General features: G+C 39.9%; 8 protein-coding genes and 1 pseudogene across 9 annotated transcripts in view; 6 read left to right on the forward strand and 3 right to left on the reverse strand.

Annotated features, from left to right (window-relative positions):
- rnd1b (Rho family GTPase 1b) overlaps nucleotides 1-1,618 on the reverse strand; it is a 13,401-nt gene extending 11,783 nt beyond the window's left edge. Inside the window, exons 1-2 of the mRNA XM_042491894.1 lie at nucleotides 1,390-1,618; nucleotides 770-857 (exon numbers count right to left, since the gene is read on the reverse strand). Coding sequence (XP_042347828.1) covers nucleotides 770-857; nucleotides 1,390-1,509 — 208 coding nt within the window. The 5' untranslated portion in view covers nucleotides 1,510-1,618. The remainder of the gene's footprint in view (nucleotides 1-769; nucleotides 858-1,389) is intronic.
- Nucleotides 1,619-11,611: 9,993 nt separating this feature from the next.
- Nucleotides 11,612-24,908, reverse strand: cacnb3b (calcium channel, voltage-dependent, beta 3b). The gene is made up of 14 exons (XM_042491641.1): nucleotides 24,840-24,908; nucleotides 20,287-20,406; nucleotides 19,268-19,390; nucleotides 19,027-19,148; nucleotides 18,716-18,768; nucleotides 18,295-18,314; nucleotides 18,029-18,109; nucleotides 15,614-15,672; nucleotides 15,286-15,386; nucleotides 14,973-15,124; nucleotides 12,610-12,705; nucleotides 12,311-12,481; nucleotides 12,177-12,224; nucleotides 11,612-12,088 (listed from the first exon to the last, which is right to left on the reverse strand). The coding sequence occupies exons 1-13, from the start codon at nucleotides 24,882-24,884 to the stop codon at nucleotides 12,195-12,197; spliced, it is 1,173 nt and encodes a 390-aa protein (XP_042347575.1). The 5' UTR covers nucleotides 24,885-24,908; the 3' UTR covers nucleotides 11,612-12,088; nucleotides 12,177-12,194.
- A 14,847-nt stretch (nucleotides 24,909-39,755) lies between these two features.
- LOC121946788 lies at nucleotides 39,756-85,505 on the forward strand (annotated as a pseudogene).
- A 2,929-nt stretch (nucleotides 85,506-88,434) lies between these two features.
- galnt6 (UDP-N-acetyl-alpha-D-galactosamine:polypeptide N-acetylgalactosaminyltransferase 6 (GalNAc-T6)) lies at nucleotides 88,435-100,705 on the forward strand. The gene is given in 12 exon segments (XM_042491453.1): nucleotides 88,435-88,652; nucleotides 89,865-89,963; nucleotides 89,966-90,372; nucleotides 90,896-91,068; nucleotides 94,622-94,771; nucleotides 96,281-96,515; nucleotides 96,602-96,719; nucleotides 97,721-97,921; nucleotides 98,102-98,233; nucleotides 98,331-98,432; nucleotides 98,533-98,691; nucleotides 100,092-100,705. Coding segments are annotated over 11 exon segments (1,863 nt in total). The 5' UTR covers nucleotides 88,435-88,652; nucleotides 89,865-89,891; the 3' UTR covers nucleotides 100,206-100,705.
- Nucleotides 100,706-101,786: 1,081 nt separating this feature from the next.
- On the forward strand, nucleotides 101,787-107,695 carry LOC121946730 (glucose-6-phosphate 1-dehydrogenase-like). Its single transcript, XM_042491454.1, has 12 exons — nucleotides 101,787-101,955; nucleotides 102,618-102,655; nucleotides 102,777-102,885; nucleotides 103,472-103,689; nucleotides 103,766-103,924; nucleotides 104,613-104,738; nucleotides 105,535-105,628; nucleotides 105,727-105,913; nucleotides 106,053-106,288; nucleotides 107,143-107,219; nucleotides 107,322-107,414; nucleotides 107,517-107,695. Exons 1-12 carry the CDS (start codon nucleotides 101,827-101,829, stop codon nucleotides 107,605-107,607), a joined length of 1,557 nt encoding a protein of 518 aa, XP_042347388.1. The 5' UTR covers nucleotides 101,787-101,826; the 3' UTR covers nucleotides 107,608-107,695.
- A 1,569-nt stretch (nucleotides 107,696-109,264) lies between these two features.
- zgc:158263 (ceramide kinase family protein) lies at nucleotides 109,265-119,061 on the reverse strand. The gene is given in 14 exon segments (XM_042492539.1): nucleotides 109,265-109,745; nucleotides 111,171-111,481; nucleotides 111,561-111,757; nucleotides 112,038-112,141; nucleotides 113,452-113,557; nucleotides 113,826-113,978; nucleotides 114,105-114,179; nucleotides 115,025-115,170; nucleotides 115,285-115,348; nucleotides 115,721-115,849; nucleotides 115,934-116,071; nucleotides 116,224-116,319; nucleotides 118,694-118,780; nucleotides 118,783-119,061. Coding segments are annotated over 14 exon segments (1,755 nt in total). The 5' UTR covers nucleotides 118,817-119,061; the 3' UTR covers nucleotides 109,265-109,630.
- Nucleotides 119,062-121,356: 2,295 nt separating this feature from the next.
- naa10 (N-alpha-acetyltransferase 10, NatA catalytic subuni) lies at nucleotides 121,357-124,373 on the forward strand. Its single transcript, XM_042491720.1, has 8 exons — nucleotides 121,357-121,571; nucleotides 121,731-121,829; nucleotides 121,958-122,016; nucleotides 122,107-122,152; nucleotides 122,261-122,376; nucleotides 122,474-122,518; nucleotides 123,316-123,400; nucleotides 123,563-124,373. Exons 1-8 carry the CDS (start codon nucleotides 121,551-121,553, stop codon nucleotides 123,743-123,745), a joined length of 654 nt encoding a protein of 217 aa, XP_042347654.1. The 5' UTR covers nucleotides 121,357-121,550; the 3' UTR covers nucleotides 123,746-124,373.
- A 2,501-nt stretch (nucleotides 124,374-126,874) lies between these two features.
- On the forward strand, nucleotides 126,875-138,553 carry LOC121946830 (rho GTPase-activating protein 4-like). Of its 2 annotated transcripts, none has more exons than XM_042491610.1 (22): nucleotides 126,875-127,062; nucleotides 128,553-128,642; nucleotides 128,840-129,011; nucleotides 129,119-129,281; nucleotides 129,523-129,585; nucleotides 129,670-129,795; nucleotides 130,476-130,604; nucleotides 130,808-131,029; nucleotides 131,139-131,240; nucleotides 132,563-132,736; nucleotides 132,913-132,997; nucleotides 133,234-133,258; nucleotides 133,366-133,465; nucleotides 133,611-133,671; nucleotides 134,365-134,442; nucleotides 134,564-134,692; nucleotides 134,815-134,920; nucleotides 136,206-136,433; nucleotides 136,514-136,569; nucleotides 136,662-136,893; nucleotides 136,990-137,038; nucleotides 137,694-138,553. In XM_042491610.1, the coding sequence occupies exons 2-22, from the start codon at nucleotides 128,576-128,578 to the stop codon at nucleotides 137,868-137,870; spliced, it is 2,544 nt and encodes an 847-aa protein (XP_042347544.1). In that variant the 5' UTR covers nucleotides 126,875-127,062; nucleotides 128,553-128,575; the 3' UTR covers nucleotides 137,871-138,553. The 2 variants fall into 2 exon arrangements, with proteins under 2 accessions (XP_042347544.1, XP_042347543.1); XM_042491609.1 differs by having other exon boundaries at nucleotides 126,876-127,062; nucleotides 133,231-133,258; nucleotides 137,694-138,552.
- A 1,425-nt stretch (nucleotides 138,554-139,978) lies between these two features.
- The window catches only part of ssr4 (signal sequence receptor, delta), a 4,988-nt gene continuing 787 nt past the window's right edge, over nucleotides 139,979-144,179 (forward strand). Inside the window, exons 1-5 of the mRNA XM_042492623.1 lie at nucleotides 139,979-140,167; nucleotides 140,379-140,497; nucleotides 141,090-141,164; nucleotides 142,213-142,302; nucleotides 142,441-142,506. Of these exons, the coding sequence (XP_042348557.1) occupies nucleotides 140,119-140,167; nucleotides 140,379-140,497; nucleotides 141,090-141,164; nucleotides 142,213-142,302; nucleotides 142,441-142,506 (399 nt within the window). The 5' untranslated portion in view covers nucleotides 139,979-140,118. The remainder of the gene's footprint in view (nucleotides 140,168-140,378; nucleotides 140,498-141,089; nucleotides 141,165-142,212; nucleotides 142,303-142,440; nucleotides 142,507-144,179) is intronic.

Below are 144,179 nucleotides of genomic sequence, written 5' to 3' on the forward strand. Positions count from 1 at the left end.
AGGAAACTAAATCAGCTGCAATTCCAATATTGAAGATGGAGAAGCTGCAGCTCAACAAGTGCATATATTTGGTTCAATGATGGATGAAAACAAAGAGTATGAGGCCTGCATTTTAGCCTTTATGTAATCAACCATTTGAAACCTGAGCAAATTGGTTCAATTTCTTTCAAATACACAAGGAGCAATGGGAAACTTAACAACACAGGGCCCAAAAAATAGCAAGAAATTAGGCTAGTAAAAAGTCACAAAAAATAAGCAAAAAAAGAAAAGTAAAAAGCAAAAACAAACAATAAAATGCCTTATTATAAGTGCAGAAATGTTTTTATTTATGCTCATTTACAAGTATATAGTTTATTTTTTCTTTATATAATTATAATGACTATAAATATTCACAAGCTATTTAACCCCCTTAAAAAAAAATCAGTTCATTTTCTTTTACTTTTACTAATTTTTCTTTTTCCTCGGGTTTCAAGGGGTTAAATAGCTTGTGAGAGGCATCTGAATGCAACGCAAGAAAACTGAACCAGGTTGTAAATGGTAAAACACCACTAACATGATACCCTCTACATTCCATGATTATGACAATTACATTTCTTGCTCCGAAAAGAAGAACATCCATCCAGAGGACCTTTCCAAGACACAGCTCTGCTTTCTAAGACAGACGCTCATTACATTCGCAGCGCATTGCCTTGTATTCCCCCTCAGTGCTGCAGGCAGAATGGCAGGCCATGATCAGCCAGATAAATACAAGAAAAAGGTGATGAGTTACCTGAAGTGTCCCACAGACTGAGCTCCACTCGCTGCTCCTCCAGCTCCAGACAGGCTGTGTAGTTTTCAAATACCGTGGGCACGTAGGTCTGGAGAGCAATTAGCAACATGGTGCCATTAGTGGGGAGGTGTCAGTCAGTCAGTTACAGGTAATGGAATTTATCTGGCTAATTAGTGCAACACGAAAACACGCATTGAGGGTTTAATAAAACATTAAGCCTTAGAATAAGATTTTTGTTTCCTTTTCTCAGTTTGAATGAATTTCGGATCGATCAATCACGTGAATCACTGCAGCTGCAAGAAATATGCAGGCCAAAAGAACATGAAGCAAACATAAAAAAAAATTCTATATATATAGCCTACATTTTCATTCATTGTGCGTTTTTTAAAAAAGCATCTAAAAGTATTGCGGTAAACACATTAAAACACACGAAGAGGACGATTTTTGGAAGAAAATGCGCATGAAAACAGATTGTCTGCAACATGCGCACCGCTTTTCTCTGACACGTTCATCATTTTAATCATTTAAAAGACTTCACATTCTGATTATCAATATAAATAGAGAGCAGCCTCCTGCACACACGTTAAATGCATTTTATAAGAACCACATTAAAAGCATACCTCTGGATAACAATCCTTCGCCAGAACTTGCAACATCGCCGTTTTTCCGCATTGAACATCTCCCACAAGAACCAGTTTACATCTCACCACCAGCGGCTGTGTATTTCTCCTTTCCTTCATGGTGCTAATGATGATCCAGGGTTCGTCGCTGAAAATGTGGAGAAAAAAACAAAACAAGAAGAGGAAAAACCCAGAAACGGTCCCAGTGTGGTGGAGCGTCCTGGTGCGTGGCTCTCGGAGGAAGCTCGCAGTTGATCTGATTGAATTTGCCACTGCGGCTCTTTATTCAAGCGAGCAGCAGCCAATAGGAGCTCGCCATTCCACAGGCTTTCTAACATCCCTGTGCTGCACGCAGTCACTGATGCTCTCAGAGAGTACAGACGAGTTGTTTTGTCAAGGATAACAGAACAGCTGCGTTATAAACTTGGGTTTTGTTAAATATTTTGTTCAGAATAATGTGCACTATTTCAAAAGAGAAGGTCAATAGTTAGACCATGTATTTATGGTTTTTGATTAGATTTTTATAAGGAATTTAAAAGCACAAAGACTCAAAAGAGTATCATGATAAAAAAAAATCCTAGAGAATAGCACATAAAAGCATAACTAAAAACGCACATTTCCAAAGTGGCCCTGGGTGGAAACAGCAAACTTGACAATGGTACATAAAAACATGTTGAATCATTGCAAACAAACAAATTACATAATAAACTTTCTCATCTCCCTTGAAACTCCACTCCCACGTTTCCCTGAAAACTAAATACATTATTATGAACAAGTCATTTTAACTCCTTCTCCAATGCAAAATGGCTTTACCTTTAGTTTTTAGGGTTTATAAAATAAAATAGCCAGTCAGTCACTGAAGACTCGTGTTTTGTCACCTGTGGGTCTCGCCTGTCACTTGGTCTGCTGCAGATTGATTGATTAGATTGACTTGGCTGGCTGGATCAATAGCACAGCACTGGCTGAGAACAATAGGACTGATAGACCAATCCACACTCGACTAATTAGTTTGCTTTGTTCTGCACTACAGAGTCAAGTCATCCAAGTCCATCCAAACAACTCAGATTCTTCTTTTTGAAAATTAGTTCTCCATCTTTGACAGCTAGTCTGATAATCCCAGTCTCAGATTTAGCAAAGTTTGTGGAAGTTAAAGGTCCAGTGTGTAGATTATAGGAAGATGTATTGGCAAAAATGGAATATAATATAATGTCTCTTTAGAGTATAATCACCTAAAAATAATAATTGTGTTTTTTTTTACCGTAGATGAGCCGTTTATAACTATAAACCAAACACTGGTTTTACATGGGGCCATTTGCATTTCTGCATTTTCACATTGGCTGTCATAGTTAGCATCCCCAAACAGCATTTTTTTTTTTACACCAAACTGCTTTATTCTGCATTTTTTTTGTCAGTAATGGGTAGACAACTGAAAATCTATACTATAGAATGACACAAGTGTATTACATGTAACATGTTACTAACCCCCTGGTTTTAATAGTTTAAATCACGGAGTCTGTTTGTTTTGGAGAGGAAGAGACATCTGTGAATGATTCAGCTCCTGGTAAAACCTCCTGAACATCTGGATCTTAAATTGTCAGAGAAGAAAGGTGAGTACACATTAGCAGGTGCTAGGCTAGCAGCCTATATGTGATGGGCCAAACAACCTAGGAAAAACACTGATTTGTCACATTAAACTACAGCGTTTTAGCGGTTTAAATCGAGGAAAAGACCTCTGCAATTAATTCATCTCATGGTAAAAAAAAAACTCCTGAACAATGAAAACTGAAGAAACTCTAACTGGGAGGAGTTTTAGTTGATTGCAGTATGAGGTACTCACTGCTAGATGCCACTAAATCCCCTTAAACTTTACACACTGCTCCTTTGATATAATTGGCTCTGGAATTAGGCGTATTAGCACTGAACTGTATGACAATGATTTTCTTATAATTGTCAATTTCCTCTTATTTCCTCTCATTTCCACTCATTTCTTACTGGTTATAGTCATTTAATAGTCATTTCATAACAGTCTTCTAACAACAGATACAATTTAAAGATTATTTCAGTGACCTGCGCTCAGTGTAATACCACCATGTCAACATGCAGAGGGACGGTGTGAAGCCCCTTGATAGGTGACCAGCTATTGGCTGCCAACAGGGTCAGGTCAGAGGTCCTCCCTCTCACTAAACCCCTGAAGACACACACAGGCACTGACTTTCACACCCTGAAGGTTATTACTGTATGGAAACAGCATCACATTGTTAGGAAAAGGAGAATTAAAAGATAAAAGTCAATTAGCCGCCTTCCTCTGTGTCTGGCAGCCTATTAGCTAATTTACTTACTGTTGCCAATCAGAGCTCTTGCAGTTTTTGCCCCAGTGGGTCAAAGCAATTTGCCTTTATTCACAAACAGCCCATTCACCCCCCATGCTGGGATCTGTCTGTGTTTTACAGCCCAATATGTCTTGTTGTCAAGACACACAGCTCTGATTTGTGGGGGTTGTGTCTGCGCGCAGAAGAGAAAATGTTTTGTATTGCTTTGAGCGTTCCTTTCCATCAACAACAACATCTGACTGAGTGCACTTTCTCTTTTTATTTTTAGTATTTCTCTGTGAGAAGAGCAAGTTCTCTACACCAATCTTTGAAGGGAATACTGTGAAATAATTATTCATAGAATCAGTGGGAAAATGCAGCACAGCACAACACATAAAAATAAGCACTTTGAAAGTTTTTGATGTTATTTTAGCATTTATCCTGCAGGAGGATAGACAGTCTCAGCAATTGTTCTAATGCTGGAGCTGAAGAGTAATTGTGAAGTCACTGTGTCATTTAAAGAGGAATCATGCTGTAGAAAAGAAAGACAGAGTAGCGAAAAAGGGTGGATTCGGAGGAAAAGCAGCTGTATCTTTCAAAAGAAAGGCAAATGAACACAAAGTTCTAATCAAAAAAACTGACATAGATTATGTTCATTCGTTTTCTAAAATCGTCAAGTGAGATCTTATCACAGTACTTACAGCATGTGGAAAAAAGAGGGCTGAAATATGTTGAGATATTCAGTTCTGCAGCTTTGCTTAATGCATTAGTGTATTATCAACACTTCCTCACTGCAGTTGATTTATTAAAGAGAAATGGGGACAATTTAGGTGTTGTACAGGGCTCAAATTTTTTTTGCTGCCACTGACTGGTAGTAAATAAAACATCAGAGCAGGAAGACAGAAACAGTGAAGAAGAAAAGTTGCCAAAGATGAACTCTCTCTAACCCTTCTAAAATAACTGCAATGCATACATGGATGTCCGCGTAAGCAGCACAGAGCTCCTCTGATGGGGCAGGAAGAGACAGGTGGCTGTGAATAATCATCAGGCATAAAGTGACACCTTCCAATATGGCTGAAACTAGAGGATGAGTGGGAGGATCCAGGGGGGGTTACTACTGGCAGGATAATGCATTGATGCCTTAAACCATCACACCTCCGTATATCTGGTGACAGTGTTGGTAATTACCATCAACAAAACGAGAGAGTGACAGCAAGCGACACATGCTAAAAGCTGAGTCACTTTCTTTCTCACAAGAATGTCAGGTGGTGAGAAACATGAACTAGATGTCCTTATTTTGCTGCCACAAATTCATCAGCAGATGGTGTTGTAACCTCAGATTAGCATGACTTTCGCAAGATATTCTGCACTGTTGCAGCAATTCAGACCAACTCGTGTTAGATCAACCGAGGAAGGAAGTGATGTTAGAGCACCAATCGATGAAATGTGGCATGACGAGTTCAGGACAGATGGTAAATGATGATCATGTCCAGATAGAGGTGGTAATAACAGGGATCTCTGCATAAGCAGAATCCGAATGAGCGGCACATGGGTGCAGTTATGAATTTGAACAGATTGATGCACTGTTGACCATCCCAAAAAAAAAACCAAACAAAAAAAAAATCCCTGTGTGGACGGTTTAACCATTTGAAACCTAAGCTGTTTTTTTAAATTTGCAAAAACATGGCAACGGGCAGCTTAATAAGACATGGCCCAAAAATGACTCGGGAAAAAGTGCACACTGATGGAGTTTTATCTTAATTGGAACTAATGAAGGGCCCAACTATGAAATACATCACCAGAAGAAAAGAACATACCTTTGGTCAGATAGTGTATAAAACCTGTTACCAGGACACTTTTAAAGGGTCAGTTCACCCAAATTACAAATAATATATATTGAATATTATATTTCCTTCAAGTTATATCTAGTTATATCTATATGTAGCCATGGTGATATTTATTGTTTCATTTTTCCAGGTTTTGAGATTCCAGGTCAGCCTATAATTAACCCATACTCGTGCATTGTAAGCACCTCAGCCACAAGAAGTTGCACATCCTTGTTTCAAGTGACAGCAGATGTGATGGAAGTTTTGATGCTCTGTACTCAGGGACTCTTGGAGCTCAGATTGTGTTTACCGTGCTTTCCACTGAATGGCATCAATGCTCATTAGTTCTTAAGCTCTGCAAACAAACGGATAACTTGTTTTCTACAGCACATTTGCTATCTGATTGGCTCTCTCTTTTAGAGCCTTATCAACAGGTATGCCCTTTGCAGTGTTTGACAGCCTCACATGCTGCCAGTCTACTGGAGTCTACTGCATTAGGCAAAATGGCTCAATTAAAATTGCATGGCCCCTGGGTGGGGAAAACAACACAAAAAGTCTCAAAGGAGCCTAGAAACCAGAGGTTCTGGCTAACATGAGGTCTGCATTAGATAGTGGAAAGATCAGAATGACTTGTGTGTGTTAACCTCTCTTAAACCCTAAGAGTGTGTAGTCACACCTTGATTGGCCCAGAGGGGAAATGCACCAAGTTGCTCTTAATTGTTAATTAGGAGCCCGTCCCCATATCCTACGCCACAGGTGATCTGAATAACCGTCCAATTAACTCAGAGGAATTGTGACATTCAGCTACAATGACTGAAAAAGGGCAAATGACAGCAAGAATGAGGGAGTGCTATATACCGTGCATCTTCTGCTTCCATCCAAAATAGTATCAGTCTAGGAAGTTTTATTTGTGATATTAGAAGCCCTGAAAAATTATATTTAAAAAATGTGTTGCAATGTGTCTTGTGATAGACATTGCCACAGACATTCAGTTTCCAAGTACTGGATTGTAGTGTTGTCACAGATACTAATGTATCAATATACATTTTAATTCTGAATATTTGATATGGTTTCAATACTCATTTTTCCACAGTATCGATCCAACACTACCAGCTGTGCCCTCTTGCTTTTCGTATTGTCAATGTTTATTCAAGTCATCCTGCTGTTCTTTGCAATTGACCAAGAAAAGAAAAGTCATTGCTGCCATATTATAGCCTTTCTTTGGAAAAAAAAAAGTTAATTTTATGCCCTCAATGTCAGTTTTTTCCTGTGGTATCAATGATGTTATTGAATATCAATATTTTTTTAAGTATTGTGTTTAAGTTAGAAATTCCTGTATTTTGACACCACTAAATTGTATTTAGGGTGAAAATACAATTTAAATACCGGTTTTAAAGAGGTAAAATTGATATCTTTGGTTCACATTCGTCTGATCATCCAACAGCATGACACAATCTGAAGCTACAGAGTAGACGTGCCACTTCTGTCCTCTGCTGGTGGTGTTAGGAATCACCAAGGAGAAACAAAAACTGCACACAGAGAAATGTTACGTAAATGTTGTTTGTGTTTTATTCACCCCCTCTTTCAAATGTGCTATAGACAAAAGATGCACCCTGTACACATCATCATCAGACACTGTTGGATATCATTTATCTCCACTCGTCAGAAACCACATGAAATGTTGACATCATCATCAGATCAGACTACTTGTTTGGTATTGGAGGTGGGTACAGCATAACGTTTAGTGCATTTATTGCATCATAAAGCAGACGTATAAATGATAGTAGTGCAATTTTACCCCATCATAACTGAGGAGATACCTTGATAGTCTCAGCTAGTGTCTCGTCAGTGCTAGACTTTGTATTGCATACAGAATTTAGGCAAGTGAAACGCAATAGGAAATGATAATTGTAAAAAATTGTGCTTTGGACGTCCAAAGAATAATTCACTTTTTGTAGAAATTTCCTGCAATAAAAATTAAGCAAATAGAAGGAGCTGATATTTGTTTGTTTGTTTTTTAATCAAAGGAAGGTACTGTGCTCTCTGTTTCATCAAGTAGAAGTTATGTATCTCAAACCTGGTCCTTCAGAAATGAATGTGGGTGTCAGTGGAAGCAAAATTTACGGTGGTCCTAAATAACTGCAGTGCATCATTCTAAAAAGAGAATACAGATAAACACATGCTTTCTGAGGCGTTGAGTATAGAAGTGTGTGCTGTGACTAAACCCCTTCTACTTCCGGTCAGCTTTTATTGTTTCTGTGCAATTTGATAATAATAATTATAATATCTGCATATTGAATATACAGTATGTACAATTAAGATACATGTGACTGGTTATGTACTCTGAATGGCTCATGTGAGGATGGTCCTAAAAAGCCCTTCTGATGAAACAGGAATACAATATGTCATGCACATACATTAGATTATTTACATATGTGGTATGTTAGCTGGATTCTATAGTTTTATATGGTAAAAGCAGTTGCATGGATGTCGATAATCTCATCTGAGATGCATTCATTTACTGTAAGATATGAAATGGAGCCCAAAAGATGATTAAATAATCACAAAAAAGACAGTTGATGGCCATGCGAAGTTTGGAAGCTTTTGATATTTGCAGCAAATATATTTAATACATTTTATAACTGCAAATTGTACATATTCTTAATTTATGTGGATGCATATTAAATTTGTCACGGTATGTTTGTTATGGGCAGAGAAACCAGCAGTGGCGGATATAAGAATAACATGACTCCACCACCAGAGGTCGCCCTCCATATACTTGAAGGCCTGCAGTGCACATGCTGATTTAGCTTTTTGATAATTTGATAATTTACTGGGCTTATTAGGAAGTTACACATTGCAATCGTTTGATATTCCTAGAGATCTGTATGTCCCTTCAAAAGAAATAAAGTCTTCTCTTCACACAGTGCCCCCCCCCCCCCCCGTTACAGTTTTTTTTTGGGGGGGGGTTTTCCTTAGACAATGTGAGGGTCTGAGGGTCTCAGGGCAGAGGGATGTCATATGCTGTAAAGCCCTCTGAGGCAAACTGTGTTTTGTGATAATGGGCTTTATAAATAAAATTTAAAAAACTGAAACTGAATTGATGTAGTGGAGGGTGAGTGCATGTGTCCGCAGCTTCTTTTTCACTTCATTCAGAAGCTCCATTAATAGTTCAGTGGTTCCCAACCTTTCTCCTTAAAGGACCCTTTTTCTATAATCGACTTAATACAATACAATACTTGACTAAGTGACATATTTTATGGTTATGGTTATATTCAATGCACAACAAAAACAGAACAGAACAACCAATAAACTTTACAATAAACCAAAACAGTGAACACAATATATGTAAAATGAGCAATTTGGATGAATTTTGAGAAAATGATATCCTGTGAATTGCATCAGAGATGGGGTTTTTTTTTTGTTGGTATTTTTAGTAGGGATATCCCAATCATGTTTTCATTGCCCCCTATCCCGATCCAAGTCATTTAGTATTGAGTATCTGCTGATACCAAGACCTAATCCAATACTTTTGTTTTCCGAGATAATACAGCTGCACAGTGGACACTTTAAATAGGCCCCTTAAAAGTAATTTTAAAATACCTGCATCAAAGCTGTTCCTCCGTGTTTTTTGTTTTTATTTTTTATTTATTAGCCTATTATTTTTATTTATTTATTTTACAAAATAAAGTATAAAATGACAACCCCTCCCTTTAATCTTGTTGGCCTCCTTGCTGTCTCCAGGGAATGTCTTTGTCCCTTTGAGAGTCCAGTGTTTGTTGCTGCAGTGCAGCCTGTGTCTTAGTGACCTGAATGATCTATATTCTGTTGATTTTTTATTTTTATTTTTTTAGCATTTTTGTCCTCTGCACATCTTTTGGGGTTAGATAACCTTTCATTAACAAATAAGCCATGTTAGCTTTTTGCTCGTGGGGCTTGTGTTTCACTTCACAGTTGTCAGTGTGGCTGTAGTAAGCTCTGCACCTTCTTCTTTCACCGTCTTCTCTGCTCTCTCCTCTGAATGGGGCGGAGAAACATCTAGCGTTATAGCTCAAGGCAAAACGGAAGACTCTCATATTGAGCTGAAACAAGTGTTCACAACTTCAGTAAATAACAGAAATAAAAAGTCTCATACTGCGTTTTCGTTTATGTGTGGTGTTTTGAGGTGGGCGGGGCTCAGCCACTGCTCTTAAGCTCAGCAGAGAGGAGAGACAGACAGCTTAGTGGAGCAGAGGTGAAGAGGGCTACACTCCACATTGCTTTGCATTTAAGTAAAAACACCTATGTGACAGCTAACATAAAACAAAGGATCGGATTGTCTATAAGCTAAATATTCCCCATCCCGATCAGTACATTGGACTGGGACATCCCTAATTTTTAATAACTTTTTATACTGTTTTGTTTCAATAAACATACATACCCAATAGGCTTCTTTTTTGACGAACTCATTGCATTCTTCTTTTTGATACTTGGTAATTTTTCTAATGCAGGACAAGGCTTTCAGAGCAGAGTGCAGACTCTGTGAACAGGCCTATAGCTTGAATTCAGGTCTTCACTGGGCCCTTATCCTGTGCAAAGCAATAGCAAACTCAACCACCAGGCTGGGAACCAGCGCTGGAGGCCACCCACTACATCACTGAGTAGCAATAAAGAGTGAGATGGAAATGATGCCACAGATGTGGTAAAACAAAAAATATGCAGATACTGTATGTTCCTGACTGTGTAGATGGTGGTGATGTGTTTATTTTAGTGTTAATATCACCATAAATTACATTCAGCACACATGCTGAGGTAATATGTAAGTGTGTTAATCTATACATGTATTGTCTTTGGAAATTAAACTGTAAATGTATTCAATAACATGATTTTTATGTTTTACAGTCCATGTGGATATCTGAGGACTGAAATTATTTTGTTATATCTATGAACAAAGAAATAAAAATACTATAAACAGCCAACAATACGTGTTATTTAAAAAATATAATGTGCAACATCTAGGTTGAAGAGTATGGTTTCTCCACAAAAAAAAAAGGACAGTCGCTGTTTCAGTCTCAAGCTTTCAGTTTTGCTTTAAAACCATCATCTTGAGCAGTTCGGTGTTGCTGAAACAACTAATACTAATAATACTAACTAATACATATCAGGTGTGCCAAAACTGGAGCCTGAGACTAAAGTAATGCATCTGTCATTTTTAGGAGTTATATGCCCATGTATTAAATATCAGTGAATCTCCTGACACCTGCTACAAATTAAATGTCTGGGTTTTTCAAATTGTGTCAGTAAGAAGAACTAAAGTTGATTTTTTAGGGGGGTGAAATAACATATTTGACACTAACCAAAGTTTTTGGTTACAATTGAATTGCATTTTCATTTTAGTTAGGTGATTTGATTTGCCACCAAATATCTGCAAACAAACCACAGTTATTGTAAATGATCCTTCCGAAGACAACGGACCAGCATTTATACATTCACAGCTGTGACAAAAGATGCATATAGACTGTTGATGTGCAAGTATGTGCTTTACATGCATGAGTTTTGCATCACTGTTGCGTACAGATATGTGATCAACCATATCGAGAGCCAAGATATGAATCATAGATAGTAGTATAGATATTTACTGTAAAAAAATAAAATAAATGGAAAGAAAGTATCATTTTAAAAGGCTACTGGATAAACAAGGAGATAAAGCAAGTGCTCATGGAAAAGAAAATGTATCATTTTCCTGTGAGGTGAGGCCATGATGACTCTGCTAAAAACAATTGTGCCTTTGAGGAAACATTTGGTTAAACTGCAACGACAGCTTGTAGAGAGGTGTAGAGATGGAGGACATACAAACATGGTTTTCTGTCACTCTCTGCACTCTTTGGCCAGAGGGCGAGCCAGGTTTACCAGAGAGGAAACCCTGGGAACCCTGCAGTGGGAAGCTATTCATGTTTGTATTTTGCTTTATACTGATAGCTATGCTACAGTTCTGTATGCTGACATACTCTGCCTTCACAAGTGTTTAATTTGCCTACAATGAGAGCTGAATTAGCCTATGTGTGTCTAGGACAGCCACTTCAGGGTGTCTGCTCACACATGGGCTGGCTCAGCGTTGGGGACGTGACTTTCAGTGTTAAAGCAGGGAGTTGGGGACAAGGTCAGGGTGGGAGGAGGGGTGAGGGAAGGTGTTGTGCAGTGACTGCACTGATGTACTGGGTTTTGTTACCAGTAGGTGTGCAGCTGTAGAAAGCGGCCCTGAGTTGTCGTGTGGCGGTGGGGGAAGGGAGCTCATCCCGAGGGGGCAGCAGTGAGGTGGAAGCTCCTCTATCAAATCTTCCTCCTCCTCCTCCTCCTCCTGCTCCTCTCCATGTTTCCGTGTCTCCTCTTCCTCCAGTTCACCAGCCTCCTGCTCGTTCTCTCTTAAGGGACTCTGCTCTTGTTCTCTTCTTCGCCTCAGGTGTAGGCCAGAGAAGGTGGTGGCTGGATTTTGGAGAGATGAGAGCTGCTGCTGCCCCCTGGTGGCGCCCTGGTCCCTGTGCTCTATGACCTCCTAGTCTGACCCCAGCCGACAGCACAGGCTTCCTGCAGGGGAGCAAAGGCAACATTTCAAGAGAGAAAAAAGTAACAGAAACCAGTAGCAAAAGACTACAGGAACCAAATTTTCTCTTACCTTTGTCTGTGGTAGTGATCATTCTATCAACTCTTGAGTCTCAGAAAACTAGTGAATGAACACAGGAGGCAGAACAGATCAACAATGCATCCAAAATGTCAATAAATCAAACATCAGTTGTGTGTATGTCTCACCTGTTGGCTGGAGTTAGCTGAGGGTGGGGTGATCACGCTTTGGTCCAGTAAGGGGTTAACAGGGGCAGAACAGGGGAGATGCGTGGCACGCCAGTAAATATCCAGGTACTCTGCAAGATGCTCACATGCATCCTCCAGCTGATTCTCATCCAGGATGACATCAAACATCTCCTAATGAGTCGAAGATAGGAAAATAAGAGATGAGAAAAAAGTGAGTGAGACCACTCAATGTCCATAAATGACTATATGAAGCTTTTCCTGAGCATTATAAATATAGAGCTGTAGGCAAGCTGACATACAGGTGGACACTGTGCCAGCTTGTCCCCTGCCATCATTTGGACGTTGAGGTGTTTGCTTTGTGATTTCCCTCGAGATTTGATCAGCCTCTGAAGGACCTGTATGATGAACCAGAGACATAGAGAGTCAAGCAGTTAAAAAATAAAAAAACAAGCATGAAAGGTTATCAGATGTGCATGCATCATATGAAATCTGAACAACAGTGTTGTGCAACACTGCATCATATTGGGAAAGTAGAACCATAATAGTTGACAGTGTTTTAATAATAGATGTTGGTGTAAAGAAGCTACAAACTCTTAAACATGGATGCTTCACACACATTTTCCCCCTGGCAGTACAAAAGATCTATACAATCAGCACAGTTTCAAGGAGGAACCTAAGATTAGTGTCACCAATTCAGTATCTGACCAATTTTTCTGCTTCTGCTCCTGAGATATGACACCTTTGGCTGGCCTTTAACCTTTTTGATATAAAATGTTATCACTTCATTCATCATTTTATCATTTTTAACAATTCTGTAAAAATGTTGTCATAATAAGTATATGAATTCTTGAGCTGAGGAAAAAACACACTCTGTGAGGTCTCTGTGACATTTATAATATAAATGATTATATATATATATATATATATATATATATATATATATATATATATATATATACATATATATGCTAGGGATCCAATCGTGAGGTACGTTAGGGGCGTCGGTATGCCCCCCCCCAAGTATTATGGGTAATGTGTTGATAAAGTCAATGGGGGAGCATTTTGATAGGTAAGTGTGTTCAGATGTGGATGTAAGCGCCATGCTAGTTTATGCATCATAATGAAAAATCTGAACAACAGTGTTTGCCCCCAACCACTCTGCATCATATTGGGGAGGGAGGATCGTGTTTGTTGTTGTAGAGTAACCTTATCTCGGCTTTGGGTCTGAGTTGTGTTATGTTCCTGACCCAAGTCTGGTGGCTTTCTGTTGGATTGTTTTAATATAGATGCTGGTGTTGCCCCCCCCCTCAGCACAGTTTCAAGGAGGAACCTAAGATTAGTGTCACCAATTCAGTATCTGACCAATTTTTCTGCTTCTGCTCCTGAGATATGACACCTTTGGCTGGCCTTTAACCTTTTTGATATAAAATGTTATCACTTCATTCATCATTTTATCATTCCTGTGGTGCTATACATTAATCTTCATTGCTTTAATGTGAGTTGCAGAGTGTTGGAGATGTCTGTAGAGATGTCTGTCTTCTCTCAAAAATAATGGAACTAGGGGCACTCTGCTTTTGCATATATCAACAATAATGATTTCATTGTTGAGTTTAAGTGAGTGTTTGTGCCAAATTTGAAGAAATTCCCTCAAAGTGTTCTTGAGATATCATGATCACGAGAATAAGACAAACAAGGCTCTTTTGATCACCAAATTCTTCTTCAGTCAATTCATTGTGTTAACGAGAATGGGACCGATATGGCCCGTATGGACAATCAGAAAACATAATGCCACCAGCCACATCTATTGCCAGCACGGAGATTACAAAAAAAAAAAAAAAATCATCCAACCAGGGTATTAATTGTTATTAGGAATAGGATTATTTCCAATATCACCTTAACAATACATATATAAAATGTCCCAAGTTCTGAGAGTCTATCTTGTTTTGTCTGACCAAGGGTCCAAAATCAGAAAATGTTCAGTTTACACTGACACAAAACAGAGAAAAGCAGCACAACCTCACACTGGAGAGGCTGGAAATACCAAATGTTTGACTTAGTTTTACTTGAATAAACAATCCAAATAGGAGCTGATTAATATTCTGATGATCGACTAATCAATGATGATGATGATTTAAAAGAACAGTTCACCCCCAAACCAAAAACACTAATCTGTCCTCTCACCTGTGGTGCTATACATTAATCTTCATTGCTTTAATGTGAGTTGCAAAGTGTTGGAGATGTCTGTAGAGATGTCTGTCTTCTCTCAAAAATAATGGAACTAGGGGCACTCTGCTTTTGCTGCTGAAAGCGCTAAAACATATGTTGCATGTTTTCTTCTGTACTGTTGGTGGCTGCAGTTCAGCAGAAAGAAAATAGTTCCTAAATGAAGCTGCTCAGGTCTGCACAGGTCTGTGAATCATCTTTAGTAACCATGTCATGATTTCTGGAAAGAGACATTGCTGTTGAGTTTTCAAAGGTAACTTTTGTTGCTTTGAGCACCCCAAGCCGAGTGCCATCTAGTTCCATTATACTTGAGAGAATGCAGACATCTCTAGGAATAATATCTCCAACACTCAGCAGCTTACACCAAAACAATTCAACAATAATCAACAATTATACAGGCAAATATCTCTATGTGAAGTTTATGTGGGTTGTGCTCTACTTTAGGCGAGGAGACTTTGACGTAGACGATGATGGGAGCCAGAGAGGTTTTGAGGAGCTGCGCTGGGTGATTGATGGTGTCTGCATCCAGGACGACCAGCTGGAGAGATTTGGCCAGCTCAAAGATCCTCTCTATCTCGCTCTGGACCTCAGCTGTAAACAAACCAAAGACAGACGGGCAGTTGTGTTAAGCAACATCAGCTGCTTAAGTTTAGCACAGACTTAACATTAAAGAGAGAGGAGGCATCTATTCTTAGAAGGTATTAATCTTTATTTAGCAAACAACATCAAAGGACAACTTTCTCGTCACTCACCCAGACTGGAGCGTGTGTTCGATCTTTCCATTATGGCCTTCTTGTTCAGCACCGAGCGCTTCGCCAGTGACAGATCAGCAGTCACCCGTGTAATAGAGATCCTACAGAAGAAGCGTCTTATCACATCACATCCACAACTGTTCAACATTTCAAAGGATGAGGCGAACTTGTACTCTCATGCAGCTAAAAATAAATCATCATCACCATGTGTCCTATCGACCATGAAACTTGATAGCTAGAATCCCAGGAACAGCTCAGTAGCTAGGTCACAGTGTGACTGTACAGCGAGCTGCAGCTGTGGGACAGCCACACAGACGGACATACCCACCTGCCATCGAATCTGTGCTTTAGGAAGTCAAACAAGGCTTTCTGCATCATGTCTGTTACCTAGGCAATACAGATAGGAGGGAGCAAGAGAGAAAAGAAGTTAGGAGAAATATGCACCTATCCACACACACTTAGCTCAACAGCATTATTTTTTTATTTCTCACTCACTTTTGATTTCGGAAACACTTTAGTTTAAGTCCCCTTTATCAGCCTCTACAGATTGGTGCCCACAGGAGGAGTTGTAATCTTTACTTATTAGTGGTTAATTAGTGGTTAGAAGGCTGTTTTTAGGTTTATCTGCTTAAAGGGGAAACGCTTTGTTGTTGTTGTTGTTGTTTTCTGTTCTAACAGTTTAAAACATGAATCTATCAGCAGGATTTGTGGCATCACAACTAGTCTGGAGTTAGTTGTGGTTCAACATGTAAAATTAAGAGGTGTGATGTAGAAACTTACAGCCTCCAGTTCACACACACTGACAATGAACTTCCATCCATTTTTAAAAAAAATAACAACATTTCCATATTCATAGATTCTGGATTTTTGAATAACAGAGAAAAAGATGTAATTTTAAGAATTTTTAAGGCAGTAATTCAATTTTTTGCAGGAAATCCCATAAGCAGAGTTCATTTATATGTCTTTTAACACGTGAGGAGGGGATCATTTAAGGATGACATAGAGACAGATTGGGTGTTTGTGTAAGAGAGAGTTTGTGTTTGCATGTGCTCTGTGGGAACGAAGTGATGCAGTCTATTTTCAAACAGTCTTGAAAAATGGATGGCCTTCAGAATGGGGGATGAGGCGCACAGTGGTGTTGCTCTTCTGCGATGTATCAGAGAGATGGAGCAACAGCAATGAGAGGGGGAAAGAGTGCAAGAGAGAGAGAACAATGGTGAGCAACCGAAAATAATACTATGCACAAGAGGGACAAAGCGGGGAAAAAGGAGAACGGGAGGGGAAGAGAGAGGGAGACAGGCTGGCGTTCACCACTGGAGCATCCCCAAAGCACATCACTCGAGCGATGCATAAATATTTCACACACACACACACACACACACACACACACACACACACACACACACACACACACACAAAACAAACGGCTTGGCACACAGCCGGCGCAGTCATAGAGGAGAGAGCAGGGCAGAGAGAAAATGTTGAAGCACACAGACATTCTGTTCAGTTACACGCCTCACATTTCAACATCCGCAGATTCATTCGAAACAGACATATTCTAAGATTAATCGAGTTTAACCGCTATGTGTTTTCGTACATCTCATCCAACATGTGTTATAGAGAGTTCAGTGTTGGAGAATATCACAGACAGTAGTGAACGTTAAGGGGCACGCAGGCAGTTCTGTATCACTCAAAATGCATCTAAGATTCCTGTTGTGTGCGCTATAATTTCATCAGGATGTGACTGCGGTGTTTAGTATCAGTGTTAATGGGATAATAGAGGCAAGAGTGATTCACTTTAGATCTAACCAGGCAAATGTATACTGGACCAGACGATGCAGTCCAGATTAAACTGGAACAAACAGTAAAAAAGGAGAAAAGACCCTAGACTAAGATCCAGCCCTCAAATATGCCACATCTTTCACTAATATTCATAATCATAGTTTATATGTGTGTGTAAATTACTACAGCATGAAGTTATCAGTTAAATTTGCTTACTTGTATTAAAGGCATACTATGCAAAATTTACCTAAAACTCAATGTATAATTCTTACAAAAGTCATCCCTCTCAATCATCACACATAGCTCGCTGAAAGTGCATGGAAATGTATTTATCTGCAGAGACCCTGCCCTCGGCCTGTTATTTCTTATTTTCTTCTGTTGCTGTGGCTGTAGCTGACAGCTGAGGCTGAATGGTTTCAATGGCATTTAGTCAAAAACTTGAATATTAGAAAAAATGATTTTTTTTAACCTAATGGCACTAGGGTAAAATTCAGGAGCCATGAATGTGACTGTAAAATTTCATAAAAAACAAAATTATGGTGGTGCAAGGCTAAAGATTAAAGAAATACTAAATCAGGAGGATTCATCCTCTGGGCACCATGAATGTCCATGGTACAGTCTATCAAATAGACACTGAGACATTTCAGTCAGGACCAAAGTGGTTGACTTACTGGCAGACCTGGCATGGTAAAATGCAAGCATTGCTAAGAAGTAATATATGAGGGTGTCTGCAGTAAGAAAATACTCATATACTGGGTGTTATACCTTCCAGCTGTTTGGCACTTTTACTTAACTTAAGACTTAAAGGCAGGACATAACATTTCTAACGTGCATGCTCGAGTAGTGAAGACACACTGAGGCGGACAGCAAGCTGATCGATAATCTGATCACATCCAGGTAATTACTCCAAACACAAAACAACAGTAAAGTAACTGAAAAGCAGTACTGATGGTTGTCTCACCTCATAGCCTTTCAGCGAGGGGCCAACCAGCACCACTGGCCGCATAGAAGGGACCACATCATATGGAGGAACATGCTCAGTCTGCATAGACAGGATTTGGAAAAGAATAATATGTTGAAGTAGATCTACCTTAACGACGCACACATTTAGCTAGCCGCTCTGCATGCACAGAGCCTTATGAATGCACTAAACTGTGATAAGTGTAGCAGTATAATTGAGGGTGTTCTTAGACATTAAATAAGGAAGAGGCCCAATGGAAAACATACCTGTTTCTGCTTCTGTTTGGCTTCAGAATAAACAGAATGGATGTTAAACAAGGAGGATAAAAGCTATGGAGAAGGCTCTGGCAGTAAGTTATTACTTCAGTTTAAAATATTTGATTTTAAGGCTATAAAAAAGTATGTTTAAAAAACAAACAAACAAAAAATTAAGAAACATGCACACCACGCTGGACTAAATAATATTAACACAGCGGCCCTTCAAAAAAGTAGCATTTGTTTACACAGTTCAGAGGGCTGATGTAAATTCAGTGTTAATCTCACTTAACCAAACACACATTTCTCCTAGAAGGGAACATTTGAGCCCAGGAACAGTCCTGTATGTAAATGTGACCCCATGAGAGCAAGCGGTCCCTGCAGAGAAATAGCAGACAGACAGCAGCAGGACTCCTCTCATAGTCCCACTTACCTGCAGATGGCGGGGTGGACCTCCAGCCTCCAGATGAAGCGTTCCCTCCTTTCCTGTGGAGCAACATAATGCAAAGCTTCATTATGCGAGAATCCCCTCAGGAGGCAATTTAGAAAGAAGGACTTCCAAAACAGAGCAACACATGAGCAAGAACTAGTTACGTCAAAAAAAAAAAAAAAAAAGTTTTCAAAGAGTGTGTGAGACAGGAAACTGGTGGAATTGGGACAACAGAGAGAGAGACAGACCGAAAGAAAGATACAGAGACAAGTAGAGCAAAAGCAGAGATCTTTCAGAGCTGTGTGACCTCTGACCTTGCTGCTGCTTTCTGCTCTTGTTTGATCCTCATGGCTTCCAGTTTGACTGGGCTTGGGATGAAAGTGATGTCTGCTCCTTCCTTCACCAGCCGACCGATCCACCAATCATTGTTATATTTCTGCATGACAGTGAAATACACTTTGAATGACTCAGTCAGGAGTTATGCTGCAAAATGTGTTGGCGTGGAAGTCTTCACTTGGATGTAACATGCTAATCTTGGTGTTGAAGCCCTCTCACCTCTTTTATGTGCAGGAAGTCTTTGGTTTCAAAGTTAATAGCGGCACCTTGGACTGGACAATCTTCATCAAGGGCCCCACAGTAACTCACATTGGTTTTCACCGCAAATGCTACTGGTTTGGACTGTTGACAGACAAATAAATAAGGGATATAAATGAGCTATATGGCAATAGACATTAATATATCCTTTATATTAACCAATATCTTTAGTCTGAAGATTAATTTTGGCTATATAAACATATCACAAATGCAACCCAATAACTGGGATAAATGTTGACAAATGGCACCGTGCAGATATGTAACAGTTTTATGTTATTATAAAGATATGTTTAAACTTTACATTTCTTTCCTTTTTCTTTTTTTTTTACAAAAAATTGTCAGGTTATGGTCGGGAAAAGTTGCCATGTTATTCCACAATAGCCCAGAACAGACAAACCAAAAATATGCTCTAGATAGGGCGATTCGCATTTTCAGTTTTTTTTTGTTGGCCACCATGGTTCTCCTGCACGCTTGGCACATGGGAAATGTTTCAGTTCTGCAACCTCACTGCTAAATGCCACTACATCCTACACACTGGACCTTTAAAATATACACTTTTGGTGGCACAATCACGGCTGGAAATGCTGCAATGTCTCACTAAAAAACACCCAGTTTTGCTGTTTGTTGGTCTGCCACTTTGCAGCCATCCAATCCAGTTGTCTCCTCCATCTCCTTCATATCCTCCACCCTCCAATGACAAAGTCACCTCATACACATGAAAGCAGAACTACTTCACTTTAAAAACATTGATATGATATGAATGAAATATGTATAAAGTAACATCTGTGCTTTGCAGAGGAGCACGATGCCAACATTTTCTTCATGCCAACTAGGATGCCTTTAATCTACCAGATTAAATCAGCCTGTTGGAAAATGACCTCTGAGTATTAACATGATGATTCAGCTGTTTACTTACTGTTCCTCAGGAGACGAGGATGAATTTAAAGACAAGCATTGACCTTTGACCCACAGGCTCTCACCTTGGCTCTTTCTAGCTGCAGCTGAGCCTGGCGCTCGGCTTCACGCCGAGACGCCTCCTGGTCCTCCTCCAGGGACAGGTCGGAATCCGAGGGTCGACTAGTGTAGGAATCGGCTGAACCCTGAAAGAAAGGAGGAGAGGAGAGAAATAACTGTTAGAGCCCAGACAGAGGGGAGATAAATCTACCACAATACCTTACAGAACACCTCGTAGCAGCTGTTGCCACCTGTTCTGAATTACTCATGATATATAGTAAAGGTATAAATAGCTCAAATACAGCTCCAAACAGATCACCTACATCTCCCTCAGTGTCTCCCATGTCTTTCTCCTTGTTCAACCTGTCTCTGAACCTGCCTGTCCTTTCCTGAAGCCATGTGATCTAGCCTGCAAGGACCAGTGAGTTCCTGCAGCTTTCCAAAGCAGCCGTCTCAGGGGAGCATGCACTGCAACAACACCAACAACCAGCACAGTGCTTGTGTCTATTTATCCACTCAGCCAGGCACACCAGATGTTGGTAAATGCTCAGTCTTGCACAGGGACCAAAAAAACAAAACATCAACAACAAAGAAACACAACTGAAACACAACTCTGACAAGAGTTACAATGATTTACAGGATAATGCAGCAAAATCCATATTTCTATTTCTAGACTCCAGATTGGTCTGAGTCTACAAAGCAAGTGATGTACGAGTTGTTTTAAAAGAGAAATCCATTTTAATTACATGCTATGAGTTTAAAGTTAGTGGTCTAATTTTGTTTGTTGTCACTGAGCAACTTTAATGAGAATGAATTGGACCCTGCCTTCTTTGTACATTCATTATATAAACAGCTCATTTTATTGTGACAAAAACACAAATAATCTAACTTCCAGGTGAGTATACACCAACAAAAACTTTTTTCCATTTCTGCAAATATGTCCTTCTAAATCCTACACACTGGACCTTTAAAATTAATAAAAACACATTTACATTTTCTGTCAAATATCAAAGGGGCTGATTCAAATTTAAACTAAATAAAAGTTTTAGTTTGTGGCGACAACTTGGCATTACAACATACAAATTCGGATTAAACAAGCATGGAACCACAATAGCTCAATGCCAAACCCCCACACCTGCAGCCTGTATGCAACAGAAGAGTCAGAAAAACACTAATTTACTGTATAACGTGAAACTGCTTCATTTAGTGATGTTACCAGTTTAAATCACCCGGTCTGTTTGTTTTGGAGAGGAAGAGAACTCAGCAAATAATTTGGCTCCTGGTTAAAACCTCCAGAACAATGCACACTAAAAGATATTTCTGTTGGTTGCAATCTGCAACACCACCAGATGCCTCTAAATCCCTCTGAATCTTAAACGCTAAACCTTTAAATCTTTATCACCAATTCACAAGAACATCACATTTCTGAACATGAAACAAGCAACAAAGAAGTCTCTTCTCCATGAAACAATGTAAAGGATCATAATAAAAACTCACTGGAAGACATTTATATTACAGACAGGTAAAGAATCAGCCACCCTCTTCACACTTAAAACTTCTAGGCTGATAAAACTCTCACAGAGCTCACCTCACCAGATTCTACATTTGTCCTCTCACTACATCAGCAGCCTGCTCTTCCCCGGTGGCTGCAGTCCCAGCTGGGTGCAGGGCTGGAAGCCTCCTCACATACCAGACAGGAGCACCCACATAAGATAAATATAGCTCAATAACAACGTCATCCTTTTTTACCTTTTCTCCCCCTGTCTCCTCCTCCCTCTTCTCTTCCCTCCTCCCCACCATCTCCACCCCTCCTTTGCTTTTTTCCCATGCCACCAAAAAAAAAAATGTTCTAGCTGAATTGAGCGCAGAGTTTGTGGATATCATTTGAATATCAAAGGCTGCCAGAGGTGGAGCAGAAGCTGAAGAGTCTACCAGCAGAAGAAACAAAACCTAATTAAAGCACATGGAGCTCTGCAGATGGATGAAGAGGATTGATATGTTCAGCTAAAGACTGAGTCTCTTTAGCACAAAATATCTACACATTGACTTCACCTACACTGATTGCACTTTCATAACACTGCATATTTATGTTGTTTTGATTTCATGAAGAGGGACTACAGTGAGGATTCCTGTATAGATTAAAAAAAAAGACAGATTAAAGAAAACCAAAAAACACATTCCCTTAAAGTTAAAGCACAGGACTGCCAGTCTTTTTCTTTTTGTTACCGTCCAGATCCCCAAATCCTTTGTTAAAGCATCACACCACTTTGCTTAATACTGCATGGATTCCCAATGAGCTTCAACAGTGAAAAATGCTCAGATTTTCTTGGCTCCCCAGTTTTTGGCTTTAGAGTTGTGCAAAACCTGCAGAACTCTTTGTGGTATATTGAGAGAATCAGATATTAACATGCAATGTTTACATTTTTACTATAATATTCTCAACATAGCCTCCACTGCTCCAGTGAAGGAATTGATGACAAATATTGTTGTTGTTTTGTTGTGTAAGATGATTAACCCTTTGAACCTTGAAACAATATCACTTTTCTTGTGCCTTTCACAAGCTTTATAACTCTTTGAAATGTGAGCAAGTTAGTTTTGGTGCTAATTTTCAGGTAATTTTAATTTTACTTTATTTTACTAATTTACTGCTAATTTTTGGGCCACATCTTGCTCAGGTTTCAAAGGGTTAAGTTATTGATATGTACAGAATATTTTGTCACCAGCAGTACTTTATTGCTCCCTGTTGCCCCACTACAGACACTGCATCCCAGATGTTTAAATACTTAAAAAAAAAAAAAAAAACATTGTCTGAGCTTTCAATACAAATAGTGACAGAGAAGTCGCTGATTCAATTTAATGATAAGCACTTGTGACATGTGTAAAAGATTTCTTTCAACTGTGTGGCAAGTTTTACATAATCTCAAAGTGAAGAGGCCTCTGTTTCTATTTCTCATTCTCTCTCTTCCTTTAGTGCCTCTCAGCTATGTGATAAACGTGTGATATTACAGCCTATTCGTATGTAGAGCCTCACCTCATTGGTAACTCTAACACATCCCTCAATGCTCTGCTGTTCAAAGCCAGTCCCACTCAGAGAGATTTCAGACTTGTTTTTTATTTCACTCCATGTGCATGAATGACAAAGCCAAATGTATTGTGTAAGTCACCTTAGTTGATATTGAAGAGACAAATTAAGGAACCTGGAAGATATTTAAAATGCTCATCAAATGAAAAGCCAACAAAACAGATAATGAGGGGCCATGTGCATCTTCGCATCAGTTGTTGTATTTACATGACAGTGGTGGAAAAACACCTCTTTTTTTAAACCTGAATTGGCCTTATTCAGGGATTTTACCAGTTCAAATCACTGGGTCCATATATTTTGGAAAGGACACCTCTGTGGATAATTCAGCACCTGGTAAAAACGTCCTGAACATCTGAATCTTTAGTTATCACAGGACAAATTTAAGCACACCTGAGCAGGCACTGGGCAGTCAGAGAAACAATGATTTGTAATGTAAAACGGCTTTGTTCTGTGTTTTTATGTGTTTTAATCACCTGATCCATTTATTTGGAGAGGAAGAGACCTCTGTGGCTTCCAAAACCTTCCACCACCTGAACAATGAACACTGAAGGAATCCTAACCAGGAGAGGTTTCATCTGCTTGCAATCTGCAATTCTTACCGCTAGATGCCACTAAATCCCCCTAAATCTTACACACTGTTCCTTTAAAGAATAGAGTTACTTAAAAAAAAAAATCTGTTCTAAAACAAACACTCACATGTATGGACATTGAAATTGATTTTTTCGACAAACATCCTAATTTGCCTCAAATATAAATGATGTGGACCAAATCCACAATCCTCATTCCATGCAAAAATATATTCCAAAGTTTGTCTGAAGTCAATAATGAGGATTCAGTTGTAGTGAATCCAGTCAGTACCTTTCAAAGTTTCAGTAATGTTAGAACAAATGTCCTCTTTGTGCTTCACACAGGCTTTCCCTGCTGAGCTTCAGTGGACAGATAGAAACACAAAAGGGAAATTTTGTACAAAAAGAAACGTAACTTTGAATAATTACATTTGACTGTGCATATTGTTCCTGATCACTTCAGTTTTGAATTGTTGATATGTCACCGTGGACTCTGCAAGACTGTTGCACACCCAGAGTAACATCTTGAACCCAACTGAGTAAACAGAACCACAAATATGAGCTCAACTACAATATTGAAAGGTAGGAGACACGAGACAAGACTCAAGAGTCAAAATCCATGGTGACATTCAACAGATGGGCCTCCCCTTTGAGGCACAAGTTCAATGGAAAGCTTTAAAGTAGCCTGTACGGAGTACAGTATGTCCAGTACAGATGAGGAGACAGAGGGAGGGAAGAGAGGATAAGTGAAGAGATGCTGGCAAAGTGAGTGAACAGGAATAGACTTCTGTTGAGACAAGAGAGATGGTAGGGGAGAAGAGAAAAACAGAGAGAAGACGTCTCAGAGCAGACGGACGGGGGAGTCATGAATGAAGAGACTGAGTTTGCATGCAGAGTGATTTAAACAAAAAGGGGAGCATCACCAGCGTACCTTGTTACAGATGAGTCCTGTAGCGCTCGAGTCGGAGGCAGACATGATTCTGCTGCCAGCGCTCTCTTCTCCCCCATTGCACAGAAAAGGCGGAACCCTCCTCCCCTCAGCCCGTGGTTAGGGGGGGGAGGCGCGCTCAGCCTAAGTGCTTCACAGCTGACGCTGCTGCGCTGCCTCAACAGCCATTTCCTATACAAAATTGATGCCCTGACTGCAGCACTGGTGTGTACACGCCCGTAAACTGGTACAGTACAGTGGGTTTCTTCAGCTTTGAGCCAGCCCTTGTGTAAGAAAAGGAGCTTTTCTCTGGTTTCATGCACCGTCTCTCCTCTCCTCTCCTCTCCTCTCCTCTCCTCTCCTCTCCTCTCCTCTCCTCTGTGTTGCCCCACAACATCACACATCTCTTGTATCCTCTCCAGCATCACACATCCTCTGAGGTCTCTTGTGACCCTCTTTAAGAGGTCCTGAAAAAGTGATCAACCAGGCTGGTCTGGTGTTTATTGTCACACTGCAGAGGATCCTTTTTCCACAAATACAACTTCTAGAAATAAGACAGACCAAAGACTGAGCCCTTATGTAAGCCATGCTTGGTGATAATAACAACTAATCGTCACTCCTCTCCCAATTAGTCTCTCTTTACTAAACAGGTGATTGCCTCACTGACACAAAGGCTGTACAGTTAGGACAGGAAGACAGAATGAGAGGAGGACATGAATGGAGAAATGAAAAGAAGGAGCGGAGAGGAGCAGAGGAGGGCAGGGCTGTGCCCGCCTGCCTGTCTGCCTGCCCTGCACCATCCTCCTGACAGGAAGGTGATGCATGAGCCGACAGAACAGAAATGCAGCGGTGAGTCAGCAAGCAGCCACCTAGAGTCCATCAGATGTCTTAATAAACCAGAGAAGAGGTCTCTATCACAGAAGACAAGCCTAGTTGTTCCTGGCAAGCCAAGTCCATATGACTACTCTCCAGGTTGCCCCAGGCACTGAGGACCCTACTTTAGCGTCCATTATGCTGGCAGCATGCGCTCTCTCACCCTCATTCAACTTTGGCTGCTTAAGAATTAAGTGCACTCCACCAGGGCTTTTAGCAAAAAATGTCTGAGGGCTATATTCCTACATAGCTTTTTAAAAGTACAGGGAAGCAAGCATACATGCACACATGTTATTGTAGTTGGACGAACTAGCTCGGATGCTCTGGAGCCGAGAAGGTGGGGTGATTACTTTCATTATTAGAGTTGTGCATGAAGCAGCCATTGAGCAGCAGCTTTTCAAACAGCGGGAGAGGAATGCAAAGATGGAGAGGGAGTGTAAACACAAGACACAAAAAGAGAGCCAGAAACAGAAAGAATAGAGAAAACATACCTGAATAAGGCTGATGGAATGAGACAGAGGGAAGTAAAACACTGAAAAAACATTATTTTTCTATTTTATTCTTGTAAATGTGTATTGTGTTATGTGTCATATAGCTCCTTAAATTGAATTGAACAGAGGGAGAGAGAATGATAAAGACAAAGGAAAAAGGTGAGAAAAAAGGGATGACGACGAAAAAGGTCGAGGGAGGAAGAAAGCCAGTACATGAGAACAATAGGACTACAGATTAACGGCAGAATCTTTTCCTTTTTTGTTATTTTTTGCTGTTCAGTCGGTCTAAATATAGCTCTCCTCTCCTTCCACTCCTCCCATCACAGACTGGGGTTGGCAGTGGGGAGAGGATAGCGGAGGATTGTCAAAGTTCACTGAGTTTTGATGAATTCCCTCAAGAAAGAGCAAAGCAGATTTGAGACTGGCTCAGCTATATTCACTGAAGCCAGATAGCCCATCTGAATGTGAACGAAGTGTTCATATGGAGAACAAGAACAGACAGCTACTGAGGCTTGTCTCTGTTCGCTATACAGCGCATATGCAGTCTCTGCAGCAATGATATGATATGTTTTTTTTTCCTTCTCCGCTCCAACAGGATGATATTACATCTAGTGTTGTTCAATCCTCCTGGTAATGTGATGCAGCCATACTTCATAATGTTTCTTTTTTTAGCACTTTACTTTAAAGTTCACACAGGCCTTCGTAATCGTGGCGAAGAGGAGGATGGTCATGCAGGCTAATTCTCATCACGGCACAGCTACTTTTACTTGCTGGTGCAGACGCATTTCTCTAGGTACCAAAAAAATATAAAGGTTTGATCCTGAGCCCTTTATTTATTTTCTTGCTGAGCACCGCAGAGCCACCCAGTGCAACCACACTCTTGTACTGTAAGCAACCTAGAATCTCTGCACCAACTGGGAACTGTGGCTTCTGTGAAAGGGGAGATGACAAAAATCCAGATTTCCCCAACAAATCTGCAGATTTAAGCACAGAAGCTGCCTGTATCTCCACCCTTTTGACTTGTGAAGATGCACCTCACATATCTGTGTGCAGTGGGAGCTGAGGCAGCATTAAAGGCCGAGGTGGATCAGCCAGAGAGGAGGTCTCCTGATAGTGCAACCAGAGTAGGGCAGAGTGGATCAATAGGAGAGCCACCCAGATTGATACTCCATCCTGTCCCAAGCAGCTCCACCCTCCTCCTGCTCTAATGTTGCCTTGGGATGCTTTCTCTCCCTGCTGTAATGAGCCCTCGGCAGCCTATAAATAAGCACTTCCAAGTCCTTTCAGCGCACGCAACACAACACAACACACCAAGTCCTCACAGTAACATTTGAGAGCATCTCCTATTAGCCGAGTGCAAAGAGAAATGCTACTGATGCAATGAGGACAATGCAATGATGTGAATCATCAGCGATGGGTAGACAGTGAAGCTGACATGCAGTGGTGGAGGAGCAATACGCAGGAATCTCTATCTTTCATCCCCGCTGTTGACTTGGCCTTGCCGGCTACACTGTGCATACTTAGGCTTTCATCCCCCCAGGGATCCCTCAACCTGACTTCACCAAACTGCTTCAAAGTGCAGAGAGGCTGGAGCTAACCCACATAAAGCTGTGTACCTACGGTGCAGCGCAGAATGGCACAGTGCTGCTGCATCCTTCATTAAATCAGATGTGTTTGTTAGACGCTGACCTGATTTAAGTTTCAGTTAGGCCTAATTGGTGCGTCTTGGCTAGTGGGCTGAGCTAACTGAGGGAATGTCAGACTTATCAATATGTAATGGTGCCCTACATATTCGTGCACTCCAGCTTTACATCTAAAAACAGAGAGCTTCCTTTCAAGTTTAAGCCTTTTTATTGACTGCACAAGGTTGGTTTATCAAAATAAAAGTCATGTTTGTACAGATTGCTGATAGTACAGCCAAGACAGACAGATAAATCAACTGATGATGTTTTATGTAGTACAATAGAGAGATGTCCTCGAAGAGACCAGCCACACAGATGTCATAAGGAATAATGAGAGAACATTTCACATTGTTTTAGTCTTTGATTGGTAAAAATAATAATAATAATAATAATAATAAAATGGCAGTGTTTCTAAACAGCAACACAAACAAGCTGAACTGGAATCTTTGGCCCTCTCAATATTGCTGGTTCATCAAATTTAATTAAGGCATTGCACACTGATGTGCCAACACACACACACATATGCATGCACGAGCACACACACACAAACACACAAAGCACTTCGCTCCTCATGGGACAGGCTTTTAGTGCTCTGTCTCATGCAGTATTTAATTGACCCCACACAGGAAGCCTAGCGGTCCCAAATGCACTCCTTCCCCCCACCAACAGAGAAAGCATGAACGCCTGCAAGTATGCCCACAGCTTCCCACCAGTGCTCCTCTGTCACACAACTGCACTAAATGCCATTTTCTGCTTTAGTGCAACTCAGACTTCCCACAGAAATGTCAGCGCTGAGGATGAGGAGTTTGGACATACATCAAATTTGGTGAAAATGCTCCAAAATGTAGATGGAAATCCAGCCGTGCCTCACTTTGACAGACATCAACTCGCATCAAACTTTCACTCAATATTACAGGAGTTGAAAGGTTTTCCTGTTTCTTCAAAGTAAATCTTTAATCACCATCTAATCAGGAATTATTCAAAAAGCATGTTGTTAGGTTTCAAGTGGCCATGAATGCCATTTGCAGCAGAGATAAGATGCAGAAGAGATAGCAGCCTACTTACTTGGTTGGAGGTGGGAGAGCACACTCCCCGTCTCTCTCGCTCGCTCTTTCTGCTAGTCAGTCATGGTGCGCTCTCTCTCTTGGGTAACACTGAAGTGTACTGTAGCGTGCTTGTAGGCAGTCTATCCCTCTCTCTTTCTCTACACCCCTTCCCTCCTCCTCTCTTATTCTCCACCACTCTCAGTACACAACCCTTTGCTACGTCAGTGAGGCTCTCTCCGCTCTGCATATCATCCTTCCCACCCTCTCTGCTGCTCCCCTTCATCTCTACCTCTCCTGCCCAATGGGACTCTGTATCGCAACTGCATGCTAAGTTCATTCAGGACTCTGTCACGACAAAACACCACTGTGATGAACCAGATTACCACGTGTTGTAAGGTTGGATGGGATCAAATCTTATAGTCAGGCTGATAAAATGTCTTCTCACTGTTAGTGCGATGCAATATCAATCCACGCTTTCAGATCTAAGTTAAAAATGGATTCTGAAGCACTATATTCTCATTTTAGTCACGTCTTGGGATTCTTTTTTTTTTTTTTAAAAGAGATATGTTAATGTTTTATGTGTTTATTATTTTTTGAGAGAATAGTAGAAAAACTGCAACACAGAAAGCTAACAGGCATAGCAGATAATAAGTAAGAGTGGCCAGTCAGAGTGATTAGCAAAACGTATTGTTAAAAAGGAATGCAGAAGAGTTTTTGCATACAGAAAAGGAGGAATTTACACAGGAAGGTGCTTTGTCTGAAAATATTACCACATTTGTCTTTGCACTGAAGAAAATTTCAGTAAGGGGTCCCAGATCCTCTCAAATACGGCCCCTCTATCTTCATTATAGAATCTCAGTCTGTCCTGTGAACTGGTCCACTGCTATGCCCGACCCAACTTTTTTCTCGAACCTTCTTTGCTCCACCTTTCATTTTTGGGCTCCTTTTTCCATCTTATTTGTGTTTTTATACCAATTACATCACTCTATCTGCTTAGATTTTATTTAGGCTTCTTCCTGCTTGACCTCTGACATTACATGATGGACTGATCCACTTGAAGCTGGAGGGGGAGCTGACAGCGGCCGGTGCCACTGCACCGGCCTTACATAGGTAGACTATTTACGTTTTTTGGGTTGTGTAACCCCCTAATCAGTTGGGGCCGCTGCCAGCAGATCTTTTTATTTCTTCCTACAATTTTTTTCAACATTGCAGGTGGCAGCCCTGGGCCGGTCCATCCGGCATTTGCCAGAAATACCAGACCGACCAGTCCGAGCCTGCCAGAAAGCATGTGCTATATTGCTGATTGTAGATTTACAGCGGTTACAGACAGGTGAGATATCAGTTAAAAAGCTATGTAGCTTTTCCCTGGAGTAATAGAGTCTATAAAGTTTTTAACTGTATGAGATTAAGTCTGACATTGACAGAACAGCTTTGTATTTTCCATAAACATTCATCCCAGACTTCATCTGTTAGTTCTGCGTCTTGGGATTTCTTACAAACACATAATGGACAAAAATATATGGACACCTGAATATAACATCCACATGTAAATGTTGATTTTTGTTTCCAAAATCACAGGCATTAATATGCTGTCTCCACTCTTCTGGAAAGGCTGTCCACACAATTTTGGAACCTGGCAGCAAGGTTTGCTCCCACTCAGCCATGTGCGCATTAGTAAGGTCATGCACTGATGGTGGGTGAAGGTCATGTCTCACAAATGGCATTCCAAATGTTTAATGGTGTTGAGATCAGGTTTCTCTGTAGCCCAGTTAAATTATTCCACATCAGAGTCAGGAAATGTCTTTCCTTATGCGTATTCCTGAGTGCATGAGGTCAACGTCCTGTCGAAGCACGGATGTATAAAGAAAGCTAGACACTGGTGGGGCCACGCTCATTTCTATGAAAGCTGCTCAGTGGCGCATGAAGACAAAATGGTTCAAATGCCACGTATAAAACTGTCCACATGATCGGTGCTGTTTCCGCACTGTGCAGCCCATAGAGCTGGCGCACTAAAGACTTCTACCAGCCGGGTGTGCTACTTCCAGGTTAGTGCACCTTTAATTTGAATGGGGATGAAATGATTCAATCATATGGCTCTTCTAGAGTTTCCAAATGTTATCAGACTGCATGGATTGAATTCTTGTCCTGGCAGATGAAAAAAGGTCCTGGAAGGAGGCCAGAAGAGCCATGGCCTTTCAGATATATGTAGCACTTGTTTGCACTAATTCATTTTTATGTCACGTTTAGGAACCAATGAGCAGAACCATTTTTTTTCCACAGGTACCCAGTACTTGGCATTAAGTACTCTGTTCTAATTATGAACAGATTTTCGGTTCCCAACCCTTGTTGCAACACTCAAAAAATGTATCCACTAATTTACAGTCGTCTCTTTCACAATGTATTTTATAAGAAAATGTCTTGTGGGGCACAATAGCATCACATGATGGACCCAAAAGTTGTAGTTACATGTTTTGGCCACTATGCCAAATTAACTTCAAAGTCCGGCACACATCTTGGGGGGTTTGTGCTGAAGCCTTTCCCACAAAGTCAGAAAACTCAGTTGTCAAAACAATAATAACATACTGTATCATTAAGGTTTCCCTTCATTGGAAATGTATCAGCTTTATATTATGAGCCCCAAAACAAAAGTACACACAAGTATGTAGAAAGCGGTCTCCACAACCATGTTGTATAAACCACTAACGCTAAATCTCAAAGGGAAAAATCAGCCATTTCTACAGTCCTATCACACTGTTATTTCAGCCACTGTGGATTTCAACATGTCAAAAACAAAAGTTTAGAGACAGCAGAAAGACTTGTGGTGGTGAGGGGATTTGGGAGCCATGTAAGTTGTCTCTGTTCGACATGTGGAGGCGTCCCCCAGTGTAGCCCTCTGTTCACTGAGTGTGTTCTTTAGATGTCATGGCTGGCTGTACTCTGACACCTGCTCAGCTGCTGAGTGTATGTGTTATGGATATGTACAAAGGTTACGTACAAACCAACCAAACATCTTACCAAAAGAAGGATGCATCTGCTTCAGGCATTCATTTGTGTGCAGAATGTTGTGCATTAGACTCAGTGTGAGATCAACAACATGCATCTAAAGACCGACCAGTCTGACCGCATAAAACCATGACTACGGGTGATGTGAAAATCTCCAGCAAAGTTAAGATTCATAATTCATAGGATAGGTTGCAGGAAACTGTGAGGTGGAGGCGAGAGACGGTGCAGGCATTCACTCGAATTCTGCATGAGCAGTAGATGTGAATAAAACATGAATGAATGAAGGTTTGAAAGTTAAACTCCACAGTGCTTTGCGCTCAGCGTGAGACAGGCAGGACGAGGAGAGAGAGCAGCTTTAGGAGCTGCACCCAAGCATTGAGTGCAGATGTCTGTCAGTCTGTCCCAGAAGAAGCGCCTCTGTGGGCCGAGCTGCTGCTGGTGCATTATGGATGAGGGGCTATTTTAAGGCACCGGGGATGCTGCGTTTTGATTTTTGAGTGGAGGGACATGAAACCTGGCTGCTGCCAAATCCTTTCATGAGGTTTGTGCGGTACTTGATGGGTTCAGACATGCAGGTACAGCATGTGTTCCAACACAGACCTGATCCCTGTTTGAAGTGTGCACACCAAGAGGAGTAAGGAGTTAAACAGACTGGTGGGACGACAGTGAAGTAAGTGATAGTTTCAGAGCAGCTCTTCACACAAACATTTCACTTTATGTTCTCATAAAGCACACATACAGGATGTTACAAATGCCTGGTGCAGTTAGTTGGATCAATGAGGAGTTAATTTATTCATGCAAAGGCGGTTTTTCAAGCTGGCAATGTTAACAATATCTGTAATTCCAAAAAAGAAAAGACAGCAGTCTGCAGTCCAAAAAATAAGATGAAATCATGTTCTCTTCTTCAGTGATTACTGTATTACAAAAAAAGGGAACCGGTGAGAACTAAGTAATGTTAGTTCTTCATGGTTCTCTCCTGCAATTTAAGTGGATGCCGTCGGATTGGGTTAACACAAAATGGATCTGGGGAATTCAGTGTCAACTTGTTGGAAATGATTGATGTTAATGTTAGTTGATTCTGAAAATGAATGGAAATGAACTGATTCATGGCACTTTTTTTAAAAAAACTTTTTAATCTTTGGCTTTTAAGGAAGGTATCAAGTGTTTTCAAGTCAAAGGGCTCAAGCCGAGTTGAAGTCACGAGTAATTGGTCGAGTTTTATTTTGTCAAGTTGAGCATAAGGTCATCAAATCTGTGAAGTCAATCACCAACCTCCAGTCTCATTCTCCATCTTACTGAATATTTGATTAAATTAACGATGTGACAAAATAGTGAGACAAGATTTTTCAGCTTTCTTTCTTTTCTTTTCTCAATATGTTTCTAAAGCGTGTCATTCCTCACTAAATGCTGCATACCCCAAATATAATGGCACAAATTGCCCAAGTCATTTGCTGCTTGTTTTTCAAGAGGAAATGTTTAATTTGAAGTACAAAACCTGCTTCAACAAGTCACTGGAGAGACTTTTAGCACTCCAGCACTCCGGATGAATCTAGTGCAGAGACTGACTCGACCCCCTGCAGTTTTCCTATCAGACACACACTGAAGCAAATGTTGCAATCATCTAGCTCCTCTAGAGGACCTTTTCCCAGCTGGATAAGGCTGGCAGCACATTTCAAATCATGTGCTTTGACTTTTCAAGCACCTTCAAAACAGTCCAGACCCTTTGGGTGGTAAACAAGCTCATAGAGATGCAGATGGACGCCCCAAAGGTGTCCTGGATCATGGATTATCTCACAGGTGGGCCACAGTTTGTCAACCTTCACAAGTTTGTGTTAATTATGGGAAATGCAGGATCTTTCTTTCTGTCTATATCTTCTATGAATCAGACCTACAGGAAAGAGTGACTTAAAGAGTGAAATTTGATTTAATGGCCAGGATGATCAGCTGCAGGGCAAAGGCTGAGGGGTTCAAATTTTTATGGGGTCTTCATCTCCAAATTGACACATAAATTAACACGTACCAGCTGAGAAGGGACACAAAAAAAGGAACAAAAAGACACAAGAAATGCAAAGGAACTGCAAAGAAGAGATACAAAATAACTACAAAAGACACAAAATTACCTCAAAGAGACACAAATCGACTATGGATAGCGGAAAAACTACCACAAGGAGCCACAAAATAATCACTATCAACATTTCCACAGAGGCACAAAAAAAATGCATAACAACTGTAACGACACACAAAACAACAAAAAAGAGGCAAAATCACCACAAAGTCTGCATGTTTTGCTCCTGTGTGGGAGAGGTGGTGGGGCCTTTTGCATATCTGTGCCCAGGCACTCAATGTCTCATTATATGCCCATGCTCAAACACAAAAAAGACAAAACAAAACTAAAAGATTAAACACTAGGTTTTGTGACTTAAAACTTATTTCATCCTTATTTCATCACACTTTTCTTCATAATATTAGAATTCTCTGTTCACCAACTTAAAGTGAATCCCATTATCAAGAAAGAATTATTAGATTTGGAAACACACTGGGATTACAATTCTGAGCCATTGAACTGAATTACATCATCTGCATGCATATTGCATTTACAGCTATTACATCATCAGTTGCTGCACATAGTAATATTTCAGAATATTTATGTATTTCATAATTCACATCGCCTTCACTTGAGACTGTTTTCATTCTTTTTTTAAACTTGTAAATATTAATCTTTTCCTAATGCCATTCTGTGGAGATGAGTACCAAGCAATAAGAATTCAATTGTCACATAAATCTCATAAGCATGCAAGTATAAGTCAATCTCATGTGTACTGACATTACAGTAAGTATGGAGGAGAGAGTTATTGTTGTTGACACATTGATTGGTCCACACAGTTATAAGGAGTTGTGGAATATGAATGCTTTTCTCATTTAAATATGAGTTAATCTGATTTAGCACACTTTGACTGCATGCATGATATGTGACAACATGATTATCATATCTTAAATGCATTTACTGTGTCTTACTCTGGAGCAAAGCTGTAATTATTTCCCTAATAACCTAACAAATGATAAGGTGGAAGCATCAACAGTCCCACAGAGCTGCATTTTCATCTGTTGCTCCAGCTGACCAATTATTTCATTTTGTTCCAAATGTTTATTATGAACATTTCAAATCCCCCTGCAGCTCATCTGTCCCTAATTTTTGCTGGCAGACTGTCAGAGCCAACAGCAACAGCAGACTCGTCCAGAGTGAAAGATTCCCGGTGAGGTCAGCCTGCCTGATTTAATTATCGGTATCCCAACAAGGACATGCTTTTACCTTTTACTGCTTGTTTATGTCTAATGGTACAGCAATGACAGGCTACACGACGCATGCAGCTTGTTTTGAAACCCCTTCTTCTCATTCATTCGTCAATTACCTCGACCATCCCCGAAGAAATGCAAAAAGAAGAGAAAAACTGACAACAAACCCACCTCGTTGAGCAGAAAGACGCTTGAATTGGTCAGGGACATCCGCAGTTGACGGGGATCTCGGTCACCTCAGCCCAACTTGGGTGGAAACAAAAAGACACAGTTTTTGACGGTAAAAGGCATCAACTAAAGACAGAGCACCGCGCCTCGTCCCAACATTTCCACCAGACGAGAGAGCGAAAACGGCTCGGCTGCTGCTCAGCGCTTCATTTGGATGTGAAGCTCCGGCGGCATCTGCGCTGTAAAATCTCTTGTTTCTGGATTCACGGCATGATCAATGACTGTACACAAAGCCATAGGCACGGACACACGGATGGATAGATTACAGCTTTCTTTATAAATTATGCAAGACCTGCACTTTTCACACAGCCAAGTCCCCGAGAATTTTCTGCCGTTTTTTCTCCCTCCCGGATTTCTATTTTTCAATTTGAATATATGATGATCGTCTGTAAGTTTGGTACCAGCCCTCTTGAATCAGGGTCCCAACTCCTTCACTCACTGACATTCTTATTTTTATTAGGCTACGATTATATGATTTAAACTTGATGCAAATGTGGCCCTTTTGATTTGTTATTTTTGCAGGAAATGAATGAAACTCGATCATTCTGTATCTCCTGCTGATATAAGGCTACACATTGAAAAGATACGTCTACCTAATGCTCATATTTCCTTTTGTTGATGTTTGATTGGGATGCTGTTTTCAGCGGATGGAGACGTCTTGTGTTCGCTGGCTGAAGATGTCCAGGCAGGCAGGGTGAGATGCGGGTCTTCTCGGTTTTCACTGATCCAGCACTTTGGCCCCCTCACATCCTGTAAACGCCTTCCACTTACACAGGGCCAATCGACCGCCCCCTGTCAGGTAGCACACTGCCAATGTCAAAAAGACAGGAGAAAGTCACTGTACACACACACACACACACACACACACGGGGAGGGCACCCATAAAGTGGACCGGAGCACCTTGTGGTTGGTGATAATTCACGTTGTCCTGGGTTTGAGGCAGCTTGTTTGTGTTTGTGTCAAATAATTACCAACAGAAAGTGCAAGAAAAATGTAAAGAACCCCTTTAGACATGTTTTAACACACACATAAAATACTTTCAGAATCATTTCTTTCCCTACAAAGTTTAAATACAAAGTTTTAAAAAATCTTAAAATATATATAGGGGAGACCAGGGATGGTTGTAACATCACCACTTTCTTTTCTGTCGTTTTAAAAATATTTTTTGTCAGGAACATAGGGACAATAAGCAGAAAAACAAAACAAAACAAACAAACAAAAAATAGATAAATATGAGTTTTTTTTCCAACTTACCATGCAGTGGGGCAGACAGTGGGATGGGATGGGGTGGAATGGGATTCCTCGTACTTTAATTTCTTTCTTTTTTTAAAATTCAACCCATGTTTAACCAGGTAAGTCCCGTTGAGATCAACAATATATTTTTCAAGGAAGACCTGGCCAAGACAGAAGCATTTGAAAATTTACAGACAACTACGATAAAAACATATAGTAAACGTACAGAAATATTAAAATACCTACACACAATAACAAGTGCCAACTGATTCATTCACTGTTGCACTAATGAGAGCTTTAAAAATCAGGCAGAGGGACCATTTCTCTGAGTTTCAAATCTTTTTGGAAGCTATTCCAAAGATCATCAATTATTGAATGCTGTGATGTAGTTGCAGAAGCTGGGTACATTGCTATTTATAGTAGACAAATAATGGTACTTTGAATCAAAATTTGAGAGCTCTCATACAAGAATTCAATGAGTTGTTAGTGCTGAGACAAAAACAATAATGTGGCAACCATCTCCTGTTTCTCCATTCATTTTCAAAATCCAAATATTGAAAATGTAAATATTGATTTCTCCATATCAAAAGTTTTAATTACTGAACACAAGGTGTCTCTTACTCAAGTCCATGCTCAGTGTTTGTGCACTGAGTGCTCAGGGTTTCATACTGAACCAGGACTGACCTCCAAACTAGATGTGATGTCACAAATCATGGTGTTCTGAAATTTCACATGAAGAAAGAGAAATCTTCCCCCTCTCAGTGGATGAGTGTGAAAACAGCTTTCTCTAGAGTCAAACTGCACATACATCATTCTGCAGATAAAACATCCAAGAGGAGTACTAATAAACAAACATTTCTGAGTGAACAAAATGAAACCACAACAGGCTGCACAGAGAAGGTATGTGGAAACTGTTGGTGACTAATGGCGCCCACTGCTGGTCAAACTGATAAACAGCATTGTATAGCGTATGGACAAAATTGTATATGTTTAAGTTGGCTTTACAACTCACAACTTACAACTTTTTTCTTTGAGTCGTGATTTAACTTCTACATAACCCACTAACTCCAAACAAAATAAAAATCAGAGAGGGATTTATTGCCAATAGGTTTTCATTACTTGGAATTAGCTTTTTTGATGTTTTTTTTTGGTGCATACCTTAAACATGCAATAAACATATAAGGAGGAACAAAAATAAAGCAAAGTATACAACACCTAATAATATGTAGACAGAACAGAAAAAATAAAATAAAAATAGGGCAGAAATACTCTAAAAATACAACATTACAAGTATTTACAAAATAGCTATTTTAGAAAAAGCTGTGCAGTTTTGAGCAGGAAGACTGCAGAAAATACTATAAATGGCATAAATGCATTAACTATATTTTAATCTGCTAACACTGCAGTAACTGTTTTGTTCTCAGTTGACTTTACACTTACTATTTATGTTGGTGTATAGTATGTAACTTAGTACAGTAATTTTGCATGATTTGTGATGTATTTTAAGTTTTTCCAAATTTGCCTATATTTGCATCTTTTCTTGTGCTTCTGCTGCTGTCACACTGGCATTTCCCTGTATGGGAAAATCAAGAGTGGATTTAGACTATGGTAGTTGTAATGCACAGTGTGGTAGGCAGAAGGGGAAGAAGTATTTAGATCCTTTACTTAAGTAAAAGTACTGATACCACACTGAAAAAATACTCTGTTAAAAGTCAAAGTCATGTATTGAAAATGTTATTGAAGTAAATGTAAGTAAGTATATTCAAGAAAAAGAACTGAAGTACTGAAAGGTTTTTCAAAAAAACATCCCAAACACTCAAAATTGTTAATAAAAAATATATTTAAAAAAAAACATTTAAAAAAGAAAAACATTGTAAAAACTCAAATTTATTAGGTAAAAATGTCCCCCAAAAAGTCAAATTTATTTAAAATGCAAAGAAAAAAAACCTTTAAAAATATTTGAAAACAATAGAACTAAAAATAGTTTTTTTTAAATTGATAAAGATTTAAATGTTTAGCAAATGTTGCTAATTAATTTTCTGTCAATCAAGTGATTAATAATCAACTAAACATTGCTGCTGTACTTGTATGAACTGTTCATTTTAATTTATAACAACACATCATTTTTGATAAACTCTCCTTATGTTTTTACGCAAAAAAATATGAATCTGTAAAGCAACAGCTGTCAGATGAAGTGTAATAAAGTAAAAAGTATAATATTTCTTTCTGAAATATAGTGTAGTAAAAGTATAACGTGGCATTGAAAAGAAAATACTCAAGTAAAGTGGTTGAGTAAATGTTCCATTCCACCACTGATGGCAGGCCTATATTGTAAGCCTGCTATAATTACTATAGCATAATAAAGCAGTCTGCTAGATCTACATAATATCAACATGTGTTATGCAGCAGTGTAACAGCTTACTGTAACCTCATATTTAAAGTTCCTGGTTGGGATCTTGCAGGGTGTGTAGTTGTTTTAAGGGTGAAAAGTCAACACATTCTTCTATGTCAACACCAGTGTTGCCTTACTGGTTTACAGATTAAACACTATCAAGTGATGGACTACTTACCGGCTGGTTCTTAACCTGATCCTGTTTATTTACTGTCTTTATTGATTTAACTTTAAAATGTCCTCTTCTCATAAATGAAAACACTGCAAAGATAATAATGTGGCATAGTTTCAGCGCGCCAGCTTTGGGGGATCTTTGCAGTGGTTATACATTTTGTCCACTGGGTGGTACTGTAACAATGTTTGAATGGTTTGAATGTGCTCTTTGACAGGACTGCTTGGATTTCAAATGTTTTCTACCACGTAAAAATAGATATACATTATGTTTCTAATTTGTATTGTGTGTTAAAATTTTGGGTGATATTATAGTTGATATAAAAGTGAGAAAAAAGTTACAATTGGACAACATTGCAGCAAACGCGGGAGAGGCACGCGCGTGCCACCTCTAGGGGGACTCCTGTGTTCACGAATGCAGCTCGTGCGAGCGTGTGCAGCCTGTGTGTGTTTGCTGTGTGTGCATGTGTGTGTGTAAGAGAGAGAGAGATAGAGAGGGAGTTGGGGAGGTCGAGGCGGTGGGAATGCACTGTAGCTCTGGCTGTGAAGAGCGAAGGTTGTCCGGCCAGATTCGCAGTATTTCCTCGCTTCCCTTTGACCCCAAAATCCCCCCCCCCTCCTCCTCCTCCTCCACACTGACCGACCCGCATCTGAAGCGCGTGACGGCGGCTGCGTGGAGCCTGAACGCGGAGCTAAACTGGAGCTCCACTGCGGTGTTACAGTTAGTCATGTAACGAGGATGTTCAATGGTAAGTACGCTGCCTCTCTTGAGCTTCACAGTGGCTTTGTTGGGCTCTGCACAATGTTAATTTGTTGCGAAACGCAGTTACAGCAGTCGGAAAAAATGCCAACAGCTGACTTGTACTACAGTGTTTTGCTGTGACGATTGCGGCGGCAGCCTGAACTGTCCTGCAGGACTGTACCCACTAAGCACAGGTCCTTATGCAGGCACAGGCAATTCATATACACTTCCTTTCTCATGAGATGCAAATGTTTGTACATTTTGCCTCACAGCATTCCCACCATTCTCGCCCGGTGACCTGTTTGGAGTCTAAACATAATGACGTTTACAGTGAGGGAGACAGGCCCAGTTAGTATGACTGTACACTGGTCCTGTAACCGCACATCCCCGCGATATCAGGACACCCAAGTGCCAAGATTGAAGTTGCCCGACGGAATGTTTTACTCCTGATAAGTTGGCGGCGATGTGTGTCGAGCTGCACTTTTCTCCTGCAGCCCACAGACTCCAGGCTGACTTCAGGCTGCCCAGTGGTCTCCATGTGTAGTGTGCTTTATTTGAGCTGTCGACTTCGCCTGTAGGCTACTTGGAGCGTCCTGTTATGTAATATGCTTCGGCCGACTGCCCGCATCCAAACAGCCTGGGCCTACACGTGTAATTGCTAAACATGTTTTTTGACATCACGCCTGTATTAGCAATGGTGACAGGGGGGCTGCTGGTCAGTATCATGTGGAGAGGGAGAGAAAAAACAAGATGTTGTTAATGTATTCTGAAATGCAAGTGAAAACATGTTCCTTTGTAACGCATGCAGGACTCCAATCGGCCCATATGTGGTACAGATTATATTCAATGGCAGATGCATGCATGTACAGATTACATAAGAGCCGCATGCAGCTGCCTGACCTGTCGTAAATGTATCAAAGGTGAGTCGAGGATTAAGGTTATTGCAGCAGGAAGCCTGTGAGCTCGGAGCACAAGGTGAAGTGGCCATATATTTGCATGATTCCACAATGTGCGAAAATATTGCTCTCAATGTGAAAGATCTCATGCTCATGTAGGGTTATTTATTACTAAATTATTATCAGGAGTTTAATTTACCCTTTAAAACCTGGTTTGATATCAGTTCTCTTTTTGCTGCGTTCACATGCCTCACACAAGCCATTAAACTCTGAAACCTGAGGTTTTTGTTTTGTTTTTGTTTTTTTCAAAAACATGGGCAAAAATGCAATGAGAAACACAAATTGCAAGAAATCCGTAAAAGGCAACAAAGAACATGACCTGAAAGTTAATTTTAAAAAAGCAGGGGTGGAGGTGATAGAATATAATCAAATTTAGGTAAACTGTCCAGAAACATATGTATAATAATTACAATTCTATGTTTAAAATTATTTTACAGAAAAAAATATACATATCTATATATACTGAAAATGTTTTTTCATTTTTTTGTTGTACATTTTTTGTTTGTTTTGTTGCTTATTTTCTGGTAATTTTCTTGTAACTAATTATTTTATTGTTTTTTTTGGGGGGGGGGGGTATGTGCTGTTAAGTTGCTCATTGCCTTCTCTGTACTTTTTGAAAGAAATCAAACCAATTTGCTGTGCTGGTTGAACTCATATTTCAAGATGCTGTTGATTGTAAACATGGCCATGTGTGCAGCTCATGTGCACTCTCTTAGCCTCAGTCCGCCTGGCAGAGATTTGCTTATTAAGTTTAGAGGTTAGCAGTGTCCTTGACATGTGCTGCCAGAAGCCAGCCATAGTGAGTCATCAAAGCTAATGAGGGAAGCATGGACAATTTAATCCAGACTGGAGAGCTCTTGATCTCTGATGGTGCCCACTCAGTAGGCCTTTGTTGTCAAATAGAGCACACCCATCCCTGCCCACTCAAGATGTCAGGGGCAGATCACAGTGATAGAGCAGAGCAGAGAGCTATCCACCCAAGAAGAGTTGTGTGTCTCCTCCAAAAGCCCCCCTACGGTAAATGTTCAAAGTCCAGCAATCATTGGAAAGTTTGTTGAAATTGGACTGTGTTTAACTTTACGGTTTGATGACAAAATTGACCAATGGCCCTGCATGAGGCAATAATTGGAGATTCTGTTGTCACAATTCAGTGTTTTGCAAACAAAACAGAGAATCATTTCCATGGAAATGCTGTCCCACCCCAGGCTGGTGGGGGAGAGTGAAATGGACAAGTCATTTTCTAGATTTTATTTCCTGTCTCCACTATTGATTGTCAAGTCATGCTTTCTGCCAGAGAATCATACCCAAAGACATGCACACAAACACAGAAACTAACACAGATCAACAGATGCCATGCAAATGTGTGTTTTCCGCAATGTTTATGTATCCATAATGATCTTGACCCTCGGGTAATTTTTCCTGAGGCAGTGTTAGCTCAACAACATCATGTGTATTGCTTGTGTGTTTTTCCAGGTGGTATATAAAGGCACTTGGAAGTGTATAGGGCTGACACACTGACTGTTTCTACAAAGAAGGACGGCCCAAACACAGACGCTCCTCTAATGCCGCAGGCCAGCGTGAGCTCATGGTGTTTGGTCGCTGGTATAAACTAGTGGCCTGGCCAAAGAGCGCTGCTACACAAAATAAAGCCCACACAGGTGAGAGGATCCTCATTTCAGTGCCATTATCTCTTAAACTGACATTTTGCAGGCAGGATGTCCAGATTAACAGTACTGTTTTAAAGTGAGGTTTTCTGTCCGTATGCTCTCTTTTTAGGATGTCGTGGGCCAGAGGCCTCTTTGTAGGCAGAGTGGATGAACGAAAGACAGCATGGGGAGAACGCAATGGCAAAAAGAGGAAGGACAGCTCGTCGCTGTGCAACCCGCACTACATGAGCTGCTTGAGAGACCCTGAGGACCTGGAGCTCCCTAATGCAGCCCCCCAGCATTACCACTGTGGAGCAGGCACCAGTGGAGGCAGCTTTGGCCTGCGCTGTGGCTGGCAGGAGGACCACTATGGGAAGAGGATGGGTGGTGGTGATTTGGGTCTAAAGGCTGTGGACCTGGGCTTTGAAGATGGCGAGCTGAAGGGCAGGAAGGATGAGGAATCGGGGGAAGTAGCAGAAGGTGGCTGCAAGGCGATGACTGCAGCAGACTGCTGGATGCGTGTTGTGTGGGTTTTCCAATCTAAGAAATTTCAGTCTGCCAAGCTGGAGCGTCTGTACCAGCGCTACTTCTTCAGGCTCAACCAGAGCTCTCTGACCATGCTGATGGGGGTGCTGGTGGTGGTGTGTGCGGTCATGCTGGCTTTCCACTGCATCAACACGAAACCCCGGGAGGCCTACGTCTCAGTACTCTGTGTGGCCATGGCTCTCTTCCTTGCCATGATGGTGGTGTGCAACCGCAACGGCTTCCACCAGGACTACATGTGGATTGTGAGCTACCTGGTGATCGGGGTGCTGATTGTAGTGCAGGTTTTTGGGGTGCTGATGGTGTACCCCCCCAGTGCCTCAGAGGGCATCTGGTGGACTGTCTTCTTCATCTACATTATCTACACGCTGCTGCCGGTGAGAATGAGAGCGGCTGTGGTCAGCGGAGCTGTGCTGTCCACCATACACCTAGTGACGGCCTGGCAGCTCAACCAGGAGTACAAGTTCGTTTTCAAACAGGTAAGTGACAGCAGAAAAAACAAACAACGATAGCGCAGGTCTGAACAAATAATCAAGGTCCCGGCAGTTACTATAAAAAGTCTTCAATCAAAAAATGTCTTTAATCAAATTTTAAAAGTCCTGAAAATGTTTGGCATATGGAAAATAAAATTCTATTTATCTTTTTTTTTCTGACATTTTTTTTTTTTAATTTCCAAATAATTGGAAGCATATATCTCTATATATGTTGAATAATAATTTACCAGATGCCTGGTGCATTAACATCAGGCAGATCGGGGTAACAAAAGACAGAAAACATGTTTTAAGTTACAATAAACAGTTGGGTAAAATTGTCCATAGCCCCCCCATTTTTTTCATTTTTGTTTGTTTTGTTTTGTTTTTCGGTTATTGTAGAAGTGGTCTTAAATTTTATTCCGAGTGGCATTCAAAAAGTCTTAGAAAGTCTAATCTAACATGCCTTGATCTGCAGGAACCCTAATAATGCAGGAAGATATTCACTTGTTAGCTGTGGGCAATGTGTGTAATATTCTATCACTGTACATTTAATGTCGTATAGTGATGTTAAGATCTGTACGGTGATTAGAACCGTCATGAGTAATTTGCTAATATTTCGGTCACCAGTTTATGGTTTATGTCACATTTAAAGCAAACATTTGCAGGTAGTTAAAATGTGATTATTTCTTGTTGTGTTTCATTTTTTGTTTTTTGGTTTCATATTATTGTTAATCGTTAACTGTTTGGGATGGTTGCAGAAAACAAGAAATTTGGGGACGTCACTTTTCGCTCTTGGAAATTGTGGTGTGACTTTTTCCAAATTTCTGACATTTTATAGATGAAGAAAAACAAACAAAAATGACACATGAATGAATGATGAAAATAATGATGAGTAAAAGCCCTGATGCTGATATTGTACATTTCAGAAATTCAGTTGAGAAATTGTTTACAGATGAAATAATACATTAATTTAGATTATTGTGGTATATTAAACATTTGACAAATTAAGATACAGAGCAGACATTCCTGCTTATTGATATACAAAATTGCCTCCAATGCTCTGATACAACCACAGACGTTAAAGAGATGGTCACCTCACATTAAATAATTCTATCGACGATAGAATGTAGAGATAGAAAGATTGCAATTTTCCGATTTTTTTCTTTCTAAGAACCATAATTGGCAGTCACATTTTGTGAAGTCTGGCTCAACAAAATATTCACACTGAAATGTAAACATTGCATGCAAAGTTCAGTCAAAGTTGATGCGTGGCCTCAGCAGTCAGCAAATGGGAATATTCCAAAGTCAAGGCTTGTTTTGTGTAAAATCGTGAAGGGAATTTTGACCCAACTTTAAGACACTGACTGCTCAAGCCTCTTATCAGTTTTGGCTGAACACAGTGCATTTTTTGAACAAAACAAGGACTGTGAATTTTGTTCCCCATCACACTGAAGTCACATGAAGTGTCTGCACTGCTAGCATGGGCAGGAAGAACAATAACAGTGGGCAGTAACACATTTACTCTACATTTTAACATGTAAGGAATTGTTTTAGTTAGACTTTAAAAAGAAAAGTGAGTCAAACCAAAAATAGTTGTAAAAACATGTATTCCGGATATGTCTTTGTGGACTGTAGTTGCTGCTAAATAAACAGCCATCTCTGAAGATGAGAGGGAACATTTATATTCATGAGAAAACAAGGCATGTCTCAGACTTGCGCTAGCCAGGGCCCACAATTATCACCATACAATTGAGCACAATGTTGTTACTGTATTCACAAGTGGAAACGCCCTACTTTCTCTCCCCATCAATATAGGACAAACATTGTACAGACTCTTCCACCACTTTTCCATGTCAAAGGTGCCGTACTAAAAGTAGATGGTGCTGTAGATCTCAGCAGTTTTTCAAATGAGATTTTTAATGAGCCTATGTTTTGTGCTGTAGGGCAGCTATTGGCAACTCTGTTGGGGTTTGTGGAAGGTCATCTGGGTTGAATGAGCCCGTTTAGCTGCATCGTGGAGGAATATCATGATAATGTAGCATGGTGCCATTCAGGCCACAATTCCCCAAAACAAGGAGGCTATTGTAGTAAAATGAAACAGGGTGGGGTGGGATACTCGGATTGTGCAATGAATTCGATGGAAAACAGGATGACTATGTCTTCGTATCGGAGCCTGTGGAAAAAAAAAACAAAAAACGAATTAGACATTTCTAATGACTTCAGTTTCCAACACATTGGAATTATTACTTCCTTTGTTTTGTCTGTTAATTTTTTCATGTCCTGCCAGATTCTTGCTGATTTCCTTTTAATGTTTAATGGTAATGAGATATGCACTGTATTAGATTGGGTCATTAAATTGCATTTAGGGATTCAAAAACTATTCACGAATATGCAGAACTGAAGTAATGATAACCTTGTTTTAGGACAGCAACTTACCATAATTTTCATCAGCAATTAATGTTTTGGCTATATTTACAATTATTTGATTAGGAAGTTGTAAAAGAGTAAATAATTCACATCACAAGTTTCCAATTGTTTTTGTTTTTGTTTTTGATGAAAACCCCCAATCATTAAAGTTGCAAGGATAAATATCAAACAGAAAAGAAGAAAAACAATGATATTTTAGAATTGGAAGCAGCAAATGTGTGGCATCTGTCCTTGAAAGATTGCTTCAACATTTTTTTTAAAATTGTTGTTGATTTGATTGTTGATTTCTGTCTTGATCCAATATTAGAGCAAGTTTCAAACATATACTTAATTGTCCTTTGTAATGTGTTTGGAATGACAAGCTCAAATATCCAAAGATTTCTTTTTTTTTGTCGTATTTATTTTCCTTCCTCATCCATACTTCATCTTGTTTTCCACAAACAAATGAAGCGGTCTGACCAGATTATGTACAAAGTACGGTTTCAACATAGAACAATAAAAGACAGAAAGAAAACAACTTAAAGTCATAGTTACTCAGCGGTCAAAAAGGAGTTTCTGCAAACCAAAAGAACGCTGACTTAATGACAGCTCCGCCCTTAAGCTTATTCAGCTCAGAAGAAACTAGCTCCCTCAATCAGCTGATTACTGAAGGGAGTGTCTATACTCATGCCACATGCTAACAACAGTCAAACATCTGAAATAGTTTGAGTCAATTTCCAATCCCCATTTTCTATCATATTTGTGCGAAGTTCATAAAAATCAAAGTTAATATCAAAATTATTTGTTTATTTAGTAATGAATAATCAACTAAGCACCAGACATTTAAGATGTAGTTTTAATTGTTGTCCAGTCATGTTCATTGATATATCGGCAATTTACAAGAAGACATTTGAACACAGGTCTAAACAATCAAATTATTGGTGGCTGAATTCCATTTAGCTGCTTACGTTTCAGTGTCCCAGTGTTGTGCATCCCTGTTCACAGTCACAGCTCACTGAAACACTCAGATATAACAAAGCCATTGATCGTGTTTTTAGTTACCTTTTTTCTGTGAAAACTATGACTACAGAAAAGTGTTGTTCACCGTGTGTATCCCATGATTTTCCTGCCATTTAATTGGTGCCAAAGGTAAACCTGCCAGTAAGAGCTGAAAAATCTAAGAGAGCACCTTTTGAAGGTCTCTGTCTTGGTCTTGGATTTGAACGCATTTTTACTCGGTCTTGCCTCACGCTCAAACAAAGAGGACTTTGGATTTTATTTCAAGACTGGTCAAGACCACAACTCTGGGGATATCACTGAATTGCCAGTCCAAAAATGAAGTCTTGAATTAAGATGGTCAAGTTGATTTTAGCTCCTTAGTATTTGTTTGTATTTTTGTGCTCTTGGAAAACAAAAGACATTTCCCATATGAAATTAATTTCTGAACTAACTTTTGATCATTTAATTAAGACATTTCTCACACCTATACATACACCCATATAAACAGCGTGCTACACCCATATACTATACAGCGTGCATGCAAAGAGACGCATGAAGAGGAATCCTCATTTGTTTTCTGTGGGTGTTTTATGGGAATGTGGACCTGCCTATGGGTGTGCCTATGGTTTGCATGTTCCATATTTTATTTTAAGCATGCATGCAGTGTGGAACTCACACTGGTCTTGGTCTTGATTTGGTCTTGATTACGACACTGGTTTAGTTGAAGAATACAGTGTGTACAGTTTTCAGTGGAGTGTCCCATAATGGCCTATGCTATTTCAGAGCACTTTTTTCACCATGACAAGAGTCAATGAATCATGCCACAAACTTAACTACATGATTTTTTCCCTGTTTGAAGTGGTCATGTTTGAGGACAATTCCATAAAATAGCTCCAAAAACACACATGGGTTGAACTCTGTAACTCCCCAGAGACATCATGTGATTGGTTTTCTCTCTCAACCGTCACTATTAAGCAACCAGATGAATGTGGAGCCACTCTGAATAAGGCAATATTGACATAACTCTACTGGTCTAGTGAGCTTGTGCGTTAAGTACCCATGCCCCGGACTAGTCAGGGTGACTGCAGGCACATTGGTCTGCTGCCTCGGTGCACTCCAGCCCTGGTTGGTGCGTTCCAGCTTTCCAAACAATCAATGGCAGGACGTGGGCCTCGCACTGTGCCTCTCTCTCCTGGGGCTCACAGGCTTTAAATAGAGATTTAGGAAAGGACGTCAGGATTGCTTGTGGTTGTATAGTGTCGTTATCGGCCATAGTGCACATATCTGTACATAAATGTTTTGAAATGAAGAGGAATTTTATCGTTTTCACCCTTGAGAAAAGTGCAGCACAGTGTGTTAGTCGGCTCTCAGTCTCAACAGGTGTCTCGTAGTCTGGCTTCAAGCTCCTCGCAGTTTTATGAATACAGAAGGACTCCATTCAGTTTGTCACACCCTCTCTATCACACACATCAGCTCACACAAACTCTGTGGCTCCTGGCGTCACATGGCCAGACTCTCTAATCTGGGAAAGCTGGTTTCTTCTTCTGGGACCTCATCATCCTCCAGTCATCTCTTGTTTTTCACTTATTTGTATTTTCCCTGCGGAGATGTTCATGCAGGATCAGAGCTGAGAAGATGTTAGACCGCTGACGGCACGCACAAAAGGGGTCTTTGTGAAGGACCTCCACGATGAAGCTGAGGAGGCGTTTGTTGGGGGGGGGGTTACAGTGGTGACAAGAGGATGGCCACAGATGAAAAGTGTGAAGTAATGCCGTGCTGACGCACCCGGCTGTAAAAGAGCTGCCAGTCTCTTTCCACTTTTCTCCGAGTCATAATTCCATTCTCACAAAATCCCCTCAGTTGGAGTGGCCTTTTATTTCTCAATGGGCTGAGATTGAGCTCACACTACTCCTGGGGATTCTTTCCATAGATCTCCACGTTTCCCTGCTCGGCTCTGAAGGGCCTTCTCTGACAACTACAAAGAGATGAAGGTATAACTGCTCTCAGGAAGGAGCGAGTTACACTTTTGCTGTTCGCTTGAAGTGCCTCCACTGTCATACAGGAACAGGCTTCAGAGGAACTCATTCATTCTTACAGGTGGCGAACGGAAGATTTTGACTCAGATAGCTGTGAGTAGAGCGTCAACGGAGTCCTGACCCTCATGTCCTCAGCCACCTCTGAGAATACAAACTATTGGTGGAAAGATAGTGAACATTGTTAGCCAGAATCTTTCATTTCTGCCGTGCTCACATTTTCCTCTCAGATTGAGTAGGCGATGTTTCCCCTAAAAGTAAAATATTCACATGAAGTTGGCTCACAGTTTTTGCTTGTTTCAGACAACCGTCATTTCATGTAGGCTTGGCAAGAAATTACTGACAAGTGTTCTCCCTCACAGAGAAAAATCAACACAAACCTTTTCTTTAGCTGCTTGCTGTCCTTTCTTTGGCAGCTCTTCTTGAAACAATTTCTTCAAAATTATTTCAGAAAAATTTGTTTCTGAAGACCTAGAAATGTTGTAATAATTATTGTTCTACCCTTAGAAAACACTATTCTTTATAAACATGCCATGACAGTAGAGCTACAGGGAAAGCATTATGCAGGCATTTACATTCAAATACAATACAGACTGTGGATAAGAGTTTTATTGTTATTTTACTATCAGTTCTTTTATCATCGGCAATGTCCCCAAATTCCTTCGCTTTTGTATCATTGTTAAGGAGTTTAATATGATGTGCAATACTGACTGTAAGTCAAAACACAGATATTGTGTTTTTCAAAATGACCTAAAAGTTGCAGGTCTTAATTTAGAATTATTTCATAAAGTAGTTTCTTTACAAAACCAGAATTTTTAGAGTTAGAGTAGTTTAGAGCAACAGGTTATGCAGTCAGTTAGACCTGCACAATATATCTTTTTTATTTGTTAATGTCATTGTGTTTTTAACTTGTGCGATAAATATATAAAAAACATAAGAACTGTGATATTGCACTTTAAATTTAGTAACAGTATCTTAAATAACATTCTGACTGTGGGTGCTATTTTGTCTGAGATGCACCATGCTGTCAACTTTCTGGCCGGTCAGATGTTGTCTGATCAGAATATGGCGAGCGAGTGACGTTTTGTAGACTGCATTGTTTAAGGAAAAAAGTTTGAAAAAAAAAGTGCAGACAAAAATGTGGATGCTAGAGAGGAACCTGTGTCCTAAAACCAATAGCATATCAGCCATATAGCAATATTTTGATAACAGTAAAGACAACATGACAAAAGCAACCGTGACACCTGAATACACTTGTATCCCTGCTTATTTATCTCAAGTAATAACGTTATGGCAATGTTAAAGAATGTTATCACATATTTTCCTTATATCACACAGTCCTTTAATCTAGTGGTGTAGTGCAGGGTATACACGTGTATATGGGACATAGCCACCTCGCTTCCACCTCACAATATACTGCCCTATTAGCCAAAAAGTAATCGAAATATATAGTAGAGCAGTGGTTTCCAATTGATGGGTTGCGATCCAAAAGTAGGTCATGGGTCCATTGTGAATTGACTGCAAGTGACTCGTGAATGTGCCAAAGTACCCCAAAAAACCACTTTATTTTGAAGAAAGTGAATTTCCGGCACAGATCTGTTAATTTATCTTTTGATGTGCCTTTTCTGTTTATTCTTGCAACATGTTTGCATTTTGTGAAATAAAATTGAATATGCGATAATTTACAATATATGGACTTTGTATTAATGACTAAGGATTAATCTGGACCTTGTGACTTGACCAGTTAGGAACTGCTGTAGTAGAGAATACCCACTTTAACCTACCCATCTACCCAGTCAACCCACCTCAGTGTTTGTTGCCGTATCAGGTTTTCTGACATTTCTGCTCGTTAGCAACACTGAACATTATTACGCTGAATTGCCTGTCAAGCTCATAAATGCACCACAGAGACACAGAACCAGCAGTTTATGTACCAATCACTTTTTTTTTGTAACCTCTAGTGTAAAAATGCAATAATCCTAATGGACAATCCGCAGATTATAAGCATATGACTTTTTACAACCCTAGGTTTTCTTGTAATTAGATTAGATAAGATAAGCTTTATTGCCCCGAAGGAAATTTGCCTAGGGCAAAGAAGTGCTAGACACAGCTGAAAGACACTGTATTCATAACAATACATGAAAAACACATTAACCACAGAACAAACAGTATACAGTGAACAGCATGGTATCACATGACTTGGACACAAAATTGAAGGCAGAATATTACACATATTTCACAATAAATAGCCGAACCATAAAACAATAAATACTTTAAAAAAAGACCATCAAGAGACCATAATTACTGCAAACTTAAGCAACTAAGTCTACCTGTTAATTAACCTACTCCTCAGCTCAGTGAGACGCTACCACTATGAGGGATTTGAAATCTGGATTGGCGTCAGTTTTCTTTTGTGTTGTCCAAATGCCTTTCACAAGCTATTTAACCCTTTAAAACCGGAGCAAATTGGAATTCCTTTTCGGAAAAAAAAACATGAAAAAAGGCAAGAAAATGGCCTCAAAATTATTTTGGAAAAAAAAAATAAAGTTAGTAAAATATAAAAAGAAACTAGAGAAAAAGGTCCTGAAAAAATGTTTATAATTACAATCATTTTAATTTTGAATGGGATTTTTGAAGTTGGGCTATAAAAAAATCAATGTCAGTCTAAGTGGATGCTATATTTAGAGTATTTTCACTGCTTTACTTATTAATATTACTATACTAATATTGACATTTTGGGGGTGATTTTCTTGTTGGTTGTTTTATTTTTACTTAATTTTTTTTGCTTATTTTAAGTTAATTTTCTTTAAACTATTCCACTTTTTTTTGACTATGTCTTGTTAATTTGCAAATTGCCTGCTCCCAATATTTTTGAAAGAAAACAAACCAGGTTTCAAAGGGTTAAATTGTTGTTTGTGTAGTAATGCAATAGATGTCAAGAGGAAGGAAAACTTAAAACGGTTATTTTTGCATCTCCACCGTCATGTTGGCCAGGGAGTAGAGATTCACCCAAACCTCTGTGGAAAATGCCCCCTTTGCATTGGTCTACTTTTATCCCGTCACCTGAGTTATGGTTTTATCTCGTGGCGCCGAGCACTCAGACTGTGGCTGGAAGTCAGACATGTACGAGCCAGTGGACACATGCACACACATCACATGGTCCAAAACAGATTCATTTGGCCCTCTGAGTGCTTCCCTGTGAGACACCACATGTCCCTCGTGTTTTTCTTATGTCACTCTCTCTTGTGGGAAGAGACAGTTTTGCTTTGTTATATGTATATCCATAAGTTAAGTATGAACAGCTGTGCATCTCTGTGCCTACATATCTTAAGGGGGATTATGTGATTTATGATGCTATTGTTTAGTTCTAAGAATGTATAGCCAGCCTGTGTGCAAGATGTCATACATGGATTATCAAGGAACCAAACTAAAGTTGTTCTTTAGTGTGCTGCAGGATATATTTTTAGAAGCAAATCCTAAATTGTCCTCTGAAGAATGAGCTATTGACAGCCAGGTCAAGAAAAGAGTGAAGTGCTGAAGGTACATCTTGTCTGTGCTTTTGTTATTGTGTGCTTATCCGGCACTAGAGGAAAAACCTGTTCCTTTGGCAGATTGTTTTGGGGTCAACGAATGTGGGACTAGTGGAAACATACTGATCCCTCCGCTTAACACCGGCGAAAAAGATACCAATCAATGAAATGTCACAAGCATGACCGAGGCGTGTATAATGCATGTAGGCCAGAACATTGGTGTTACCTAAGAAAAACTTGAAAGCAGCCACACAGGCTACCTTAACCTTTATGCAATTATTTATGATGTTTGCTTGGAAAGTATGACAAGGGCTGTGTCTGATTCTCACGTGTACTGCCGGCTAACACCCTCTGCTCTCTAAGTGCTATTGAAACTAAGAGTAAATGTGCCTTGTTGGTTCTATGTAAGTAGTATCACTAGATTTACAAGATATTTTTCTATTTGTGGTAACTGCATTAGAGTTTACGATGGCTTAATTTTAGGGCTGCATGCCTTTTTTTTAAAAATCGATATATGTGTCCATAACTGAGTGTCAGTAGGGGAGACTGGGGACTGTTGCAACATATTTCAATATAAACCTGAAGTTGCAGCCGTGAGCCTTTGGCTCCAGTTATCAGAGGGTTAAACTATTGACAACGTTTTCTCTCTGTGTCTGACACACTTTGCCATTTATCACAAGTTTTTTCCATTTAATGTCAGAGTCTCTTTTTGATAAGTCCGTCTACCTTTTTTGGGTTGCTTTGCAGTGTCAGCAGTTGTTGACCATACTGGAACTGCAACTTGCTCTGCAGGACTCTCCGCCATCAGGTGTTTAATGAATGGGCGTACATCTGGATTTTAACAGCCAATGAGAATGCCCTCTCTCTGAAATGACCTGTGATTGGCCAAAGTCCTGTCATTTACTAGATTTTCTAAAAGCCTGAAAACAAAACCAAGAGGAGGTGCAGAAGTCTAGTTTTCTCTCAGACCACTTGAATTATAACATGCTCAGAGTTTATGGTGGGATTTTTTTCCAGAAATAAAACTGCCTTCCCTGGCTTGAAAACAAAATAATTTAAATTTTGTTTTCTGATTTCCTGGTTGGACTCAGGACAAATGTTATCAAACTATAAGTAGACAGGACAAAGAATCACTTGCATTTGATTCCAACATTTAAAACTTGACACTCTTCAGTACGTGAGTCTGCAGACAGACTTTGGTCAGTATTCAATAAGTATTGAAGCTTGATACCAATCCCTATTTATATTTAGAGAATCTGGTGTCTAGTGAACACACGTTTAATACACACACACACACACACACACACACACACACACACACACACACACACACAGACACAGACACACACAGACCATGCGAAGTGGAGTGTGTGATCTGTGTCTGCCTGTGTGAGCTGCACGGATCAGAGCGGCTCACTTGGCTGCTGTCAAATGGTGAGAACTCATCATCAGGTGCTGTGGGTGCCAAACAATGCGCTGGCTCAAATAATAGATCCCCCTCCTTTACTCCCAACACACACCCCCCTCAGACAGGGAGAGAGCTTGTGACTCATCCAGTTATTGTATTACAACCAGAGGCAATGATACAAACCTGGATAACTTCCACCACCATGGGTAGGAGCAATTAGAATTAGCGATAAGCGGTATATTGTTCTTAAATACTGCAGATGTTAAGGCAAATAATAGCTGGGCTAATAATAGCTGTACAAGCTGAGGATGAGGAAGTGCAGGCTTCTAATAACAGCTCATGGTTTACTAACAACTTGGCTCTCTGCAAAAGTAAACATAGGGATTTAAGGCTGAACTGCCATGGCGGACAGCCAACAGATATATATTAGGAATCCATTAGCGGTGTTAAATGTTGATCTGTGTGGCATGCAAGCCTCCAGGCTTTTAAGGACAGTTTTACTCTGGATCCCGTTGAGTGTAGTACACCCTCTTCCAGTGTTGGTGACAGGAAGGTGAATGGCTGTCTGTCAAAGGTCACCGTCACACTAGCTAACTGTCTTGTTATCTCTCTATCCCAGTTACAATTACACAGTTAAAGCAGTCACAACATATGTCCAGCTGAGGTGAGAATGCATCACTGGATTGAAGCAGTAATTTAAAAACATCTTCACTATTCTGTGAATGGCCACCTTCCTTCTATTGAAATGCACACTACTGTAAACAACCCATGTATCTATTGTCAGAGACATAAAAGAGCAGGACTTATTTAGGAGACCATGAGGTCTGGGGATAAAGTCCAGACCATCTGGGGCTTAAGGACAACAGGCTGCTGTTTTACCTGAAATAAAAGCAACTAAATTTCATTGAGTTTTACTGCTCAATATTCCATAACCTTTTAAATTTAACTTGCAAAAGTAAGGTTAAGACATTTACTTTGAACAAATTGGACATCTGCAGTGCAGGTGAGAATTCTCAAACCTTTGTTACCTATGTTTTTATATGCTACTTTGACTACTTTACTCTGTTTTTCCATTTTCATTTTATTGCTGTAATATGTGCCAATTTGAGTTATTTGTACCATAATTTAGAGAACATCCGGTGTTTTGATTATTTCATGTTTAAATTTTTCAAATGTATTTGTTTAAGAGGTATAAAATAATTCACATTCAAACAAATGTAAGTGTACCCAAGTTAGCTGAGTTTTCTTTTCTCGAAATTGTGTTACCAACTCTCCAGGTATCCAATGTCCTTTAACCAGTGATGGATGAAGCACCTGAGTAAAAGTACAGACCTTAACAGAAAATGACCTGAGTAAAAGTCTTAAACAGTTTGATAGTCACCGTACTTAAGTATCGTATAAATGTACTTAACTATTGAAAGTAAAAGTACAAATTAATGGTCATAAAAAGGGAAACAGTCAGATTTTTGAGAGTTTTTTTTTTCCTTGTTAAATAAGCCATCTTCAAAATGTACCATGCATTACACCAAACGAGGTCTTTTTTGCATCTTAAATTATTTAAAGAGCAAAATCCAGTTTTTCCTTTACACCCATCCCTTCCTTTGTCCGTCTGTCCTTGCCTCCCTTCTTCAGCTCCTTCCCTTTTTTTGTAGTACGTAACTAAGATGCTAAGGGGAAATGTCTACATTTTATTTAGGAAATCTAGTGAAAGTGACAGAAATATAAAAACTCAAGTAGTACAGATACTTCCAAAAAATGGTATATTATAAATTGTGCTGTTATTGCACCATAGACATGTAGGCCAATTTAGGCTTTGCTTATCTACTTTACTCAATAAACATCAGGGCAAAACGATGAGTGGGACAACTGTTTATACCTTACCTTTCTGATGTCATGTTGTTAGTCAGTGCTGCTGTGTAAGCCTGATAGCCATAAGTGCTGGAGCACACCTATGAAGGTTAAGTTGGGCTTGTTTTAAAGGTTATGTAATCAATGTTCCTACAGGGTTGGTTTACATACATTAGAAACGTGAGCAGCATTGCACACAATATACATCCGTGTAGGCTGCCTAAAGACTGTCACAGCTTGTATACAAGAAGACTTTATCCAGCATCACCCACTCCCCCAGTTTCTCTACATCCATGCACACATACAGCCAGCTGCAGCAGCAAGAATTATAATGGTCGGGAATTGAAGTATTTGCATTTTATGATGATCACAGATTTTTTTCCTCTGTCAAAAAGATGAGGGTTAGACAAAAAACATTCCGGGAAGCCCAAAGCTGATGACGTCGATGTTACAGACTCTCTTTAACCTGCTCAGGCTCTTTGACTTTCACCTGACCAGCTCATTAAATGGAAAGAGCAGATCATCGTAATGATTTTGTCCAGTCAGTGTGGACATTTTGTCTTGTTTAGAACTCTGAGCCTTCGTGTCCCACAGCATTTCCTATTCACATTTTCAGTGAATGATGTCAGATACAATAACAAGATCCCTGGTCCCATGATGTAATTTCACACACTCAGGGTTAATCCAAGGGAAGTTGTGCCTTCACAAGATCCTCCCACTGAAGTGTGCAGAAAGCTAAAAAAGTCTTAATTTATCATGCTCCCTCCACACAAGTAAAAAATAAAATCCCTTTCCTTTTAAGGTGGTAGAAAGGCTCTGTTTTCTCAGTTTGGGATGAAGTGTCATAGCTGCCAAAGCTGCTCGAGTCTACGTTTTCTTTAACATTCATTACACCTGAATCACATTTCCTCCGTGTTTTGGTGTGTATAGCCTCGAAGGACTGAGCAGAGATTATCAGGACATCGTAAACAAAAGGCTGTAAAACTGACACATACACAGAAGCAGTTTAGCTTGTAGTTTTCAAACCATGTATTGAAATTCAACACCTGTGCTTTTATTCCTGTGATACGCTTTTGTAGTATCAAGCTTCGCAAACATGTCACATGTGTCTTTTTTTGCCCAGGAGGCGGATGTGTTGCATGCATGAGCTCCGTATCGGCTCATCCTCGACCGAGCGGCTCATTGAAACCAAAACTTGAGTTGAAGCAGTTACCTAACTGTTCTCGTGTTTCTGCTGTTTAAACTATAACCTGTTGTTTTTGTACCCGTATTGATCTGTATACTTTGTAGTAAAAGTCAATATTGTGTATGGTTGAGGAGTTAGAGCAGGGTAGGACAGCGGTTAAAACAGTGTAATGAATGTTAGCAGATGCTTATATAACTGGACAGAGAACTGGACATGTTTTTATTGGAGCTTCAGCATCTGGCCCACACACACACTCATTTAATGTAGCTTAATGCTCCCACACTTAATTCTGTTGCTCTGTATTTAAAGACAGTCTAGCTAAAAGAACAAAAAACATGCTCTGGTCACCAGCAGACATTTTCCCATTTTAGAATTATCTCATAGTATTCGTGTCAAATTAGTCTCTGTCAACATAAAATGGTGTCCTTGGGATCATGTTGTGCATTGTGCTTAAAAGGAGATGGAGGCAATAGCAGCTGAAATGGGAATTCCTGGATGTTTAGCTCACAGTCACACAGTTCAAGGTCTGGACTCCCTCACACTGTTAAAATCAGCGTGAGCAGCCAACAGAGGAGTGAATGGGGCTGGTCGGCTGGTTGGTTTGTTAAGCTAATTAACCAAATCTTGTGTTCATGCAGCCGCCGCGCGGTAATTGCAGCTGTGCCTGGGAGGTTGTGAGTGGGCAGGATGTGAGGGGTTAGTGAGGACACAGCTGGGAGGAGGGTGTTGTGTCCAGTCCTGCCCACTCCTTCCTCTTCACCCCCCATCCCACTCCCTCAGTCTGTCCAGCCAAACTCTGACCCCGGACCACTGAGCAGCCAAGACCACTGACACACAGACACTGGTTCTCTCATCTGCACAGCTTTGCATCTGATGTTTTTGTACTAATATGTGTTAATTAATACATTTCAACTGTTGAATCATTATTTTAATGAGGAAAAGACAGTGGACACCTGTTGGTGCTGTTACTAATGCTACTACTCATACTACTACTGCTCCCACCACTGTAGTGATATTCTATTTGTACTGTTGCTATGGAAAAAAATCAATTAATTCATCTATCTAGTAAAATAGAGTGAGAGTCCTGTATTAACCATGGCCCACTGCCATGGCCACACAGTGTTACTCTGTTGGCACCGGGTCTCTCAAGTCTGTGTCTCTCTATCAGTGCGTTTACATGATTTTAGAAAAAGTTGTTTCTGCTGAAGAGCTCAGTGGCTAAAAACAAATTATCTTATCTAAGATAACATTTATTTGTTTTGATCCCTCTTTATCTTCACTTAAGCAGTTTGTTTGCTTTCCTCACCTCTGTGTTTCTGACGTGAACTGAGCTGAACTGCGAATCATAGTGATTTCCCTCACTGATGGGCTCTGGCTCCGCTGTCTCTGACGCAAATTCAACATGCTGAATGGATGAAAAAAAAGCCAACAAGAGCTGACTAATGCCAGCAGTGTGGGACACACTGCAATGGTAACAAACAGTCAAAGACTGCCTAACATTGACCAATGGCAGACTGTCGGCTTGGTGTGTCAGGGCCCTTACAGAAGAACAAGAAACACAGAGATGGATGAAAAAAAAAACAGCAATGAAAGTTTTGGAAAGTGGGATTGCCAATGTATATTGACAAAGGAGACTGCAGTTTAAAGTACTTATTATAGGTTTTTTTACTGCTTTGTGTAATGTTTTTATTGCAGACATGACTCAGGCACGGTGCTGGTGGAAAGGAGGGAGCGATGGAGAGCATATATGAAACAGGCATAGAGGGGGAGGGGTGTTTGAAAAATAGACTGTGAGCTAAGAGACTGATAGAGTACCATATGTTTACAAAGATCTTTCCAATTTATATACATACGTTTATGTTTTTATAATGTTAATGTAATTCATTGAAGTCTTACAGTCAAGGAGGGCTGTATTAAATTGGCTTTTCTCCGTAAAGTTTACATTTGGGTCACCAAAAATGTACTTTAGCCTCCCAAGTTAGAGGTTTAGTGGCCTGTGTGGCCAGTACTTAAATATTAGCCTCCATCCCTTAGAAATGAAACAATCATATTCAATGATGAACAATCTATTCACAAAAAAATGCCCAATGTTCTCAAACTCCCGGTTGCTGCTTTTCTGGATCTTACTGTGTGATTAAAGATTCTAGCGGTTTGAACTGTTGGTCAGACATAACAAGCTATTTAAAATTTTCCCTTGGGAGCCTGGGAAATTTTGATGAAACAGTTATCACTATTTTTCTTAAATTAACCAAACAATTTATCAGCTAGTGAAATAAGTGCTATCTGCAGCTGAATGTAAAACAGAATGAATGTTTGTTGAAGCAGCGATCACTCAACGTGCATATAAGCCTGGAACTACTTGAACAACTTGAGGTTGCGCACTAATTTAATGTGAGATTATTTTGTGGCTGTCCCTCTAGTTCACAGGGAATAGACGGAAGACAGACAAATAATAAATGTCCTACAAGAAAGTGAATATGAGGCTAAAACGTGAGCTCATGTGACCCTGCTGCTTGTGTTTTAGGGAGCGGCCTCGTTCAAAGCTCTCAAATGTCAGTGTAACTACAACAACAAAGAATCTCATACATGTGAACTGTTTTACCAAAAGTCCTTCCCCTCTACTCACTGTCATTTTTTCCCTCTGAGGCCAGTAAGTCCTCTGTTTGTGTTCAGTCTTTTGTCTTGGCTGTCTTCAGGCTCTACAGGTACATTCAGTGTCAGGAGAAATAAAATCAGGGCCAGCCAGACACATATTGTCCTCACTGGAACTTTTGAACTAAAGCCAGTCGAGAGTAAACTGAAGGTCGAGATATTGAACCAGAAGGATAAATGAGCATCATAATCTTTTGATTTGAGGAAAAGTTTGTTGGTCAAATTAGAAAAGTGGAGTGGGCAGTTTGAGCTGTTGGTTGCAGTTTGTTTTAGTCAGTAATTCCAGAATCGCTGGGAGATTTTTCCTCATGTTTGGACAGCATTTATGTGCAAGTATTAATTCGGGATCTGTTTTTTTCTGACAGATGTGCGGCCTGGGTCCAGCTCTATTTAGCTTGGTGGAATTTGCTTCAGCGTTTCACAAAGATTACTTCGTGGCCTCACTGGTCGCCTGAGACCAATTTTGGTTTGGCCCAGGCCATGACAAAAACAAAGCTCTGATTCCAGATGGCAGCGAGCCAAGATGGCACAGACAGGCACCCCCACCCCTGTGCAACATTTATCTTTATAAGGAATGGCCTCTTCCTCATGTCAGTAATTACACATTATAGTAACCCCTGATTAGATCCGCACTGGTGCAACAAAGTCTCATAGTATTGTCTATTTTTACCACTCTGGTACCACATGTTATCTTTTCAGGCTATGATCAGCAGTGTGCGACTGGGCTTTGACGTCCATCTCTGTAGGACATTTTAAAAGCTCCAGATGCCTATCAAAGGTCATGTGCTGAAGAGTCAACAGCAGTCAGGGTCCCCAGAGTCAGTGTGTTGACTTATGGGTTGTAGCACTCTGGCCTTTTAGAGTTTAAACTTTGGCTTTAGTGGAGCTCTGGGTTTGTGGGATATCTGAATTTATTTTTCATTGCAGGCCTTTTCAAATACTCCTGAATAAATCCAAACACTGATTACGTGATGGACAATGCCTTTATTCAAGAAGTGACAGTATATCATATCTGTGGTTATCAGCTCTTAGTTTACCACCTCTCACTGTATTGTTACAGGAGTTAATATTAGCTCCAGATTCATGAACATGTAATCTCGTCAGCTCTGCTCACAGACAAGCTGAACCTTAAAAGAATAAAAGAAACACTTTTACAGTTGCCACTGTGCTGCAGGCTTAAACATCATGGAAACGTATTGATTAATATGTATCAGCACAGCTTTTGCCTATGAATGAATTGGCCCAGGTGTGAAACCTGATTCATGCACAAGTACATTCCAGCCTGCCTGTGCGTGATGGAGTTGTCCAGTGGGATATTATTAAAGACAGAATGGATTTTCTGTGTGCTTGCCAAGCCAAAATCTTTTCCATCCCCTTCCTTCAGTTGTTCTTTAACATGTTATCCGTCTGCCTTACTTTATAAAGCACCTTGCCGGGAGCTGTGCCTTATAAGCCAATGTTTGGACTCCTTTTAACTTCACCGCCAAGAGGTTCCTGCTTAAGTAAATGTCGAGCGAGGCTCGTCTTTTAGAGCCAAAAGTCTGGAGGAAGAATGGTCAGGAGACATCAGTGGGAGATACTCTAAGTCCAGCTTAGCGGTTATAAAGAGAGGCAGCGCGCTAATGAAGAGGAGCTTCTACTGGGCTCTTTACACCACATTACTGTTTGGAGAGTGTCAGAGCGGCTGTGGGTCTGTGCTGGATTTGCAGGCCTGGGTGATATAAGTGCAGCAACAGACACAACAAGCGTCAGGATCAAAGAGCCGCCAGTCCAAAAGGAGTCACACACATGCGTAGCTCACACACAAGGTTTATTCAAAAGCCTCTGTGAATGCTTTTTCCTCTAATCTCCAGACCGTGTTGTGACTTGGCATAACTTGGCATTAACGCGAGCGTTGTTCGTCATGTTTCCCCACACTTTAGTTTCACCTATTCAGAGCTATCAGGCTGTTATATTGAGCCATCATTCAAGAAGCAGTCATTCAATTGTTGTTCAGCTCTAATAATGCTCACCCTGAAGTACCGCACCTGCTCATATTTGGGGGATTTTCAATAGATGCTGCTCTCACATTGGCGTCACATTTGCAGATAATCGTGTGTCCATGCTACCACTGCACTACTGTTTCTTTATCTGTCAACCATTTAAACACTGGATCAGCATCAGTTTTCCTTTCACAAGCATTTAAACCTTTGAAACATGAGCAAAATTGATATTATTTATTTTTTGAAAATATGGTGGGAAAAGGCAATCTGCAACATGGCATGAAATGTTTTGCAAATTCCAGAAAAAAAAAAAAATCCCCAAAAATATCAAGAAAATTTTGTTTACATTAATTATAAAATATATAAATTAGGGTACAGTAAACATATATTATTTTTATTTATCTAAAAAAATGTTTAAACTTTTTCACGGGTCATTTCATGTTTTATATTCTTTTGCCTTTTTTCTTGATTATTTTAGGTAATTTTACTTTTTTTTTTTTTTTAACCAATTTTCTGCTATTTTTTGGCAATTTCTTATTAAGTTGCTCATTTCCCTTTTTCCATGTTTTTGAAACACTTAAAGCCAATTGGCTGAGGTTTCAAAGGGTTGTGAAAAATCCAAAAAATCCCGAATGTGGGGCCTTTAAGCTGCGTTCAAGCACACAGTATGCTTGTTGCCAAACTCTCTAAATCAATTTGATAGGAATGTCTTGCTCACATGGGAAGCTGAATTGGCTGAATGTAAATTGAGTGTGCTGCTGAGAAGCGTGGTCCTGGGAACTGCAGGTGGCCCTGTATCTCAGACAGGCCACTTAAACATGTTATCTGGCTTGCTGTGTTCAGGGCCATCTGTTTGGGATTAATACGATCAGGTTATATCAGGGTCCCTTCAAGACCAGTGTCAGGTCTCTATTGGTGGTCTATAACATTACAACGCAGAGCTTATCAGGAAGCTCTGACCTGTCATTGATTTCTGAACACAACAGGCTAATCGCTCATTGAGTGACATTACAGCACAAATTAAATGTTGCACTTAAGGAACAATTGCTCAACCAGCCGTGAAAAAACAAGAGTGGATATTCTTTGTAGGTCCTCACACCTGATCTTCAATACCCTGGTGATGAGACATCTCACACCTCCTGACAGCTTTGATCTGAATCTTTGAAAGTTGACTGACAGTTGGAATCAGAAATTCTCTGTCATCCATCATTAAGGAGTTCAGAAAAAAGTGTTTGTTCCTGAAAACCTGTTTGAAGAACCCGCCTGCATGTACTGTATATCCCTCAGAAATAAAAAATGAGGATGCGTTCTGGTTGCTCCTCTGTTATTTCCCTGAATAATGTTGCTCTCTGCCTGCATCAACTAAATCAGGGATTAGTATTTACCCAATACATCAAAAGCATGTTTGCTTCTGCACCTGCGAACCATCAGTGTGTTTATTTTTGCTTACCGGTGCTTCTAATCTAGTTTGGCCATTTGTTTTCAGATGGAATAGGAAGCTTCCTTCAACTCTCTCTGCGAGTAAACAGTGGAGTCTGCCGGCCACTGTCCTGCGGTGATGGTGTTGTGTTTCTAGCACAGGTTGTTAGATTGTCTCTGTCTTGTTGTGACAACACAGGGCGAGTCCTTGTGTTTACAGTGTAAACCTCATCTTTGGTGCACGGCCCAAACAGCCTGCCATCACGCTACGAGTTTGTTTTAGTGCACTTTCGTTTTATGGTCTCTCTTAAGCTATGGTCCATTTTGGTTTGAAACTTTTAGAATATCTAACACATATATGTTGATACAATATTTTCAGTGATATAGCACTGTCATTTCCATTACCATATGTTTATACAGTAAACAAAGTGATGGAAATGACATTTGTCATATTTTATTTTAAAAAATCTCATGCTAGCTTGTTAATGTCCATTTTAATTAAACGGCAAACTCCAAAGCTAAGAGATGAAGCAAATGCAGAATTGCCAAAAGCTGCAGTTCCTCTAACAGCCACTTGAGGCTGAGTCCAAAACACTAAAAAATCACTAAAGACCTCCATGTTAACATGCCCCAACTTTACAACAGAAATTAACATGTTTACAGCCTGGTACAAAAAAATGGTTTTGGTCTCTAAAGCTAATTTTAACATTTAAGACAACAGTATGGGAGGTGATTTTTTTTAAATTACTAACCCATTTACATTTTAGTAAGTCCAAAATGTACGTGTATTTAAGGGCGGGGCTGCTTGAGTGATGGGTTGTCTTGGAGGCGTAGCTACAGTCTACCCCTCGCATCTCCACAGCGCCAAATATGGTCACTTCTGGCTCCAAAAAACCAAGATGGCGAAGCTGAACTGCCACACTCGAGGCTTCAAAACAACAGTCCACAAAACAATGTATGCAATCACAGTAGCTTTACTCATTCAGTCTATGATTTAAGTGTTAGTATTTTATATACACAAAGTATACAATTTATAATGTTTTTTTTTATTTGTTATACATTCAAATGAAATATGAGGTGTTGTAGTAATGACAGCCGGTGAACATATTCCTGATTTGACGAAAACAACTTAATTTCTGCTTATTTCAGTTCCCTCCATGGAGCTAACTGTCCTCCAGCCATCCTGTCACATGACTATTGCTGTGGTCACCAACTATACAGACTCTCGAAATAAACCTCTCTGAATTAACATTATGCACAGGGACAGGTGTTCTCTTTATGAAAAAAGACTACTTTTATAAAGTGCTATTATGCAACAGTTAGTTTCGAACAAGCAATTTGATAGGTCAGGAGTGCTGGTGTAAAGCACAACAGCACAGGAACTTTTCACTATGCATGTATCACACCGCTTTACAGAATCTATAATAACATTAACCGTTAATTAAATTAAGGGTCATCATAACAAAATTTGCACCACTAAGAGTACATTTTTCATAAATAATAATTGAGTAAAATAATGAGAAGTTGTCTGAGAAGGATGAAGGGAAGGGTTTTTCACTGAAAACCTTATCAACTCACTAATATATCTTATGACAAATGATACATTTCATTAAACGTGGTATTTATGTGTCACTTGTATTTGAAGCTAACATATGATCAGTATTGAATTTAAATATAAGCAGAGTCTGGCTCAGGGAGAAAGGGAATATAGCAAAAACACACATAAAAGTCCATGTTTTATGTAATACAAATAATGACTGCTCTATCATTTAATTTTTGTATATTCCTCTCAGAGGAAAGTACGTCTGACAAAAATTAAAAGGAAAGTGTTTTTGTTTTTCTTATTTTTGACAGGGATCACAAAAATCCAAAACATCAAAAAAAATCAAAAACAGTTGAAGAATCAGTCTTTAATCTTTGTGTGGATCTAAAGCTGGTAGTTTACCACTCCTCTTATTTTTTAAAAGCACGAAGACACATTCATGAAAATATGCAGTGTATGCATTCATACTGATAATCATCCTCTATCTGCAGTTATCCATCTCTCCTCTGGCGTCTTTCTCATAAACACAACTCACAAACACGCACACAGACACATAGTGGTTTGGCAACATACCAGCCGTGTCTCAGAAATGTTGGTAGTGGTGATGAGGCTTTTCATGTCCTCCAGTTTAATCATAACGTTGTTATTTAGACTAATTGAAACACAGAATTTATGTGTGTCTTCTCTGCGTATCTTTTTCTCATTATTGATGACATCATCTTAAGAGGAAGCACTCTGCACTCTGGTCATGGGTCAAGTGACTTTCCCAGGCTTGAGTGTGTTTCTGAGCATGTGTGTGTGCGCGCGCATGCATGCATGTGTGTTTCGTAGCAGAGGGGAAGTCCAGAGCTCAAGGCTCTGTTTCTGATGTTCGGTCTTGGCTGCAGACGAGTGAGAAGAGAAATCACTAACAGACTTACACAGACTCAACACACGCATCCATAAACACACAGGGACGCACAGAAAGAGGCTGCAGAGGAATGTTTTTAAGGTCGATGACCCCACAAAGCTAACTGTACACTATATCTAAACTTCATTTACTCAAGCCACAGATAATGCTGTTTTGCAGTTGGTTTCAACCAACATCCCTCACTGTGCAATGTACACAAGTTACATTAATGGCTGCTTCTGTTTCTCACTGCCATTGAAAGCTGTAAATTCAAATAAGAATATGTCTCTTTACTGCTTTATGCTATTTTAAATTGCTCCATTTGGACAAGAAAAATCTGCTTTGCAGGCTCGTATCATCTGTTTTTTGTTCTCAGAAAGTCTTTCCATGCTGGATGAATCTGTTTCCTGTTTTTCCCTTTTGAGTTTATTCCATACACACAACATAAAAGGCTTCATAAACTTTAAGCTCAAGTAGAACAAAAACTGGAGTGACACATGGGGTCAGTGTACTTTTCGGTCTTTGAATTTCCCTTTCAGAAACAGAAAGGAAAACAAAAAACCTAGTTATCTGATTTCCATGTCAGAATCAAAAGTGGAAAACAAGCCATTTCGGGGGGTTCAGAAAAAGAATATACAGACTAGAAATGCCACTTAATTTTATTTTTTTCCTTTTTTTTTCATTTTCTGAAAGTACACTGACCCACGTGTCACGTGTCCCCAGTCATGCATCACATTGAACCCTCTGGGCTTCCTATCTGCCGTTCAGAGCACAACGTGTGGAGAATGTCCTCTTGCAGAGCAACCACGAGGCCACGCTCATCATCTCTAACCAGATCACATCTAATGGCCCCTCAGACGTTTGAGGAATTTTTCTCCTCACAGTAAATCCTATGACACAGAGTGTTATCAATTTTCCTTCATTGACCTCACCCAGGTCAGGCAGAGTTCACTGTATTCTCGTGATGTGACATGTACATACTGTCTTGTGTGTGTTTTTACAGATCAGTGCCAACGTGGTGATCTTCCTGTGCACTAACATGATCGGGATCTGTACCCACTACCCTGCTGAAGTCTCCCAGAGACAAGCCTTCCAGGAGACCAGAGGATATATCCAGGCCAGACTGTACCTGCAGAGGGAAAACCAGCAGCAGGTACACATATGTGCACACACAGACACACACACAGACACATGCATGCTCAAGCAAATAATTGAGGGAGGCAGTCATGGCTGCGTCCCGTAGGAAAACGAAACACATGAATGCAAAAGAGCAACAAATGGGTGTCTCCATTTTCCAGTCAAATTTTTTGTCTCAGTTTTTGAGGTCAACAATATGCTCTGAAGTATAACACGTATCTCCACTCCTCTCTATTTGACTAACACGTTCCCACGCAGATGCCAACGAGGCAGGGTGACTCACTGAGCATTCTTAACAGTAGAAACTGATGAAAATGAATGGGCTCTCTCTCTCTCTGTCTCTCTCTCAGGAGCGCCTACTGCTTTCAGTGCTGCCAAGGCACGTTGCCATGGAGATGAAGGCTGATATCAATGCCAAGAAAGAAGATATGATGTTCCACAAGATCTACATCCAAAAACATGACAATGTTAGGTAAAAACACACAGATACACATACATGTTTCCACACAGCTGCACTGAAACACACTCAGGAGGATGTCAGAGAGAGTGCTTGTATACTCTGCGATCGCAGCTATCACAGTGGCTTTGACCTCACTCCACTGACTGATGTGTCAGTTACAGAGTCACTCCAACAGCTATTTCCCTGACAGCATGTATTATGCATGTTGTTGTTTATTGACACTGACAGCACCAGCTGCAGTAACGATATTGACTTAGGCACACTGCTGTGCTTTCTGTAGAAAATGATGGGAGGCAGACCTCAAGTTTGCTGGCCCCCTGTCTCAGCTTTCACCGCTGGATTTCACCCTCTGAGTCTGAATAACTCAGAACTAAACAGGTGATAGAAACTCTCCATCCATTAGCCTGCTGTTGAGCCCAGCTAGTGCTGTTCGGGTTGCGGTGGTGATGGTGGTAGGGGACATTAAAACGAGGTTGCAACAGCGATCTCATATTAGAGGTGACCCAAATAGGTGCAGGTGATGCACTTAGTGGAACAATCTGTTGCAACACAGCTGCTCTACTAAGGTGTAAACTTACAGGAGCAATCCATTATCCAAATGTAACACAAGTTTGTGACCTGCTGTATTTGTCCCAGAATGATTTCCAGGTAATTTTTGAAAAAGCTCCAAAACTAGACATCAACTAAATCTGTTAATAATGTTTTCTGACCGGGTTGTTTTCATCACTACTGTTCAAAATAGCCCTTTTTTGGTATATGTCATGGTCTGTCCATATACCCTCCTGATGCTTATCTGTTTATTATCAGTAACACAAACTTGTTTATTCTGGGTGTGACTTAACACATAATTTAGATTAGATTTAGGTTATAGTTTACAATCAGCTGAAATCAAGAATCATTGTTTTTTGTAACCTTAGGGAGAAGGTCCTTTTTTGCCATGTTTCTACAGTAGCCCAGAATGGGATCAAACACTGGCTCTAGGTAGGTGCCCTTCACGTTTTCATGGTATAGCCATAGTTTGCAGCCCCTCTGCCACAAGCTAAACAGCATGGCAAAAACACTGATTTGTAACATGAAACTGTTTTATTCAGTGTTTTTAACAGTTTCAACAGAGGCTTGATGCGTAAGTGAATTAAACAGCTGCTTGTCAGCACAGGGCCACCAAAAGTGCATGAAAATGTCCCACAAGCAGAGCTGGGCAGCCCAATGCTCACTATGGAAGTTGTTTTGCAGATTTTGCAAATTACACAAGGTCCATGATTCGCGTTTGTATCAAGGTGGGCCCCATTGTTTAATGAACGGTAATGAACTGCCCTTCTGGTCTTAAAAAATGTTTACCAGATTGAACAACAATCTGGTAACTTACTGTAAACTGTTCTCTCCTCTCCAAGATTGCTGTTAGTAATCACTAACATTTATGCAGCATTATGTGTTTAAACCAATCATTACAACACATATGTTAGCTCTGTGCCTTGTGAGGTCACAGCATGTGATAAACCAAATCTCCCTAGGGTCACCAAATGTCTAGGACTAGCCCAGGATAGAAATCACAGGGTCTACTTTTTTTTGGCGAGAAAGAGACCTTTGCATAATTTAGTTATTGGTGAAAATCTCCTGGACGTCTTGATCTGAAAAAAGTGAGCACCCATTGACAGGTGCTGGGCAGCAATGAGCCAAATACTGTGAAGAGAACCATTGCTATGTAACATGAAACTGCTTTATTCAGTTTTGTTGGAGAGGGAGAGACTTCTGCAGATAATTTGGCTCTCAGTACAAACCTCCTAAACAATAAACACTGAAAAAAGCCTAACTGGGAGGTCATGCTTGACAAACAGGAGGAGTTTCAGCTGGTTGCAGCCTGCAGTCCTCACCATTAGATGCTACTAAATCCTGAACGCTGCTCCTAAAACGGGTCAGGTCATCCGAACTACAGAAAAAAGTCTCTCACTTTATTCCAAGTAATATCTGGCCATGTAGGAGATTTTGGTTGTATTTTCAGCTTATGTCTCTTTTATCTTTTGCTGCCACAAAGTAAAATGGAGGTGATTATTTTTTTTGTGGTGCTCACATAACTGAAAATCACAAAAATTCTACAGCAGCATAAAATTCTGCATTTGTCTCCAGAAACAACAAACCATTCGATCTATGTAATTCTCATACAGCGCTGTGAGTTTTCTTTGGGACTCATTTTACAGCAGAAAGCTGTTAAAGTGACAGCAGAAACAAAAACATCTCAGAACTTGATCAGATAAAAGAAAAACTGCAGGCCAAAACAACATCCACTACATGGCTAGATAACACCAGGGGTGAGTGTCAAACTGACCCTTTAAAGATAATCTATTGCATCATGGCTCACAGACTCAGTCAGGGTGGGAGATGAAATTAAGGGCCAGTTGTCCCTAAGTGGATGACCTCATGGGACCATCAGCGCCATCTGTCGCCTTCAGCTGGAACTCTGCGAATGTCTGCGGTGTTGTTTATCCTCGCCTTTCATAACTATCAAAAGTTAGCAATGAAAGGCATGCAGACAGGGGGACGGGGGGTGGTGTTCTGAGAGGGACGGGCTGGAGGAGGTGACCTACATTGGCCTAAATGATGAGAGCCAGAGCTAAACAAATGTCTGCCTTTCTCCCTCCCCTGCTCACATGGCAGCTGGACAGTGAGGAGGGAGGGAGGCACTAGACCATGCTAACTAACTTTATACTGATTATTGATTGATCTCATTCTCTGTCTCCTTTGTCTTCCCTCTCCTGTGTGTCTTTTTTGTTGACCCTCACCCTCTCCATATACCAACCCATCACCTCTCCTGCAGCATACTGTTTGCGGACATCGAGGGTTTCACCAGCCTGGCGTCTCAGTGTACGGCGCAGGAGCTTGTCATGACGCTGAACGAGCTGTTTGCCCGCTTTGACAAGTTGGCCTCGGTGAGCACTGACAACCTGCCGCTGCCATTTTCACAGCAGAACTTTGAGCCACTGTTTCTTATGTAACCGTACAGTCTGTATGACAAAGCCAACATGATGTACTTGTTCGTGGGGGTGGGGGGTGGGGGGGGGCTTTCTTAGGCATTGTGTTAAACATCAATTAGACTATGCTGAGACTTATGAGTCATCTAAATTATGTATGAGAAGCTCCACATTTGACATGAACATCCTTCTGTGTGTGTGTGTGTGTGTGTGTGTGTGTGTGTGTGTGTGTGTTGTGTGTGTGTGTGTGTGTGTGTGTGTGTGTGTGTGTGTGTGTGTTCTTGCTGTACAGGAGAACCACTGCCTGCGTATTAAAATCCCTCGGAGACTGTTACTACTGTGTATCAGGGCTGCCTGAGCCCCGGGCTGACCACGCCCACTGCTGTGTGGAGATGGGAGTAGACATGATTGAGGCCATCTCGTGAGTCAAACACACAATGAAACATAAAGATCAGCACTCTCAAAACAACAGCACACATCCTTACAGTCACTTAGTGATATTCCAGTGAAGGTTAAGTTGAGATTTCTTGCTTTGTTTATGCAGCACGGGGTGTAAAAGTGAAACTGTGAACCTGAAGGTGACACTAGTTTTTTGACAGTCTTGTTTCCCTGTGTGTGTGTGTGTGTGTGTGTGTGTGTGTGTGTGTGTGTGTGTGTGTGTGTGTGTGTGCGTGTGCATCTGCAGGCTGGTGAGAGAGGTGACGGGTGTTAATGTGAACATGCGGGTGGGCATTCACAGCGGCCGTGTTCACTGTGGGGTGCTGGGCCTACGTAAGTGGCAGTTTGACGTCTGGTCCAACGACGTGACGCTCGCCAATCAAATGGAGGCTGAGGGAAGGGCCACCAGAGTGACAAACAAGGTCTTCTATACCTGGTGACGAGCTATTATATTGTTTGTGTGAAAAATGGCACTAGTGTGACGTTCTGAAGAGTTCAACCACGTAATAAAGGACATGTGTGTGTGTGTGTGTGTGTGTGTGTGTGTGTGTGTGTGTGTGTGTGTGTGTGTGTGAGAGACTGTGCCCTAACCCTCTTTTGGCTGCAGCCCAGCACTAAAAAGGTTTCAATGTTGTTCTCCTTTAGGTAAGCATTCCTCTCTCCTCCAAAACCCGGCTCAACCTCGTAGTCCCCGTTCAGATACTGTAGTGTTGCTTTGCTCATGCACACACACACACACACACACACACACACACACACACACACACATGTCCTTTATTACGTGGTTGAACTCTTCAGAACGTCACACTAGTGCCATTTTTCACACAAACAATATAATAGCTCGTCACCAGGTATAGAAGACCTTGTTTGTCACTCTGGTGGCATTTCTTCACTTCCAGAAAGAGGAGAAAGCCATGATGGCCAAGATGCAGCGAGCACGTGCGAATTCTGCCGAGGGACTGATGCCACGCTGGGTGCCTGACAGATCCTTCTCCAGAACCAAGGAGTCCAAAGTCTTCAGGCAGATGGTGAGATACACACAGGGAGCACTTAGCTGAACGCACAGCACCTGTTCTTCTTGTTGTCTATATCTGATCTGACAATATTCTTGTGTCCCCATCTCCACTTTCTGAAGTCAAATCACAAATATATTTTCTTCAGAAAAGCTGTTAATATTAGATTTTTCTTTTATGTGTTTATTAAAGGTCAGAGTCCCATTATCAAAGCACAACTTTCTATCAAATACATTTGATACTAACTTCCTTTTTTCTCATAAAATCTCTGAAAGCAGTCACACAGGGCTGTAGGGATGGCAGTGTCCTTCTGAATCATTATAGACATCATATCCCCCACAGGATGGACTGTAAAAACTTTGGTGATACTGCAGGGTTTCCTCTAGTGTTATCATCAGTTCAAAACTGTAGTTATTAGTTAGTGTCCAATACTTGGATATAAAACCAAATGCTTATAAAACAAACAACAATCTCAAGAGCCTCAGCTGCACTTTGTGTTTAGTGCTAATGTAACACAGAACTATATTCTTGGTATTACTTTCAAGTAATAATAATGTTCAATGGCTTGTAATTTTGCAAACAGACTTTTTTACACTACTGTGTCTATATTGCAGTCAAAGAGAACAAAGACAAAGAATGCAAACACAAACATTATATTGCTAATTAAGTAAGTAATTTCATTAGATAATTGATTTAACAGGATTTCAGATCTATTGGATGGTGAATCCACAAGTATGAGCTGTCATTGTCAATGTCCAAATCTCACATCAGGAACAAAAGAACCCAGATATCTTCCAAAGCTGCAAATAAAAAAGTACAACATGCAAAAAGCAGCCTACACACACTGCCTTCATTATGTGACAACAAGATAACTAAGTTCCTCAGCTCTCCTGTTAGGTAACTGCACAGAATAACACAAGAGTCAAATATGAGCTTTTATGGAACTTTATGGAGCTTTTCTCAACTTACAACAACAACTCTTCATCTATGCTTTTTTACTCTTATTTCAATTTCTTAAAAATGGCCAAGAACATAGAATATACCACGGTCAGGGTAAATACTTGATCATGATTGGCTGCAGGGTGTTCATTAATACCTCATATAGGACACCTACCAAGTAGTTCCTGTGAAACTGACTGTTCACTGTAAATATACTGTCATTTTTTTTTTAGTTATTTACTTTATATGTTTGTCAAATATATACAATGATGTTGACTTTTAATCTTGCTAGCATGAGGTTCTGTGAGCTAATCAGACTAGAAATATCTCCTGTTGGGTCGTATCTAAGGTTGTCCTGTTTACTACAGTGGTGAACAAAGCTTCTGTACCATAAGAACCTCATGACATTTAAATGATTGTTCCAGGTTTTAGTCAAACGCTAGGATGTTACCAGGGAAACTGAGTTATGGCTTGTGAAAAACTTTAGATTTTGATTGAAAAATATGAATACCATACCAAGTGACCATGGATTAGGCAGAACAATGCCCTTTTAGGTGTCCATATTAAGGAGTTAATGTACTCTATGGATGAAACTATCCTCTGTTGTCTGTCAGGTGGATCTGGCCTCCTCACCATGGGACCAAGGGATGCCTCGTCGAGCATTATCCCTTATTTAGCATGACATATTAGCACTATTATTTGTATTAAGCATTTCTAAATGCAGCCTCTCAAAGCTGAGAGCATGACTCTAAATGTATGAATTTGAGCAGTGGTGTAGTGGAGGGTATAAACATGTATACGCAGTATACCCACCTCTTTTTCTCACCTATCAGCCAAAAATCCTTTGGATTATATAGGAGAGTATACCCACTTTCACCTTGATAACCCACCCATCTATCTAGTAGTGCCTCCATCTCATGAACAACCACTACACCACCAGATTTGAGTGCCTAAAGGTGACAAATGAGTACTGAACTGTACTGTATGTATGGTGAAGCCTAAAGGGGACAATGGAAACGTGAGAAGAAGTATTGATCTGTTCCCGTCAGACAAACAGGAGTTACAACAGGGCTCCCAGGGATTCCCAGTGCATCATTTACTACTGAAGCTAATCTGACGAGGCTGCAGCTGCAAATATTTCTCTTTTCTCTCTCTCTCATTTCCTCTCTCTCTTTATGCTACAAGTCTCATTTCCTTGTCTTTCCTAAATTTTCCCCCTCTCCTCCTCCTTTTGTCCTTTCCATCTCAGAGGGTTTGAGCCCTCGGGGCAAAGAGGTTGTAATTTGAAGCCTCCGAGCATTAATTAAAACATCAGTCTGGCTCTCAGGGATTAGCTGTGCAGATGTCTGAGTCTCTGTCTATTTTTCAGTTGCACTGTGGCTACATGAAAATCTCTCCCTTTCTCTTTCAGGCACTTCCTCTGCTTTCTGGTCTCATTTTCACTCTCTGTTTTTTTTTTTTCGCAGGGCATTGACGAAGCATCCAGCAAAGACAAGTGAGTGTTGTTGCCCCCAGTTTTCGTTATTAGCGGTTGACTGGCAGACTGTCACTGTAACGGTCTAACTTTAGAGCCCACTGTTGGTTTTATACAGTCAGATCCAACCCAGCACTAATACCATATTAGCTCTGAGTCATCCTGCCTGTCACAGCATAGGCCAGCTCCCTCATACACACTCATGCACAGATGCAAACACACACCACACAGTGACCTATTGTTCCATCTACCTCATAGCCGCTGCGCTCAGGAGGCCCTGAACCCTGAGGATGAGGTGGATGAATTTCTTGGACGGGCAATCGACGCACGCAGCATCGACCAGCTGCGAAAAGACCACGTCAAGAAGTTCCTACTCACCTTTCAGACTGTGGACCTCGAGAAAAAGGTTGGTATTTGCTCCAAAAATGTACCATAATTCCCTGTAGAATAAATTGAATTGATTATTTCCTCATTAATTTAGCGGGAGGCATGGGATAAGCTTCACCTTAAAAAACTGTTTATATATTTTCTTTTCTGGTGTAAGTCAGAAAAATGTCACAATGTAGCAGAGGAAGAGTCACACACAAAACAAAAAACGATTCAGACTGAAATTTGGATATCAAATATCTCTATTTTACTGAGAGGTGCATGCAACTTTTGCACTGCATGCACCTCTGCATGCAGTGCAAAAGTTGCAAACGTTTCAGTGTATGTTGGACTTTCCTCAGTGCAGAATGAGACATGCATACTGGTTCACCATATACTGTACATAGCTCACTCTTACAGGTGCACCTGGTCAGATCACATAAAACAGATCATATCCAATTCTTCATTTAGGTCATTGACATGGAGTTTTTTAAGGAAAAAAAATATATCTGCACACATTGGAGAAGAATTTGGGCTGTCTTACCCCCACGGGGATATGGTAACATCATGTCAGTTTCACAGAATGCCAAATCTCACACAGAATCATTGACATCTAAAAAGTGTCTGGCAACAGCTGATTTAACATCAGCACAGCCGATGGCACTTTTATGTTTGCTGCAGTTGTCTTGGTGTTTTTCTGACATACTGAAGGCCATATTTGGTGCATGCAAAAAGGTAAAAAATGCTGGAGCTACATGTTATAATTTTTTTGTTTTTGTACTGTCTTTTGGTAACAAAGCTTGTTAAAATATTAACCTTTTTCCAATGAGTGCACTCAGCACAAATGCAGCATGGAAAAAAATCTTTAATTTAGCATCATGGAAACTAACTTCTCATTGATTTTCTATTTCCAGTACTCCAAAAAGGTGGACGATCGTTTTGGGGGATACGTGGCCTGCACACTCCTTGTTTTCTGTTGCATCTGTTTCATTCAGATTATAATTTTTCCAAAGTAAGTAGCTCTCTTCTATAAATTTCCTTTCCCAGTTTCCAAGTTATTCTGAATTGTGGGCAGGAAATGTGGTCTTCATTAGTTTATGGGGAGTTAATGGGAGTTATACATCCTAATGAGCCTGCTCTCTTCTCTTCCACAGTACACCACTTATGCTCGGTCTTTACATCAGCATCTTCATCATCCTCGCCAACATCCTCTTCATCTGTGCCATCTACTCCTGCATCAAAGTGAGAAACAAAGGCCTTCTCTGCTCATATGCAGATATCTTCAAATAAGACTCATTATCATATGTCTTCAGCCGGCATCACTAATGGTATTAACTCTCTCTTATCTGATCTTCTCCTCGCTGTCTGTGCTCAAGCTCTTCCCAGCTGCCTTGCAGACTTTAACCAAGAAAATTGTCCAGTCTCGTGCAAACAGCACACTGGTGGGCGTCTTCACCATTCTCCTCCTCTTCATTTCCTCCTTCGCTAACATGGTAGGGGACTACAGCTATTTATTTTGTCATTTTTGTATCATGTTGCAGTTGTGATTGGTGTTGTTTCATGTTGTCCCATACAATGAAATCAGGGAAGGGGCTACGCATCGGCCTCAGTTACATTTTTCTGCCCTATCATTTATCAATTCATCTCAGATGTTGCAAGACAGATTTTAAAGATATTTGAAGAAATTCTGCACCATTGTGGTATTCTAAAAAAATAGACCAATTGGCCTGTGTGTGCTGTAATTATGAGTTAAGCTGTAATTAATCATAATCTTTTCACCATTGCATTTGTTTGTTCATAGATTAAAACATGCAGCGTTCCAATATGTTATTGCCGTGGTTCAGGAAAGTTCAATCAATATTTGTGAACATGAGCTACTCTCTCTTTAAGTGAGAAACCAGAGAAGTGAGTCTCAGACTTGTGATTATTGAGTGTAAAGTCTAAAGCTGCCTCAGAGACAGTGAGTGAGATCCTGATTTTTCTTGAATGTTTGTTTACCTTTTTATAACCAAATTAGCTTTATTCTGTGTATGGCTGCAACAAAGACAGGTTAGTTGTTTGGTCTATGAAATGACAGAAAATGGGGAAAAATATTGATCAGTGTGTCCAAAAGTCCAAGATGACATTCTCAGAAGTCTCGTTTTGTCAACAATCCAAAGATATTTCGTTTTCTGTCAGAGGAGTAAAAAAACCAGCAAATATTCAAGTTAAGGAAGCTGGAATAAGAGAATTTCATATTCATAAAAAATACTCAAACTGATGAATTGATTATCAAATTAGTTAGTGATTGCATTAATAATTGACAACTAAGTGGTTAATCATTGCAGCTTTATTGTAGAGTTCTCAGCTCTGAAACAGAAAATGTACTCATATACACAAAAAAAATTCTTCCGGCTGCTCTCAGTGTCTTCTAGAACATCTTTCACCATTTATTGTCTGTGGAGCAGCTCCAGACTTAATATATAAATTTGAGTTAAAGCACACTAGTTGGGATTTGGGAGAAAGTTACTAATATTTTCAGACTGTGCTGACTATAGAAAAAACATGCATGAATTTTGAAAATGGATTTAAAAGGAGTTTATCAATACTGAAACCCTATGCATCATCATCATAAAATGTACTTTTTAAACATTATCATGTACACAAAAATAGCCACCCAGAGCTTATCATGCTATGACTACAGGCTTAGCAAAGAAGATAAACTGTCTATTTTGTACCTGTTTTGCATTGTAAATCCTGTAGAGCTATAATATTTGATTATGACACAGCAGCTTTTTTCTCCACTTAAGATAAACTGCCTGCAGGGTTGTTTCAGCCTGCGATTGGTTGCTCAGTGTCACCAACATCAAGCTCACCAATTTAGATTTGCTTAAAACTTATTCAGTTACTTGCTTGCTAAGTTCAACAGCTGCTTTAATCAGCCTGCTCATTTTTGACTATTACTTTATTTTGATACATTGCAAATTTGTTAAATTATATTTTATGATTACCTACAGTAGGTCTAGGTTACAGATTTATTTTCAAACAATATGACCTAAGGCATTTGAAATTTTGTGTACAATCATTCAAAATGAAATGGCAGAAAACATTTCTTGGATGAAAACCCCTCATTACAGTGTTTGCTGTTTAACGATAGGCACAAGGGCTGTTTGCTAGATACACTGGCACGGCATATATTATTGGAAGATTTAAGATATTTGATATAATTTAAACACAGCATTGTGTACAGAGATTTTTCACCCGAGCACTGATTGCTATTTTCCAAATGTAAAATATCCTGCATGGTACATTTCGAGGCAACATTGTTTTAAACATTAAAAACATTATTATCAGACTTTCTTTAACCCTTTGAAACCTGGAGTTAAATCACTTTTCTTGTGGGGCTTTCAGATGCCTTTCACGGGTATTTAAACCCTCAAACCCTGAGAAAATTGGTGCAATTTCTAGGAAAAACATGGGGAAAAGGCAATGAGTAACTTGTTAAGAATTGTTCCACAAATTGCAATAAATAAGTAGATTTAGAAAATTAGTTTTAAAAGGCAAGGGGAAATGTCTAGGTAAAGAAAGAAAAAAAATAAGGAAAAAGTTCCATGATTGCATATTTAAAACAATTTTCCAAAATTCTGTTATTTTTTTACATACATATTTTAAGTTTTTTCTATTTGTTATTTATTTATTTATCTATTTATTTTCCAGGTAATGTTTTGCTTTTTACTGATTTCTTGCTAAATTTGGGGTAATTTCTTCTTTTGTTTCTTCCCATGCTTTTGAAAGCCAATTTGCTTAGGTGTCAAAGAATGACACTCCCAAACATGGATATTAGTCTTGCTGTCATGCTGTTTTACCTTTATTGACTGATGGTTAAGTGACAGTCAGTCTGTGGTGTTTTTTTTTTTTACCAGTTTACCTGCAGCAGAGAGAAACTGCGGGATTGTGTGGCGGATGAGCTGAAAACGACTCCCAGCCTTGTGACACTCTGCCTGCTGCACAACCTGACTAAGACAGCAGAGGACGGTTTGACTCTGTGTTCCAGCCAGGTCAGGCCCTGCCATTTCCCCGAGGTCAGTCCCATAACATTTTAGCGTATGTGTGTGTTCATACAAATGCCTGTGTATGCCAGTGTTTTGTTTTTTTTTTTAAGTTTGAATATTCACCTAACCCCTCTCTCTTCCTCCTCCTCCCTCGCTGTCTCCTCTCTGCTGCAGTATTTCAGCTACAGTGTACTGCTGACCCTGCTGGCCTGCTCTGTGTTCCTCCACATCAGCAGCATAGGGAAACTGGCTCTGATGCTGTTCATCCAACTCACTTTCCTCCTGCTGGTGGAGTGGCCTCAGGTGGCCCTGTTTGACAATGCGGACCTGCTGGTCTTTGCCAACACCCTGTGAGTCCCCTGCGAGGACCACACACATTCACAAACACATGCACTCACTCTTTCTCAATTTCAACCTGAATAGTTCTGCTACTGTGTCACAATTCTTTGGTTTAGACTGGACATGGACTACTAATACAATATGATTTAGATTGTAAAACACCAACTTTAGCTTTCTCATGTACCACACTGTACAATCTCACAACTTACTTTTAAAATATCTGGGAAACAGATTGCCTTGAAAAATCTAAGTATATATAACTATTAGTCTTAATCTTTGTTTACTCCATATCTAATTGTTAAGTTTACTTAAAATTTATTTATTTACTTGATTTTGTGAAGTTGTTGCAACTTAATCTTTCTAAGTTTTAGCAAAGTCAGTGAACCAAATTTGCTGCACTATACATCTGTATTCTGCCAGTTGCAAACGAGTTAATCATATTTGTATTTTCTTAAACATGTACACAAAACAACTCACAGACCTTCTAACTTCATTATTGGCAAAAACCTCGTTGTAATGATTAGTAATCTGGTTTATTAAAGTTGCTGAAACTTTAAGAACAAGGCAGTTTCACTTGTCATGTTCAAGTTCCAACAACTTCACAAAATTAAGTAAATACAACTAAATTTCAAGTAAACGTATCTATTAGATAAAAAATAAACATGCATTAAGATAAATAGCTATATTTATTTTCTTTCTTTTTTTATTGGTTTCCAAGAATATTTTAAGTATAATTAACTTGTCAGATTTTGCAATGCAGTCGGGCTTTATTCCTATTTTTTGAATATGTTCTCATTTTTCCCCCAGGCATTTATCACTTCTTAATGATTCCCTCCAACAGTAAGTTGAATTATTTTGTTTTTTATTACTGCTTTATAGCAGTGACTCATATACTCTGTACAAATGACTTTCTCCTGTCCTTTTTCTAGGCCTGGTTTCAATGAAACTGAACAGTGGTGAGTGGCTTCCTCTTGTGTGTGTTATAGTATTTGTCAGGTTGTGTATGTTCACTCCCATGCAAGACTCTCATTCACGACTCATGTAGACCCCTCCTCTTCTCCTCAGCCTGAAGAGCGTGCCTCAGGTACCCTTAAAGGTCATGACCCCTGTAATCCTGACCGTGTTTGTTCTGGCTCTCTACTTACACGGCCAGCAGGTGGAGTCCACCGCACGGCTTGACTTCCTCTGGAAACTGCAGGTAAATCAAACAGTTTTCATGTGTATAACAAAAAAGAAGAAATAATTATTCCTATACAAATACAGTTTAATAATTCACTTATATTAATCAAATAGTACACGTACAGTCTTCATTTTTGCTATTTTTACACATGACAAAATGGGGGGAAAATTCTGATACTTTGCCCCATAATAACCTGTCTGCTTCCAGCTAGCTACATGAGGCTGGTGCTGCATGCACATTAAGTGAAAAAGAAAGTAATTTTTTCCTTTGAAAAACATATTTGAAAAACAGATTCCTCAAAGCTTTTGACAAACTGCCAAAAATGAGTCAGTGAGATTCAGCAGCAGATCTTGGTGTTCCTCAGGCTACCTGGGCAGTCGACTCAAACAATGAGAAACAGTCATGACTGCTGATGGAGACAGAAAGCGTTGGTGCACAGGGAAAGTACCTGTGGTTGAAGCCGCCCTCGTCATGTGGATTGATGTAACCTGTTCACACGATGCCCCTTATTACTGTAAACTCATATAATAAATTTACAAATGTCAATTAGATGGGTATCTGTATGTGAAATAATTGACATAAACCTGCCATAGAACACATGCACAAATTAGCCTGTATGGCCAAATCTTACATGTTTACATAATTGACTTAAAGGAATAGTATGTAAGATTTAGGGGGATTTAGTGCAATCTAGCAGTGAGGACTGCAGGTTGCAACCAACTGAAACTTCTCCCGGTTAGAATTTCTTAAGTGTTCATTTTTTTTAGGAGGTTTTACTGTGAGCCAAATTATCCACAGAAGTCTCCTCCCCTCCAAGACAAATGGACCTGGTGTCATAAACCAGTAAAAACACCGAATAACGCAGTTTCAAGTTACAAATCAGTGTTTCTCCGATGTTGTTCAGCACATTTCCTGCTAATGTGTGCTCACCTTTCTTCTCTGATAAGTTAAGATCCAGACATGCAGGAGGTTTTTATCAGGAGCTGAATTATCCACAGACACAGTTATTTAGACAGTTAAAAACATTGAATAATACAATTTTTTATTCAGTTTTGTCAAATCTTTCATTTTGGAGGAACAGCTTCCTACAGTGGCCCATGCAAAGAAACGAATGGCCCTAGTGTCAGTGTTTGGTTTTTCCTTATGGGCAACTGTAGAAACATGTAGGTGCAACATGATGGACTCCGTAAATGAGGTCCCGCTCCCTATGTAGATATTAACAGCTTATTCTAAGGTTTCAAGGGATTATAGACTGAAGAAAACATACTTATTTTCCATTTCTACCGATATATCCCCCTTAATCCTACACACTGGACTTTTAAGTACTTATGGTAATGAATGTACATTATTATCCCTTTTACATAAAATTAATATGCCTTTTTCACAGTAGACATTTTGACTTGTCATAGCAGGAAAAGCGCAAAGTTAGTAATAACATTAACAATGGCTCTGTTCCAGTCATGTGTCCCAGTAAATCATGTGAGTGTGACAGTGCACCAGCATGCACAACACCAGGACCTGAAACAGAAGCTTTTAAGTGGAATTTAGCCATCAATCATTTTTTGTTTTACATCAGTGCTTTTCTTACTATTACATCTCAAAATATCTTTTGTGAAAAAGCCCTACAGGAACACCTGTGAGTACTTCAAGAATCAAGCACATGACAATAAGACTAAGTAACCACATCTCTGCCCGTCCCTCTGCAGGCAACAGAAGAGAAGGAGGAGATGGAGGAACTGCAAGCTTACAACCGCCGCCTGCTCCACAACATCCTGCCCAAGGACGTCGCCGCCCACTTTCTTGCACGAGAGCGTCGGAATGACGAGTTGTACTACCAGTCATGTGAGTGCGTCGCTGTCATGTTTGCCTCCATCAGCAACTTTTCTGAGTTTTATGTGGAGCTGGAGGCTAACAACGAGGGAGTGGAGTGTCTCAGGCTGCTCAACGAGATCATCGCCGATTTTGACGAGGTGAGCAGAGAGAGAAAAAAATTGACAAATGAGTGTGAAAAACATTTATTGGATGTGGCCTATAAGATGGGGCTTTTAGATATTTTTTTCTCCCTACAATCACCTTTTCCTGTTTGTCTGTGTTGTTCTTCCACTGTAATCAGCTTGTGCTCTTTGTATCTAGATCATCAGTGAGGAGAGGTTTCGTCAGCTGGAGAAAATCAAGACCATAGGCTCCACCTACATGGCTGCGTCTGGCCTCAATGACTCCACCTATGACAAAGAGGGCCGATCGCACATCCTGGCTCTGGCCGACTACGCAATGAGGCTTAGGGAGCAGATGAAATACATCAACGAGCACTCCTTCAACAACTTCCAGATGAAGATAGGTAAGCCTGGAAGGTAGCAGAAAATGAGCTTGAGGCATTATCTGATAAATCTTCTTTAGATTGGCATTTGCTCAAAAAAGTTTTCCAGGTTAAACAGTCATCTGCTTCCTCAAAGAGAGCAGTATAATTAAGTTAGGATGGTGTTAGTAGTATGATGTAACACAGCCGGTGATGTCTTTGCAGGGTTGAACATGGGTCCAGTAGTAGCGGGGGTGATTGGAGCCAGGAAACCCCAGTATGATATCTGGGGGAACACAGTCAATGTGGCCAGCCGGATGGACAGCACAGGAGTACCAGACTGCATCCAGGTACTGCTGACGGTTACAATTTCAGCAACTTTATATTCACATGAAGCATTCTGCAGTGTTAAGTGAATCAGCCGATGCCAAATGCTAATCCAGTTACTGATGAAATTAGTCATTATGCTGTTGTCATTAGTCACTCCCAACATGAAAGTGTGCATCAGTTGTGTTTGTTCATACCCTGATAAAAAAAATGCACATTGCAGACTTCTTTTCTCTAAGCAAGAGATGTTTATCACGCCAAGGCATGTACATTTAAAAGTACTGTTTGTGGTTTTCGAAAGATATAAAGAAAATTGCCTTTATTCTCTGTATGAAAGTATCATAACAGATACCAATTGTGTAGATACAGTCAGTGCTCAGTCTTTAAATTCAGACATCTGCTCTGCAGAGGTGCCCTTGAGCAAGAATCACTGTCAGCACATGCTGTTCTCCAGCAGAAACAGTGCTCTTATGTCCCTCTGGAGGAGGGCAGAAAGCTAAATTTGAATTGCCTGTTTTATTCTCATTTTAAAGTCTAAAAGAGTGAAATCTTAACCACAGTGAACAGCTACTGCATGTTCCTCAGAGAGGAGCAGTGTCAGTCACAGTCTTATTTATCCTTTCATTCATGGTTATATAGTTGATGTTGACACTCATTTTGAAATGTACTAAGTGCTGAAGTTTAGTTTTTTTGTGCCCCAAATTAAATCCATAAACTCGCTGCTATTATAGTCAGAACAATGCTGCCATCTGTTGAACAGCGTGAGTTACTGCAAATCAAAATACACAAAATAGCAGGACTGCAACTAATCCCTATTACCGTCGTCAATTTATCTGTTGATTATTTTTTCGTTTCATTGTTTAGTATATGAAATGTCAGAAAATTAAAAAAAAATGAAATGCATCCAAAACTCAAATGTATTATTAATACATTGAAGAAGGAAATCGTCACATCTGAGATGACTCCAAACGGTATTCAGTTTACAGTTATAAAAAATAGAGAAAAGAAGAAAATGTCCAACTTTTAAAAGCTGGAAATAGTAAATATCTGACCTTTACTATATGCTTGAGAAATGACTTAAAGGGACAGTTCACTCCAAAATAAAAAACATGTTTTTCCTCTTACCAGTAGCAATATTTATCCATCCTTATTGTTTTGGTTCAACTCAACAGTAATGTCTCTTTGTAGAAATCACGTTCCAGTTACTCACGATAATCCACAGACCTTGTTGAGAGTAGTTTCACACAGGGACTATTTTCTCTCCACTGAGCTAAACCCGCCAACCACATTACTGCACTGGAGGAAGCGTGCATCAACTCATGGATGAGAGGCTCATGCTCATGATGGAAACAAAAATGACGTCCTCTTCAGCAGAGCTGTAACGTTAGCTAGCTCAGTGGTGCTAGGTGAGTAGATGCGTGGTATGGTTGGCAGGTGTAGTTCGGTAGAAAGAAAAGTTCCTACATGAAAGTGCTCTCATCAAGGTTTGTGGATTATCTTGAGTAACCAGATCATGATTTCTGGAAAGAGACATTGCTGATGAGTTTCTTTCAAATGTATTTTTTGGCAGTTTGAGCACCCCAAACAGAGTGCCATCTAGTTCCATTATATTGGAGAGAAACAGACATCTTTACGACTGATATGTCCAACACTCTGTAATTCACACCAAAACAATCCAGACGCGTATAGTATTTCTAAGAAAAGGATTTTGAGTATTTTTAATAAGTGTTTTAATTTGTGCCGAATTGAGATATAACTGTATGGGTAGCGTCAATGAACAATTTTCTATGTTTATCCAGATAGATAAATATTTCTATTTTGCTCTACCTCTAGAAATACTTTTAAAGCACTTCTTTATCTACCTATCTATACCTAATATTCACCACAGTCACTTTAGGGAGATAATTCAATGTGAAATTGGGACTGACAGTGTTTCTCTTTGGAGGGGTTCAGTGTCTCACGTCCTGGGTGTCAAATGTCCGTGTCCTTTCTTAGGTGACCACAGACTTATACCACGTGCTGGTCAACAATGGATACCAGCTGGACTGTCGAGGTGTTGTCAAGGTGAAGGGGAAGGGAGAGATGACCACTTACTTTCTCACCAGCGGTCCCCCGGGCAGTTAACAACAGGCTGGCCGACCGCAGCGTGACTCCCACTGCACTGATAAGACAGAGACTGCAGAGAGACTGAGTGGTCAGCTCGGCGATGAGCACCAGAGCACGGTGCGAACACACTGGAGACGGGAGAAGGCCAACAAAGTCAAGCTCGGCCTGTCCGTATGTTGTCACGTACTCAGATGCACACATGTAGGACGTTGTTCATGTTTGGAGGCTTTTTCATCATCATGAAGAGATCATGAAGCCCAGTTGCCTTAGGACGGAAGTGGCTATGCTTATGAGCAATAGTATTTCATCTGGAGTCGTTATTTATTTTCGTGCGGATGGATTTTTTGTGATGACCTTGTACAAAAAAAAGGAAAGTATATATATATGCGTACAAAAAAAGTTACTCATTAAAAAATATGCAAGGACACGAAGGATGAAACTGACCAAAGAACAAATGTTTGATATGAAACACACACTAATGATTTTTTTTTTTTTTCAAAGGTAAACTGAAATAATTTATTCAACTTTTGACAGCAGAGGCCACGGTAACGTCACCGTCATTGATGGTGACGAACACTCTTTTTTTTTGGACTCATGAAGAAGAACACGCGCACATATGAAAACACTCACAATAACCTTGGCTTTGACTTTTGTGCTTCTTATCAGGGCCTTCTTTGTTTCTTCTAGCCACAATACTCTGGACACAAGGCTGTTTGTGGTTCACTGAAATGTACGTTTGATAACTCGCTCCCTGCAATGTATTTTTGGTTCAAGCCAAAAACAAGAAATGAAGGAAGAACAGTTGCATTAGTATCCCGGTACTGAAGAGAGATTGTAAAACTGTTATGAAACCTTTTATATGAGTGTGTGTGTGTGTGAGTACCATATGTATGGGTGGTTGGATGTGTGTGTGTGTGTGTGTGTGTGTGTGTGTGCGTGTGCATGTAGCTGAATGCTGGTCTTTATCTATAAAGGGGCATACTGTAACTTTTCACTGTGAGGTTTTTTTGATACTGTATGACAATGCTTTCTTGCCAAACCGGTCGCTGCAAGGCATGTCTTATATTATTCCTCCGAGTTGTGTGTCCATTCCTGTTTTATCGTGTCGAAACGATCATTTAGAGAGAATTATGTCTGCTGCGCCTTTTACCGGACTGTGATTTAGACTGATTTCATTCCAACTTATATAGCAGCCTACGAGACGTATATTTTGGATTGTGTAACGTGTGTGAACGTAAACTGGTTTCAGGATTAACTGTATGCAGGAATTCTCTGTATGCTCACAAGTATTGCCTTGAGATTATGCAGTTCCTATGTCCGTATACTTCATGGACCAATATTCACAACTTTACACAACAGTATTTGACACCATCTGGTTGTGTTTGGCACATGGAGGCTTGCAACCCCCCAAAATGAGTTGTTCGAAACAATAATCATGAATGTATGTAATAATTTTGTCCACGATGGAACTACTACTGAAGAAAACCACTCTTTACGTTGCCTTTGGTACTGAGGAAGGAGCTTAATCATTTTCTGAAGGCCAAACTGATTGGACGTCATGTTTGCTGAAAAGTGTATTTTACATGTAGATGAGTGGTACACTTGCTCACTTCTCTGTCTGAGCCAAAACAATGCTGCCTTCACAGGCTATAAAAAATGATCCCCACTTTTGCTTTCCCCTCAATGTCCTTACAACGAAAGGTCAACTAAACACTGTTGCAATTTCCTTTAAAAAATGGAAGAGTTTAAGAAACAGTGCTCTGGTTGATTTGATTCATTTCCCCATGGATAAGAAAAATAATAAATGGCTGTTTTTGCATTAATTGTGTGTATTTGGTTTATTATTTCTGTTGCATTGTAAGAACTAAAAGTGCCATGAATTAGGGCTGTGCAGTTAATGAAAATATTAGCGAAATTTTAATATGGCAAAGTGCAGTATCAAAATCGCAGGTAAAATGAGTTACAATTTACCATTATACTAGAGATGCCTTTGCCTATAAATTATATTCCAGACATAAGGGAACATACTTGTTTGGTACAAACCACAGCAAAAATCACATCATCATCATTTATCCCAAACATATGTTCTAATTTTAATATTAATCATACCCATATTTTTGATTTCTAACTTAACATACTGGTTTGATACATTATATTTTAGCATTAGGCACACAGTTTCATATTTTTACACACTGTACACACTGAGCACATTATACATCTTTACAATTTAAATATTCACATACTAGTACTATTATTTACTAATACTGTATTTTTTTTTTTTTCTCAATAAAAAATACATGCAAAAATTATCATTCCCACTAAACATGTAGCTCATATCTCAATGTCTTTTAAATGTTTTTTTTTTAAATGTTAAATGTTTTGGTTTTTTTTTTTAATATCGCGCAGCCCTACCTCAAATATCCAGTAGGGTACACATTACCTCTGACCACCACAATGGGTTCCACTAAGCACTGTCCTTCAGCTCACAGCTTCTGGAACAACCATTTCTTAATTTGATTTAGTCCCTTAGCACATTTAGGAGTTCCTAGAGGAACACAGTACCCAAAAGGCCTCACTTAAGAACGCTGCATTTTTCCAGGGTTATCCAATCATCCATTTCACTCAAGAAAGCTCCTGGAAGAACTGGGGTTTCTGTGACTAATTTCCATGACTGCATTTTTCTACTGTGTTATTCATGGATTGCAAAGGAAGGAAATTTCAACAATAACTATATAATGATAATAATAATAATAATAATAATAATAATAATAATAACATAGAAAACAGATAAAATAATTGAGAAAAATTAAGAAAAAATCAGACAGTAGAAGTGAATCTTGAGAAAAGGCTCATAGATCTCTACTGTAGAAATTACAGTAAAATTAATTTTTCGAAAGATAATTAAGGCAGCGCATACCTTTAATTTGTTCTTTTTAAGCTGTGTTGAACGGCATAAATAGTAAAAACAAAAAAACAAAAGAAAACATGTTTATGATCAGTTTGAGATAACAAACACTTCTATATGTAAATTCAGTGCAAATGTATTCCTCTCTCTCTCTCTCTCTCTCTCTCTCTCTCTCTCTCTCTCAGTCACACACACACACACACACACACACACACACACACACACACACACACAATACAAAAAAACGTTTCCAACAGTTTATTTCCCAACACAGCCTCAACCTGTTTATCTGTTTGGGCTTTAATTTAGCTCTCATGTCAATCAGCAGCCTGCAATCAAGATTTCTCCCTGTGACAGTAACCTGAGAGATGCCTCCTTCTCCTTTTCTGAATAAATCAGTCTACAGTTTCAAGAGGGTGATACAGGAGAGAGTATTTAATTGCTTGCACATGAATAATGAATTTCTGTTGAGGTAATGGCAATGTTCACTCACAGCACTCTATGCTGAACATTAATTAAGCGACATAAATTCCTCCTAATCCCTGATGAAAAAGCACTAATGTCCCTATAATGGGCTCGTGGTAGCCTAATGCGTCTGTACTGCACACTGCTAAACAAGTTTGTTTTTTACACTGTGATTATTGTGTCTCGTGTCGGCTGTATATTTTTATGTTTAGTAGCTGCATGGTACCTGTAGAATTATTTAATCGTTCAATAGCCTATATAGTAAAATAAAATAAAATAAAAATAAAATAAATAATAAAATGACCAATAAATCTACCTTCTATAATCACATTTTTACTTTTATTTGTGATGTAATTTTTTTTTTCATTTTAGTTTCTTCTTCCGCATTTAGTGCTGATTGTAAGATATTTCAAAACAGGATCTCGTGCTCTGTTTTCAATAAAAGTCTTTCACGCGCTTCACGGAAACTCTCAAGTGTTGGACGCACGCGGCCAGCAGGGGACTCACTCCGGCTAATCATTTCAACAAATGGCACCTGTTCGGTTCAAAGGAAAACCCGGGAGGCCACCGAGCTGCTGTAAGCCGCTGCTTCGCTCAAAACTCCTGTCTAACAACTTTAGGAAACTGGAATCACCGCACCGTGGTCCTTTGGCTTCACACATAAAGATATCAACAGGTGTGGGCGACAGCCGCTCGACTATTTAAGGTAAGTGGCGGCGTTTTAGAGGCGAGAATACCTTATATTATCTGCTCTTACAGCGTCTCGGTGTCCTCTTTGAGACTGAGTGCCAGTTTTTATAATTTATTAAACGTGTGATTTGTAGAGCCGCTAAAAGAGATAAAGACTTTCATTAAACGGGCTGATATTTTCTGAATGAAAGCCGGAAAGTTACACAGACAGCGCTTCCTCTTTCATTTTGCTGTCATGTCGCTGAATTACTTCTGTCTTTTGTCTGCTTGTTCTTCAAATATATAAATGTCAATATTTCCTTAAATGCTTGCGAGAACCCTCCTGAAAATACAAACCTGGGGGAACATTGTGATATTCAGGCACTCAATCCAGATTCATATGATCACATAATGTTGATTAAACATCTAAGAGTGATTATTTCCACTCCTCAATTGTCATACCTGTGGTGACAACCAACTGGATCGACTGGTTAGAAACTGAATGGACTTGTTTTCCTTTTCTGGAGCACCACAAGAGTGTCCTCTTGAATCAATTATGAAGCAGGCTGGCTTGAGAATAGAGTAAATTAATCATGAACAAGTAAGAGTGAGTCTCTAACTGAACAGTGATCACCTACGGACACGCAGATGTCCTACATTGCAGTGATATCCTGTTTCACATAACAGGAAACAGGCTCCTATTGTGCCAAGGTGGGGTGGTGTTATGGTCCTGTCATGCTCAATGTAGCAAACTCTACTTCCTGTTGCAGATGACAGCTGATCATTACTTGTGAGGTGTCTCTGGAGCAGGTGTCTCGCAGGGCGTTGTCGTGCGTCACTTATTAACAGGTGAGGGAGTTGCAAGTTGTGCCAGCAGTGTGGCAGCCCGCCTGCTGCCACGTGGGTCCTGGAGGACTGTGTCCGGAGCAGGTTAATTCAGGTGTTTATTGAGAGGTGTGGTGTGTTTGTTCCCACTCTCCTCCTCCCTGTTCTCTACACCCACCCAGTGGGACTGTTTTCTAAAGAGACAAGGAGGAGCGAGGTTGGCTAGATTACCTGCTGCTATGGCACTTGCAGGGACGCACAAACCGGTTTAGGGAATTTTGCTTTTGCTGGTCCTCTTCAGGAATAACTCACTGAATGTTTAGGGAATAAAAACAGTTAAGAGTTACAGAGGAGTTTGTTTTGAATTAAGCATTTTTAGAGCTTCGCACCCAGAATTTACTTTTGTTTTTGTCTGTTTGAACAGCCTTCAGAGCAACACTTACTCTGAAACATGCGTCTTTTCCTACGCCGGCGTATGTCCCCTCTGAAACTGGTGCTCCTTGGGGGGACTCTCTTTATGGTGGTCTGGTGGTTCTCCAGAGGGATGTCAGCTCCTCGCCTGCTTCTGACCCCTGGTTTAAAGAGCTGGTGGTCAAGAAGGACAAGATGATGGTGATGGTACGAGAGGCTGTCAACAACATTGGTTTCCAGATCGGACCGCCGCAGCCACAGCTAGCAGAGGAGCAGCCCACCGAGGACGTCAAATGCCCCACTGGATTCTACAGTCAGGCTGAGCTTAAACCTCACCTGGAGAGACCGCCTCAGGACCCCAGGAGCCCAGGGGCTAATGGGCAGGCATTTCAGAAAGACCACATGTCCCCAGAGGACGAGAAGGAGAAGGAGGAGGGTATGACACGGCACTGTTTCAACCAGTTTGCCAGTGATCGTATCTCACTCAGCCGTGGTCTTGGGGATGACACAAGGCCTCCAGAGTAAGAGCATGTTCTCAAAATAATCTCAGATAGTTTGGACTAATCACTGTTTTACCAACAAGTGTGCTGACATGTGCACAGCAGGCCAGATAATCTCCTGGGTCTCAGCTGGGGGTCATGCTCAGGGCAGTAAATAATTTACATGCATTTTCATTCTGCGCTCTCCATTGTCCTGGAAATTCACTTAGTTAAAAGGCTAATCTAAATGTAAGCAAAAAGGCAGCGTAGGAGCATGCACATATCAGTATCCTGGGTGATTGAGCCCGAGGCATTATCTGCGTAGTTGTAAATGCTTTCACCTACTGTAAATATTTGTCAGGCTGGACACCTGAGCATGTCACAGGCTCGATAGGCCTTGAGCTGTTTCTTTAGCAGTAGTGAGCAAACCTTGAATATCTGCAAACAATGGTGTGTTATACTTGGCTCTGTTGGACCTTCTGTGACTTTCATTTCATCAGATACGTCTCTCACCCTCACACCTTTTTGTCTCTCTTTGTACTCTGACATGCCGCACCTCGCTCAGATGTGTGGAAAGGAAGTTCCGTCGCTGTCCTCCTCTGCCAAACACCAGTGTTATTATTGTCTTCCACAATGAGGCCTGGTCCACCCTGCTTAGGACAGTTTACAGTGTCCTGCACACGTCTCCTGCTATCCTCCTTAAAGAGATCATCTTGGTAGATGACGCCAGTGTTGCAGGTGAGAAAAACGTAAACACACCCCAATGACAAATGGGGAAGAGGAAACAGGAAAATGTAAAGACGTTTCTTGAGGAGCTGCATGACAGTGAGGGAAGTTCGGTTTTAAGGCTTTATTCATTATTTATGCTCTTAAAGCCATAGTTGGCAGCATTTATGAGAGTAAATTTTGTCATATTTGCTTAAACTGTTACCATATCTCGATAATACATAGATAAAATCACATTTCTCTTCCTTCTCCTACTGTTTCCAATGGCATTTGCAAGAATTGTCCACTGCTGAACAAAAACAAGTTAGAGCTGAGGAGTCTCTAATGCAGCTGTCATTCATGTTAATCACTGTGTCCACTTTATTTTAGTGCACCGCTGCACTGCTTTACACATAAAGGCGTGCGCTGGGAAAACTGTTCAAAGGCAGTGTTAAAAGTCAGCCAGCGGCAGCATCTACGTTGTCAGTTGACAAAACAAACAAAAATGGCTGCCTACAGGGCAAAAGCAACAATAATTTTCCTAGTTGACAGTAATTGCCTGGATGGATAGTGATGTTCACATTATAATTTTATTTAAGCCTGAATGACATTCATCAGTTCTCGCTCATCAATTTTTCTTGACTTGTTTGTGTTTGTATTGGACATGTGGTTGTGGTGTGGTTTTGCATCGCTCTTACTGCTGAAATTTAGCAGCAGATCCAGCTTATCTGCCGGCTGCGATAATTGTGTCTGCACCACTTCCCTGCTGGCATAATGCCTGCAGTGCGTGGAATAGGCAGAGTCTGCACACCATTTGACAGATAACGTAGCCAGCAGATACGATAGACCCGCTGCAAATTTGAGTAGCGAGAGCCACCTTTAAATCACCATGATCACATGTCCAATACAAACATGAACAAATTAAAGGAGATTGATGAAACAGCGAACTGTTGAATGTTGTTCAGGCCTTAATAAAATCATATTGTGAACATTACTGTCTATGCAGTCATGTATTCAACCACGAAAGCTACGATGGCTTTTTGCCCCATAGACAGTCATTGTTGTTTGTTTTGTTAGCTGACAATTACGTTGCTGCTGCCGCTGGATGACAGATTACTCTCCATTTAAACAGCTTTTCCGGCCCTCACTGGTATGTATTGAGCAGTGCACCGGCGCACTGAAATGGAGGGGAACCACTGCCAAATGGTTTGCAGTCGCAGACTCTGCTTACTTGACGCATCACACATGCAATGGTGCTGACTCACTTCTTGTGAACTGCAATCAAATTGTCAAACTAGGCAGCGTTAATCAAATGTGAATTAAGATTCTGTTTTCAGAGATAGATTTTAGTATATTGTTTAGCCATAAAATATGAACGTTGGTCTGGCTGGTGGGCGGTGCTTTGTTTTGGCTTGACGGTTTTTAACAAGGCAGCAGGTTCACAAACTTCCTCATTATGAAAATTACCAACTGCAGCTTTAATCAGGCAGTGAGTGAGGGACTAATGTGCAAGCTCAGCAGTTCTGCTAACTGTGTGAGTGCTGGGAAGTTTTTTCTTTCAGTGCTATGCTACAGGTGAAGAAAAGCAGTATAGGGTAGCAGTAATGCTGAAAGGAAAGCCTTTCCTCCATATAATACTGATATTTTATTCAATGATGTAAAGGTAAAATTGAACACTTGCACGCACTGTAAACTGAGTATGTTTCACAGAAATGTTAGACAGTAAAGAAACATTTTTTAAACAGCAAAGTAGAAAATGACTTGGAAGCTCTAGTGAGTCATTATGGGTAAGGAACATCCACAGAGCATGAATGGCACAATTGAAAAATCGTGACGTCTCAAGTTATAAGTGATTTATTAATTAAATTGACCTTTAGAGTATTTAGGGCAGCATTCCAGTCGCTGTCGGCCGTGAGCTTTGATAAGAATGATGTTAGCTTGGGATTTTTAGCAGCTTGCGCACACAGTAACAGCCTGCCATAAATGTAAATGATCCCGTGTATTTTACTGTGGGTATGCCCACAAGGATGGCCTTCAGTGAAATACAAATTACAGTGGTGAACATCAGTGTGACAGCAGACTCTCTAAGAGCACCTCCTCCTCTGTGAGAGTTTGCAAACTCATCAGAACAATGATGATAGAAGAAGTCTATCTTAGACGTATGAGAGCAGCTTTTTCATGTGTTTTGCATAGGAACGTTTTTACAGTCTGACCTGTTAAGTGCCATGACTGTACTCAGGATTTCCACGTACATGGAAAACCCAGAACAGGTCCAAGTATAGAAAAGTCATGTTCTTAGCAAAAATTTTCAACATTTTGAAAAAGTCATGGAATTTTGTTGTGTTTTATGAAGTGAATTGTTAAAATAATCTTTTGTGGATAACCTTCCACATAACATAACAACAGCAAACCTATTTTCTGTTGCATTTGAAGTAACGTACCCCTGAACTGCTTAGCTGTGCATCAGTGTGTGATGTTTTATTAACTATCATGTACACTTCTTTATTTTCTCCCCACGTTCCAGCTTTCCCTCCCTATATTTGAATAGTGTTTGAATCTGTGTTTAAATAACGCCAGGCAAGTAGGGCAAGAAAATGATGTTGTGACAGTGTGATTTAACATGCACTGTGCTGCAACTGCACTGTGTCCAAGGACCACCTATAATAATATAACATTTAAAGTGAAGTAATATACAGCTCTGTTTGTGTTATATGTTGTGAATGGTCATGAATTTTTTTTTATCATGGGTCTTTGGAAAATCGTGCAGTTTTTTTTCCATAATGTGTGGGAACATGGATTATTGTACAGCAGCAACTTCATTGGGTTATTTAGTAAAATATGGGAAACTGTTTAAAAGTCATGACTTTTAAGTGGGTAAAAGAAGTACATTTTAACCTCATAAGCCTTCCCCCCTCTGATTTATTGATTGTTCTGTATATTAGTTTATCTTGTATTTATCTATATGCATAACAGTTGACACTAGCCTAACATGCCCTGCAAAACGGGTATTAAAATAACTGAAAGATAATAATAACTCATGCACACTGCTTCATTTACTGTCAGATACTTCAGCATGTAGTATTAATTACTGTTCAATGAGCCACTGACTGAGCCTCAAATATCCTCTTTGTCAGTTGTCTCTGTCATAAGACAATGTGCCATTGACCTCAGTTTATTTCCGACTGTAGCCGAACTTCCTTTTTTGTTACAAGTGTTGCAGCTCTGTCATGAAGTTTAGACATGTAGGGGGGCGGATTCATTTAGATCGAAACTTGAAATGTACGGTGTGCATTGTGGTCAGCAAATGCTTTTAGAAGGGAAGTGTGACCTAGTTTTATCAGCAATGTTTCCACTTCATTGCATTTCTCCTGGCAGAGGTCTCACAGGTATTACTACGATGATCATTTAGCTTTTTCTTCTCCTTCAAGCTGTTTTAATCTCATTAAATGATTTAACAATCTGTTGCATCTGTAATCACAACCAGCAAGGTGAGAGCTTCAACCACTGGAGCTCAGTTAAGACAACCTTTTTATTGTTTAAATGAGGACATGAGGAGACGGACATGATGATGTTTTTATTTCTGCAGAGCACCTGAAGAGCCAACTGGAGGACTTTGTGCAGCAGCTGAAGATCGTTCGCGTAGTGAGGCAACCGGAGAGGAAGGGCCTCATTACTGCCAGGCTGCTGGGTGCCAGCATCGCTCAGGGCGAAGTGCTAACCTTTCTGGACGCACACTGTGAGAAAACACACACACAACCACAACAATACATAAGCCACAACGGACTTTTTAAACAGCTGTGTGTAGCTCACTGTGGCACAGCCAGGGCTAGGGGCTAATGGGTTGTTTTTCATTTTTACTAAAAATGTGCCCTCTTACACCACTGCAAGAATGTTTGTCATATTTCTTGTAATTCTCTAAAAAAAATAGTTTTTAGCTGTATTATGGCACAGTTTGGATAGAATGATGATCATAATTGTGTTGGCTAATATTGCTCCATCTATCTGTTATTTATCCATGTTTTGTGACAATTTAAAACTTCACTTTCGTGTTTCTTTTAATAAGTGTAACACTAAAACATTCGGTATATATAGAAATTATGAAATTAGGATCTTTTACAGCCACAACTTTGGAAGCAGAGAGTGCTTAAAAACAACATGCTTGAAAAAAGATGCACGTGTTATTAGAGATTGTCTGTCTGATTTTTAGACATAAGCATAAACTTGAGGGCACCTGGTGGCTCAGTTGATAGAGCGGCGCCCCATGTATGGAGGCTGTGTCCTCGCCGCAGCAGCCGCGGGTTCGGGTTCAGCCTTTGCCCTCTGCTGCATGTCTCCACCTCTCTCTCTTTCCTTTTCACAATCACACTGTCCTGTCAATTAAAGGCAAAAAAAGCCCCAAAACAAAAAAAAAAACAAAGGATAAACTTCGTATCCGATCAATTTATTTGAGGAAACAAAAATCGTTATTGTGATCAGTACTGCACCCTGAGGACACCTCCCCCAGTCTTCAGCCCCCTTCTATCAGCAACAATAACTGGCAATGATTCGGTCCAGTTTCGCTCTCTTTATGCTGAATTACCTTAGACTTAGTCTTTCTTTGCCTGCGTGTTTAAATCAGTTCTGCCAAGTTAGAGATAGAGTTTGCTATGATTTTGCGATGTCAAGGCAACATCAATGCAACAAATAAATCAAATAGTCAGACTTTGGATATAAGCGTCTGCTAAATGTAACGTAACACCGACATGAAAGCATGCTTTACCCCATCTTAACTCTCTTCACCTGGGACTGATTGGTGTTAAGCATTGGCGTAGATTTTTAGGGAGAGTTTAGAGGACATGTCCCACTCACTGTTTAGAGCATGTGCATGTGTCCCCCCCACCCTTTACACAAAAAATATGTAAAGGTAGTAGAGGACTTAATTTTGACAAAATTAAAAAAAATTTAAATGAAAAAAGGTAAACATCGGTGCATAAAATTAACTAAAATGCAGGAAATTAAGTGTTTGCACTAAACTTTTTGGCAGAGAACTCCTGAAGCCCCCAGCGTCATATGTGTTTCCCTCAATATTGAAACGGATCCTAACCCCTTGGTCTTATGTAGTTATTTTCTTTATTATTTTATTATTTATTTTCATAATATTTTGTTATTTAATATTTTCTTTAAGATGCTGGGTTGCAGTCAATATTTTTGTGAAAAAGGCAAAAAAGTATATATAAAGTGGTCTCTGTCCTTCCCTCCTGTCTAGGCGAGTGTTTCCATGGTTGGCTCGAGCCCCTGTTGGCCCGCATTGTTGAGGAACCCACTGCAGTGGTGAGCCCAGAGATCGCTACCATTGATCTTAACAACTTTCACTTCAACAAGCCTGTGGCCAACGGCCACGCTTTCAACCGAGGTAACTTTGACTGGAGCCTGACCTTCGGCTGGGAGGCAATCCCTGCGGATGCAAGGAAGCTGCGCACAGATGAAACCTACCCTGTGAAGTAAGAAGGATCATGTTGGTTTGTCTCAGAACATCCTGAATCAATTAAGTGTCTAAAGCTTTTGTATCTGTCTGTGTAAATTTCAGAACACCTACTTTTGCCGGAGGTCTCTTCTCAATTTTAAAGACATACTTTGAACACATTGGCACATACGATGACAAGATGGAGATCTGGGGCGGTGAAAATGTGGAGATGTCATTCAGGGTCAGTCCGTTTATCTGTACTCCTGCAGGTTCACACATTGTGCAGCCTCTGCTATGTTTTTTCTTAGTTTTATGTGAAGTGAAAAAATGAGAACTTCACGTCCCAAACATACCTAAACATCAAAATCTGGTCGTACACAGGTGTGCTTAATGATGAATCTTGACCACTAATGGGGGGCATTTGGTCTGATGTTTGTTATTAGCATAGGTAACGCCTCCTGTGAACTTTATAAGGACAGGTGTTGTGCTGTGTGCAAATACTCTGTCACATGGCCAAGAATTGGAGATGCCACAGGAGGCACTGGATTTAATTGGTGTGCATTTCGCCTAAATTAAAGCTCCAGAGTTTTGCACAAATCTAAAAGCAGTGCTCTTGGCAATCTGAAATGACTGAGGAGCCATTCATCAGTCTCATCTAAAAAATCTGTACGATCTCTACAAACCTGTTCTCTGTGTAAGGACCAGATGGCCAAAGTATCTACTGCAATAGCAGTATGTAATGGGGGGTGTATGATGTATAGATCTGAATAGATATATCAATCCAATGATCAACGATCCAATAGTATTGAAACAAAATGAAAACATTGATATGTATTGTCATCTTCTAGATATGCCTTCATTTTTTAATTCTTTCACCATGTTTGTGTCACCATTTCCGTCCAAGCACACCTCCTCCTTAAGCAAGAATAACAGGACAGGCAGCCAATGGCAAGCAGCCAAGAAAAAGACAATGAGGATATTTACTGATCATGACGAGAGGCCTCAGAATTAAATCTTATTGAAATCGTATTGTGGCAGACTTTGTGATATCAGTAGATATTGTATCATTGTCCATAGAATCGATATATCATTGTGATGTTGTGATTTACACCCTTACTACATACCAAAATAAGAGAAAATTTGTTCTCATGTCGCTCCCTGCGTGAGGTCTAATATTTAATAAGTCCTCCTGTCATTACCAAGATAGTCTGACTTCCTACCTGTATCAAATGTTATTCACAGGTGTGGCAGTGTGGGGGTCAGCTAGAGATCATCCCTTGTTCTGTGGTGGGCCATGTCTTCCGCAACAAGAGCCCCCACACCTTCCCCAAGGGCACAGAGGTCATCACTCGCAACCAGGTGCGCCTGGCTGAGGTCTGGATGGACGACTACAAGAAGATCTTCTATCGCCGCAACAAGAACGCTGCTGAAATGGCCAGTAAGGTCAGTGTGACCTGCTGATAGGAGCAACAGTGTTAAAATGTTGAACGCAAGACAGAGACAGTGGCATCTATCACCCTTCTTCCACCACAATTTTGACCAGAATTTATACTCACTTGTTGCAACAAATAATAATGTAATTGTAAGTGATCAATTTTAAATACATCCTTGTCATGGTTACAGAAAAAGTATGGTGACATCTCTGAACGTCTGAATCTGAGAGAGAAGCTCCACTGTAAGAACTTCACCTGGTTCTTAAACAACATCTACCCAGAGGCCTTCATTCCAGACTTAGACCCAGAAAAATTTGGAGCAGTGAGTCACGCTTTCCTTCATTTGCATATGGACATTAACAATATAACACACCAGCACTTGTGACATTACTGTTATTTTGTGCCTGTGTTTGCACCAGATAAGAAACTCTGGATCTCAAACCTGTCTGGATGTTGGAGAGAATAACCAGGGAGGCAAACCAGTGATCATGTACCAGTGTCACAACATGGGAGGCAACCAGGTAAAATAAGAGTTACTCACACACGTCAAATTAAGAACTGAAGATGATTTGATGTTCTCTGGGACAGCAGAGTCTCTGACCGGATGTTTGTCTCTCCTAGTACTTTGAATACTCATCTCATAAGGAGCTGCGTCACAATATAGGGAAACAGCTGTGTCTTCATGCCGTGCCCCATCCAGAGCAGGTGAAGATCGAGCTATGCCAGCTGAAAGGGAAAGGCACCAGTTTGAGTCCACAGCAGGAGTGGATCTTTACAGAGGTGAGGAGCACTTGGGGGCAGACGTTTTAGGAAAATTTGCTTATTGCTTTTTTTTACGGAGGGTTAGATTGGAAGATTGATATTGCATAATTTTAAAAAAGTAGCGCAGACCAATAGGTTGAAGTGTGTTGCTTATCACTGGCAGTAGACCTAAGAGTAGGAAACAAGTTTCACACACTCTGGCTTCATATGAATTTCTCTTTTATCAGGATGATGTTTCAGGCCTCAGGCTTTCTACAAGATCAACAATCATAGTCAGATACATAAAAGCTGTGATTAGGGCGTTGTCTATATAGATCACTCTCTGTGCCGACTATGATTGTTGATCTTGAAATTAGGCCTGAGGGGCGAAATCTGAATAAACGAGACATTTTTCCACTAGCTTCCTGCTTTTAACTTCATGCTTGTTTCCAGCTTTCTTTAAAGGGCTGATCAGATCCTTAATGATCCTGTTCTCCTCTCCACCTGAAACTGTGAGGGAATTGCAGGTCAAACAGCTGAATCCTGCAGCAGAAAATTAGAATAAGACACAGCAAATGATTTGTACCTTCAGCAATTAGACTACTAAATGAGAGTTAGATGTGTGTTTATATTACGTCTAAGTCTAAAAGTGTTTTTGTATATAACGTAGGCCTGCCTTTAGATTGCATAACTTACATGACATATATATTTATTTTTTTTGTCAACATTGCTCTTGATCAAGTATGTGCATTTGATATTGCACATACAGTGTTAACAGAACATATATGACCACATGAATTTCTGTTTGTGGGATAAAAAAGTTTATCTTAACTGACTTCAAGATTGATAAAACTCATAACTCAGTCATAATTGTCTGCTAAATATGAGGTTTTAGCTCGCTGCTGGTTAGCTTAGCTTTGCATTCAAACTGGAAAAAAGGGAGAACTGTTGGTTCCTTGAATCTTGTCGTAACTGTGAGGTTGCTGGGAATGTAGCAGAGACTTCAGAAAGTCTGAGCACCCAGCCATGAAATAATGTGTTTGTAAATGTTTTTGCTTTTTGATTCACTATTCTAACATTTTAAAAGCTTTGTCTGGACAAGTGTTGCAAATTAGCATTCTGTTACAAACACTAAACAAGGTGCATCTGGTTCTTGTTCTGAAGCCGCTGCAATATCCATATCACATAAAATACACTATAACTATACCTTCCAGTCTTTATATGAAACTAAGATAAGCTGACTGCATCTACCAGGCAGACATGAGAGTGGTATTGATCTTCTTATCTCACTCTGCAAGAAGACGATTAACTGAATAATGTCAAAATATTGCATTTATTCAGCACAGAATGATTAAAGGCATAGATCACGTGTTATATTGTTCAGTTTATTTACTTAAGCTTCTGTATTTATTTAGCTTTTCTCTTATGCTACTCTCCAGGAAAATCTTCTGAGGAATCCAAGTAGTGGGAAATGTTTACAGCTGAGAGGAGACCGGCTTCAGATGGACAATTGTAACGCTGCTGATCTCTACCAGCACTGGACCTTTAGCTGACCCCCCAGTCTGCCCATCAGGTGACCTCTGGCACGCTGCATCCCCTCCCTCCGCCTCGGCTCCGAGGAGCCAACTCAACACTGATCCAGAAGGACTCTGTGCTTTGGAGCTTGGGGCATTTGGCCATTCAGAGTGGACAGTAAAGATGAAGGACAAAGTGCGATAGTTGCATCTGTTGAAGACGCTCAGGTTGGCCTTAACTTGTTTTAATTGTATTTATGATGAAGAGTCAAGAGAGACATTTGAATGTGGCTGAGGATTATCAGACACCAGAGTGTGGACTCTGCGCTCGGGGGTGACAGCTTGGCTGTGGTGCCGCGTGTATGAACTTTGATGATCTTATTTCAATTAATTTACACTCCAGCCTGGAAGATCATCACTTGTGACTTTATTTTGTCTGACAGTGAATGTTGAAACATGACAATATCAAAAAGTCCTAACTGACAGCAAGAGATGTCCAGGTTTTTTTTAAATAAAATTTCTTTGTTGTGTCAGATAAATGATCATTGGTGTTGTATAATTCTTTTCAATTGGCATAAATATCTAGAAAAACAATGATTGACAAAACATTGATTATTGTGCTTTTTATCTCTTTTTTTTTGACAAATCAGTTACACTCAAAACAGAATTGTAGGGAGGTGGAGAGAGAGTCTGTAACCATAACCGTAAAAACACACAAAACGAGTAATTCCACCCAATGGGTGTGAAAAGACAGATGGTGTTTGTAGGGGGAGAGAACAGCAAGAACGGAAAAAAACTGAAATGATTTAAGAGGCGCTGGATTATTTACACAATATTTTCTTATACATGTATTATTAACAAGTTATCTATTTCATTTTTAAATATCATGGTTATCGTTAATGACTGGTATATCATGACACCCCTACTTGTCACCAGCTGTTCTGATTAATGATACCTCTATGTGTGTGCAGTGCTTCTCTTATATTAGTATTAGATTTTTATTTTATTTAGTTAGTATTTAGCTGAGTATTGCATGGTATTGATTTACCGGGTGATATCCTGATAGAATGATTAACTGTCTGTGGTTACTGCTGCCACAGATATTAAATCAAATGGATTTACAAACAGATTTCCTGCCACGATTCAGTTTATAATCCTTTGAAAGTTTCGATGTCAGAGGTTATTTTCTGATAAGAACACTTTCTGCAACAAAGCCATAGGCTCACCCAGTCAGAGGCTAATGATTGTGCAACATTTGTCCAAGGAGTGGTTTAAGGGCAAGAAACATTCCTGCCAACTTGTTTTTCAGCCTCATCTGAATAGACTTGATACAAGTTTTACTGAAAAAGCTTTTGTTTTTTGTTTTCAGGTTGCCCAACCTGTTGTGACTGAATTTGCAGATTTGATTTTATGCATAAAGCTTTTCCATACACCTGACCTGCTGGAATCCAGGGGCTTGAGAGCAGAGGTTACATACATTACAAAGAATGAGGAAGTGGTCACATTACAGCATTATTTCTTTGCATCAATAGGTGGCAGCATTAACTCACTGAGTTTTTTTCTGCAAGGCAATGATGACAATTGAAATTTCACCATGCTGGTGGTGTCATGTAACCACAGGGAAATACCAGTGGCCACAGCAGGGGCAGGCTGAGACCAGATGGGCCAGAAGATGAGCTCTGAGCCTTTGACTCGCTCTGAGGTGTTTGGACAGCTCAGGAGGGAGCTCTACGGAGAGGAGCAGTCCGCTCGTACCAATACACACATATTCATCGTCCTGGGAGCCTCTGTGAGTACAAACTCTCAACTTTTTACAACATGACATGACTGTTTCCCCTTAAAGCATAACTCATACACTTACAGTTTCTTTTAACACAGATTTATAGAAATGTTTGGTCTGAAAGTCTACAAACTGTCTTGTTTGATGAGGTCTAAATTTCTAACTGCATTTAAGTGAAAAGATGACATTTTAAAGTGGCATGAGTCCAACAGAGCCTCACAGGAGAACAATTCACTGGCTTGATTTGCAGTTTGGTAATCAGAGAATGAAAGCCGGGGAATTAACGCATGTTGACTGAAATGTGCCACATCTACTCTTTCCTTTGTCATGCATTGAAAGACGGGGATAATTTTGGAGCAAAAACATTTTTTGTCAGACTGTTCTTGGCCTTGAGCCCAGCAGTTCCATAATTAAAATGTTTCTATTTATCCCTGTTTATTTTCCTTTATTTTGTCAAAACCATTCATCTGTTTAGATTATTGTGAAGTGACAGAGGCCTGCAAAAAAAGCTTGTTCAAAGTTCTCCCATTAGTCAACAGATCCACCCACACCTCATCATCATTTGTGTTTAAAGTTTACCTACCCTTTGGACTCATGATTCTCTTCGGCCACAGTCATTTTAAGTAGGAATTCATGACCATATCTCTTTTTTGTTTGTGTTTTTTGCACAGGGGGATCTCGCTAAAAAGAAGATCTATCCAACTCTATGGTGAGTAAAGGATTGCTGTTCAAACACCAGTTGCATTCAGAGTTTCTTATAAGTTGTTTAATGAGGAATTGACCCTTGGCCAGTGTTAAACATCACTGCTTTTTGACTGTCCCCTCTTTAGGTGGTTATTTCGAGATGGCCTGCTCCCAGATGACACCTACTTTGTGGGTTTTGCCCGCTCCAAGCTGACTATGGAAGACATCAAGACAGCATGTCTGCCTCATATGAAGGTAGTACATCTGAGATGAGGTTTTCATTAGATTTGATTTGTTTTTATTTTACTTGATTGTAAAAAAAAATAAAAAACTGATTTAAAATTCATATTGCGTTCCTGGACGTCAACTGTTTAAAATAAATACAAATAAACACAAAAAGCGGAACAAAATTGAACCAAACCATACTAACAAACCATATTACAAACGCTACATATCACTTTAGATATTATGAAAATGGATGCAGTGCAACAAATTAATCATTAATCAGTTACATTCTGTGTTCAACCAAGTACACTGAGGCTACTAAGGACCTGTGCTCTGATTTAGTAGGTTGACAGACTGTGGAACAAAAGAGTTGCTCAGTCTGTGGGACTCTTAAACAAAACAAAAGCTGATGTTTTCTTTAAATAAGATGTGAGAGACAACCTTCTTTTAGTATCATCATCATCATCAAACCATTTCAGCAAAAATTGACTGAGCATTAAGAACATAAGTTCATGCAGCTTGAAAACTTGACTTGACAAGCATTTGGCTCATAATGTTTTTGGGCAGAATTGTTTGTGGTGTTTTCTCAGAAATCATTTTTCAACTTTTCCCTCAGGTCACTGATGAAGAGACTGATTCTCTCTCAGCCTTCTTCAGTAAGAACTCCTACCTGAGCGGCTTGTACGACGATGACAGCTCGTTCGCTCAACTCAACACTCATCTGTCGGCTCTGCCTGGGGGAGCTGACGCCAATAGACTCTTCTACCTGGCACTGCCACCCACCGTCTACCACCATGTCAGCGCAAATATCAGAGCCCACTGCATGAGCCGCAAGTCAGTGTCTGTTATACTAAAACGATGGTTTGCTTATTTAATGACGTTATTCTAATCAGCTTTGTGTGTAAAATAGAGGGTGGTGCAGGATTATTGTTGAGAAGCCCTTCGGCCGAGACCTCCAGAGCTCACAGGAGCTGTCAGTCCACCTGTCCTCCCTGTTCTCAGAGGACCAGATCTACCGCATAGACCACTACCTGGGCAAAGAGATGGTCCAGAACCTCATGGTGCTCAGGTAACAAACTCCACACACACATTTTCAAGCACTTTACCACATGTGTAAAGTTAAATGTCACAGACAAGATTTCAAGAGTACTCATTGTCTCTTCCTTCCTGTGTACATGGTGTCAAGAACTTTGTTTTAAATCATTTTAATTTACATGCATTATATCATTATGTTGACTCATTGTAATTTACATAAAAGAGTTTTGAAATGAATTCACAGAAATAAAATGGATGATGTTGAAGATAAGATTGTATACTGTGATTAGAAGAGTATCAAAAAAAGGAAAAATAAATTTAAAACAAATATGCATAAACTAAATAAAGCAGGACATAAAATTGAACTAAGTGTAGCATAGAAGCTTCACTTCCCCACTTTGGTATTCTCCTTTAGTTTCCCTTATCCTTCTCAACCCTTTCTGTTCCCCTGCACCTTACCCTTCTGTCATTTACTGACTTATACTTAAAATAAAACATTGTTTAAGTGTATGTTAAAACTCAGGAACTGCACTCTGTGCAAGATGTAATATGAGGGGTTGCCAAATCATATTATATTGTGGGAGTCAGCCTTTTAATGTGTATCTTATAATTTTAAAATGTTAGTGTTGTGGATAGATCACGTAACCACATATTGGAAGAAGGAACTATTGTTTCAGTATTGAGGGTTGCATTTTAGCAGTGTTTTCTTCTCTCACCTCCAGGTTTGGAAATCAAATCTTTGGACCCATCTGGAACAGGAACAGTGTGGCCTGTGTGGTCCTCACCTTCAAGGAGCCTTTTGGCACTCAGGGCCGCGGAGGATACTTTGATAACTTTGGTATCATTCGGTGAGGGACAGTACATCAAGCTAAAAGTGAAAACACTTAATACAGTGTTACTGCCACACTTGCTTTGCTCAGGAGCCACTTTTTCAAAATGATAGGAGGCCAGAGACCACATATAAACAATAGCATATATAATAAATTAATTGAAAGGTTTTCTGTTATGCGGACAGCTGGAACTCAAATAGATCACTTTATTCCAAGTCGGAGCTAGGAAACAGCAAACTTAAGATCACACAACCAAAACAAGGATCCAACAAATGCTGAACTTAAAACCAGGAATTAAATACAAACTAGTCTGACAAGGGGATAAGTGCAGGTGGAGAAAAGGGGCAGAGAAGCTCAGGTGAGGGGAACAAGGTGATTAGGTAGGAGAACAGGCAGGGAGCTGATTGGCTGGTAAAAGCTTAAGTAGGAACACATTAAGAGAAAAACACAGTAAATAGAAACCCAAAAACCAAGAAAACACAATCTCATCACTGACTAAAATAGGCAAATTAAAGGAGTCTTTGTATTTATTTATATTTATTATGCTGTCAGGTTTAATCATCCATCTGTGGCCATAGTATGCTTAAACTTAGCTGTATTGCCCAGTGTTTATATATGATCACTGTATTGTTTTGACTTTTTATTTTATTGCTGTTTTGTTTTAATATTGTGTTTTTTAAAAAAGAAGTTTGTAACCTTGTTATTATTATTATTATTATTTTATAATACTTGGTTCAGTCTTTACAAAAAGTCATCAGGACACTGGCTATGTCTGTTTTCAATATGTTTTTGTACGTCTTGTTTCTCAATGCAGAGACGTCATGCAGAACCATCTCCTCCAGATGCTGTGTTTAGTTGCAATGGAGAAACCTGCTTCCACCAGCCCAGATGACGTGAGGGATGAGAAGGTAATATCAATGATTGGGGGAGATATTTGGAAATATTTCTGTCTAAAATTCCAGAGCATTTATATCATTGCAGTCCTGTAATCATTTACGTGCTGTAGGTGAAGGTGTTGAAGTGTATAGCCCCAGTTGCTCGGTCAGATGTGGTGCTTGGCCAGTATGTGGGGGACCCTGAGGGTGAGGGCGACTCCAAGCTGGGTTACATTGACGACCCCACTGTACCAAAGGGCTCCTGCACTCCAACATTTGCCACTGTGGTGCTTTACGTCCAGAATGAAAGATGGGATGGTGAGGTGAAACATTTTTTGTTAGAATTTATCTTGTTTCTTCTGAAGTCTACGGTGTACAGGACCCCCCTCTGATTTGTTTCCCTCTCATGTATTTCCATCCTTCATGTCCATCATCACATCAACCACACTTCCACCAGGCGTTCCTTTCATTCTCCGTTGCGGTAAAGCTCTGAATGAGAAGAAGGCAGAGGTGCGTCTGCAGTTCACTGACGTGCCAGGAGATATCTTTGAGGGACGCTGTCAGAGGAACGAGCTGGTGGTGCGGGTGCAGCCAGACGAAGCCATTTACCTGAAGATAATGACTAAGAGGCCCGGGGTTTATTTCAGCCCAGAGGAGACTGAGCTGGACCTCACCTACAGGAGCAGATACAAGGTGCCGCACTTAGGGACAGTTCATCTCAAATTAAAAAACAATCACATTTTTCTCTTACCTGTAGTGCAGTTTATCAGTCTAGATGGCTTTGAGTTGAGTTGCAGAGTGTTGAAGATGTCGGCTGTAGAGATGTCTGCCTTCTCTCCTATATGATGGAACCAGATGGCACACTGCTTGTCGTGCTCAAAGCACAAAAAAAAGAAGAGTTGAGTTGAAAAACTCAGCAGCAATGTCTCTTTCCAGAAATGACCCAGTTACTGAAGATAATACACAGACCTTGTTGTAAACAGTTTCATGTAGGAACTATTTTCACACTATTTAACTAAAACTTCCAACTGCATCACTGTGCAGAAGGAAGCGTGCTTTAACTGCTAACTCTCCTGAGTTTGTGTAGAGCTAAGTGTAGAAAATGTTCCAAATAGACTTAAGACAGTTTGTTAAAAATCTTGGCCACATAATGGTTGAATATTATTGTCTAGTATTGTCTAACAAACTATAATACTCTTTACACATAAGTGGATTATGAGACAACGGGCCCCTGGGCACAGATATGCAAGGTGCCCCACCACCTCACACAGACACACAGACTTTTTTTTTGTCATTTTGTGTCTCTTTGTGGTCATTTTTATTCTATTCCTGATTGGTACATTTTAATTTGACATTAAAGGCCAGGGGGCCACCTGACACTTTGGGCCCCTTGGCCTGTGCCCAGTTGGCCTGTTCAGTAATCCATCCATGCCTCTCTATCATATCTTATCCAAATACAGGCTGCTGGGTTGTTTTGAAGAACTGCAATATAGCAGAGGTTTCCCATCAGTGTTTACAGTTTTTTAACATCTGCCATCTTCCTTTAGAACGTGAAGCTCCCAGATGCGTACGAGAGGCTGATACTGGATGTGTTCTGTGGAAATCAGATGCATTTTGTCCGAAGGTTGGTTGCACCACTTACTGTCTTAGTTAATTGTCTGGGTATGTTGTTTAAATGATTTGTTTTGTTTTGAATTGACCTAAACTGGTCTTCTTTCTGTCCCAGTGATGAGTTGCGGGAGGCCTGGAAGATCTTCACCCCCCTCCTGCACCAAATAGAGGAAGAGAAGAAACACCCCATCCCTTACACACATGGAAGGTGAAATAATGCATCTGTTTTAATGAGACAGAAATGATGCACGTTTTCCTTTTCACTGATTTAACGTATCCTCATCCTATCTTTTCTTTGTTGTGTCGACAGTCGCGGTCCAAACGAGGCAGATGAACTCATGAAAAGGGTGGGATTTCGCTATGAGGGAACATACAAGTGGGTGCAGCCCCACACAACGTGATGCCTTCTGTCTCACGCATGCACACTCATTCATGAGCACACACACCACTGTTGGCAAGTTTACAAACAATAAAGTTTACTAAAATCTGTCACTGCTGTATGCTGTGTGATTTTGCCTGCATGTAAAAAAAATAGAACTGTTTTTTATCTCTAACCATTCAAAAATGAATGTGGAATAATAACTGTAGTAGCCTGATTTAAGTGTTCACCTGTTGAACTTTTTTAATAAATCACCATGCACTCTTTTTCCTGCACTTTTTTAAACTCTACTTCTTCGCACCTTACACCTATGACCTTAAGATTTATGAGACTTGATTGACCTTTATATTATGGACTGAGTTATGATGGATGGACAGATTCTTCTCACAAGATTGGTTGATACATCTTAATGTATCAAAACTTTCCAGGTTTTATACTTTTCTACAAAATATGGTGTTTCTGCCATGTTCGGCAACAGGTGCTACTCACCCAACAAAACTTCTGTTCAATGCATTATCAGTCATTATGTATACGTTTACATTAATAACTCTTTGTTTTTGACTTGTTTAAACACTCTGAGCAATGAAATACAACACATCTTCTTTGTAGCATCCATGTTGTTTCTACACTACAACTTAGAGCTCATGAACACACCAAATCAGAAAAAAAGAAAAAGACCGTGCTAGGAGCGCATGAATGAGGTCTCAACTAAAGTCAGATTTAATCACTACGTATTCACTCACCTTTGCATGCGTCATGAGCACTACCCCACGAGTGAGTGGGGTAGGGGGGGATTCATCACCACTGGGGTGTTGAACAGGCTGACCTGGGACACAAACTGGATTCCAAAAAGTCCAAAACTCCTAGTTGTTAAAAACAATTGTTCATTTTTGCCCATCTCTAGAGCATGGGTTGATATTTACACTTAGGGTCATTTAAATGCTAGGAATAACAGCTGTTCTGTGCTATCTGCAGGCCTGTGTTTACAGTCATCACCAAACCATGATGACACTGAACTCCTAATAATATTTATACTGGGAGTGCTTGTTGGTCTGGTTTGTAAGAGCATGGGACTGTTAATAAAAGGGAAGCAAGTTTAAATGTCTTGCTAAGGGAATAACTATGTGTTTTAAATTCAAACCAAAACTTTAAATACTCGTTGATACCATTTTTTATCAGTTAATCTGTCACAATGCACACATGAGTTTTGACATTACAACTTCAAGTTACTTTCAAATTTGTTTTTTTTTTAATTGCCTGCAAAAAACTGATGCTGTTTCCTGTCACCCGTCTGTCTCTACCAGGTTTGTGTCCTAGCTGGAGGGCCTCCCATCTACAAACACACTCAAATACATACACTGTCTGACCAACAACAGACCATGTGGTGATCCTGCCACTACTTGCAGGGCCATGGGAAGTGCAGTAAAGACGGACATGTGTTTAAACAACTTCTCTGGGACTATTTTATTTGCTCTTTTATGTGTTAATTGATTTACAATTACTGTATACAATAACAATATCATTATCTGTCCATATTGAAAGCTATGTTGACAGTTAATAAGGAAGGAAATAAGGAAGATATTTTAGCTCACTCTAGAAAAAAATAAAAGTTCATACTACACAACTGTTTATGCACAACATAAAGCTGTTGCTGCTGCAACAATAAAGAACAAAAGGAGTCGGGTCAGCTTCTTTATTCTTTTAACTTCTGTTGACAGTCCCCATGATTTTATTCGCTTCAAGCTCAAGTGAAGAGAAATTACATTTTCAAACCAAACATTGTGTACAAATACGGTATACCATAAAAATGTGCACACAGATAAGTGTATAATTTAGCAAGTCTTGTAATAGTATTTAAACAAACAGTTTTCAACCAACACACACTAATTTAGGAATAAATAGTGTTTTTTCATTATTGCAAAAGGAAAACATGTAAAAGTACCTGAAATATTAGGAACTCTTTGGCCATGACAGACTAGCTGTCTAGGTAAATACGCAAATTAGAAACATTGTCACTTTTCTCTCATCATCCAAAATTTAGGTGACTATTTGTGTCGGGTGCATCCTCCTTCACACTTCCCATTTTCCTCACCGCAGTTGTGTATGGCCGCTCCATCCTCGATGCCCCTGGCATACAGACGCACCAGCTGACCATGAATCCTGAAAGTGAAAACAGTTCAAAACTGTGCTGCTGACAAATAATCGTCCTTTGCCATCTGTGCACTGTGTTGTTTTCTGTACGTATATGACTGAGCTGAGCTTCAATTAATTTTCATTGATTTTTGCTGACTATGCAATAGATATATGTACTTTGAAGTTGATGCTACAGGACCAGAGAAAAAGGGCTGGGGCATTTTCTTTTGCTCACAAGATGTCTTGTCTGGACAAACTAAATAGGTCATGTTTTTCATTGTTTTCCTGTTTTGTTTTGTTACTCACCTCTCCTCTCGTTTCACTTCCTTACTTCCTGCCCTTGTGTGTTTTCCCGCTTCTGTGATTGTCTGCCCTGAGCTGATGTGTTTCACCTGTGTCCATTTATCTCTGCCTCCCTTGTGTATTTAGTGTGTGTGCTCTCTGCTGCCTGTGCCAGTTCATTGTTGTACCTTCAAGCCTTCCAGTGCTTTTCCTAGTTTTAATGTTCCTGATTTTTTTAGATCCTTGCCCGTGTTTTTGACCTCATCCTTTGGCTAGCCCTTATTGGATTGTTTGCCTGACTGTCTGCCTTTGTATCTAACCTTTTTGTGAAGACTTTTGATTATGCAACCGAATTGTCTCCAAAGTTGTCCAACACTTGAACATGTCTTGTCAACCAGGAGAAAACCAACAACTACTTGGCTGCACTGTGTGGCACCAGACTAATAAATAGGTGACATAATACGAACTTGGCCAAACAGTAAACAATATGGCAGCCAGCTGATAACAAATAATCTCATATTACAGTTAAACTGTAAAATAAAATATATTTTTCAAAATATTTTAGGCCAGAAATGGCTAATGGAATAAGAGAATCTTGGTTCATATTTGATCAGCACTGCCCAGTTTTACCATTTGATCTCAGTTTTTTTTTTTTAGCCTCAATTTTTCCAATACAGAAATAGGCCAACTGCTTTCTGTTAGCAAATTCATATATTTCAGCCAAACAGTGCACTTAAATATGTTTCTGAAGACATTTTAGGGGAGAAACGGGCAATACAGTATCAAAATCTCGGTTTATATTTGTTCAGAGCAGCTTCGTTTTACCACATGATTTGGAGTCTGATTTTAAGGGAGAGAGAGGGGCGGGTCTCTCACGATCCCCTTCTCTTCTCTTTGTATCCATGGTGATGGTGGGCATACTAACATGTGCAAGTACAATCTGTAATTCAAACAAGAGCCCCTACAGCCAGCAAAAATTTGAGCTGAGTGATTAGCAGGAAGTTCTGGGTGCTGGCACGATGGAGGGAAGTTCACCACAGTTAATTTACCAGACTTTGTGATACAAAGTTGGTTGAAAATCAGCAAATTGTCTCTTTAATGCAGTAGAAGGATAATACAGTAGCTTACGAGAAAACACTGAACAACACGTGGATGGTTGTACTCTGTTACCTGCTGAGGATCTCGGTGGAGGCCAGAATCTCTCCGTCACAGTTCCACACTGACACAGATGGAGCTTTACTGCAGCACAGGCAGCACAAAAAGGGGGTCCCTGTTTTCTGCTCATTTGCCATTTTTCGTCCTGTGCTCGTCTCTGCCAGGTGCTGCTGAGATCCAGTCCTGCTTACAGTCTCAGCGTTGCCTCTGTCTTCTTCATCTACCTCACCATTCAATCCTCCGATCTCTTCATATGCCTCTTTGTCGTGGGGGAGAGAGAAACGGACGGCCTTCACGCGGTGGACCTCCACAAACGGCAGGTCAAACTGAGAAAAGTGGGAGATCAGGTCAAGCAGTGTTTAAACTTGCTAGTCCAGCTTTGCTGTAATGTGAAAGTGCTCATACCTGGTCCTGTGTGCTCGTGTGCCTGTAGAGGAACTTGAGGAATCCAAGCGGGTGAGAGTCCCACACCAGGATGAGGTCCCCTGTTCCATCCGCCAGGTGAGCAGAAGGAGAGAGGCCCAAAGGACTCTTGGGACATGAGCTGGACATACAAGTGAGAGACACACACCTGAACCTGCCCTCCACACTCACCCACTCACCTGGACAGACACAGAAAGAGAGACATGATGCTACATTTAAAAAATCATCACTAATGAATCTTTAAGAGCCATAATATTGTTTTTGCATGTTTTAGCCCATAGTGCACTTCACTTCACAGCATTTACCACAACAGGCTACACTGGATTTCTGACATTTACTTTTAAACGACCACTGGTTTGAAAGAATTGCTGAGATTGTTTTAACGGGAAGTTTACATGATTTCTACTAAATGGGCTAAGATATACAAATCCAGGACTTCCATGTATGTCTTTTTATTACCTTCTGAGTCACTACTGGACTGGCTGACGTGGGAGCTGTACAGGGAGCCTGAATCTGCAGAGTGGGGGAAAAGTCTTTCTGTGCTTCTGGAGCACACACTGCACCTAAACACACACACACACACAACACAAAGAATATTTCACTCTGCTTGTAAGTCTGTGAAATAACAAGCTCCTCGACCTTGACACCCATTCATAAGGGCTCCATAAAGCATTTGCTAACAGCCAGAGGCAGCTGCCTCAGACAAAGAACAAGTTATTGTACACTATAACAGGAGACGGAGGCTCACCTTTCATCTAGATCAAGTTCCTCTTGCTATGGTTTCTACCCTCCTTAAGGTGCACCCAACACCTGAGTCCCTGCCGCAGGTGGTAGCAGTTACAGTGTCTGGAGCAGCAATTGAACCATTTTACTGCTGCTTTAATAATAATGATTCTGCTCCCGGGCCACTTTCTCTTTTTTCTCATTAAAAGGTCTACAAGGTTTAAATGGCTCTTGTGGCTGAGATAAGAATGAAGTCTTAGAGAAAGGCTGGGAGTAAGACCAGTAAAATGTAAAACAGGAAAACTAATTTCCTAATGATAATAATTTCTGGAATATTATATATTATTCTTTAGACACTGTCACCTTACAACCATGTTTTCATGGTCATCACTTTAGCTATCCAGGATAAGTCACATGGCTGAGTTACAGTCACATGACACTGGAAACTTCAGTAATACAGTGGTGCAGGAATTATATTTTCTATAGACCATTGAAGGATTAACATCACCTTGGTTTCCTCGTCAAAAGCCATTAGGAGTTTTACATTGGCAAAAAACATGTTAATGATACTTACTTACTTTTTAAAGCATAAATGCAAAGACCAGATGTAATAATAGAATATTAGGCTATAAATGAAGTACATGATGGTTACATGATTTCATTGTCACCCTTACAATGACGCTTTGAAGCCGAGTTCGGCATGGTGATGTTCTGCAGTCACATTTAGTCAATTGATAGCAACCATTGTTTTTAAGACACTTAAAACCTCCATGCCTTTTCAGGCATTTAACCAAAAACCCATTGAAAATATCCATTTACAAGGGAACCGGAAGTGCAATAATGCTAACTCATTTCCACATTTAAGGACTCTTTGCTACACCAGAGATCCTCATTTTATAGACAAAACTACCTCTGTGTTACAGGGAAAGTACAGAAAATGCCCCCACATTCCCAGGTAGAGTTTGGCAGTTTTAAATGTTAAAAAAAACCCACATCACAAACACAAAATTTGTTTGTATGGTATCTAGTGTGCACACTGTAATTTTCTTATGCACACTGTAATTTGAGAGTTTGTTTTGTGTTTTAAATGAACTGAACTGTGTATACACTCTTATTTGTGTATTGTCTGGTCAGTGGTTTTGTGTTTTACCCCGAGAGGCAGCGTGTCCTGTCTCTCGGGCTGGAGAGAAGCGGGTCTGCTGGTAGATACTGAACTATGCCTGCATAGCTTCTGTTGCTCAGGTACACCATTGTGCCTGTACAAAGGAAAGCAATTGGGTTAGCTGAAAACTCAAAACACTAGATGTCTACACAACACTTTAAAAGAGAACGTATGTGGAGAATGTGGTTTTGTGACATAAAAGCATGTACATCACATGAAGGCCTTTCAGCTATGTCATAGTGCTATCTTTGACAGTTTCAGGATGAATTTTTAACTTTAAGCTCAAAATAGAGAATGTAACAGCGTCCTGTGTAATTCACATGCAGTCATTTCTGTTCTCTAAATGAATGATCAGAGCGCACCTGAATAGTCATATCGGAGAGGTCCCATCCAGCGGTGTTTCTCACTCTCAGCCAGTACATCACCGTAGAAGCCATAACCCAACAGAGACACTGAGTAACGCACCAGAGCACAAGCCTGATGGACTGAACACACATCCAAAGGCTGAGAGTCTCCTGCAAGGTGTCGTGGGAAACAAGAAGAAGTATACAGACTTAACTATGGAGCTCAGAGTTGACAAAATTATTTCGGTATTTTAAGAATTTTATTTAACAGTGATTTGAATGAAAATCCTTTCTCACCGATGATGATGTGCAAAGCTGAAGTAACAGGGTCGATGACTCCCACTGTGGCGTAACACACGCAGTCTGTAGAACCTACAATACATACAATAAAACAGGATTAGTATGTCACTGCTCTAACTCCACCAGTTTAGGAATGCTTTTCCCTTTAAAACCTGAGAAAGTACTTGTTTTAAGAAACAAAACAAAAAAATCACTGGGAGAAGGCAATGAGCAACTGGACGAGAAATTACTAATTAGCATGAAATTTGTAAAAAAAAAAAAAAAGACCTGAAAATTATCACAAAAAAAGATTTAAAAAAACAAAGCAAAAAACAACAAACATGTGTACATAATTCTGTGACATGATTTTAAATGTGTAATTATTATTATTATATTTTCGGAAAAATTTCCCCTATTTTTTAATACACTTCTAGTAATTTCATCTCTGCTTTTAAAAAACAAACTACAGGTTTTCAGGTCACTTTCTTCTTTCCTTTTAAAAAACAAACAAACAAAGAACAGATTTTCAGGTCACTTTCCTAATTTCTTGCAGTTTGCAGTGCACATTACGTCAAGTTGCTATTGCCTTTTTCCCCAAGTTTTTTTTAAAAGAAACCAATATTTTTTTAAGGTTTCAGAGGTTTTTAATGCTTGTTGAATGCATCTGAACACAGCACAAGAGAACTGATCAAGGTCCAGGTGTTAAAGGGTTCTAAAGGGATAGTACGAAATCTTTAAAGTGGGCTTATATGAGGCACTAATCCATACTTAGTATATTACCTACAATAGATGATGGTCTGCATGCTCCCAGTTTTGAGTAGCAAGCAGGAGCACTGACACATAAGCATGCTGAATCCCATCTACTGTAAGTAACACACTTACTGAGGATAAGCACTTCATACAAATCAGAACAATCACTTTAATAACGGTGTCAATACCTGCAGGGATGATGCCAATGTGAAGCGGACAGGGCTGCAGAGTGACAGTGGGATCATTCTCACAAAGGCCTGCCTCTTGTTGCGTCCGCCCAATCAAACCGTGAAGTATTTCGCTGAACATGCCATCCCCACCCACACACACCACACTGTTATAAACAAGCACAAGAGTTTCTGTTGTGAAAGCATGTCCTGGGGAGCTTAGCTGTTATAATGCTCTCATACCACAATGTTTACGCTGTGGTGCTGCTGGCAGCTCTTACCCATCAAAGCCTGTCAGGTCTTTCTTCAGGAGGTGGTCTCTGGCCTGGTTTGCCCGCTCTGTCACTGAACAATAAAAGTGATGATTAGAATGTGAATCACTTTCATTGATATTTCTTTGAATAAATCGGTCTCTAAGACCATCTATGAGACACAATGTAGTTGTTTCTGTTTTTCACCTATTACATGAGAGGTTATACCAGCCAGCTCAAACCCTAAAATGTTGGAGCATTTTCTAAAAGGTGAAGTGTTTTCTGAAATGCTATAGTGTTTTCTTGAAAAGTAGTGTTTTCTGAAATGTTATTTTGTTTTCTGAAATGTTGTAGCGTTTTCTTGAAAAGTAGTGCTTTCTGGAATGTTGCCGTGTTTTCTAAAATGTTCTTTTGTTTTCTGGAAGGTTGTAGTGTTTTGACTCTCAGGGCCACCGTAGTTTCTTACCTATCACATGAGAGCTGATACCAGCCAGCTCAAACAGAGGGGCAACCAAGGAATGGTAGATCTTTCTTCCTTTCTTCTTTCCTCCAAAAGGATTAATAAACACCAACAACCTGCTTGGACGCAACGGACCTGAAAGAGACATTTATAATACTGCAGGTTGGTGGAAGTCAGCAAACTCTGGAGGATTTTAAAAATCTAATTATCCATTCTTACTGTGTGTTTTTAAAGCAGTTCTCAGGTGTTTCGTCCACTGGTCTCTGACGACCCGACTGGGGCAGCTAAACTGGGTCCGGCCCAGTCTCCATAATAGCCCATGAGAGTTCCCACTGCTGCTGCGCTTCACGTAGAAAACTGGAGGTAAATGATAAATAAAAGAATGCTGTAAAACTACAATATCACCTGCAGCAATGAGGAGAATTACAGGCACATATAATACTTAACTGTAAAGATAGTGCAGCATACACTGGTTTTGTGACACCTGGGAGTCTGGCAACAGAACCTACCTGTGAAGTCTTTGTCTGTGTCCTCGACTGACTTCTGGGGCAGGACCTCCACTCGGCCATCCTCCACTCCAACCACCTCTGCCACAGGTACTGAAACTTTAATCACACACACACACACACACACACACACACACACACACACAGCGCTATAGCTTCAGTGCTTCTTTGCATGCAATGAATAGAGTATTTAAACCAGTGGAAAATACTGCACTTTTCAAAGGCGGTGACAAAGCACAGGTGTAAGATGAATAAAAGCTGTATCCCATTTAGCTTTTCCAATGCCAGGACTTTCTTATTGGCCTTTTTGACATTAGAATAAGCAAAGGTGTTAAAATAACATTAATAGTGACTGAAATCCATTTAACTGTTTAAGTTTCAAGGTCCTAGCATTGCACATGCTGACTCACTGGCACACCTAAAAATAGCAGGGCCATCGTCCATTTTATAAGTTACACCTATAATATTAGATGCCTTAAAGAGGAACTTTACACCCATTTTCAAAATTTACGCATGCTATTAAGAAAGTCCGAAAAAATATGTTAACGTTAACAAATCCGAGAAATCCAAAATCTAGTGGCTAATACTCAAATTGGGACATGGCATAAAGTCTGGAGCTGCTCCGTAGATAATGAATGTGGAAAGATGTTCCTGATGCCACCCTGAGCAGCCAGGGGGATGTTCTGAGTATATGGGTACATTTTCTGTTTCAGAGCTGAGAACACTACAGCAGAATAAAGCTCATTTAAGCACAAAAAAGAAGAAAACAAACATTCTGTGGGTCCACAAAATCTGGCTCCCATTCATTCGGTGTGTGCAAAATCACATACTACGCACTACATAGCGAACATGTGTACATACTTCTGTGTAAATGAACAGTAGTATGTGTAATCTGGGACCAAGTGAGCTGTAAATGTTACTTCCTGGAAGCCTCTTTGCTGGTTGGAGACATGTTAACATGGTAACCTGTGCCAAGCCAAATTCTTCCAGTATTTTGAAAACAATTTTGAAAACTATATTAAGCCCTTGCAAATACAAATCTTCCACTTCTTAAATACTTACACTTAAACTGCATACCTTGTAGAACTGTCCCTGTCCGTTATGAGTGTTGTTGTCTACCACACTGCATTGTGGGATATTTATGCAGTGTCCAGTCTTTGCATACTGTAATATTTCACTGGAAACAGAATGTAATTCATATACTATTTGTTTCATGCCAAGTTTTTTGGATGCAAATGTGTGAATCCTAGGATAGCAAAGGAATGACCCGCCTTACTCTCCATAAGATTGGCTCGTACATCTTGTACTTTATTGGTTTGACTGTTCAGATTTAGGCAAGAGAAGTGAGATTGGTTAGAGGGGTAAGAATGTCAACGTAAGCCCGTCGGAGGCAAAAGGAAGGTGGTCCATTCCTTTGTTACCCTGGGATTTGCAAATTCGCTTCTTGTACCATACTAAAAACTCTCATGTGCAGTTTTTGTATACTAAACAGCATGTTAGTATGGACTTAAAGTCACAGCTATTGTCTATGGAGCAGCTCATGCCATCACAAGTTTGAGACTTACTTCTCTGTTTTCTAGCTTTGAAAGAGAGCAGCTGATGCTCACAGATATTGATTGAACTTTCCTAGGTCATGGAGGTAACATATTGGAATTCTTAATTTGGGTGGTGTTCCCCTTAAATAACAACAGTTTTGAAGCTTGACTGTGTCCAAAAAATTTGAAGGATGCAGCTTGTGTAAAGCATGCAAAAGAGACACTGTGTCTTTTATGGGTCAATACTTTTTAGTGCTATGGACTTAAAACACAAATCAAAGACAACACATGTTATGTTAAAATGTATCAATGTTTTTTAAAGGGACAGAAGTGTGTTGTATCAAACTGATATTTTTTTTTTCTGTGTAATGACAACAGATCCCACAGGGCACTTCTCTCTGTGTAGTGACAGCCAGAGAGGCAGAGGCATTGTGGCATTGAAGAAATATGCCAGGAGGTGTGTGACTGCTCTATAGTCAGTTTTTCCATGAGGTGACTCAGGTTGTGTCATGTTGATGCTGTTGAACTTGTTCTTCACGTTTTCTGAAAGCAGTTATGGACTTATTAATTAAACCCTCCCTGGAGGCTAACTGTACAAAATTAGTTACATGTAAGGCGTAATATAAGTTGTTTTGTTGATGGTGTTTGCTTGGGTACTGCAACAAAAAAAAAAAAAAGAGTCTTGATTGTCTTGATGTTATACCAGTTCAGTGACTACAGGAAACAGGTTGTGGCTTTACACTTGTTACACAGGAACAAACGTGACAACACAAGTATTTCCCTGTATGTGTGTGCATTTATTGTTCATTATAAGGCGTCGTTTACATTGCCATTATATTATATCACTATATCATTTTATAGCCTGTAAACAAGACCATGTGACTCGATGTTGCCACATTTTAGATGGGTGATATTTGGGAGAGTAAAGAGACACCTACTCGTTTTCTTGACTCGATTCTTCTTATCTACCTCGGTCCAGTTGAAATGCCAGCCTGTCAGGACCGCCTTGTATCTTTTATTCCCGACCATAAACTTGACTCCAGCCTCAGATCCGTCTCCATCCAGGAAAGAAAAGCTTTTCAGCCACAGCGTCGCTATTTTCCGTCTCTCTGAAAACTTTTGTGATTATACTTTACAGCCATAACTACTACATATCTAAGGAATAGCAGCAGGATGGCAGTCTATTATCGCCATCAGTCAACAATCCATCCTTATCTGACAAGTTTTGATCTTTCTTCTAATCTAAATCTGAAGATCTTTTGGGGGCCATCCTTCCTGTGAAATGTTGAAGACACCACCTCGCACACCGGAGTTATTCTAAAAAATATTTCCCGTTCAGTCACTCCCGGTGACACCTGCTGTATTTGCATGTGGCACTACTGATTGGATGCCACTTTACCTGAAGTATGAGCTGAGCCTGTGTGCCTGCCAGGCTACTGTGACTGTTTATGGGATTTTTTCGCCCATTTTAATTCAGCTATTTTACTTATTCTTTTATTGTATTCTTTTATTCTGTCTTGATTGCGTTTAATTATATTATTATTTTTGTTATTACTGTAATTTTCGTGTTTAATGCGTGTAGTCTTTGAATCCTACTTACTCCTATGGTATGGGTTGTTATTATAATCTTTGTAATCGTTTCTCCATTTCTCATTATCATCAGTATTTCTTCTAAATAAGTTTTTTCCTCAGATTTTTCTTGTGTGGCCTTTGTTCTGCATTATTGGCTGTTATAGTTTTATGGCCTCTGCAAGAAACCCTTCCTGCATCTGCTTTGCCTTGCTTGTTAAAACTATTATTGTTGTTTTTTTTTTTTGTTGTTGTTGTTGTTGTTTTATATATATATACAGAAAGAACAATTATTGTACCACTGAAAAGGGAAAGTTTTACAGTAAATTAAAAATATAGGAGCCTATCTGTTTGGTAAGTAATAAGTAAAGTGTACCGTTTGAAATTACATGTTCACTTAAATTCCAAATACAATTCTGTATAGGACAAAAAATAAATGTATTTGTTATTTATTTATTTATTTATTTTTGGGCAGTTTGCATTACAGGCTTTCTGGAATGATGGAATAGGAAATTAACTAATAATAATAATAATAATAATAATAATAATAATAATAATAATAATAATAATAAATTAAATAATGTTCACTGTTTATGAAGATCCTGAGTATGATTTTTAAAAGACCTGGTTTTAGATTTAAAGTTAAAAAAAAAATGACTGGACCAAAAAATAATGTTCACTGTTTATGAAGATCAGAGTGGACTGAATTTTATAGTATGTGAAAAATGTGGCTCATATATGCTCCGGAAGGACTGTCATCTGTCATTTACAGAAATAAATTCTTGATAGATTTGGTATAGTTTGTTAGTTTTTTTTAATAGTGGATTCTATGTTTTGAATTAAACAGTGTTGTTTGAGGTTGTGTGTAATTGCTGAAGTCCTTCAAGTCCATCTGAATCAACATTTATTTAGATAACTGTGTATATGAAATTTAGATGTAAATTGTTTAAACAAGTCATATTTATGATGGCAAGTTTTCCACACCCAGAGGTCTGTTGTTCCTCCATTAGCACTCACAGAACAGTACACTATTTTTGTAGTTTATAGCTGTCTACCAAACAAGGCAATATGAACTCACTAGTGGGCAACCTGGGCATAAACATAATATAGGCCCCTTGTTGACTTCCAATTCACTTTCAGTTATCAGGGTCAGAAAAGATTTGGTTTCCATTGAATAATAACACTAGAAAGCTTTAAACATTCTACTTGAAAGAAATTAGTAATCATTTAAATGCACAGAATAAAGACCTGAAAGACTTATTAGAATATAAAAACTTGTGAATTGTCATGGACAGTCCCTTGAGAACTTTGACTAAACTTAACCCAAAGACTTAAATGCAACTGTTTCCCTAAATCATTTCCTTGTTCTAAATTATAAAGACCCCTGAGGCCAGTTTGTGATTATAAATAAAATGACTTGACAGGACCACAATACTCGTAGGCTAATTAGACACGAAGTATTTAATTAATATTCTTATTTTGTGGAGCAAAGTTGTAACAACCAACATAATGGATCCACAAAGGGGCGTTGCAGCAGTAACCCGCTTCGTGTAGTTAGAAATCCAGTCCTGCTTGAACAACCAGATCATCCCAACCGGCGTCTAATTCACAGGAAAAAAGGAAGTGATCTACATTAGGAAACCCCTAATGTTATAATATTATAGAAACGTCCTAAAATCCCAGAAATACGCTAAAATCTCAGAAATGTCCTAAAACTAGAAATGTGCTGAAATCCTAGAACTTCCTAAAACGCTAAAAAAAAAAATGTCCTAAAATTCAGGAAATGTCCCGAAATCCCAGAAATGTGTATGGGGCTCTTGCTACTGGCCCCTGACCTTCTGTCATTTTGCAAAAGTGGGCCCCAAGCAAAGCAAGTTGAGTATACCTTGTGTATAAAGTGTGCGACTCTGAAGTATAATCCACAACATAACATCCGGGTTTTTAACAACGTGAAGGTATTCTTCAAAATAAAAGTGATTTATGTCATGCTTTCCTTCCTCACGCAAGTGTTACAACTTTTACTGTGAAGTTTCAGCGCACACCGGAAATGTCTGACATTATTGTGGCACGCTCCTTCCTCCTCCTCCTTCCCTGTGTGCAAGTCGGCTAAGCTAGCTAGCGAAACAAACTCTTTCAAACCTTGTAGTGTAATTATTATGAATTGATTGATCCGTATAGTGTATTTTATTTCTTTCTCCGCAGCCCAGATAACAAACAACCAACAACATGAATATACGAAACGCAAGGGTAAGTGTGCTGAAATGCTCTCGTCAGCCATGCTGTTTCTACTAGCTAGCTAAGCTAGCATAGCTACTACAGCCTGCTCGTAAGCTGTCCAAATATCGCTGATTTAAGGGTTAACATTGTTACACGGACCTTTTTATGACACTCAGTTTTTTGTTTCAGCCGGAGGACCTTATGAATATGCAGCACTGTAACCTGCTGTGTCTTCCAGAAAACTACCAGATGAAATACTATTTCTATCACGGATTGTCCTGGCCTCAGGTGATTCACTGTGCACTGTGCTTCCTGTTTCTCTTGGTTATGCTAACATCTCTGCTCCTGTCATCTAAACCTTTATAGTGCTGGATTTTTGCATGTCTGACACTTATTGTTTGTTTGTATTTTTTCAGCTCTCATACATTGCAGAGGACGAAAATGGCAAAATAGTGGGATATGTGCTGGCAAAAATGTGAGTATCTGTGAACATATTTACTCATATGACACCAGTTGCACTAAGGAGTTATATAATATGTTGCAAAAATATATTTTTTGTCAATAGGGAGGAGGACCCTGATGATGTACCTCATGGACACATCACATCTCTTGTGAGTGTGGACTTAGAGACACCTCATACATCTCATCCATAATATATACAGTGTGAGATATTTTATTTGGTTCTCTGGGACAACAAAACCCTCATCTGTGTCTTCCAGGCTGTGAAGCGCTCCCACAGACGTCTTGGCCTGGCTCAGAAGCTGATGGACCAGGCCAGCCGGGCCATGATAGAAAACTTCAATGCTAAATATGTCTCACTTCACGTTCGCAAAAGGTGCTGTTGGCTAAGTGTGCATTTTGTCTTTGTGCACAGGTTCTGACTTTGTGTGATTGTTTTCAAGGGACTTACCAAACTTTTCTCTCCACCGCAGCAACCGAGCAGCCCTGCACCTGTACTCAAATACTCTCAAATTCCAGTAAGTCTGTTTATGTATAAAGTGGTATCTGCCTACAGCTGGTATTGCCGACTGAGAGGTGACAAGAATTTGCAGCACAAAGGCGGCATAGATGTCTGGTAGCTCAGAAATAATAATTATAAATCAAATGTAAGTAGTAGGTAGTGCAAACTTTGCTTGGGGACTTAGTCATAAGTTCAAGTTCCCCTCAAAGGTTCCAGACACCAAAAGTGAAATCTCTAAATGTTGCCAGTTATTTGGGATTTTTTCTCTTTTAGATAGTTCTGCAGGAATGACGTTTTTTTTGTTGACTAACTTGGAATTTGTTTTCACCTTGATTTCCTCAACAAAAAGTTATTGGGATTTGTCCATTGGATTTTGGATTACTGGAGAAAGTAATCTCTCGGATAAGATTTCAGACATCCAACCAAAGACCCATTTATAAAATCTCACTGACTTTGAGATAAATAAACCAGAATTGAAAAAATGCAAACACATTTCCAGGTTTTAGGACTTAATCCTGCAGCACCCTATTTATCAGGTTTAGTTTAAAATCAAATGCTGTGTAAAGTTTTAGTTCCCAACATAATGTAACATAATATTTGGCCTAAAAATTAGTCACCAATCAATATATTAGGCCTTTAAAACACTGAAATTTCTGTATAAAAAACAAAACTCCTTCCAGGTTTCTGAAACCCCCAAATTCTGAGTAAAAAGATGCAAAGGATATGACCTCAGCATCCTCAATAGCAGCTACAGCTCTGACTTTTACATTTCTGTTCTGACTGTAACTGATGTGATATATTGATCCTCCACAGGATTAGCGAGGTAGAGCCTAAATACTACGCAGATGGGGAAGATGCCTATGCCATGAAGAGAGACCTAGCCCACATGGCTGATGAGGTGACTTAATTTTCTGTGTTTATTTGCTATGTCAACACATGTTGGTGCTACACTGACATTATTTTCACCAGTTCCTCAAATCTATAGGAGACATGTAACATCACTGAACACAGATGAGCAGACTAACTTTGAATTTTGTGTTTCTGTTAATATGTCCCAAAGCTGAGAAAGCCTGGAGTGCGTGTTTCGGGCCAGGAGGCACCGTCTGGCCAAAGCCCGTCGGGGTCTGGGGACCAGGAGAGAGAGAACGAGAGAGACAGCGGAGGAGAGAGCAAAGAGTTGAGTGAAGTCAGCGAGGCAACGGAAAGCACAGACGTTAAAGATTCTTCGTCTGATTCACAGTGACACCGCAGTCGTAGACATTTTTAAATTTATTCTTCACTTCCTCTTTTTATCTCAATTTGACAGTATCTCTGGCTTTACAAACTGACTATCTCTGCGTCAAAGCCATTACAACATTTCCATCAGAGGTTTTTCTTAAATCTCATTTTCCACTGCAGTGATGAACGAAGAGTCTTAGTAATGACGTCAATCGGGGTGTTATCTAAACGAAACTAAAATTAATTACTGGTCTCAGTGTTTTTATTGGGTGGGATGTTGTCATTACCAAAAGTGGCCCAAAGCTCTGTTAGATTTAGAGAATTGAAAACAACTTCTACTTTTCAAGTTGTCTCAATTTGGCCTCTTAATTATTTAACAGAATTACTACAAATAAATCTTTCAAATAATACCTTTCGCATCACAATTTTTTTCTTTCAGTCATTGATCATAAAAGCTGCGTAAACCTTGTTTCCACGAAGCAGTCTGGTTTAGTTCAGGTTGTTGCACATTAGAACGGTTATTTTTGCATTTGCATTATCAAAAGTTGTGGATGGTACCAATAGAACTGTACTCCGTTCTGGACTGTTTTTCCATCACCTCTCTGTTGGGATACTAAGCAAATTGATCTGATAATAAAAGGTTGAGCTAGAAACTTTGCAGTCGGTTGATTGGTAGAGAGTCAACACTTTTCTTGTTGTGGCAAGTTGGCATACATTTGTCAGCAGTAACGATAAGATGCAAATATGTTTTGTTGCCTTTTCATCTTTATTCGGTGATTGTTAGTAGCCATAGATTTAAAAAAAAACAACAAAAAAAACTATGTAATTGACTTTGCTGCACAAGGGCTACCACTGGAAATTACCAGCAACTTTTAAGGTGAAATTTTTTCAAGCATGTTATGTAATGCATGAATTAACATTGTTATTCATTTAACAGACCTTTTAATGTCAATATTTGTTACTTTGACCATTTTTACGGACTCTCTTCCATGACATTTCATTTCTTTCCACTTCATGTGCTTAAAAAATGTTTATGAATTTCAACCAGTTTATGCAAACTGCGAAAATTCCATTTCTTCCCTCAGAGGGAAAAAAAGTGGCGGCACGTCATTTCTGCACGCTCCAGCAACACTACACCCCTGCTCTGCTGTAAACACTTCAGCCCGTTTCTTTTATGTGCTGAAGATGTCGCACAACTCTGTCCTGTGGACGATCGCAATGTGCAGACATTTTTCTGCATCATCGGTGAATAGGAAACACAGCGAGTGCTGGATGGAGCAGTAATGCGGCTATTACATCTGGTAACAACCCTATCTGCATCAAAGAGTACTGTCTGCAGTGTAAAAAACACATCTATGTTTAGGTACATGTCCATACGGATGACATATTGATCTATGGGTACTAAATCAAATCAAACTGGTGGGAACGCAGCTTTAGTCATTTATTGCTGAGTATAAACCAGTAAGTTCTGATAACAGTCAACTGTTGTGGGCAAATGGTTGAGCTGTCCGTCGCCACTGTGCAGTGATGAGGTCAATGAAATGTCTAGATGTATTTAGTTAAAATGTTGTAATTTTATTGTCAAGATGTATAATAATACCATTTACATAGACAGTGAAGAGGTTACTCTTTAATTCAACTGTTACAAATATTACTTTTGTTTTACACAGTCATAGAGGTACACAAGAGCCCTAGTAAAGGTTTCCATTGATAATGAACTAGCCCCTTCAGTATGTGTAGGATCTGACTATTTCCAGCTTTGACGTCTCCTGGTGGTGGCAGCCAAAAAGACACTGTGACATACAGAATTGCTCACTGTTAGCCCACATCAAACACTTTTCACAACAGACATTTAAACAAGTTATACTAGAAAAAAAGCACAGGTCTAGTCAATAATAAATAAATCAATAAAAAATCATTAATGATGGCTGCATTCCATTCAGGGGAGGCCCTGGTGATGTCCATGCTGGCTCACTGGGCTGAAGTCATGAGTAGACCTGTCTCAGCTTACAGGGACAGTAAACGGAACTGAGTCATTGTTGATGTGATTAATTACTTTTCCTACTTTGACAAGTCAAAATGTCTGCTGTGAAAATTACACCTACAACATACTGCACCAGCTTTCAACAGGGTTGTTGCATTTTTCTACAAATAAAAACACATGCCGTCATGATAATAATGCTACATCCAGGGGATTTAAGATAAGTCAAAGCATGACAATCAACATAAAGTCAAGTTGAAAGACTTTCTGTCATGACTGATCTCTAGATTAAACCCTCTTTATTTACAGCTTAGCTAAACGTAACTGCGGAAATCGTTTGATATGAACTCATGTCAAGATTCAAAATTTGCAAAAAACTTCAAACTGAAAAGACAAAAGAGCAATTAAAAATGCACTTGTACTAGCAACTTCCCTTAATCAGAAGGCACATTCTGGCCAACCAATGTCAGTTTAAGTGGTTTTTAAATGCTGATTACACATCATCGCACTGCCTGTTAGAGGAAGGAAACAGGAGTGAGAGAGAAGTACATGACTGATAACAGCAAATAATACACAATGACATTCAAGTTCAGCTGTCATAAATTTGAAATGGCTCACATTCACACCTTCATACCATTTAAACACTTAACAGAGGTGAGAGAAGACGACAACGCTGCTGCTGTTCAAAACATGTCTGCCACGGTGATCAGATAAATTATTTAGTAGCAGCGAATTGTTTCACGTTTTTAAAACCCCCAGTGTACATGTGATGAAAGTGAGTGGAGATTTTCTCGGAATTTCTTTTTTTTAGCCTTTGTGTAACTGTTTGACGTTAGGTGTTTCCACAGTTGCAAGCCATGCATTAGTCATCATAAACTGTGGTCATAAAGTATTCAAGCAAATTGTGGATTTTACAGGCTGCCAGTCTTGTGCTAAGAATAATTCAGGAGTCTTTTTTTCCATCAACTGAACACAATAGCAACTAATTTCACATACTAGCCCGTGAATAACCAGTGCAGAGGGACTAATCAGTGAAAACAGCTGCTGTTTGATTGGGCTGAAAACCTGCTGTGGAGTTCAAGAGGCAGTAAGAGCGAAAGACTCTAAGGTTTTTCACTCCCCACCACACTTACACAATCACACACTGATGCCTCAAAATGAATGTGTGAGTGTGGTGATCGTTGAGAAAGAGAGAGCAGTGAGTGAGAGAGAGTCAGAGAGATGACTTCCACTCCACCCACATCCATCCGTGTCCAATGTGAGGGGGAGGTGAAACAGTTGAGAGCTTACTGTGCTATTAACTGGCATTATTTAGCTGCCTCAGTCTGGAGAAGACACCAGTCAAAACTGCTCCCCATCAGGTAGGACTCCATTTGTGGATGCATGAATTTTTTATTGATTTCTTTTCGCTGACCTGTATTACCAAAATGAGACAGGTTGTCAGTTTAGCTCTAATAAGTGTTTGTACTGCGAAGCAAGTGCTCTTATGAAGGATCGTTATTATTGGCTTCAGAAATAGCCCTTAGGCCATTAATGTCTCATGGCTCAGGCAGCATCTAAATGTGTTTCTACTTGTGGAAACTCAAAGAGAAACACCCAGACTCGCTGGAATAGCAAATGAAGAGAACCAGTTGCTGTATAAGTTTAGGAGTATATCTTTATATTATAAAGTATTGAAGCAGATTGTGACGACAGGAGGTTGTGATTCGTTGCTGATCACACAGAGAAAGAATGAATGGAAAAGGGTGACATAGGCTGGAAAAATGAGACACTCTCCTCAGTCTCCTTTCTACAACGAGTTTTGGTTTTGCTGTCATGCAGCAGACTCATTTTAGCAGGTCAGTTGGTAAATGTCTCTGTAGGAAAGGAGCAGAGAGTTCAGCTGAAGAGAATGCTGATGAGTGATGTTTGGCTTTTGAAAAAAGGGGAAGTCAAGGGGTAAAAAGAGAGAATTTGTGTGGTGATTGTGCACAAAGGGCTATGATCCAGCAAGAAAACACCCTGCTCTTCCCCTTTCTGATGAGCACAAAATGTCGTCCTCATAAATTATATTTTGCAGACATCAGTGACTAAGTTCTTTCTCAATTAGTCAAAGGCCTATGAATGATCATGTGTTTAGATGACTTGTTATGTCTTGCACTGTTGGGTTCTGTCAAATACTATGATGAATATGTCACGTAACCAAAACCAAAGTCTCTCAAATAAATGTCTTTCAGTGATGTTTATTCTGTCAAAAGCCTGTACTCAGTCAGATAAACCTACCAACCAAATTTCTTTAGCCTAAAGAAACTGAATACACTTTGTGATAAGGTTCTTAGTCATCCAGTTAGTAGAGTATCACGAATAAGTGTACGGAAAGCAGCTGGATTTTCTGTTTCATGTCATATGTCATGGGTAGAACCACCTGTACTCTTGAGATCAAACATCCCCACAGAGTTGTATGCCTTGTGGTTCACCCTATTTTTAGGGCAGCTACGATGTTGCTAGAGCTATTTTTGCACCTCATGCAATTCTGCAGCATGACCCGTGCAGCAGGCAGCACATGCCAACTGGTTTTGTAGTTGCCTGCCGTTCAGCAGAGCGTTGCAGTGGACGGCTTACCAGTTTGAAGAGATGTGTTACAGTAAGCTGAACATGCTCTTTTCACTCTTTCTGTGGCAGGAGGAAGTTAGCATGCTCTGTTGTGGGGGGCAGGGGGGCAGGGTTAAGTGCTAAGAGTGTGAAAGTTGGAGGAGACAGGAGGCATGCTTGGGTGCAGAAGACCTTGACATTTACTTATGCACACAAAAAAATCACTATGAGCAGCTGATATTTCATACAACGTGGTGAGATATTCACTTTCTTTATCCAGAATTCCACCCAACTGGAGCAACAATGACTTCACATGTGAAACTCCGGAAGGAGAGGGTCGGCACGGTGGACTATGACACGCAAATCAAAGGTAATTACTTTTAGTTGCACCAGTTTAACAACCCCTCCCTCTTTATCACACCCCATCTAAACTATGATCAGCATGTGTTTTTGTGGGGGAAAATTATATGTAGAATCCGTTTCTCACCCACAGCAAGGGTTTCAGAATGAGTCTCATTCTCTTGTATGTGTTGTTATTCTTTCATACCCTCTATTTTTCCTGTTCAGAGGTGCGTTGCCAGCTTGTAGACCAGCTGAAGGTGTTAGACTTGCAACTTGAGCAAAAGAGCCAGCAGCTGCAGGACCTGACAGACTACCTGCGGCGGCGGGGGGAGATTGAAAATGAGTACGCCCGTTCTCTTGAAAAACTCGCTGAAAGGTTCACTTCGAGGATCAAGAGGTAAAGGCAATTTAGCACATAATGTACTAAATCAACAGTTCCTATGAGGACACTGTTGCGAAGCATTCCTGGTTGTATCTTACAAAATTATCTTGCGTCTTGCTCAGGAAGGAGCCCAGTAGTCACTCGGTGGCCCAGGTCTGGCTGGCTCTGCTGTCCCACACCCGCCAAGAAAGTAAGGACCACAATGGACTGAGTGAGCACTGCAGCAACTTTCTCATCCAGCCCCTCACACACTGCCTGGAATACACACAGCGCCTTGCCAGAAAGGTACGAACATTGGCACTGGCACCCACCAAGCACAGACATAGTCTTTCATTAGGCAGTCGGGACTAGTCTGTGCATGTACAGCGCAATTTGCCTGACTGCTTCACTACCATTTTCCTTTTCTCACTCTAACCCCTGCATTTCCCTTGAACTCTTAACAGTAAATCATTTGTTGCTTGTTGTGTTCCTTCCGTTTTATACCATCTCACTTTGTGGTTATTTTTACTCTGCACCCTGTTTCCAGAGTAAAGACATCTGTACCCAGCTGCAGGATGGACTGCTCAAGCTTACCACAGAGCTACAGACTGTGAGTGAGAAACCAGCTGCCCAAAACATTTTATGTTCCCCTAAACAAATAAAGTAAAGGACTGTTATATGTGCTTGTGTGCAGACATGGCGGACATACTACCAGTACCACTCTGACTATGTGTGTGCAGAGGGGAAACTGAAGGAGGCAGAGAAACAAGAGGAAAAGCAGAAACAGAGTGCTAAGAAATTGGAGAGGTTGATAGAAAAAGTAAATATCCTGTCATGTGTAGTGTTTTGTGCATGCATCAGGGTTCCCAAGGTCATGACATTTCTAAAATAAGTTTTGAAATTAGAGAAGCTGTTTTCTAGGCCTGGCAATACTTTGGAACAAACACAATATTTTGAATTGGCTAATGCCATAACATGTCCTTTATTTCTAATTGAAGATCTAGCGATGCGGTTTGTGAGTGTCCAAATGTCACTCATTTTATATGATTGGCATATGCAGCTGCCTGGCAGCAGGAATATCTAACTAGCAAGTAAAGTTAGCAAGGGCCAGCAGTTTGCTTTTTCACAAATACCAGGGAAGTCTGTGTTTAATATGGACAAATATAATAATCGGCTTGAGATGTAAGATCTGCACTAAAACGTGACATATTGGCAACAGGGAGGAAGTGGCCCACTTTGTATTTATTGTATATGTAGACACAAGCACACTCCATGCTATATTTTTGCTCCAGTTTCTGCCTTACGGCATAGAACACTGGAGTAGGAGCTTATGGCACCTGATGGTTGCTATAAAGTGTCCATATCAAACTATGGAAAGTCAAGGAAAACGGAAATATTTTGGAGGTTATAAAGATTTTAAACAATGTGTGGGAACCCTGATGCATGTCGATATACTGTATGTCTATTTCACCTCTTCTGATAATTGTTTGTGTGCCATAGAGACAGGGTAAGGTCCAAGAGATCAACCTTAAGTGCAGCAAGGCCCGAAATGAATACCTCCTAAACTTGGCCGCAGCCAATGCCTCCATGAATAAGTATTACCTCCAAGACATCACTAATCTCATAGATGTGAGTGCATCATCAGTTTTTCTCTTTTTGACATTGACTACCATTGCCCCATTGGGGTAATCATGAAACTTGAAAGCATTGGAACAAAGTGTGACATTTGACCAGGTATCTCTCAAGATATCATATTTAATGATGTGCTGTTGTTATAAAAGCTTCCAAGTTATTTAGAGGGTATTGACTGAAATGTTAAATGTCTCCCTCAGTGTGCAGATGTTGGGTACCACCTCTCTTTAAGCCGGGTGATGCAGGCTTACCTGTCCAGACGATGGCGGACCCAAGAGAACCTTAGCACGGGACTGCAGCAGCTCCAAACCACCGTGTCTGGACTGGACCAGAGCCGAGACAGAGACACTCTCCTGCAGGACCACTATAACACCTTCTGTATGCCCCTTCGCTTTCCCTATCAGCCCCATGATGGAGACCAGGTCTGTATTTTTTTTTTTTTTTTTTTGTGTGTGTGTGTGTGTGCGTGCGTGCGTGCGTAAGATTATTTAGTAATTCAGCATCAACTCTAAAGTCTCATGTGTCTCTCAGGTTTCCGAGGTCAGTGCGGAGGGTGAGATGACATCTGAGCTGGAGACCAGATTCAAGCAGATACAAACCAGACTGAAAGTAGTCACTCAGGAAACGGAGGAGGTAGAGTACATCACACCACCCTTGGCACTTTTTTTTTGTGTTCAAGTAAAGATATTATGTCAAGCTTTTAAACTTGACAAAAAACAACCAAAAGTATCCAACTTAATAAGTCTTCAATTTTTAGATTGAAATTCATCAAAATTTAGACAGCAAGCCTTCATTTCATGGCAGGGATGTGTCCAATTAAAGGCCTTTTTGACCATATTAGTGTGAGTCACTAACAGGTGGAGTCCAGATTGACCCTGCCCATCATATTTCATCAGTTGTTTGTATAGAGTGCTGCAGGGATGATGTTTTTTAGACCAACCTAGAAGTTAATATCGCTGGTTCCCTCTTCAAAAAGCCAGTTTGGATTATTGCAAAAAAAAAAAAGGTCCTGTGGCAAAAGAAAAATTATGATACTTACGAGTTTTATTAAGCTAGATAATCTTCACAAAATAAGACCACCTTATGATTTTTGAAGCATAAATGCAAACACCAGAAGTAAAAAGAAAATGTTAGGCTACAAATAAACTAAACCATGGTCACATGACCTGAACGTCACCACTACTAAGCTCATCTGGAACCAGATGTTAGTATGACATCAGAAACACGTTGGACTCTTTTGTCAGGCAAATGGTAAATTTAAGTTGGAATGCATATCCTGTTGGTGATTCTACAACAAAATTTTGAAGATGTTGGATTTAGTCACTTAACTACACAATTGACAAAATATCAATGTCATCTGTCGTCAGTATTCTACGTCAAATTGATGTTGGCATTAGATGTTCTGAAATTTTGGTCAGTTGACATCACAACCTAAAATCCAACAAATACCAACAGTTAAGTGGTGGCCACCCGGGAGTGTTTGTGTTTGGCATGATGACATTTATTGTCACAGACAACCTCTGCAGTCTCATGAAGCTGTGTGATAGCAACCCCCTTTTTTAAGACGCGTAAAAGCTTCAGAATTCATGAGTAGGGTTTTTATGTCGTGGAACATAAAGTGAAAATGTTTTACACTTGTGTAAATCACAGTCCTCATCTTATTCGTTTAACCTTAACTTTAAAACAAGGGAACCAGAAGTGCAAAATGCTAACTCATTTCTGGGTTTTTCCACAGTACCATAATTCACATGCTGAAATTGTAATTCTGACCTTTTAACAGGAACTTGAATGCAGCATTAGTGCAGTTACATTGTCAGTTCACCATCGCCATGGGAACTTGCACCAGTGTCAGGGCATCATCAAAATTCAAGAATAAGTCCATGGGAATGAACATAATTGAGTGCAGTATTGCCAAAGCATGATATTCAGATACTGTCTCTGCCACTGTCATACAGGCTAATGAGAGCATGTTGACAGCTCAGTCGTCCCTGCTGGAGAGTATCGGGGATGATGATCTGGAGCCTGGCAGTGGTTCGTCTCAGGAGGGCAGCACTGAGAACCTAACAGTAAAGCCCAGTGTGGCCCGCCGCAGGGCCAACATGCAGGAGATAGAAAACCTCTACTTCACTGTGAGTCACTCTTTTAAAGTATTAAACCAGAATAGCACACTGTTTAGAGGAGGTTTTTAATGGTATGCAGACGTGTGTTTTGCTTGGGTTTTGGTTGACAATTATGACGAGACATGACAGTGACTGATGGTGACAGCATGACAATGGCGATAAATCGCATCTGATTTCTTTTACAGAGAGTAAAAGAGTACCTCTTAGGCAGTTCTCTGGTATCTAAACTGCAGGCCAAACATGACCAACTGAAAGTGGCTGTGGAAAAAGGTATCACTTCTGCATTTAACACAAAACAATGAAAAAAAACAAACAAACCTGCTGACCCAAAGTGTCATTGCAATTGATGCATTGTGAGCTATTATTCTTCACTAAATTGAATTTCCTTTTTTTTTTTTTTTTTTTACCTGTAGGCAAGGTATATGGTTATTTTTTATTTATTCTGGTATATTTCCTCTTACTGGTTGTTTCTCTTTTTCGCTATGTGTTTTTTTCCATCTCAGCAGGAGCATCAAATGGACATCAGTTGAGGTACAGATGTGTGTTCCTGGTTTTATTTTGACCTATGCAGCTTGATACACAATTGTAACATAATGGGGTTTCACTGTGTCTTCACATTATGGTTTCTGGCTCTGCAGGCACAATGGAAAGTCGATGCGTATCAGGAGGAATCACTCAAGTGGCAATTTGTTGCACAACCACAAACTTTTCAATGGTGACATGCTATCCTTTATACAGGTATCATGATCCCACTATCTCACAATTTCCTCCGTCAGCTTTTCTCTCTTGAGATTTTCAATCTAGTTTTCCTTTTCCAGCACATCAGTTATCAATGTTGACTGTTGAAGTTTGTGAAATTAACCACTAAATTTGTTCCCGTCAGGCATCAGGACAACAGATTCCAATTGTCGTGGAAAGTTGTATTTGCTTTATAAACCTCAATGGTGAGTATTCAAGACTGCAACTATTTGCATTGCAACTATGATGAAAAAAAAGTCATACTAACAATTACTGTGAGACTTGAAGCCACTGGATAGAGTTTGATTTAATTCCCAGCCTTAGCAGCACCAGTGGTCATATTAAAAAGCTGCATTGTGGACCACAGTGTCCTATAAGTATAATTTAAAGGTCCAGCATGTGGGATTTAGGGGGATATAGTGACAGAATATTGTTTACATATGGCCTTCTGCCACAACACAGTATTACTACTGTCTGCTGTATTTGCACTTTTTTCTTAAACTGCATTTCTTAAACTACAGACTTTACTGCATTAATGTTTAGTTGTGTTTTTGTTACATTAGAATGACCTGTTTATATCTACGTACGGAGTCGGTCCTCTCTCACAGAATCTGTCATGTTCTACTGTAGCCCTGAATGGACATATTAAACAGTTTGTTTAGGTAGGACCATACATGTTTTCAAGTTGGCCTCTGTAGTTTTCCTACATAGTTGGCACACAGGAGAAGTTTACATTTTGCATCTTCATCGTCAGATGACCCCAAATCCTTCACTGTAGACCTTTTTAAAGATTCTTTAATGCTGTTGAAATTGTACACATAGTGGCTTTAATTTGTATCTAAAACTACTCAGCTATGTAAGAGGACTGATGAACCCTAATAATCTGTCTGTTGTATCAGGCCTTCACCATGAAGGGATATTCAGAGTGCCGGGGGCTCAGATGGAGGTCAACAACCTGAGGGATGCATTTGAGCGAGGTAGGCATGTGTGTTTTTGTGTACGTGTGCATGACCTGTAAACCTGTTTTTAAAAAACAGCCCCCCTCACTGTGTGGAGCATTAATAATGTGGGGCAGTGTGCTGTTGGCTTCTCCTGCAGGAGAGGACCCCCTGGCTGAGCGGAGATATGACCTGGACTCTGTCGCTGGAGTGCTGAAGCTCTACTTCAGAAGACTGGAGAATCCCCTCTTCCCCATCGACAGCACCAGCCAACTCCTGGAGCATGCCCGTGAGTGTGTGTGTGTGTGTGTGTGTGTGTGTGTGTGTGTGTGTGTGTGTGTTGAAATGTCAAATGAACGTGACTAAGAGCGTACAACAAGAGCTTATCGTTCTGTCATCGCCCTTTCTCAGAAATAAAGAATGAGGCGGAGAGAGCGGCTCAACTCAAAATGGTCATCTCTTCCTACCCTGAGCCAGTCATCATCGTCATGAGATACCTCTTTGCGTTTCTTCATCAGTGAGTATTGTAGTCATCACCATTCAAGATATGTATGTACAAAAAGTCAGTTAGTCACTGAAAACCAAAATGTTTCTTAAGAGGAGGGAAGGACCAACGACTCATACCTGTCTGATGGAAGTGTGATAGATGTGGTTTTTCTTTCACATTGTATTTATTAGAGCAGCACATATTTACACAAGAAAATAAGGCAAACTTGGATTATGACTTTTAATTTAGGATTTTTTTTTCACAAAATAGCCAATATATCACAGAATTGTTCAAATGTATCGTATTTTATTAGTGCAAAATTATGACATACTTAATAGTGATTTGATGGATACTACAAAAGCAAAAATAGACATCAGCATACAGAATCACACAAAAATAGACAAAAGGTTCGCACACAAAATTTTGTGTCTACATTGCAACAAAACAGAAGCAAACCAAAAAAAATTAAGCCCCATTGAATATAGTTCAAACCAGTGTAGCTGTACTATTACTTTATTTTATTTTATTTAGTATAGGTTCAGTTAGTTTCCAGAGTGGGGTTGCTCATTTCAGTTTTTTTATTGTTTAAAAATGTTTAATTTTGAATTTTTAATAAAATTCAAGAAGTCAAGAAGAGGCCGTACAATACAAATAAGGAAAAAGTGAAGTAGCGTAATTTACTCACCATCATGTACAAGGACAAAGCTTTTGTTTCAACATTGAGGGGGACACACATGAAACGGGGGTTTGGGGATTCCCTTTAAGAAAATTTTGAGAAATACTTAATTTCTTGCATTCTGCTATATTATTATTATTTTTTTATTATTATATATATTATTATGCACCAATGTGTGCATTTTCTGCATTAATTTATGGTGTAAGTGTCTGTTATTTTGTCAAAATAAAAGTACTCTGCCGATTTTATGTTTTTTATTTAAAGCACATTTTCTAAATATTGATAGAGACGAGTCCCCTGTGCCCCCTCCGAAATCTACACCAATGGTCATGTAGACATCCCAGTCTCCAACATATTATGCACCAATGCCTCCTAGTGCTTCTTGTGTAGGTTTGACCAATTTGACAAAGGCTAAGAGACATTTCCTGTACATTTTTATTTCATTTTGGTAAGTTTTGTAACCACATGATGTCCTTGCTATCACACTCTGTCCTTAAGCTTTCACTATGTGCCTCAACTTTAAATTTTCGACCCTCTCTAGGCTTCAGCCCTTACGAGGACAAGTGGTTACAGACAATGAATGAATGAATCTGTCCTTCATTGTATAATGGTTTGTGTGTCTCTGCTCCCTGCTTGCAGTGTTTCTCAGTACAGTGACGAGAACATGATGCAGCCTTACAACCTGGCTGTGTGTTTTGGCCCCAGCCTGGTAAGAGGGGTTAATGATGATGATGTCGTCACCCTGCAGCCTCAGATCAACGCCCTGGTGAAAAACATCATCCTCCAGCATGAGAGCATCTTCCCCAGCCAGAGCGAACTACAAGGACCGGTGTACGAGAAATGCATGACGATGGAACAGGTTGACGGGTAAGAGAGATGTTCATACACATAACCTGGATACAATTGATGGTGGAATGATTATTAACTGAGGGTGTTTGTTGTCACAGTGAGCCTATCATTGAAGAGGGAGATGTGGACTCAGAGTACGCCAGTATCAAAGATGGTAAGTTTTATGTTTATCAGAGTTTATCACTTCTCTCTGAGGCTGCGGTGGTGTCTCTGAATGGAATTAAAGAATATATAGTGGTTTTACAGTGTTTGAAACAGGATCCTCAGCTGACAACAGCACCAGCTCATCTGCAGCACCAACACAGAGAAAAGCAGAGCGACCGAGAGCCAACAGCGGTGGTTCGATTGACAAAAGTAGGTTAACAGCTGGGCCAGTTGGGGGCGGCATCGCTTCAAGTGGAAAGTTAATGCTCCAGATTCCCGTTGGACCCCAGTGCAAGCCACGACGGGGCCACTCTCCTGCCTATGTGCACAGAGAGTGAGTACCACTGAATATTGCAGCGTTACAACTGATTTATGTTTGTGTGAAAAATGAATATTCACTGTTTTCTGACATCTTTCTTTTTCCATACAGAAAGCAGGAAAACATGTCTTCTGAGGATTTTGCTGTTCAAGTAGACAAGGTCTGTCTTGCCTTTCATTTGAAATGACAGATTTCCACTATTCGATAAGGCTCCCTTTTATAGAGGGTTTTAAGTTGTAAATAATGGCTTTTAAGGGCATTTTTTTCCTCTTACCTAAAGTGCTATTTATCTCTCTAGACTGTTTTGGTGTGAGATGCTGCAGCAGCCATACGTGTTGTAAAACCCTTCAATGACTTATTAACAGACGGGCAAGTCTGTAGTTGCAATTGTTGTAATCCAACAAGTTGCTGATGAATGAATTTCGGTCCAGATGTTGTGCAGCACTTTTCCACAGGGTGAGAGGCTTAACGATCCTTTAGAGAGGTTTTTCTGATGAACTAAAGGGCTTAAAAGGCAAATCAAGTTATATTCCATAAGAGGATAAAATCATGCAAAGATTGTTCACAACCTAGAAACCCAAAAGTTCAGTTCACATCAGTATATTTATATGCATAAAGTGATTGGTTTACAACTTACAAACGTTTATAAAATCTCTTATTAGAAAGTAGCACCAAATGATTGCTGATTTAACATCAACAGTATGTTATGGCTTTCGTACAGACATATTCAGAATCTCTCGAGCCAAAGGGAGAGCAGAGAACAAAGAGAGTTTTGTCTTTTCTCTCTCATCACCGTTGTTTATTTCATCTCACAGGAGGTCTGTCGCCAGATGGACTCGGTGTTCATGGAGCTTCTCTCGCGGAAAGCACTGCAGGATTCCTCCTCCACCACCTCCTCTCCCTCTGCCCAGGCTCCCCAAAAGAAAGAGAAGCGGGATGGACGCAAGGGGAGAGGCGCTGGGCTCTTCAGAGCAGCAGATCCACTGGACTGAGAGGACCAGCATCAGTCGATGACATGAAGAGAGAGAGAGAGAGAGAGCAATGATACAAATTAAAATGGAGGTGTAGGGTGATGTGCTCTGACAGTAGCTTTCAGCACATCTATTTCTAGAAAGCTGAGGTCACTGACCCATGGTCACGTCTCTGAGGTCTGTGTCCCTTGGCTCTGGCTTCTCTCCACAGCGTGGCTCCTCACTCTTTCACTCATGTTCTGTACAGCAGAGCCCTGCTGCGACTGCAGACCTGCGGTACAATCTGCAAACTGTGGATTACTTGAAATGCACAGATGTGTTTGTGCGCAGCTGAATGTGGTTATGCAACTTAGGGCTTTATATCTGCATCTGTGTAGGTGTTGATATTCAACTGTTTCCAGCTTAAGCCGAATTTTCTCAGTCAGCGTACACATCTATATAAAATTTATGCATACATTCTTCATCAAAAGTATGTTTGCCTAAATGAGAGGAATACACATACTAAACAAAAAAACTGTGAATACTGTAGCTGTAATGGATTTTTATATACTGATTATTTGTAACTTGTTTCACACTTTATGATTTATCTGTATATCTAGACTACATGCCAAATAAATATGTCTATTCTGACTGCTTTTTTGGTCATAAGTATTAGTACTAGAAAATGTGGGACATTTAACTTAATTTATAATGTATAAGCAATATGTTTACGATAAATTCAATTTTATACTTATGTTTCAAATTTATGACAATTTTACACTCAAGTTTAACATTATGGTTAGTTTAACACAATATATAACCTTTTACTCAAATTCAAAAAGTAGCTGAATGTTATGATGGTGGTTAAAAAACTGTTAAAGATTTGAATATCTAAGATACATAATTTTGTTGGATATAACATGTAACATTTTGATATGTACTTCTTTAATCATATTAAATATACGGGTATATATGGTTTAGCCATGGCCTCTGTCAATCTGTACCTTTTAAATTGTCTCAAATAGCCAAAGGGGGTTATATTCTTGGGGTTTTGGAAAATGCAAATGACTTTTCATTAAATAGTTTTGTCAGTACATTGTAGTTAAAGTTTAAAAAGTAAATTAACTGGTTTTGTTGTAAAATGCCCCCTGTGACTCCTACAATATTAAGAAAAAAGGCTGAGAAGACCATAGACCACAGGATTTGCTTTGCATATGCTTAATTAAATTATCTACTTGTCAAAGAAAAGGATTAGATGAAAAGGAAGTTCTGTTTTGACAATGGAAGGAACGCTTTTTTCCACAGCTTTAACAAAAATATGTACAAAATAAGTCAGACAAACAAGAACACAAACACACATGAGAGCACGAAAAATTGACATTCTACACAAAACATAAAAAATACTAAGAAATAATCATAATATCAATACATAAATCAATCCAAATCTTTAGTTAAAAAAACAGAAAAGAAAAGAAAAAAGAATGGATACAGACAGAAACAAAAGCAGGCAAACAAAAATAATTCTTTTTTTTTTTTTTTTGATAACCCATCCGCAACCCCCCACCCCCCTAAACCTGACAGTGTACACAGGACAAAGCAGATCAGACACAGCAAGGGCCTGAAAGCCTAAATAAAAAAAAATTAGAATAAAACAATAAATAAATAAATAATAATAATAATAATAAAAGTAAATATAATAAAATTAAATAAACAAAAAATTAAGGAGGAATTAACCCAAATGAAGAGGAAGAAGTAGTCATAATAAAAATAAGTAAAAATAGGAGAAAAAAAAAACACTCAATAAACTACCCACCCCGTTCCCCAACCACCCAGGAATCCACGATGAGCAAACAAAATAATTCATATTCTTATTATAACGGTAGATTTCGCCGAATAAGTTTTTGTAATAATCTTAAAATCTTTTTTTTTTTTTTTGTTATTCATAAGAGCAAGAGAGATGAAAACAATCAAGAAAGATAGAAAGAGGTGTGGACCTATACATGTTTTTATATCCCCCATTAAAATAAAAAAAACCCAACATAGTTAAAACATTTGTTACTTGTATTATCATAACAAAAATGTAGCCTCAGATGACGTGTCGACACAGAGTAGTTACCCAGTATGCTCTGCGGCTAAACAGTCCACGTCATTAGTGCGCAGGCGCAGAGGTGTCGCAGCGCTGAGCTGAGGTGGACTTCTTCCTTTCAGTCAGTGTGAAGCAGCAGAGCAGTCCAGCAGCTGGACCTCAGGAACAACTAAAAACCTCACTGAAAACCTCCTGGACATCGTGATGATTCGGATAGCCGCCTTCCTCGCTCTGCTGGTGGTCGCCTGCTCGGGTAAGTCATTTTGGGACCGACGGGAGACATTTACCGGGTTAAATTAGCCTGCAATGCTAACCAACCTTAGCTAAGAGCTAGTTCATCAACTTGTCTTCAAATGTAGGTGAAATATAAGTCCTGGAGAAATGTGTGCGGAGTGTTAATACTGTGCAGGTGACTCATTGGTGTGCGGGACTTAAACTAACCTCTGCTCACGGTGTGTTGACAGGAGAGAGCTGCACAGACCCAGCCATCACTCCGTCGGCCTACACCACCTCTGACGCCGTCATCTCCTCTGAGTCTGTCTTCATCGTTGAGCTCAGCCTGGCCTGTGCCAACGGAGCACAGGTACCTCCTCCAACACGTCCATCACACAGTATGATTACTGAATGATTTTATCAGGCAGCTGACTGGGTAATCAATCAATCAGTCAGTCAATCAAGTCTAAGCTTATAGCACCTTTCAAACAAATTAAATGCGATTAAAAGTGCTTTGCAATTTGATTGAAGAAACAATTATTACAACAACATATGAAAAGAGTAAAAATGGATCTTAAAAAAGAAAAAGAGTATGCATAAACCATAAAATAGTGACAGTAAGACACTACATATAGGACTTTAGTGCATGTTTAAAAGCATCCATATTTTCAGCTCCTCTCAGATCCTCTGACAGGCTGCTCCAGTGTTTTGGGGCATGATCTCTAAAAGCAGAATCACCAAATGTTGTAGTCTGAGGATCTGGGGGGCCTTCCTGGTTAGTTCGCTAAAAGTATCTCTGAGGTGTAGTCTGGTGCAAGGCCCCGATGTGCCTTATAAACTCATGAAAGAATTTAAAAATCTGTGTGTAAACAAACAGGCAGTCAATGTAAAGTTTTTAAAACAGGTGTAATGTGTGCTCTCCTTCTGGTCTTAATAGTAATGATTGTTTCTGACCTCTCCAGAGTGTGACTCTGTATGCTGATGTCAATGGAAGACAGTTCCCTGTTACCAGAGGACAGGATGTCGGCAAGTACCAGGTATGGAGGACTCCTGTTCATGTGTACTGATTTAAGCACTTGTGTTTTATGGTTGGCACCAGATTATACATGACACTGAAGGAGGTTGATCTTGTAGCCACAATGAGTCAAAGATTGAGTGTTGCCCAATTGCAGTTCACTACTCTCCTATACTTATTCAGGACCACCCTGAACCTTTAATGGCCAAAGCTTTTCCTTAGGTGATGTAATTCCTGTCTGATTTTCTCATCATAATGAAGACCTCGACAGCCCTCCAGTTTTACATATGTAGAATCGCCATATGGTCATTTTCCCTTCCCCCAGTGTGATTTCTGGTAATGTCAAACGATATACACAGGTGCGATTAATTAGAGGTGACTGCAGTCAGCTCAGCAAAAACATCCTATCAGGGAGAGCTAGAGCCTCTCAAAGAAGAATCTCATGTTATAGCACACTAAGAGATGATAAGCCAAACAATGAAATTCATTCTGTTGGGATTAAGGGTATCAAGGAAATGTGTCCGGTAGACCAGTGATACTTAAAGCCCGATGGGCAAATCTGGCCCTTGATAGGGTGACAGGTGGCCCACCAGCCACTTCTAATTCAAAATGAAAATTGATTTGCACCAGGATTTTTATTTTTTAATGTAAATAAGGTGAATAAGATGCATAGCATCAAATTGAGCTGCTTTTTTTTTTTTTTAAGCACCATAGGGGTATCCCCCAGGCCTCTGTTGAGGGGAGCAGGGATACTCTTGACTGAGCCCCGAATGTCCTCAAACCCTAGAAATACACATTTATGTTACTGTACTAGGCTGCTGCGACTGGATTTACCTCTTTACCTCTATCATGAGGATAGCAAATATATAAGGTTTAAAACAAGCAATTAATTCATTATATATATCACTAAATATTATTAATGTTTGTTTACCAACTGCCCCCTGGCCTCCTGTCATATTGCAAATTGTCAAATACTTCCACAGTCCCTTTTCAAATTAACAATCTCTTAAAACCATCCTAGATTTTACCTGAGATGCATTTGTCAATATGTGATTTCTTCCCTTCCCCAGGTGTCCTGGAGTCTTCCTCACAAACAGGCCAGCTCTGGAACATATCAGGTCAAATTCTTTGATGAGGAGTCCTACAGCGCCCTGCGCAAGGTTCGTGTTTAGTGCTTAGTTTCGATAACCTCATAGTTAACTGCCACCAAGCTCCACTGTATTTTGTAAAAACCTGTCATTTTAAAAGACAATTTAAAGTTTAATTTGATTTGCATGTGTGCGTTTCTTCTGTTCCAGGCCCAGAGAAACAATGAAGATGTAAATGCCATTCAGCCTCTCTTCTCTGTCAACATTGACCACAGGGTGAGTCTCTTATAGACCCTCTAATTGAACACCTGTATGCTCAATTAGAGTTTTTGGATTTTACAAATAATGCTGTTAAAAAAACACTAAAAACCCACTGTGCACCACCACCTACCCACAAACTGCAAACAAACACAGTTTGTGACAAGCTGGTGGACACAGCTGTGGATTTAGCAGACATTTACCTCAGGATGTAGAATATTGGACATGTATTAAATGGGCAGCCAGAAGCAAAACTCTCAGTGAATGCTAATGTTTCTCTGTGCATACATGAATAGTATGCACAGAGAATGATCACCTGTCAACAATGTAACATAAAACACATTGGCACATATCCACACAAATCAAGGCCCAATAGGAAAATGAAGATGGCAGTAAGCTCTAACTGCCTCAAAATGAAATAATACAACAGACTGGCCTTCCAAAAACCATTAGTCAACAGACTTATGCTCATTTAGATGGCAACTGAACTACATTTAAAGGTCCAGTATGAATAATTTAGGGGGATATATTAGCAGAAAACGTTGTGTTTTCACTACCTTCATATTAGCGGTTTAATCTGCATACAGTGGGTCCTCTTCCACAGTCACCCATGTTCTTCTACAGTAGCCCAGAACAGACAAATCAAATACTTTCAATCAATTACTCAGTCAGTGATCATTTATGTGCCACATGGAATTATTCAAGGTACAACTCCAGTGATTCCCATCAGCTCCTTTAACTTGTGCACTGCAATGTAGTGATTCTTTGCGTCATCTTATATTGTTGCCTGCTGCTTTAATATTTCCCATGTTTCCGGATGGTTCAGGTAATCAGTGGTGTCTGGTTGTTAAATGATTTAACTGTCCACTCATTGTTGCTCCACCTGAGCATGGGTAGTGACTCCACCCTGCAGCTGGATCTACAGGGTGTAAAATCATAGCAATGATCCAGAGCATGAATGGGACGGCGCCTCACAATCCTACCATCACAAAAAGACTCACCTGATTAAATGGTGCCGTCCATAATTAAGCCAAATTTCGATGAATCAAGGGATATTACAGTTCCTGATATCCTGTTGGAAACCGATGCAGCTCGGAGATCGGCCAGTTTATTTTCCGGCGCCTGTACAACAGCTAAAGAGAATGCTAGCTCAGCTGGAGCCCATTTCTTCATCTTTTCTCGAATTTTACATTTCTAAACCTCGACCTGCCTAGCTAGCAGCTAGCAAGCAGAAGTCAGCAGGAGGAGAGTTTACAGACTGGTGAGTTTCGCGTTTTCATGTCAGCCACCATCGTTCTCCTACATACTTAGTACACTGGAGAAGTCTCAGTTGGTTGCAGTCTGCTACCTCACTGTTAGATACCACTAAATCCTACACTCTAGACCTTTTGATAGGTCAGATGCACTGGAACAAACTCAGTTGATTTGCTTGCACACTAAACCATGACTTTATAGTTGACTAGTCCAGCTTATTTAACGTCTTAATCACTAAAGCACTGGTGATACCTCATGAGGAGAAGTCTCTCAATCTGTCACCAGACTACCCAGGCGCAAGCCCACCACACTGTAATGTTGTCAATGTTGTAGACGTGCTTGATTTTTTTTTTTTCTGTCCCTCCATAATGCAGATAATGTAGGAACTTATGTAATAAGAACGTAATTGTTTTATTAATAGTAAGTGTAATGTGATT

This window comes from Plectropomus leopardus, chromosome 8, assembly GCF_008729295.1.
Source record: "Plectropomus leopardus isolate mb chromosome 8, YSFRI_Pleo_2.0, whole genome shotgun sequence".
In the NCBI taxonomy this organism is placed as follows: Eukaryota; Metazoa; Chordata; class Actinopteri; order Perciformes; family Serranidae; genus Plectropomus; species Plectropomus leopardus.

Bases quoted from the DNA above. Each gene is read 5' to 3' on its own strand.
- LOC121946730 (XM_042491454.1), top strand. From the start codon at position 101,827: ATGGGCCAGAAGATGAGCTCTGAGCCTTTGACTCGCTCTGAGGTGTTT. The intron at 101,956-102,617 runs GTGAGTACAAAC...TTTTTTGCACAG, and splicing joins TCATCGTCCTGGGAGCCTCT to GGGGATCTCGCTAAAAAGAA. The intron at 102,656-102,776 runs GTGAGTAAAGGA...TCCCCTCTTTAG, and splicing joins AAGATCTATCCAACTCTATG to GTGGTTATTTCGAGATGGCC.
- LOC121946830 (XM_042491609.1), top strand. From the start codon at position 128,576: ATGACTTCACATGTGAAACTCCGGAAGGAGAGGGTCGGCACGGTGGAC. The intron at 129,796-130,475 runs GTAAATATCCTG...TGTGTGCCATAG, and splicing joins TGGAGAGGTTGATAGAAAAA to AGACAGGGTAAGGTCCAAGA. The intron at 136,894-136,989 runs GTGAGTACCACT...TTTTCCATACAG, and splicing joins CCTGCCTATGTGCACAGAGA to AAAGCAGGAAAACATGTCTT.
- cacnb3b (XM_042491641.1), bottom strand. From the start codon at position 24,884: ATGTCTGCCTCCGACTCGAGCGCTACAGGACTCATCTGTAACAAG. The intron at 15,125-15,285 runs GTGAGTGACGAG...GTTTGTTTACAG, and splicing joins GAACACACGCTCCAGTCTGG to CTGAGGTCCAGAGCGAGATA. The intron at 12,225-12,310 runs GTGAGACATACA...TTCATTCACTAG, and splicing joins CAGCTAACTCCAGCCAACAG to TTTTCTGAGACTCAAGAGTT.
- naa10 (XM_042491720.1), top strand. From the start codon at position 121,551: ATGAATATACGAAACGCAAGG. The intron at 122,017-122,106 runs GTGAGTATCTGT...TTTTGTCAATAG, and splicing joins GGATATGTGCTGGCAAAAAT to GGAGGAGGACCCTGATGATG. The intron at 123,401-123,562 runs GTGACTTAATTT...TATGTCCCAAAG, and splicing joins TAGCCCACATGGCTGATGAG to CTGAGAAAGCCTGGAGTGCG.